Source organism: Capra hircus, chromosome 8 (genome assembly GCF_001704415.2).
Source record: "Capra hircus breed San Clemente chromosome 8, ASM170441v1, whole genome shotgun sequence".
Lineage (NCBI taxonomy): Eukaryota > Metazoa > Chordata > Mammalia > Artiodactyla > Bovidae > Capra > Capra hircus.
Window position 1 is genome coordinate 69,528,876 of NC_030815.1, and position 126,884 is coordinate 69,655,759.

A 126,884-nucleotide genomic window follows, 5' to 3' on the forward strand; every position below is an offset into this window, starting at 1 on the left:
CGGGCCCGTCACCAGAACGCCTCTCCTGTCCCCGGGAGGCTGGAGCTACCCCAGAGAGGACGTCTGCAGCCTCTAGGGGGCTCTCGGGAGAGAGTAGCCCCGGGCCCCCGGCGGTCGCGGGCCAGGTGGCAGCGCCCGGGCTGGGCTGCGCGGAGGAGGCGGCCTCCCCCGCCTGGGGCGGCGGCTGGGGCGGCGGCAGGGGCGGCCCTGGGATCACATGGGTGGAGGCAGGTCCCGGAGTCCCGGGCGGGCTCTCCCCAGAGTCAGGCAGACGGCGGCGGCGGCGGCGGGAGCGGCGGCTTCTCCTCACCTCCCTCCTTCCCTTCCCTTCGCTCTCCAGCCTTGCCGCCCAGCCCGACAGGTGAGCGGGAGCCAGGTGAGCGGGAGCCAGGTGAGCGCTCCCACCTGTGCTCGGGGCGCATGGCTGGCGTCCTCTCCGGCCCCCGGCGCCTTGGCCGTTCTGTGCGCCCGCGGCTCCCTGAGCGCCTGAACCTCTCTGCGCACGGCCGCTCCCTGCAGCCTCGCCTGCGGTCGGTTCCCCACCTGGAGCTGGGCTTTCTCCTCCCGGGCGCTCCTACTCCAACCCCCCGGGCGCACCGGTACTTTGGTTTCAGAGCTTAGAAGGCGCCTGAACTGGGCGAGCCGGGGCGACGGGCTGGGCACTTCTTCGCTGCCCCGGTGCGGAGTCCACTGACCAGCTCAAAGGTCTGGGAATCCAAGGCATTTGTGAGCCGCCACAGCCGACCTGGGGCCTGTGCGGGGGACAAAGAGGTTGGGCCGGCGCAAAAGGGGAAGCCGAAGGGTCGAAGGGTCGAGAACTGGGCAGACAGCCTCACTTGCCCGGGCACCCTCTCCCCAGTCTCCTAAACACAGGAAGTGGTCCCAGTGTGCTTGATAGATTTTGGCAGCGTTTGTGGTCCATGGGCCTCCCCAAGGGCAGCCCCAGGGGGGGTGCTTGGTAGTGTGCTGGCCCAGCTTGGCATTACAGCTTCCTGCCTGGGTTGGCTCCTGACTCCAGAACCAGAGGGTCAGGAAATCCTACAAGGGCCTGGTCAACAGGGACACTCCCTTACCCAGTGGAGGGGCCCTGGATGGGAGTTCTGTGGCCCCAGCTCCAAGGCAGCATCCGTCAGCTCACCCTGCTGGTCAGCGCCCGGGGGTGGGTGTGCCCAGCTTGGCAGGTGAGCCTGTCCTTCTTCCAAGAGCGGCTGGGAGGGCAACAGGCCACTGGGGGAGGTGGAAGCCTTGTCTTGCCACTTGAACCACGTTCCCAGGGGCGCAGTAGGCAGCTGGGAGGCCCCCAGCCAGCTACTTGAAAGCCTGCAGTGGTGCCACCCCTTTCTGTTCCCCGAGTGTTGTCCTCCCCCAGTGTTGTCCTCCCCCAGAGCGGGGAGGAAGTACCTTGTGCAGTCGGGTTTGGGGACCGGAAGCCAGCACTAGGGGCCCTTAGCGTTGATAGTGGAGGAGGGGAGAGGAAGTGCTGACATCCACCACCTGCCAGCCCTGCCTGCCCGCCTGCTCTCAGCAAGCACCGGTGTCTAGCACCCCAACAGCCTGCCTCCAGGGAGCTGCTCTGCTGAAGACAGACGCTAAGGGGGAAACTCAGAGTCCTGACTTCCCAGGGTGGGGGGAAGTGGAACTGAGGCCTGCGGGAGAGGTTAGTCACTTCCTCTACCAACCTCCACCCGCTGCCTCCCCACCCCGCCTCAGCCCCTAACTGGCTGCTCCAGGGGCCTGTCACACACACCCCGCCTCCACTTCACAGCATCCCCCTGGGGAGCTGCGGGCCGGCTCCATCTCTCCATCCTTTCTGCCTCAGGTATGGCACTGACGGTGGATGTGGTGGGGCCAGCGCCCTGGGGCTTCCGAATCTCTGGGGGCAGGGACTTCCACACACCTCTCATGGTGACCAAGGTGAGTGCTAGTCCCAGGAGACGGGGAGGCGCCCCCCAGCTCAGGGCCTTCCGCGTCTGTCCAGTTCTCACAGTCACCTTTCTCTTTTCTTGTTCTGGAGTCAAGGCCTGTTTCTGAGATTGTTGGCCGGGGCAGAGCTGGGACCAGGTTGCCATGAGGATGTGGTGGCCACTTCTAGGGAGTGAAAGGGAGCGGGGCCAAGTGCAGGGCCTGCTCTTTCTCCTCAGTCACTGACCCCATACCTACTGGCAGCCACTTTTGTGGTTAGTAGGAGAGGCGCCCTGAGCTCTTGGTGATTCTCCCTGACCCAGCCAGGAAGTGTTCATGCAGGAGGCCTGGGCAGGCAGTACCTGCATGATTTGGTTTGCACAAGCAGGGCTCTTTTCAAGCACAGTTCCTGAAATTCTGCCATTGCTTATTCTTTGAGAGGCCCCGTTAGAATCCCAGTGCTGGGGTCAGGGGTGGGGGGGTGGGGGGCTGCCACTCCAGCTTCTGGACCCCTCCAGGAGGGGATAAGCTGATTAACTGGGTGGACACTGGGTGGGCAGGGAGAGTGATGTTAAAGGGAGATACGTAGGCCAGCCTGGTGCAGGGCAGCTTCTGTGCTTCTTGGGCTGGACAAGGACATTTCCTCCCCTCATTCCCACCTGAGTGTCACTTGAGACGACTTGATCCTCATCCCCTCCAGGTAACTGAGCGGGGCAAGGCCGAGGCTGCTGACCTCCGGCCTGGTGACATTATTGTGTCCATCAACGGTGAGAGTGCAAAGGACATGCTTCACGCCGAGGCCCAGAGCAAGATTCGCCAGAGCCCCTCACCCCTGAGGCTGCAGCTGGACCGGTAGGCCCTCCACCTCCACTGGGCCTGCCAGTATCGCTCTGCCTTCTGCCAGCCCGCTGCACAATGACTGCCCTTACCCCCTACCCTCGGCTCCAGTCTGGCCTGCCTGAGCCACTATGGCTCATCCGTGGGAAGGTCTGGGGCTCTAGGGCTGCAGCAGGACAGCTGAGGCCAACCGGGTGCCCAACCAGAGTCGGGTGTACAGTCAGAGTCGGGCAGGCTGGCATCAGCCACCTGGATGCCCGGGTTTGACTGGTTCCCAGTGTGTGGGGTACAGGGCGTGGGCATGAAGTGGGTTGAAGAGGAGGAAGGTGTGCCTGAGGCTGGGTCCCCAGGGTCCCTGCCTCCAATGGCCTCTGTTCTGATCTTGGGATGGTGAGGAGTTTGGGGTCTCCCTCCCCATAGAACCCCTCTGTGGCTCCCCATTTCCTCTCTGGACACTGTTGGGGAAGGTGGATTCCCAGACTCCTGGGTCTTCAGCCTGAAACCCTGGGCTGGGTTGAGGGGTGGACAGGTGGCTTCCTGGGGTGGAGCGTCCCAGTGAGTCAGAGGGCAGGAATGCTGGGAGATCCCCCTGCCAGGAGAGCCCTCTGGGCGGGTCTTGAACCTGAGTCAGGTACCTCCTATACCTCTGCCAACGCCTCCACCAGCAGCTTCCCTCTGGGCTGGGGCTCCATGCCCTCTCCTCACCTCTGCTGCCCCTCCAGTGCTGGGGATGCTGGCTGCCAGGACCTCACATGACCCCAGCGCCTTCAGTGCCTACATCGTGCCACTTCTGGCTCCTGAGTGTTTACAGGAGTGGGGCCTGGAGGAGGAGGGTAGAGAATGGGTCATGGCATCTGGGAGGGGACCGAAATGCACAAGAAGCTGCAGAGTGGGGTGGGGGAGGGGCGAGGAGCTGCTGACACCATCATTTCCTCTCGCGTCCTTCTTGGATGAGACCAGCCCCATCAGAGAGGTGGTACCCCCAGGCCTCCTCCGGTTCCATGTGGGGGCAGGTCCAGACTCCCTGCCTCCTCTCTCTTTTGCTCAAACCCCTCCTAACCTCTCCCAACACCCCAGCCCCTGGAGACCTCTCAGGCACTCAGAAGCCCCAGGCAGGAAGTGGTGCTCTGGGCGGGGCCAGAGCCCAAGCTCCCCTCACTCAGGCCCTAAACTCTCCCCTGGGAAAGAGCCGAGGCTGTGGCTGGCATGGAGTGTGGGGACTGAGGTTCCTTATTGACCTTGCTGGAAGTGGTCAGACCTCCAGGATTGGTGTAGTGGGACATGGTGGGCCCATCCTTCACCCTCAGCAGCTCCCAGCCCTCCAGTCACCTCCTGTTCAAGGCTCCAGTCAGATTCCATTGGAGGGGAGTCCCTGGGGAGCTGAGGCTGGGGGTTGGGGGTGCCTTGGTGATTGGCAGGGGAGCTGCCTTGTTCTTTACTTCCTTCAGCTCCCTGCCTGGCAGGAAGCAGGGCTGGCTCCACCCTCTGTTTTATGGGGGGTAGCCTGCAGAAGGGGCAGAGAAGTGATTCTTTCAAAGGCTAAGCTGGCGGGGGGATAGGCCCCTGGAGAAAAGGGGGCAGTGGGCCCAGCTATTGCTGCCCTTTAGGAATTTTGGCAACTCTCTCTCTCTCTGGTCTTAAGTCTCTCTAGGGGTGAAAGATAAAGGATTATTTATATATAGTCAGCTGTCCCCTGCCAAACTGATCCACAAACTGATGCTGACTGGTGATACAGTTTGGGTAAAATGTTCCCCCACCACCACCAAAAGAGAAGAAAACGAAAAACAAAGGCAAGGCAGAGGGGGGTGATATTGTTTGGAGGTTTTAGAAACTGGAATGGATCGGACTTCTTGCTGAAACGGTGTCCTTTCTGCTTTGTAGTGCCAAATTGTACTCTGCTGTAAGAGATGATGGTGGTCATTGATGATAGTTACTTGTGAATTTGGTAAAGTTGAGACTTAGCTACCTGACGTCTGAATATTCTGTACATTTTCCTAATCTTGAGAACCCAGTGTGGGCACAGCTGGAATCTACAGCCCCTACCAGCTTAGTGGAGGTGCCAGGACCCCGGTGACACTCACCTCCCTCTGTCTTCTCTTCAGGCCCCAGGCTGCCTCTCCCGGGCAGGCCAACGGGGAAGGCTCCCTGGAAGTGCTCGCCACTCGCTTCCAGGTAGGACGATGCCTCCTGCTGGGAGCCCCACACCCTGAAGTGGTGGGGGCCCCACACCCTGAAGTGGTGGGGGCCCCCTCCCTTGCTCCTCTCCGCCCTGCTCTTCCAGGCCCCTCTCTCCACAGAGCTCCAGGAGGACACACACTGACAGCCAGGCCTCCCTCAGCCCCCGGCCATGCAGCCCCTTCTTCACCCTGCCCCCGACCAGCCCCCAGGCTCCCACTGGAGAGGTGGTGACCAGCCACAGGTGAGCGCGGCGGGTGGGCACCACATCCACAGGTGGAGGCTAGCCTCTCAGAGTTCTGAAGCTGAGTTTAGGGGGCTCTGGGGGTCACCTCTGTTTCCTTAGGGCAGCCTGGTAGAGAGGACCCAGGCACTCTCTGTCCATTTCCCCATTTCAGTTTCCAGAGCCTGGCGTACTCCCTGGAACCTGCTTCTGCTGACCACTTGTCCTGTGCGGGCCGCCCTGGAAGCCGACAGGTGAGGATACCTGGTTGGTTGGTAGCGGTGCCTGTAGGGCCGCAGGTAGCTGGCCCCACCTGGGCAGTCAGCGCTGCGGTCTAGCAATGGGTGGGCTCCTCTGCGGAGCTAGGAGGCCAGCGCTCTGGTGAGGGAGCAGTCCTTGTGCTGGCTAGACCCAGGTGGCCTTCGCCTTCTGCAGCCTACATTCCTACTCGCTGCCACCTCCTCCTTGCTGATGGCTTCCTCCCTTCTCCAGTGTTTCTCTTGGGCTGGGACCGAAATAGTTTTGCTGCTGTTGTTGGGATGATTCCCTTTGGCTCTGACTGCATCTCTTGAACACATTCCTCCCCATTCCAAGCGCCATGCCTGCCCCCAACTCCCATCACCCATCCCCCCTCTTCGTCCTCTGACTCAGCCCCCAAGAACCACCAGAGAACCACCAGCCGGACTGTGATTCCAACTCGAGTTGCATATGGCTTATTCTCTGTTCCCCCGCCCCCCCAGCCTTTTACTCCTGGTCCCCTGTCTGATAGACAGGACCCCCCAGGTCCCACTGTCTATGAGTGACAGCCCAACCCCCACCCCTTGGCGGTGTTTCTCCTCTCCAGGGGCAGGGGTGAGGAGGTGAGGAGTGAGGCGGCCGAGAGTCCTGGCCACAGCTGCTGGGGGCAGAGTTTGTGGGGGCAGGTCCAGCCTTTGGGGTGAAGGGGATGAGGCCCAGCTGCTGGAATCCTACCTCAGGTTGATTCTGCATTCCAGAAAGCAGAGCCTTTGGAGACGGCTGGGGGAGGGTGCTAGAAACTGGGGGCTCTGGAGAAGGACAGAGCAGGGTCTTTTGGAGGCTTCGTAGTAGGGGCTCCCTGGTGACCTGCTGCAGGGCCTGCCCAGTGGCCCTCCATGCAACGTGGGCATAGAGATGTATATATTCAATGAGACACCATCTTTAAGGAATTTCAAACATAGTTGTGGAGATAAGAGGGACATGCAAAACAATTTTGGAACAATTAAGCACTGAATGGTATGGTCTTAATTATAAAAGCAGGAGGCGTTCTGGGAGGGGACAGCTGAGTGTGGGCTGGGGTGGCCTGAGAAGTCTTTGTCAGGAATTTTGCTGGATGTCAGAGGTAGATTTCGGATTAGAGATGATGAGCTGGGGAGATGGGAACGCAGCGGTAGGAGCAAGACCTGGCGTGTCTGGGCCTGGGGGCCTTCTCCACAGAGATACGGGCTGAGACCAGCTAGGGATGAGCTTGGTCCATCCTGGCCTCCTTCCTCCCAGTGTCTGCAACCAGGGCAAAGGGGAGAGGCAGATGAGATGGGGAGTGGCTTTCAAAGTGGCGGCAGCAGCACCTTGGAACTTGTTGGTAATGCAGATTCTCAAGCCCCAGTCTAAACTTACTGGATCAGACAGGGGTGAGGGCCTGGGTGGGGTGGGGCCACCCATCTGAGTTCTCAGGAGCCCTCAGGGATCTGCTGCACACACAGCTTTGAGGACCACCCATGTGGTGTGAAGAGGAGCTCTGGGCGGGGTGGCAGGGAGACCTGGGTTAGTCTTACCTCTACTGTGTCACTTTGGACAAGGCCCCCTTCCTCCACTCTCTAGGCCTCAGAGTTGGACCTGAGGCTCTGAATTCCCTTCTTTGATCCTGAGGCCTCTTGTCATTCTTTCGACATATATTTGTGGGGCAGCTGATTTGGTCAGGCATCCTTCTAGGCTCTAGGGATACACTGGTGGAAAAGCAGAAATTCCTAACCCCGTGAAACTTGCATTCTGGTCTACGACAGTGAGGCTGTGGTCAGATGGGGTAGAGTCACCAGACACATAGCTCCCTCTTGGGAACCACCCGTGCACTTGAGCACCTCCTGACTCTGTGCACTTCAGTCGTGTCCGACTCTGTGCGACCCCAGAGACAGCAGCCCACCAGGCTCCCCCGTCCCTGGGACTCTCCAGGCAAGAACACTGGAGTGGGTTGCCATTTCAAGGCTCTGAAAAGTCCTGTGAGAAAGATGCTTAATTTTATTAATTTCCTAAACTTGTTTAACTGCAGAATTTCTCCTGGGGTTCCCCATTATCCACTCCCCCCACCACTCAGTTATTAACATTCCCCGCAACACATTTTGAGAAGTATTGGCTAAGTATTGACAGCTCTTGATGAGCAGATAAACAGCCTTGGAGATGAAAGGTGGTTTGGTAAAGGGAAGTGTCACCTATAGGTGCCTCGGGGGGAGGAGGGAGGGAGGGAAGGGAGGGGAAAGGTGAAGCTGCTCCAAGTCAGGGAGTTGGGCTGCTCAGGCTTGCCAGGTGGCTCACTTGTAAAAGTACTCGCCTGCAGTGCAGGAGACACAGGAGACGTGGGTTCAATCCCTGGGTCAGAAAGTTCCCCTGTAAAAGGAAATGGCAACCCACTCCAGTATTCTTGCCTGGGAAATCCCATGGACAGAGGAGCCTGGTGGGCTACAGCCCATGGGGTCAGAACAGTTGGACACTGACTAATCCACCACCACCTTGGGCATGAGGTGGTCTGGCAGGTAGAAGGGGGCAGAGGTGACTACAGACGAGGTGCCACTGCCCCAGGCTGCAGTGGTCATGGCCTCGTCTCTGGCTCCCGAGCTGGCTAAGGCATCACTGGGCTCAGGAAGTAGGACATTACCAGTCCTTATGGTGCCCTTCGGAAACCAGAAGTTGCCCCCTTCTCAACAGGCACACTCTTGGGTGACCAGATATGAAGTAAAAACAGCCCCTGTTTCACTGGCCAGCATGAGGACATGGCCTACGAAGGGAGCCAGGGTGGATTTCAGCTCTCCCTCCCTGCTGGCCAGTGCCCCCATGCAGGGCACACGCTGGCCTCTCTGGGACAGCAAGATGAACATTGTTCTTGAGTACCTGGTGCTGGCTGTCCTTCCTAAGGGAATAGCCTCACCATCTGTCAATTGACTGCATGGCACCCAGGAGCCCAGCAAGGGGTCCTAGCCCAGCCTCCCACTCCCTGAGTGACTTGGACCAGCCAGTTTCCTTGCTGACCTTTAATCTCCGTACTGTAGAAGCCGAGGAACAGAAGAATGCAGGCTGGTGCAGGGGGTCTGGTGCAGTGAGAGCTTAGGGGTTTTTGTTTTTTTTTTAAAGGCTCTGAAGTTTCTGTTTTCAGCTTAAGAAGTCATGAAGTTTTCCCACTTGACACTATACTTCAGCCCCAACTTTTTAAAATAAAGCATTTAATTTGGCTGCGCTGGGTCTTAGTTGAAGCATGCAGGAACTTCTATCTTTGTTGTAGCATGTGAACTCTTAGTTGTGGCATGTGGGATCTAGTTCCCTGACCAGGGATCAAACCTGGGCCCCTTGTTTTGGAAGCTTGGAGTCTTAGACACTGGAACACCAGGGAAGTCCCATCCCTGACTGAATTTTAAAATCGAAAGTGTTTGGCTTTCTGGGAAACTCTGCCCTCAGCCTGGCCTTGGCGAGCCTAGTTGTCCCTGAGGCTCTCCTCTCCTTTGGGGATGGCTACAGAGAGAGTGCAAGATGCAGGCCAGAAAGAAGAGCAACAGGGAGACTACAGGCAAGATTTCCAGGTAGAGAACAGGTGTGAGAGGCCCAGAGGGCAAGCACGCACTGAGCAGTGGACTCCGCTGTGAGCCCCAAACAGGCCTGGCTCCTCAAGGCTCCATGGGGCAGGACCAGACTTCTCAGGGCAGTCGGGAGAGGCCGGTGAGCCCAGACCCTGGTGTTATCAGAGGAGAGATCTCCCCCAGCACGTGAGGGAGACGGGACTTTTGTGTGGCCCCAACTCTGACACCAAGAAGGGTCTTGGCCCTTTATGTTTCCTTTTCCTCATTGCAAAAGGGTCAGCTTAGTTTCTCTCTGCTTGTCGGCCTCCCCCGGCGCCAGTGTGCAACATCTTTGCAAACACAATGCGTGAGATGGCAGAGGAGCCTGCACAGTGGCCCTACATGCTCGTCTTCAATCTGTCCCGTGCCTGTTCCCCTTGGGGCAGCAGCTCACCCTTCCAGAGCTGGGTGCTGGCCTCCCTCCCTTCTCGGACCCAGTAGGAGCAGCTGCTGGTGGTTGCTGGTGCAGCAGGGGGAGCCTGCCGGTCAGCGAGGGCTGGGGGCCCCCTGGTGTTGGCCTGGGGAACAGTTGAGCTTGGCCGCTCAGATGGGTGTGCTGGCCCAGGGCCCCACTGCTGACTCCTCCCCTGGTGCCTCTCCTTCCCACAGGCCAGCCTCAGCCCTGCTGGCGACTCAGCGGTGCTGGTACTGCCGCCACCGCCCTCCCCGGGTCCCTGTTCCTCCAGCCCCAGGCTCAGGTACCACTGGGGTCTGGAGGGAGGGGTGGGATCTTGGAGGGTCTGGGAGCAACAGGAGACTGTCAGGTTTCCCAGAGAAGGGTGGGGGGGTCCCAGCTCTGTAAGCCCAGTTGGCTTCCCTTTGACCCCCAGAATTCTTTATCCCGCCCCGGGCCAATCTTCTCTGCCCTCCTGCTCCTCCTAACCCCCGGGCACGGGCCCCTCACACCTGGCTGGCTCCCTCCATCCCTGCAGTGTAGCCTCAGAAGGCGAAAGCCACCTCCTGAGAGAGGATTCAGAAGTCTTCAAAATGCTGCAAGAAAACCGCGAGGCACGAATGGCCCCCCGGCAGTCCAGCTCCTTCCGGCTCCTGCAGGAAGCCCTAGAAGCTGAGGAGAGAGGTGAGCCGCTGGGGGCTCGGGCAGGAGGACATTCCCCCAGGACACTCTGAACCGCTGACCAGATGTGTTAATAAATTAGCATTAGATCAGTATTTTTTAAGGCTCTGACTTATAGAAGCCAGTGTCCCTGAACTTCAGGAGCCTCTGGTCTGGTAGGGGTTACTGGGGTGCACCCAAAGGTGCTGGCTAGGTTCACGGAAGTGCCAAGGGAACCATAAAGGTAGGTGGTGGGCCCTGGGTCTCCAAGGAGGACTTCATGGAGGAAGAAGGGTTTGACTTGGCCCTTGAAGAAAGATCAAGTCTTTCACAAACGGCCTTAAGATGGTAGCCGGGAGCCGTGTGGAATGTGGAGGTCTGAGCCAGAGGGTTTTCGGGTGGGATCAAGAGGACTCTGGCTGCATGGAGGGGGGCTGAGGAGGTTAAGTCCTGGCTGTGAAGCCTTGCATCCAGGCTGAGGAGTGTCCCAACCCAGGAGGGCTGGGTTAAATAGTGCCAGAGGATACATGAGGAGCCGAAGTAGGCAACAGAGGTATGGGCTCCTGCCAGGGGTGAGTTGTTAATTCATCAGATGTTTACTGACTCATCCAGTGGACCAGCCTTAAGCTATGTGGCAATTAAAGGTGGTCAGGACCCACCTCTACTCCCGAGGAACTCCGTGTATTGGGCAGACTGGCTGCTCAGCATTCTGGGAAGTGGATGTTTGTGTGTGTGTGTGTATATCTGTGTGTGATAGGGGGGCAGGCACTGCCTCCTTCCAGGGGAGAGATGAGGAGGGCCTGGCCTCGGCAGTGGTATCAGGGGAACGAATGATGGGACTGTCAGAAGTATTTGATCGGCAGAATCACTGGTACCTGGTGAAAGAGAAAATGTTAGTCACTCAGTCATGTTTGACTCTTTGCAACCCCATGGACTATAGCCCGCCAGGTTCCTCTATCCATGGGATTCTCCAGGCAGGAATACTGGAGGGGTCTCCAGTACTTTGGCCACCTCATTCAAAGAGTTGACTCATTGGAAAAGACTCTGATGCTGGGAGGGATTGGGGGCAGGAGAAGGGGATGACAGAGGATGAGACGGCTGGATGGCATCACCGACTCGATGGATGTGAGTCTGAGTGAACTCCGGGAGTTGGTGATGGACAGGGAGGCCTGGCGTGCTGTGATTCATGCGGTCGCAAAGAGTTGGACATGACTGAGCAACTGAACTGAACCTGGTAACTGGTTCCAAGTCTGACGTTTTGCTCCTGGAGGTATTCACAGAGAGAAAGGAGACAGGGTAAGAAGGTTTGGAGCAAAGCACATCCATCACCACTCCAAGGCCTTGGCAGGTCCTGGAAGGAGGCACAGAGAGAGGTGGGGAGGGGGGCAGAGTGTGTCCATCACCACCCCAAGGCCTCAGCATGCCCTGGAAGGGGGCACAGAGAGAGGCGGGGTGGGGGGCGGTGAGGGCAGTGCAGACAGATGGTGACTTCACCCCTGAAGTCTTGGCATCCTCAGCTGTAGACAGGGACCATACCTGCCAGGTAACATCTGTGCTTCATCTTCACGTTGTTCCAAGGCTCAGACACCATAATGCACATGAGAGCCCTTTGAAAAGTGCACAGAGGTGGTATGGTGTGTGTTATTATCTGTTATTACCATGTCTTTAATGTCATGACTGGATCAGCAGAAAGGAACCGCCTGCTTGGTCTGATGTGTCAGACACTGAGCACAGACGCTGCTCAGGCTGCCTTAGCTTGGGTAGCTCAGCCTTGAACCTGCTCCCTGCCCTTGACCAGCCTCAGCCAAGGGTCTGGCATGATCATCTCCTTCTTCCATGACCCCCGCTCACACCCACGGTTACATTGAGGTCCACTTGGAAGTGTGCCTCTGACAACGAGTCTCTTTGGAGCAGGTGCTGGTGGAGGTGGAGTGAGCATCAAAAATACAGCCTGGGGACTTCCCTGGTGGTCCAGTGGTTAAGATTCTGCCTTTCAATGCAGGAGGGTGTGTGTTCAGTTCCTGGTTGGGAGACTAAGATCCCACATGCCTTGTGGCCAAAAAAAAAAATACAGCCTGATGCTGCGGCTATGGACAAGCTCTGATGTGTCTGTCTGTCCTCCCCCCTGTCCAGGTGGAACACCTGCCTACCTGCCCAGCTCGCTGAGTCCGCAGTCCTCCCTGCCCACCTCCAGGGCTCTGGCCAGCCCACCCAAGCTCCACACGTGTGAGAAGTGCAACACCAGCATCGCGTGAGTGTTGGCGGCCTGGGGTACAGGGCCTGGGATGGGGAGGGCAGGGCCCAGATGCTCTGCGTGAACCCACTAGCCAGAGGCCCTGGGGGGAGCGCTGCCACAGGGGACTTGTGATGGGCTCAGGAGTCGTTTCAGCCTTCTTGGGATGCTTGCACTGGCTTTTTCCTGCTGTCTCTTCCTCCTGCTCCATTTCTTTCCCTGCCTTCCTGGAGGAGGAAGAAATGCTACTGTTTTTGATTTCTCTCCAATCATCATCTCACTGCCTCTGGAGATCTGCTCCACCTCCTCCTGGAAAATCTTGTTCTTACTCCCTTCTTCCCGCTATTAGGCTGCCTTTTCCAGAGGAAGGTGCATTTTTTTCTCAGTGGGTGGCGTGATAATGTAGCCCAGAGAAAACATTCTCTGGAAAATTGAGCCTTGGCCATCCCACCTTCCTGGTAAATTTCTTCCATGCTCAGTGTTGATGGTCAAATAACTCTAGGCAAGTCCCTGGCTTCCATGTTTAATCTGCAGAATGGGAGGCTGCCCACCCCTGCTGTGCATGCCCGAGAAAGGGGATCCTACACCTTGGTTTGCAAAGAGCTGCAGCTGGGCCCCTGAGGGATTTCAGCCAACACCCCCAGAATTTCCCCTTCAGGAGGTCCCCAGCCCCAGGATTTGCATCTCCAATTCATCCCCTGGTGACACGATGCTGTGGGTCTTGGCACCTGGGACTGCACTTGGAGAATCACTATTCTGTTAACAACCCAGAAGATTCAGGATGGTGCTTGTCTGCCTTTGTGTGGGGGAGGAATAACTTTAAAACTGGGGTCCTGTGGGTGTGGGCTGGGGTTTCCCTGAGGGTAGACCTGAGGAGTCAAGTGTTTGAGATTTTGGGACCTTCCAGGGTCCTGGCTCTGGGCTGGGAACCAGGCTCCCTGAGAATGGGAATGGTGGCATCGTGCCAGACACTCCTGTCCCTCCCTCCTGCCCCCCAGGTTAATGGCTGTCCCCTCCCTGTCCCTGCAGGAACCAGGCCGTCCGCATCCAGGAGGGGCGGTACCGCCACCCTGGCTGCTACACCTGTGCTGACTGCGGACTGAACCTGAAGATGCGAGGGCACTTCTGGGTGGGGGACGAGCTGTACTGTGAGAAGCATGCCCGCCAGCGCTACTCTGCAGCCCCCACCCTCAATTCCCAGGCCTGAGCTCTCAGCCCACCCTCCACTCTGTGGGCACCTCCACGCCAGACCTGTGCCAATAGCACGTTGGCCTGGAAAGGTGATGGGGAGTGGCATGAAGCCAGAGGCTGGGACCTGCCTGTGCTGCTGGTGAGGGCAGCCCACCTCCCCAGGCCTCTGCTGGATACTATTGCGTCCTCCTGAAGGACAGGCTTTGCATTAAAACCCGAAGTGGGTGCTGTACTGGACATCTTTGTGCACCAGGGATTAAGCAGGTTGGGACATGGATATAAGTGCCTAGAAGGAGAGGGGTGGGCCAGAGGCTACAGGTATTCACTGTGTAAAGTTTTCAATATATGAGCACTAAAAATATATACTGTACGTGAACAAAATATAGTAGCGCCCCTGTCTTCTCTCCTTCCCTGCCCCAGCCCCTGGAAATGTGCTTCCCCTAATCCTAGGTGGAGAGTCTCTTTTTTAAAAAACATTTTTTTTTTAAATTTTGCACTGGGTCTTCACTGCAATGTGAAGGCTTTTCTTGTGACACATGGGCTCTGCAGCATGCAGGCTCAGTAGCTGTGGTGTGATGGCTTAGAAACCCTGTGCCATGTGAGATCTTAGTTCCCTGACCAAAAATCAAACTCATGTACCCTGTGTTGGGAGGCAGATTCTTAATCACCCCACCCCGAGGGACGTCCCTGGAGAGTATTCATATATAACAATTTTTTGCCCTCTCATTTCCCCCCTCCCTCAAACCTCAAACCCCACCCCTACCAGATGCTTCGCCATGTGACATTCCCTACTGAAGAGACTGGCTCCTTTTAGTGGATGGTGATGCTCTCCCTGGACCATTTTGTAAAGATGCCTGTTTTATTGGGATGATCCCTGGTAGAGGAATGAGTGTCTCACTGGGAGCCTGGAGAGGGATTAGGGTGACAGAGCGCTGGAAGCAAACAGGAGGCAGGCCCTGAAACGGCTTCTGCCCAGGCCCGTCTCAGTAAGACAACATCTTCCTCTGCCAGCCCTGCCTGGGCTGGCGCTCTGCCCCTCGCTCTACTTCGTATGGATGCTGCCAGCCCTGTTGACTTGCTCAGAGGAGCTGGTGGGGCAAGTGAGGAGACAACACCTAAAGCTGTGGTCCCCAACCTTTTTGGCACCATGGATTGATTTTGTGGAAGAAAAGTTTTCCACGGACTGGGGCAGAGAAGGGGGATGGTTTCGGGATGATTCAAGTGTTTTTCATTTACTGTGCACTTTATTTCTGTCTTGCGGCAATCTCAGGATATTCCGCCCTGACTTTAGGGCCAGGGTTCATGCTCCTGTGCGAATCTAATGCCTCAGCTGATGACAGGAGGTAGAGCTCAGGTGGTAATGGCAGTGTTGGGGAATGGCTGTAAATGCAGATGCTTTGCTCACTGGGCCTCCTACTCACCTCCTGCTATGCAGTCTGGTTCCTAACAGGCACGGACTGGTACCGGTCTAAGGCTGGGGGGTTAAGGACCCCTGATCTAAAGAACTTTGTGTACTTGCCCAAGGCTGTCTGCACCCATTTGAGAAAGATCATCCCCAGGAGAATCCTTGGATAGGGCGGCTGTGAGTTAGCTTTGCCTGGGAGGGACAATCCAGCAGTGCCCCCACCCTCCCAGCCAGGGTTGGTCTGCCCGCCTCTCCCCTGGGAGCCCCAGCTGCTTCACAGGTGGTAGATTGGAAAGCTGGTGCTAGGCATGCCTGCCTTGGGGTATGTTTGAGTCAGACAGGGGGCGGTGGTCCTCTGCCAGATTTTTGGCTTGATTCACCCATCACTTCTGGTCCTAATCCCAGAGGACATTTTAGAAAGGCGCATGGGTGCTGCTGGAGTGCAACACCTACCTTACCACCCAGTCAGTCTGGAGAGAAAAGATAAAAGCTGGAGGGTGCTTTGGTGCTATCTGGTTCTTTTTGAATGGAATCTTGCAAAGACTGTGTGTTGCCTCCTCAGGCACCTTGATATAATTTATACCTTGCTATAACTGTCTCACTCTTTGCCTGAATGGCTGCCTTTATTTTTATAGGAAAGATCAAGCCTCTCTGTGGCTCAGGATTTGTCAGGCCCCAACAATCTGGTCCCAAGTGGAACAGGGTCCTTGGCGCCACCTAGTGTCAGGTGTAGCCCTTGGCAGGGAGAATGCTCACAAAAGGGGACTGATTGACTCTGTAAATTCTTGGGTCCTGGCGCAGTGGGAATACCGGAAGAGCACTTTTGTGGGTTTCCCAAAGATATATAATCAAGGGGCAGCAATAGAGTTGACATGATGAAAAGTGCTATATGGTAGTGAGTGTAAAGAGCTTATGTGGATCATACAGCAGCACTCAGAGTTCAGAGCCAGGGCCATCATTGTCAGAGGAACAAGACTCAGACAGACACGAGGAGAGCCCTGCAGAGTGAGGGGGTCAGTGCAAGTGGAATGCTCAGGTTAGGGGAGAGGCTGAAGGCGATACTGAGACAAGATTGGAAAGGAAGATGGGAGCCTTGAATGCCGTAAGATATGGTTTGAATTTCACCTTGAGGCTCTGTGGACAGTAAAAAAAATTCAGCAGGGAAGTGACAGGTTGGAAAACAGAACGTTGGAATCTTAATATGATCAGATCACCACGTGTAACAAACCATTATCTTAGACTCATGGTAGCTCTAAGGAACAGAGAACAAATGGGGTATGGATGGAGGCCCACGTGAAATGGGTCAGCCAGTGAGTTGTTGAAGGCCTTTCAAAGGCTGGACAGGTTTTAACTAACAGTAGTGTAGTGTTAGTCGTGTCTGACTCTGCAACCCTGTGGACTGTAGCCTGCCAGGCTCCTCTGTCCGTGGGATTCTCCAGGCAAGAAGACTGGAGTGGGTTGCCATGCCCCTAACTGTAGCAGTCAGCTCTCCTCCTCAGGGCCCAAGTGTTTCAGCATCAGAGTTCTTTGCAGCCATCAGCCAGCCCGAGCCTGGGGGAGGATATATAATATCCTTTGGAAGACAGAGTTATTAGTCAATCCTGGTTCTTTGGAAGACAGAGTTATTAGTCAATCCTGGTTGCCAGAGGAGAAGGTGGGGGGCAGCCTTTGGTCTGTGCCCAGCTGTGAGCATCTACCTGCTTTGACCCAGACAAGCAGGCAGCTGCTATTTGTCCAGCTCAGTGCCCTCGTTACTTTCTTCTGTGTTTTGAGGAATGACTTCAGAAATGATGACAGATTCGAGTTACAAGTGACCTGAGAGAGCATCTGATACAGCCCCCTGCTAGCGGAGATGAGAAAATGACTTTCCCAAAGTGACACTGCTAGATAATTCTCAGGTGCTTTAATGTCAATTCTCACCATTCTGAAATAGGTACTGTTGTTATCCTAGTTGTATCGATGAAGAAACTGAGGACAGGGAGGATAAGTCACTGATTCAAGAACTCCTGGCAGTAAGGGCAGGGGGCTGAGGAGGAGCCAGGAGCCTGACTTCTGGGTTCCTGGCTTACCCTGGGCTGCTCTTGTCCCTTCACTAAAGGCAGCCTTCCAGGTCACGGGGGAGGTCACCACAGCTTCCAGCCATCTCTAGTCTGCCAGAAGCTGCCCTGGGCTCTTGGCTTTGCCTTTCCTCCCACAGGGCCTAGCTGGCAGGAAACATGCTTCCTGAAGCTGGGACTTCCCCCATGGAGGCCGAGGGATGCCTCTGCTGGGGCTACCATGTGTCTCAGGGACTCATGGTAGCTACTCATCTGTCAGTTGGGCAGTGAGGGTGTGCCCCTCCCATCCCTTCCAGCATCACTCAAAGATAGATGATTCTTCTCTGGTAGAAGGTCGGGGGAAGGAGAGACAGCCTTCTGGGGGGTGAAGACCTGGCTCAGCTCCAGCAGGCGCCTGCCACAGTTAGGACAGTAAAAGGCAGATGGGAAGGCAGCATGCGGCCCCCCACTGCGGCGGATCTCAACCACCTTGAAGGTTCTGGCATATCTACATGGGGAGGAGGGAGTGGCCTTGAGGAGAGTGTGCCTGGTGTGTGTGTGTGTGTGTGTCCGTGTGTGTGTGTGTCCGTGTGTGTGTGTGTGTGTGTGTGTGTGTGTGTGTGTGTCCGTGTGGTTTGGGCCCACACAGAGCCCGGTGCTGAGACACTGCATTCCTGGCTGGGCTGGCTTCCTGCTCCAGATACATTCCTGCCCCAGAGTCACCACAGAGACTGCCTGGAATCTGGCCCCACATTCTCGAAATTCAGGACAAGATCTGGCAAAGGTTCCCTCCTTTTCCCTCCCCATCCTCTGACTCAGGAGGGGGGAAGCCCCCTGACAGCCAGCCCTCCCTCTGTACCCCGCCAACCTCCTCCTCCTCCCCTGGGAAGCTTGGTGCAGGATATACCCTGCTGTTGGACTTGTACTGTCCCCAGGCCCAGGCTTCTGTGTTTGTACCTGGGAAAGAGCCATGGGGGCTGGTTTCCAGGAGGACAGGGCCGCCAGCAGGCAACCCAGAGAACTCAGATAGCAGGGAAGGGGGTGGCCTGAAAATCAAGGTGTCAAGAGTAAATTTGGGCAGTCATTGTTCCCGGGGGGAGTTGGGCGGGGTGGGGGGTGGGGATGGTGAGGGTTTCGCTGCAGGCCTGTTTCCCCGTCTCATAGAGTTAGAATCATGTAGTTTTTGATTCCTGACCGATCCTGCGGGGGCTGTTGGAGGAAGGGTAGGAGGAAGCAGGGGGTGGGCAGACTGTCTTCTCCCTCCCAGATAATTACCACTTGCAACTAGTGCCTCCAGCTCCAGCCCGCCCTCCTCCCTACTCCCAGAGGCTCAGGTGCAAGTTTGCACGTCCGCCAGCTCCCTTATCTCCCTCCAGGGAATTTGGGTCCTGCTGGGATTTTTCCAGCTCCGGTGACCTTCCTCAGGAGACTGAGGTTTCCTTAGAGGCCACCACCCCATCTGATCACCAGGCTGTCTCAGCTTTTGCGGCTGCCTGCGGTGGTGGAGTTCCATGGACTCAAATTGGGTGGGGCTGAGGACTGGTGAACCTTTATACTCCCAGACCTCCGGGCTGCCCTTCTGTCCCCCTGTTTCACTTTCCCGGATCCTGAACCATACTCTCGCCCCCGCCGGATTCTGCTCTAGCCCAGGATCCAAGGCGCCCTGCAGTTGTTGGAAAGGATTTCTCTGTGCCGAGAATCCCTTCCACCTTTGATCGCGCCAGGTTTCAGAGTGGCTGAGTGACTTTCCCGAAGGCACACAGCTGAGCGCGCGCGGACGCGGACATCCTGGCCGACGATCTGTCCACCGCCTGCACGTGCTGATCCATTTCCTTCCGCGCTCGCGTCCGGTCGCCGCCCCTCGCCTCTCCCAGCTTCATTTCGGCCGCAGGAAGACAGACTCGGCTTGGGAACTGTGGGCGGGGTGACCCCATGCCACGGGCGAGACCGCGTCCCCTGCCAGGGGCCCCGCTCCTCGGCTAGGCCGGCTGGGCAAGGGAGCCAGGGGCGGGCCTCCTACCCCTGCCCCCTGACCCCGGCCCCGGTCCCCGCCAACACTGGGCTGGGGGGCCCAGGCCCCGCCCTCGAGGCCCTCCTCGTCGCATTCGCACACCTGCGCACCCTTCCCCGCCCCGTCCCTCCCCAATCCGGGCTGGGAGTGTCCCGTGGCCGCGCCCTGCCGGGTCCGGACGCGCAAGCCTAGCCGCCCGCCCGACAGCGGCTCCGCCACGGCGGCCGTGATAGCTCGGTCCTGCTGCAGCGGCGGCCCGGGCGCCGCACTGGGGCCGGATTCGGGCCATGCTGGGCCGGCGGCGCGTCTTCGCCATGGAGCCACTGGGCGGCCAGGGTGAGTCGCCCACTCAGGGGCGGGCCCGGACCTTTGGCCTGGAGCCAACTCTCGTGCCCTGGCCCCTGTCTGCGCTCTCCGCCCCACCGGCAGAGCCCGCACTGCCTGGCGCAGCCCGCCGACCTCGGTGCGCCCTCCTCGCCGCCTCCCTTAGGAAGGGCCGGGGATCGCGTCCGCTGTTGGAGACTCTTACTTTTTGGCGTTAAACCGATCGTCACCTCCACCCCCATTTTCCCGGGGTCCACTTACCTCTAATTCCTGGTCAGGATCCTCCTTTCCCTGGCCCCTGCCCCAGCCGGCGGTCGCGAAAAGCCCTCATCTCTGCGGCGGCGGACCTCTTTGCAAAGGAGCCACGCAGGGGTAGACTTCCTGGTGGACTTTCTTGCCCAGAGGGGCCTGGTTTGGCATCCAGGTGCGGCAGTCCGGGAGAAGGAGGCCGGCCTCCGTCCCCTCCAACCTCCAATTCTGTATCTTTACGATCGATCGGGCACCTAGATTGCAGGAGAGCCTGGCACAGACCAGGAGAGCTGTAGAGAGGACAGTGATTGGGCGACCGCGCTGCTTCTCCTTCTACCATTTGGGTTCCCTTTCCTCAGTTCAGATTTTTCTCAACTCTCCCAAATCTTCTGCTTCTCACTTAAAAGAACAAAAGTCCAAAATGATTATGTCTGTTGTGATTTTCGTTACCTTTTCCCTCCAGGACTTCCGGGATGGACTTTCTCTTGCATCCTGAGGCCAGTTTAGATCCCGGCTTCCCTCTTTGTGTCCTTCCCCCTCTCCCGGAGGCGGGGGCACAGTCACACTCCCCCTTGGGGAGCAGTTGAGGAGGCTATAGTTCCCCAGTGATGGCTCAGAGGTCTTAGGCTGACCTCAGGGGCCAGAGTGCAAGGGCTCCCTGGAAGCAAGTGCCCGCCCCTCGAAGGAAGATATCATTAACAATTACTTTTGTAAAAGGGACCCCGGTCCTAACCCAATCTCCCAGACAGGGATGGAGGGATCTGGACGCAGCTGTTGTCCGCTGGTCTCCTCCTGTCACCTTTGACCCAGGACACTCCACCCAGGGAACACCACCAGTTGCAGGAATGTTGGCGCAGCCGGCCCAGCCTGATGAGTGACTCTCCTTGCAGATGGGGCTGGCGAGGATCTGGCACATGGTTGTGTAGTGCCTGGAGTCATCAGCACCTACAGGAAGATCCCAGATGTGGCTCCAGTTTGCTCATCAGACTCCTGGAAGAGGCACGACCAGCTGAGAGGTCCCCAGGGGCAGGCACCGCTTCTCAAACTGGCCTCCCAGGACTCAGGAGTGGAGATGGCAGTTGGGGACAGCTCCCCGGCCACCTCACCTGACTTTTCTCAAGACTCTCTGAACTTTGAGCCCCTGGGGAACTCTGAGTCCCTAGCCCTTGGTGCCCTGGAGCCTCCTGCCCACCTAAGCCGGCTTCTAGCCAGCCGTAAGCTGGAGCAGGTGCTGGAGCGCTCCCACCAGCTCTCAGTTCCCCCTACCAGCTTATCTCAACACTGCCACTCCCCAAAGCTGTCGCCTAAGTGTGAAATGCCCCATTCTGAAGCAAGAGGACCGGAGGCCACAGAGGCAGAGAGTGATTTAGAGGATGGCCTGGAACAAGCAGAGGTGGTAAGTGCCAACTCTCAAGTGTGGGATGGAGATGGACTCCCCCCTACCTCCCCTGCCACCGCCCCAACCTTGTTCTCCTTGGAACTCTCCTAGGCAGGGTATTGTGTGTGTGAGTGTGTTTGTGTATGTGTTAATCACTTAATTGTGTCCAACTCTTTGCGACCGCCATGAACTGCAGGAGGAAACAACCCTGGCGCCTGCAGCTTGCCAGGCTCCCCTGTCCATGGAATTCTCCAGGCATGAATACTGGAATGGATTGCCATTCCCTTCTCCAGGGGATCTTCCCAACCCAGGGATCAAACCTGAGTCTCCCATGTTGCAGGGAGACTTTTTACCATCTGAGCCACCAGGGAAGCTGGGGCAGGGCATTCCTTGCTTCTAATTGATGGTTTGAATGAGACGTCTCACCTCACCCCCAACCCCCAGCTGTGTGGAGATGAGCAGGGCCTGGGGCCTACCTGGCCCTTTGCCTGGTTGGGCACAGGGTGACCAGCTGGGTGTGTGTTCCTCCTCTTACTTATTCTGCCCCCATCTACTGGCCCGTTGGGTGGGAGTCTGGCTGGGTTCAGAAGTCTCTCTGACCTCACTGTGTCCCACAGGTGGAGGACTTGGGGCCTGCGGCCTGCTCAGGCCTTCCGGGGCAGGGTCTTCGCTATCTGGAGCACCTGTGCGTGGTGCTGGAGCAGGTGGCAAATCTACAGCAGCTCTGTCTGCAGCTGCAGACTCAGAGGGGCCCTGGGGTGAGTGAGCTGTGAGTGGGCAGGCCGGCTGGTGGGCAGGTGAATGGGGGAGGCAGAGGATCGGTGGGACCCCTGAAACCAGGACTCCCTTCAGAACAGCCTCAGCCCTTAGCCAGGCCCAGAGAGCCTGTCTCTCCTGTGCACAGGATCCTGAAGAGGAGGCGCAGACAACCCTGGCGTCTTCACCTCTGCCTTCTTATGCCCCAGCCAGTGAGGTGCGCGGGCCGTGGGAACGGCTCAGCCAGACAGAGGAGACAGGTGAGCGCCAACGGCATCTCCCTCTGCATCTTGCCCGCCCAGGGCCCCACAGGCAGACCGCCTGAGCTCTGGGCTTGATGAGTGCCTTCCTGTTCCTTGCTTGGGGTAACCGGATTATCTTTCTGAAGGAGCAAGAACAGCTTCACCCCCAAAGGTAGGGGCGCCCAGTGCCAGCCCTCCCAGGCTGTCAGAGGCCCTGGCAGAGCCAGCTCACACCTTCTCATCCTCCCAGGAACACAAGGTAGGTGAGGGATATATGTGGGGCCTGGCCTGCTGCAGTGGGAAGGCTCGTGTGCTGCAGTCCATGGGGTCACAAAGAGTCGGACACAACTGAGTGACTGAACTGATATGTGGGGCCTGGTGACAGGATGGGGTGGGGGTGGTATGGTTGGGATGTGTGAATACCCTGAAAGCTAGAATATGAGAGGATTCCTATTTGGAGCAGGTGACTTGTCCTGATTGTGGTTACAACTATCTGTGGGAGCTTGGTCAGGGATATGTTGTGAGGAGGGACCCTGGGTGACCCCCTCACCCTCTGCTCAGGGGGATCACTCCCATTGGAACAAAGTCAAGGTTCTGCTCAACCGGATCAGGTGGGGCAGCCCTCGACCTGCTGAACTTGCCACCTCTGCCGATGGCCCTGTCCCCAGGTGAGTCCTGTGACCCAGCCCCCAGGTGAGTTCTGTGACCCTGCCCAGGGCAGGGCAGAAGGAGGAGCCTGATGAGCTAGGAGGCTGAGGTGGTGCTGCCAGTTGTTATTTTTGTCCCTGCAAAATTTGAGAGAGGCAGTCTTAGAGAAGGCTTCCCTGGTGGCTCAGCGGTAAAGAATCTGCCTGTGATGCAGGAGACCTGAGTTTGATACCTGGATCTGGAAGATCCCTTGGAGAAGGGCATGGCAACCCACTCTAGTATTCTTGTCTGGAGAATCCCATGGAGAGTGGAGCCTGATGGGGTCACAGAGTCGGACACAACTGAGCAACTAAACAACGAATCTTGGAGAGGTTGTGGGAAGAAACAGAAAGTAGTTAAAAAGCCCCATTTATAGATGAGGAGTCTGAGAACTGGGCTGGGGAGGGAAGTCATCTTCCTGAGGCCACATGGCGAGCCAGTGGCAGAGCCAGAACCAAAAGATAGGAAATCGTCATGTGAACCCAGCAAGCCCTCAGCCCTCAAAGCTGAAACTTAGGTCACCTCCCTGGGTTTCCCCAGGAAAGCGAGGTAGCACACAGAATGCCGCAGTGGGTGCTGGGAGTGAGGGCCAGCACCTTTACTGAATAACTCTCCAGGGGGTTTATCCCCATCAGTTAATATCCTTAGGCTTTTCACAATTGTTGGTCAACTCTGGGGCCAGCGTTACTTTTCTTTTTAAGATTAAGTTTTGGCTGTGTCGGACCTTTGTTGCTGCTCGGGCTTTCTCTAGTTGTGGCCACTGGGGGCTACTCTGTTGAGGTGTGTGGGCTCCTCACTGTGGTGGCTTCTCTCGTTGTTGAGCACAGGCGCCAGGACATACGGGCTGTAGTAGTTGGGGCGCATGTTAGCACAGCCTCGCAGACTGTGTGATCTTCCCAAACCAGGGATGGAACTCATGTCCACTACATTAGTAGGCAGATTCTTTTTTTTAAAAAAAAAACAAAAACCCTTTTATTTTGTATTGGGATATAACTGATTATTCCAGGGCTATATTGCAGCCCTGGTGATTGTCCAGTCAGTTATCACCAGGGCTTTCCAGGTGGCACAGATAGTAGGGTCTTACTGCAATGCAAGAGACCTGGGTTCAATCCCTGGGTCACGAAGATCCCCTGGAGAAGGGAATGGCAACCCACTCCAGTATTCTTGCCTGGGAAATCCCATGGACAGAGGAGTCTGGCGGGCTACAGTCCATAGGGTCACAAAGAGTCGGACATGGCTGAGTGACCACCACTTTCACTTTCGTGGCCAGTTAACAATGTTGTTGTAGTTTCTGGTGAATAGCAAAGGGACTCAGCCCTACACATGCTTGTATCCATTCTCCCCCAACCCCCCTCCCATCCAGGCTGCCACATAACACTGAGGAGAGTTCCATGTGCGGTACAGTAGGTCCTTGTTGGTTATGCATTTTGAATATAGCAGTGTGTACATGACCTTTTCAAACTCCCTAACTGTCCCTCCTCCCCACCCCCTACCCCAACCCCTGCCCTAAGCAGGCGGACTCTTAATCACAGCAGTCTGCCATCATTATCTTTGTTTTTTTCCCCTAGTCTAGAGCTTCCTTCCTTTTTCCACAGGATTGCATCAAGGGACCTCCCTGAAAGGCATCTGGGCCATCCCCTCCAGAAGACCTTTATGCCATCATTAGTGGTTAAGAAGAAACAAGACAAAAACCTCTCTGTACACTGAGACCTCCTGGTGCAGGGGTCTGACCCCGATGGGGCGAGTGCAGTGAAGTCTCCTTGCCGTCTGCCCTGATGCTGCTTCTGGGCACTGCCAGAAAAAGCTGTGGATGCTCTGTCTTCTCTCTGAACTCAGGCAAGGGCTGAGTCCTTCTCCTCTGAGCAGCCAAGGAGCCCTGGGTCCCTGAGAGGCCCCAAAGTGCAGCAGCTCTGGGGCTCCTTCTTGATTGCCAAAAATCCCTGGGCTTAGGCAGTGTGAACCTCACTGATTCATGGGGAATCCATGGGGCGTGTCAGGCACAGTGGTATATCGGCACCCAGTGTGGCTGTGGGTCTGTGGGACTGTCAGTGTGGTGAACGGATTGGATCCAGCTGGCTGTCTGGAATCATGCCCTCATGGTGAGGTAACCACAGGACGATGGACGTGGCCTTCACTCCTGAGTGGACAGTTACTGATCTGGAGTCCTATCTTCTTCCTCATACTCAAGTGGGCAGCCCTAGAACAGAGAACGGTACTCTTGGCTGCCTCTGCCTTGAATCTTGCCTGAAGACTGCACCAGGGATGGGAGGGTCAAGTACAACACAAGGAACAGCAGAGTAATCTTCAAGGTCTACTCTCTGCTGCTTTACTGCTTATATCATGGCTGAAACCAGAGGCCCAAATTAGCATTTAGACCTTGACAAAATCGCTTAACTTTTCTGAGCCACAGATGCCCACTTAATCTCCCAAATAGTATAACGATGCCTGCCTTGCCTACCTCACAGACTTGTTCTGAGGATAAAGTGAAATTAAGCTGCCTCAAAATGCTTGCTGCTGCTAAGTCACTTCAGTCGTGTCTCTGTGTGACCCCAAAGATGGCAGCCCACCAGGCTCCCCTGTCCATGGGATTTTCCAGGCAAGAGTACTGGAGTGGGGTGCCATTGCCTTCTGAATGTTAGATGAATAGGAAAGGGGGTTGGAGGGAGGCTAGACTGGAGGGATGATGAGAAAGTCAGAGGATAAGGGGGAATTGGGGTTGCTAATTGGGGCTAAAATGGCCAGTGATTAGTGGCGAGACTTGGAACGAGTCATTTGAGTCTCTCACATATCACATCTGGGAATTAGAACACTAACACCTGACCTGCTCATTCCCCAAGAGTTGATGTGAGGACTAAAGAAAACGACTGTGAGAATTCTTTGTAAATGTATACCTAAATATTGTGAAGGTTTATCTTACCATATCACCTGTGTTGACTGAAAAAATACACACAACCTAAGAGACCTTTATTCCCTGGGAATTTTTAGGACTTCAGGCCTTGGAGTCAGCATTTCCTCAGAGAACTCTTTCTAAGGAGGTGAGGTGAGGAGTCAGGTTATATAAAAGTCTGCAGCAGGGGATGGGGGTCTGAACAAAAGTTTATTGTTAATTAAGGAAAACCGAGTATCTCAAATCAAGAAATTTAGCACTCTTCTAAGTATGAGAAGCTGCAAGCGTCTGGGCTCCCTGAATTCATTCCTTTCATATGCGTCTCACTTATTGGGGGCCAAATCCTACCGCATGATCATATACATCTTTAATTCCTCTTTCAGCTTAGGGAGTGGGGGATGTGGTGGGTGGCTGCCTCTTGCTCCTTCTTGCACACACCTGCCCCCTGCCCCAAGCTCCTCAACATTTACCAGGGAAGTGGCTAAGCGGATGATGGCTGCCAGATAGCTGGTATTCTACCTAGGCTCAGAAAAGTATTTTTCTGAGGGAGGAAATGGAGGAAAATATTTTCTATGGGAGGAGGACATAGTCAGCACACCGATATGGGAAGAACTATTCCATTTCACACCTTTTAGGCTCCAAGCTCTGTTAACTGAGAAGGGGGTAAAGTTTAGTCTCCTGCAGGCACCCAGAAGATGGGAGGTTTAAGTGGGGGGTACCCTCAATGAAGGGTAGGGCTAGAGATGGGGTCATTGGTTGAGTCAGACACAAGGATATCTCTATAGAAACGGGCACTGATCATGCATCCTCCTCCAGTCAGCTGGTTCTCTTGCTGCTGCTGGCTTGGGGGTCCGCCAGAATGAAGCATAGGTGCTGCTTTATGTTTGAGGGTCCAGCTCCAGCTGTCTTTGGACCAGGAACCAGCTCTCTGAAGTCTGCTTTTCTCATGGGGCACGTAAGCGAGGACACCATCGACGCGCGGCTTCCTAACGCATATCCGATCGGGGAAGGCGCACTTCCGCTCAGCAGTTGGAGCGGGATGGCAGGCCGGTGTGGGGGAAGGGAGAGGTCGGTGGAGAGGAGGGAGGGACTATATCCGGGAGAGTGGCAGCTTCCGACCAGTGGTCGTGCTTCCGGAGAGGCGCTTCCGGTGGCGGCGGCAGCAGTGGCTCTGGTGGTTCCGGGTGTCTTTGTCCCCCCGGTGTCGCGGCCCTGGCCCGCAGGTGGGTTGGGGGGGCCTTCCGCCGCCCCTCTGCCTCCTTGCCCCTCCCCCGGCCGAGGGGCTGCGAGAGCCAAGCCGCGAAGATGCACTGGGCGCGGAAGGGGCCGAGCCCCTCTCCGGACTGCAAGTCTCGTCTCCCTGGCAACGGCCTCGGCCCTGGGGGCGGGCGGGAGGAGGAGAAACCTCGCGCCTTCGTCCTCCCACGGCGGCCTGGCCGCGGCCCGGCCCGGGAGATCCGGCTCTGTTGGCCGCTGAGACGGGAGCCGAGGCACGGGGAGCGGGGGAGCAGGCGGGCGGGCGCGCAGCCGGATTTGCGTTCGCCTGGCCGCGGAGCTGTCTTCTCACCAGCCCGTCCGGGGAACAACGGGCCGGGCTTCCGGGGAGAGGGCCTACACCATCTCCTCTCCGGCACCAGCCTCCTCCATTTTTCCGGGCCTTGCGTGGAGCTTTTTGGCGGATGTATTTGAATGAATGAATGTCACCAGGGCTCTTTCCAACCCTTCACTCTCCCCAACCATCTGAGGGTGGCGTGGCATAGTGAGAGGAGCGCTGAGTTGTCGGGAGACATAGGTGTGAGTCCTAGTTTTTAACGTACCTGGTTCTGTGCCTCGGGCAAGTCTCAGTCCCTCCGAGCTTCGGTTTCCTTTTGTTTGAGTGTAACAGTGTTACCCATCACTAGGTTATTGTGAGGGAAACTGGAGCATTGTAATTTCTCTCTTTCCTGGTCCATTTCCTGTTCTCTCCATCTGTCTTCCCTATTCATTCTCAGTATACATTTCCCCACTTTCCTTCAGATCCTTAGTTCCTTTTTGGGGGGTAGGTGGAAAATCTTCCCTGTGAATTGTTAATTTATTTCTTTTCTGATTGAAGGTTTTTTCCCAAGACTCTGAAAGAGGACAGCATTCCCAATGTCCCAGTTTAAGCGCCAGCGGATCAACCCGCTTCCAGGGGGACGCAACTTCTCAGGTGATCACCTTTATCTCTACCTGGCCCCACATTGGGAAGTATGTGGTTTGAAGTTAGTCTTTAACAGAAGTTAGTCTTTAAATCCAACAGGGGTTTTCCTGGTGGAGTGCAGTTTGCTGCTAATGTTTCTTAGGAAACTAGTTAATGACCACAGTGGTTGTCAGCAAAACTCTGTTGGGACTTGTACAGATCCACTTTACACTTTGGGTTTCCTGTCTCCTCTAGCTGACTCTAGTGCTTACCATGGTAGGTGCAGTTCCTGGATTGCTTCTGTTCCAACAGGCGCAGCTTCGACGTCCCTTCTGGGCCCTCCTCCTGGTTTGCTCACTCCTCCTGTGGCCACAGACCTGTCCCAAAATGCCAGGCACCTTCAGGTAAGTTGGGCATTCTGTCTAGTGAGTTTCAGCACTCGGGAGGACCTCAGCATGCATGGTTGTCCGATGCTTTCATTCTTACATGACGTTGTTCATCCTTCTTGACACTCCTGTCGTCAACCAGTCCAGAGATAATTAGACCTCTCTGACTGGGGAGTACTTGGTTTTGATTCTAGGGAAATCTCTAGGGTGCTTTTTGGAGTTACAGAAGAACTGGGAATCCTAGAAGCAGCTTATGGCCCAAGAATCAGCATGACTCCCCCCACCTTCAGTAGGTTATGTCCACTAGACACATGTGCTTCCTTCTACAGGAAGCTCTGTGCAGTACTTTGAGCTGGGGCTGGAGGGGTGGAGAAAGATGAGATGCTAATGGCAGAGCATGGATAGGTGCTCCCTCTTACCTTTAAACTGCACTTTTCTCACATAGGGTGGAGAGAAACAACGGGTCTTCACTGGCATTGTTACCAGCTTGCATGACTACTTTGGGGTGGTGGATGAAGAAGTCTTTTTTCAGCTAAGGTAGGCTGAGGCTGTTCCCCTTCTGGAAATGCTTACGGGATTTGGTTCTGTCACCATGCTGGAGGGTCCTTCTAAAGAGGTTGCTTTGCTGTTATGCAAGGTGTGAGAAATCTTGATGGGAAGGGCCTCATAGGGACAGTCAAGGTGGCTTGGCCAGGGTCTCTCTCCTAACTGGGTCTCCTGGCTTGTGTGCTGGCAGTGTGGTGAAGGGCCGGCTGCCCCAGCTGGGTGAGAAGGTGCTGGTGAAGGCTGCATACAACCCAGGTCAGGCAGTACCCTGGAATGCTGTCAAGGTGCAGACGCTCTCCAACCAGGTATTCATCTCTCCTCAGCTTGTGCATTGGAAAGGGGTAGAAGGGACACCCTGGTGCCCGGAAAGATGGACAGGAACCTTTCTTTGGTCAAGGGGGTAGGGCCACATCTTTCCAAGGTAGTGAGCGCTTCAGCCATGGGATGTCCTGAGTTTCCTGGTTACTGTCCTGCAGCCCCTACTGAAGTCCCCAGCACCTCCCCTTCTACATGTGGCAGCCCTGGGCCAGAAGCAAGGGATTCTGGGAGCTCAGCCTCAGCTGATCTTTCAGCCTCACCGGATTCCCCCACTCTTTCCTCAGAAGCGTGAGTACCAGCGACATGGATATTGGGGGTGTGGCTTTATGGAGTACTCTGGTTGAATGGACTTGTAAGAATTAGGTTGTTCCTCTCAGTAGAAGTGGAGACTAGAAGAAGGGGACAGGAAAGTTGGGCTAATGTTTAGGTGTTTTGAGTCACTATCCATTTCCTTTCTGCAGCTCTGAGTCTCTTCCAAACATCCCACACACTTCATCTGAGCCACCTGAACAGGTTTCCTGCTCGGGGCCCTCATGGACGATTGGATCAGGGCCGAAGGTAAGATGATCATCAAGCAGGAAAGGTGCTTCATTTCATTGCCTCTAAGAGAATGTGCCCCCCCACCCCGACTTGTTTTTCGCCACTTCTTGACACTAACATTCTCTTTGTGCAGCTAGATCCTAGTCCCCTTACCCTAAGACAGGCTGACACATTGAGAAATAGTGGATCTTTATAAGCTGGTTCAACAAGTAGGGATTTGGCATAATTCATCTTTCAAAATATCACACTGAATTTGTTTTTAATGTATAATTTTGTCTTTTATTTCTAGTCTCTAAGATTGGGACACCAGCAATCAAAACTGAAGAAAATAGTAGGGTCCAAAAAATTTTTTTTTGCAGTGTGTTTTTTTAACTGAAGCATAATTTACAATGTTATACCAGTTGATTGGATATTTTATGTATTATGAGATGATTACCACAATAGCTGGTTACTATCTGCCACTCTACAGAGTTATTATGGTATTGATTGTGTTGTCTATGCTGTATATTACATCTCCATGACTTACTTTATAACTGGAAGTTTGTACCTTTTAATCCCCCTTCACCTGTATTAGGGCTTCCCTGATAGCTCTTTTGGTAGAGTCCACCTGCAATGCAGGAGACCCCAGTTTGATTCCTGGGTTGGGAAGATCTGCTGGGGAAGGGATAGACTACCCACCCACTCCAGTATTCTTGGGCTTCCCTGGTGGCTCAGTTGGTAAAGAATTCGCCTGCGATGAGGGAGACCTGGGTTTGATCCCTAGGTTGGATCCCTGGGTTGGGAAAATCCCCTGGAGAAGGGAAAGGCTAACCACTCCAGTATTCTGGCCTGGAGAATTCCATGGACTGTTTATATAGTCCATGGGGTCACAAAGAGTTGGACATGGTTGAGTGACTTTCACTTTCACCTATTTTGCCTATTCCCCCCACAACCTCCTCCGCTCTGGTGACCACCAGTATGTTCTCTATATCTGTGAGTCTGTTTCTGTTTTTGTTGTTGTTTTTTTTTTTTAGTTTCCTGTAGTGCATGATTTAATTCTTAGTATAAACCATGTTTCTTCCTATACACACAGAAGTCAGTGATGTGATGGACTATGTATGTTGCACTCTGTCCAGAAATCCTGTGCTGTGGACATGTAGACGTGGCCTTGTATGGAGCAGGCATGGTGGCTTTGGGCCTTTGGGGCATTCTGGGCCATTGTGTGTCATCTGTGAGTGTCGGGAACTGCCAGGAGCATGCTTCCTGTTTTCTGATCCTGCCTTACCCTACCTAAAAGTTTTTGTTTCTATCCCTAGGAGTTATGCTCTAGACTAGTTTGTTGAAGACACGTTCAAGTTATTTCTGTCAGTCTTCTTTTTAACTTTTTATTATGGAAATTTTCAAGTATAAGCATAGTAAATACCCTCATATACCCATTACCCAGCTTCAACAAGTATCAATACCTGCCATTCTTTTTCATCTACCTTATACTTTTTTTTTTAAGGTAAAATTTATGTAGGTTGATGTGCACAGCTCTTAGATGGGCAGTTTTGACAAATGAAAAATCCCATGTGACTCACCCCTTTTAAGATACAGAATATGTCCATTGCTCCAGAAAGGGTTTTCATGTTCTAGTTCTCTTCTGAAATGAGGACTGTTCTCAGAAGGAAACCGCTTCCTCTCCCAGAAGCCAGTGATTGTTACTTGTAAGTAAGGGCTAAGACTGCAGTCTACTGCAAACATGTAAAGGGGGCATGGAGTTCCTCAGAGAAAAAGCTTTAAGCAAAGTGATGTAGCTAGTCTGCTGAAGCTACTGTGTGTTGCCTTGGGATAGGTCATTGGGAACTTTGGAGTGGGGAGCTCTGATTGTGTAGGATTTTTTTCCACAGCATCTCCACTGCTTAAAACAGTTTCATTCTCATGTTACTGGTGTATAATTCACATACACCCATACCTCTTGTCCTCTGCATCTTCTTGGTCTTCAGTTTCCAAGGACTCTCCAACTCTCCCATTCTGTGAGTTTATTAAAGACTTCATTATAGACTGAGGACAGCAGGTGCCCTCAGGGGTAATGTAGCCTGGGTGGAAATCAATGGCTGCTATTGACTTTTTGCTTTAGGTTCAAATGCAGCCTTCCTGTAAAGCCAGTAGCATTTGATTGTCCAGGACACACCAAGCCCTGTGCAAGTTCTGTGTTCTGTTACTTGGGCCATAATGCTTCAGTGTCATGGCCTCTAGAGATAGAAGACATGACTTTTGGGAGTGAGATCCTACCATGAGTCTGTAGAAGGGATTTGCAGAGCAGGGGAGGGGCCAGTAGCAATGAGGTCACCCTCTCGGGGAACAACCGTTGATAACAGAATCAGCCATCTTAGTGTGACTGGAAACCAGGCTTTCTTTTTGAACTTCAGGTTTTGGGAGGCAGAAACCAGTGTCTCCTTTGGATTGCTAATGCTCAACTACTGAGGGGTTTAGACAAGGATACTCAGCCGGGTAGACCATCTCAGTGTCCTGCTAAAGTTACCCAGATGGCTTCCACTGTTCGTGCTTTATAGTCTCTTCCTGACAACTGACAATAAAGATTACAGGATTCAGTGGAACATGCACTTCAACTTGAGGTTGACAGCCTTTACTGAAGAGTTCACTTCAGTCACGGGTGAGCTGAAGAGAGTTGTCAAAATGGCTTTGGAGCAGTTCTTCTGTTAGAGACACAGAAGCACTGATACCCCACAAGGGCAAGATTAGAAGGCAGCTTTTGGAGGGAGATACTGGTGAACAAGGACATTACCGGGGCAGAAATGTGAGAAAAGGAACATTCTGTGTTAAATATAATTGAGTTAGTTAATCAGGGGTGTAATGATTAGGGAAACAACCTAAGCAGGTCTAAAGGAAAAGAGCAGAGACCTGGTAAATAAATATAATTAGCTCAGCATTACCTCAGCACGAAGAATTGACAGTTGATTTTATTTCCCTTGTGAGACATCGGTTTTTTCCCCCCTTATCAGTCTGGCATTTTATAATGGTCTAAAGGTTTTTTCTTTTCTACTGTTTTTATTGCTTGTACCATAACATAGTGGTACTGTAATAAATGATTTATTATAAAAATGTAGTGTATGATATTATGTAAAGTTAAAATACTACAAAAATTATCATTCCCTCTTTCCCTTTAAAGGTAAGCATTTAAAAACTTTCTAATTAAAGTATAGTTGGTTTACAATATTTTATTAGTTTCAGGTGTACAACATAGCAGTTATACTCCATTTAAAGTTATGTGCTTTTATAGCTCATACTCCATTTAAAGTTATAAAATGTTGGCTATAATCCCTGTGCTGTGTATTACGCCTTTGTATCTTATTTATTTTGTACATAGTAGTTTGTACCTCTTAGTCTCCTATTCTTATCCCCCCATCCCCCTGTCCCCAAGGTAGCCATTCTTATATTTAAAGACCTTTAGAAAAGCAAAATTACTTCCTGTCACTTTTTTCCCCAGTGTTCTTTTCTAGTCTTTATATATCTATCTATCTATATATGCATAGTTTTTATAATTTTAATCTGAGTTCAGATTTTTTAACGCATTCTCATTGAACATGTGTTCCATATTGCAGAGTAATCCTCAGAATTGTTTTAATGGCTGTATGATTAGTGAATTTTTATGACTTAAATGTGTAGGGTTAAGGGTTTGTTGGGCTTCCCTGGTGGTTCTGATGGTAAAGAATCTGCCTGCAGTGTGGGAGACCCAGGTTTGATTCCTGGGTTGTGAAGATCCTCCAGAGAAAGGAATGGCTACCAACTCCAATATTCTTGTCTGGAAGATTCCATGGAACAGAGGAGCCTGGTGGGCTACAGTCCATGGGGTTGCAAGAAAGTCAGACATGACTGAACAACTAACACTTTCACTTCACTTTTTTCAAGGGTTTGTTACCAGATCTGTCTCTCTTAATTAAACTTGATAGAACCCATAGCATGGTACCATATATGTATCTCTTGTTTAAAAAAAAGTTCTTTTTCTCATTTCAAAAAATTACATGTTAGCTGTAACTTACAATGTTAAAAAAAAAAAGTTCTTTTTCTCATTTCAAAAAATCACGTTAGCTGTAACTTACAATGTTCGTAAAAATATAGAAAAACTATTTATCAGCTTTATCAGTCAGAGGCGTCCACCATTAATCTTTTCTTTCTGTCAGTCTTTAAAGCTGTCTTTGCTCATTTGAGGCACTGTTATCTATACAGTGTTCCGTACTGTACTTTTTGTTGAATACGAATGGTTTTCTGTTATTTAAAGCATTTAAATGTGTACTTTGATATCTTTAATAACAGTCTCTTATATGGCTGTTAGTATGGCTTATTTATCCATTTCTTTAAAGTTCAGGATTCAGATGGTTTCCAGCTCTTTTTAGGCCAACATGTCCTGAAGCTGTATTTAACAGTATGGTTTCTTCCTTCTGGTGATGAATCAACCTCCAGCGATGACTATGACTCCAAGAAACGCAAACAGCGAGCTGGTGGAGAGCCTTGGGGTGCTAAGAAACCAAGGCATGACCTGCCTCCTTACCGAGTCCATCTCACTCCCTATACTGTGGACAGGTGAGTGGGGAGGCTGGGCTTCGGGGTGAGACTTGTAGCTTGTAACATTTTTCTCGTGTAAATGAGATATAGTCTGGGAGTAATTGTGTATGTGTATTCTTATGACCTTTTTGCTCACTTCATTTTTGTTTTTTAATATGACAAATTTATTTCAGAATCTCAAATTCAGACCAGCATAGCACCACTGATTTATGATTTAATCAACAGAAGTTGTTATGCCAGCCTATAATTATGGCATCCCAATCAAAATCCAGGTGCCCAGTACCAGTTATAAATCAGGTGGAAACTATGGGTCATGGGAACGGTGGGACTGGTTTCTCAGGGAAGCTCTGAATGGTTTCTTGAGTGTGACGGCATGTACGAGGTCACTGGCCCCCACACAAGCTTACTTCTCACGTGTAGAAACTGAGTAGATTGAGTGATCCCAGATGCCAGCTAGCAGGGGAGATGCAGGGCTCCAGCTGCTGTGTTAGAAGCCCCCAGGGCAGATAGACTTTTGTCCACATGGAAGTGAGGGTGGCCTCTGAGCACCTCCTCATGACGGGCAGGGAGGGCGGGCTGCCCTGCTTCCTCCCCCAGGCCTAGGGCGCACCTTGTACTCTACATGCTGACCCACCTGCCTCCCTAGGGTAATCTCAGGAGACCCTGGTCCCCACATCACCACTGTGGGAGGGTGCATCTTGAGTGGTCAGGACACCGATTGCTAATGATTAGCCACACACACAGCTGTGATTTTTTTTTAAAATCACAGTGGAAGCCTGTTGTACATACTATTGGGCCCTTTGTTTTTTCACTTATCTTGGAATTTATTCCACAGTTTGTTAGACTGATCTCATTCTTTTTAGCAACCACACGGCTAAGTGGATGGACCAGAATTTATTGAAACAGGTCTCCATTTTTAATCTGTAGTTATTCTAAATCTTGTTGTAATAATAAACATTCTTCTCTAGACATGTCTGTGGACAGGTGCAAGCATTTTATTGAGCTCAGTTCCTAGAAATGGAGTAGCTGGCTTAAAGGTCTGTGAACCTTGAAGGTATGGCCAGGCTTCTCACAGAGGCTGGGTCAGTTTACCTTCTCACACGAATTGTGAGGTACTTGTACCCCTAGCCTTTGCCAGCACTGTGTTAGCCAGCTTCGTGATCTCTGTCAGTCCAGTAGGTGAAAAGTGATACCCTGATTTGAATTTCTTCAATTATGAGTGATACTGAGGGTATTTTCATGAGCTTTTCAGTCTCATTCCTTTTTCTGAGTATCTGTTGCTATCAGTTTTTCCAGTTGTCTCTTAGATGTGATTTTTTTTTAGTGATTTGTGGGGTTCCTTTTATATTAACTTTAAGATAAAGACTCTTTGCTGTCATATATTGCAAATGTCTTTTTTCCTTTCCCTAGATTGACTTATAGCATTTTAGTGGTCAAATCTAATCCATTTTTCTCTCTTCAGAGGTGTCTTCCTTAGAAAACTCTTCTTTCTCAGATTATAAAAGAATTTGCTTCCTTTTTCTTTCAAGTCTTTTTTATGGTTCCATGTTAAAAAAAAAAAAAAATTCATCTTTGCTCAATCTGGAACTCCCTGCTTTCTTCCCACAGCCCCGTCTTTGATTTCTTAGAACTCCAGCGCCGTTACCGCACCCTCCTGGTTCCCTCAGATTTTCTGGCCGTGCATCTGAGCTGGCTGTCAGCCTTCCCTGTGAGCCAGCCCTTCTCTCTCCATCATCCAAGCCGTATCCAGGTATCTTCGGAGAAGGAATCAGCTGCTGATGCTGGTGCAGAGCCCCCCCCTACAGACAGCGACCCCACCTACAGTTCCAAGGTGAGTTGGCTGGGGTCCTGCCACTTGATCCCCTTGTTGAGGGCTGAGAAAACTCTCAAGTGTCTCCTTCACGCCTTCCCTATCAGGTACTGCTGCTCTCCTCCCCGGGACTGGAGGAATTGTATCGTTGTTGCATGCTGTTCGTGGATGACATGGCTGAGCCACGGGAGACCCCGGAACACCCTCTGAAGCAAATTAAAGTAAGAGCTGGGGCCCAGGAGGCAAGACACACTCACTGATGATGGTCAGTCCCTGTCAGCTGAGATGCTGCTCATGAGCTCAAAGAAACAGAGTTGAGATACTAGTCGTTCTGCCAGGAGCAGGGTGTGGCCCAGAGATGGTCTTACTAGATTCACGTGGGGTTCAAGTTCATGGGTAGAGAGCCGCCCTCCACATGCAGTATGGTGGACTCTGTTCCCCAACAGTGGCAGGTGGTTTCCCAAGGGGAGGCCCAGATGATTGGTTTTTCGTGTCTTATCCCTGGTCTCTCTTTGCAGTTTTTGCTGGGCTGGAAGGATGATGAGGCAGTGCTGGTGGGGGGTGAGTGGTCTCCTTCGCTGGATGGCCTCGATCCCAAGGGCGACCCACAGGTGCTTGTCCGCACCGCCACACGCTGCGCACAGGCCCAGGCTGGCATCGACTTGAGTGCCTGCACCAAGTGGTGAGTGGCTGCCCGAGCTTGTCTGTGGGCACCACTGAGTGGGTGAGACCCGGCCGGAGGCCAGGCTTCTGCTGGGCCTTTCTGACCTGTCAGCTCCTGTCAGTTTCCTTGTCCCTGCTCATCTCCCTCCCTCTAGCCCTGCCAGTGGTTGCCACAGTCCCGAGCACGGCTAGGGGTGTGTAATTGTGTTGAGAGCCAGCTCCTCAGATGTGGTCCCCAGCCACATTCCAAGCTCCTTATTGCCACGGCATCTCGGATAGTAACTGTCGGGTTACCTGTCTCTTCCCATGGACCATTTCTTGAGGACTTGGGCTGTATCTTTTAGAGCTTGGCCCTCAGTACATGTTCATTAAGTGTTGACTGGCAGCTGAAGCACTCACTTATGAATGTCATGGGTCAGCACTTCATTTTTCCTTTCACTGTGAGCAGGTGGCGCTTCGCTGAGTTTCAGTACCTGCAGGCAGGACCCCCGCGGCGGCTCCAGACTGTGGTGGTGTACCTGCCGGACATCTGGACCATCATGCCCACTTTGGAAGAGTGGGAGGCCCTGTGCCAGCAGAAAGCTGCAGAGGCAGCTCCCCCGCCCCCAGAGGTGCCAGCGGTGAGGCCAAGGCTTACGAACCAATGAGGGAGGTAGGTACATGAACCCCGGGACCCAGGTGGTCATAGCCCTTGACATCTGCCACAGGAAGCAGAGCCTCCAGAGCAGCCGGCTGATGGATCGGAGCAAGCAGCAGACACGTCTAAGCAGAGTGCCGAGAATCCGGAGGTCACTGCACAGCAGGAAGTGGACACCGACCTCCCGGAGGCCCCCCCACCCCCTCTGGAACCTGCTGTCATGGCACGCTCCCGCTGTGTAAACCTGTCCCTGCAAAGTATCGTGGAGGACCGGAGGCCAAAGGAAAGGATCTCTTTTGAGGCAGGTGTAGGAGCTGGCGGCTGTGGGGTGGTAGGGAGTGATGGGAACACTCTGTCCTGAGGCTCATGGCCTCCCGCCGCCTCCCCCACCAGGCCACGGTGTTGGCTGAGCTGTTTCTGGAGATGCTGCAGAGGGACTTTGGCTATAGGATTTATAAGACGCTCCTGAGCCTTCCCGAAAAGGTTGTGGCCCCGTCTGAGCCCGAGAAGGAGGAAGCAGCCAAGGAAGAAGAAGCGGTCAAGGAGGAGGCCAAGGAGGCCAAGGATGAGGTACAGAGTGAGGGCACAGCTGCCGAGGCAGACGCCCCGCCGGTGAGTATCGCTGCCCTCTGTGTGGGCACTGGGGCGGCAGGTCCTAAGGCCCAGCAGAACTGGAGCACAGGCACGCCATGGCTCTCCTCTCACTCCCCCACACTCACTGCACGCGCCTCCTGACCCTGGTGTGATTTGGGCACGGGGCATGTAACTCTCTTGTGTGGCTACACAGCTCGGAGGTGAAGCACCTGGGAGAAGGGAGGCGGGCCTGGAGCATTGTGAAGGGAAGCGTGGTTGACAGGGCGCCATGGACATCTGTGTTCATAGCAGTGCTTTGATGGGTACAGGTGTTTTCATGACCCTACGGTTAACTACAGTACTGCATTTTCTTAACTGTTTCTAAAGTCCATGGGTGTGCTTCTTGCCTAAATATAATCAAGTAAGCAGATTGCTTATGGGATTGGGCTTGACTCCTGAGGAGCACCCCAGGTGTCTGGAACTCGCCCTGGTCTGCTCTGTGACCCCTGTGTAACAAAGTACATTAAATGAGACACTGCACGTAAGCCTTTATCCCATTGCCTGAAGACGGCTGACGTGAAAATGTTAACCATTGTTATGGTGGGTAATTCCAGGGGCAGCTCTTCTCCTTATCATCTGGGTCTGCTTCTCCTAGAAGGAAGATGGGCTTTTGCCCAAACCCCCAAATTCTGGGGGAGAAGACGAAGAGAAACCCCGGGGTGAGGCGTCCGAGGACCTGTGTGAGATGGCCTTGGACCCAGAACTGCTGCTCCTGAGAGACGACGGGGAGGAGGAATTTGGTATGTGTGGCGCCGGCCAGATGGTGGCTTCTTGACACTGTGGCCTTACTGCTCTCGTTCTGGGTGGAGCCAGCCCGGATCCGTGTGAGCCCTGCTCTAGGCTCACCTCAGGCTTTCTGTAGCAGGAGCCAAGCTGGAGGATTCCGAGGTCCGGTCGGTTGCTTCGAACCAGTCAGAGATGGAGTTCTCAACCCTTCAGGACATGGTGAGACCTTCAGTGTGCTCTTGGGGCTCCGTGATCGGGAAGCCTGGCAAGGCCTCTGACTCTCCTGGGAAAGGGATGCTTTTACTGAACGGCCTCTGGCATTTTTTTTTTTTAATAGAATGATAGTTCAAAAAAAAATTATTTTGGCTTCACTGGGTCTTAGTCATGGCACACCGGGTGTCTTTTGCTGTGGCACACCGATTTCCTAGTTGTGGCACGTGGGCGCTCTAGTTACTCCATGGCACGTAGGATCTTAGTTCGCCAACCAGCGATTGAACGTGTGTCCCCCATGCTGCAAGGTAGATGCTTATCTGCTGGACCACCAGGAAAGTCCCAGACACCTGGCACCTTCTCATTGATGAAAGACAAAGGTAGCTCTTGGCTCATGGGATACCATACTCATATGATCCAGGAGAATACTTCAGTGTCTCTATCAGTGTGGTTCTGAGCGAGCTGTCTGATCTAGGAGCACACACGGTTCCTCTCTGGGTGACAGGCCTTGGGGCGGAAGTGCCCTAGAGAGAGATCTTTGCTCACAGGCCAAGGGTCAGATCTCCAACTGGAAGGTGTGTCTGGGTGTGAATGTGTCAGCCAAGCTGCATTATTTTGAAAGGGATTCATCCTGGGTGATTTAGCATTAAGAGAGCTATTTGTAAATCTTGTTCATCCTTGTTTCTCTTGCAGCCCAAGGAGCTGGAACCCTCCGCGGTGCTCCCTGTGGACTGTCTTCTTGCTTTCGTCTACTTTGATGCCAACTGGTGTGGCTACTTGCACCGGCGAGACCTGGAGAGGATCCTGCTTACCCTTGGGCTGCGGCTCAGTGCAGAGCAGGTAATGTCTTCCAGTCCTCCCTGAGATGCCTCTCCCAATGTCGTTGTGTGTAGGTGTGGCTGGGGATGCTGTGGCTCTAGGTTCTTGTGTGCCATTACAGGGGGCTTGCACCTTCTAACTGTGGGCATCGTGGGTGTGTGTTTCCTACAGGCCAAACAGCTGGTCAGCAGGGCAGTGTCTCAGAACATCTGCCAGTATCGGAGCCTTCAGTACAGCCGCCCGGAGGGCCCAGATGGCTCACTCCCTGAGGACCTGCTCTTCGGTGCGAACTGGGCTCTGCGGCCTCCAGGGGACGGGGGTGGCTGGGCTGCTTTCTCCCACTTCCCATCCCTGAGCCTTCTCCTGGCCCTCCTAGGGAACCTGGACCTGCTGCCTCCTCCCGGGAAGAGTGGGAAGCCGGGTACGACCCCGGTGGAGCACAAGGGCCTGGTGTCCCACAACGGCAGCCTCATCAATGTGGGGAACCTGCTGCAGCGTGCAGAGCAGCAGGACAGCGGGCGGCTCTACCTGGAGAACAAGATTCACACACTGGAGCTTAAGCTGGGTGAGTGGCCTGTGGCTTGGGGAGATGAAGCGGGAGGCCCGCACCCCAGACTCCAGGCTGCCCGCCATCCACTCCCCTCTTAGCTGAGCAGTCTCTCCGGCCTGCCCCCACCAGAGGAGAGCCATAACCGTTTCTCAGCCACTGAAGTGACAAATAAGACACTGGCAACGGAAATGCAGGATCTGCGGGCCCGGCTGGCCGAGGCTGAGGAGATGGCCCGGACAGCCGAGCGACAGAAGAACCAGCTTCAGCGGCTGCTTCAGGAGTTCCGAAGGCGCCTGACCACCTTGCAGCTCGACACACAGCGGATGCTTGAAAAGGTGAGCCTCCTGGAGAGCCGGCCGTTGTGTGGTGAGGTGGGTCAGCACAGCCGGCCCAGCTTCACTGGCATTTGCCTTCATCTGCTAGTTTCTTATGGAATCCATCAGTCAGCAGCTTGTGACCGGGGAGCCTCACAGGAGGAAGTGGTTAGTAGTTCTCGGATGGGATCTCGGATCTCAGCCCTTCCTCCTCCGAGCCCGGATTCTCATGTCTGTTTCAAACAGGCCGACAGCTGGGTAGAGAAGGAGGAGCCAGCACCAAGCAACTGAGGGGCCTGGTGCAGGAGCCGCCATCCTATGAGGTCAGCGATGGAGCCTGCTGAAGTTAGAGCCCAGAAAGCAGCCAGAGCAGGACCTGGGAGCTGGAGGCAGGGGTGGCTGACCCGGCGGCAGTCAGCCTCTGTAGAGGCGCTCAGGCCGTCAGGGTGGGGTCTGTCTGTGCCACGTGGGTCGGATGAGTGAGGAAGCCGGTTCCACGCGCAACTAAATCCAACATCTTGTGCACCCCTCGGATGTCATTTTGCCCTCTACTTTGGGATTCCTCCTGGGGCCCTTTCGTCTTGTGCTGACTTTCTCCTGTCCTCTTCCAGTTTAGAATAAGACAGGGCAGGAAAAGGCTTTTCAAGTCTGTCATAAGGTCTGATGCCAATAAACTAAAGAAGCAGATGTGGAATCTGGTTGGGGTTGTAAGAGCCATTATGAATGGCACAAATCCTGCCAGGTTCCAGGAGCAGGTTTTTGGGGAGGGGGCTCCCTGGCCATCGCAGGAATGGTGTCAGTGCTAGTGAGCGTTTGGTGTGGGGCCGTGTCTGCCAGTGAACACTGTTCCAGCTGCCCCAGACGTGCCAGAAGAAACCAGCACCTGCCCCCTGGCTCCCTGTGTTCAGAATGTGGTATTGGCTCTGGCCCAGCCTTTCCCCTTCCCCACAAGTCTTGCCTCTTTCCATTAATCCGTGGTTTCAGTTTGACTTTGTATATAAAGTTGGTTTTCTTTCTTTCTTTTTTTTTTTTGGCTTTTTGTTTTTTAAATAAACCAAAGTCAAAAACAAACCCAGTGTGCTCCACAGCTCTCCCCTTGACTCCTTGTCTAGGTCTGATTCTGCACCCTCCTCCCCACCCTCAACCCAGCCTCTGCTGGTGGAGGTGTCTCCTCCAGAGGATGGTTGGTGGGGGGCAGCTCTGGGGTCCATGGCCTGCTGGTCAGGAGAGGGGATGCTCCGGGTGGTTGGGGTGACCCCACCCTGACCAACCCCCTAACTCAGCAGGGGGCAGCCTAACCCAGAGAGAGACCTGGGGTGGCCCCCTCTTTATAATTACAGCATACTAATATATGGACATTTCATTGAAAATTTTACTTGGAAAAATAAAATTCCAAATAACCAGGTGAGACATACACCCACTATTCTTGCTCTGAGGCCCATGACTTTGTCGGTAACGTTTAGTGTGGTAGGATATTTACACACGTTGAGTCCCAGCTTCTAAGGAAGCTGTAGGACTAGGGGTCTCCCCTGCAGGTGACCAAAGGCTACAAGTGGGCTGAGCCTGAGTGCTGGGAGACACTCCAGGGCAGTGTCGCAGCCTCTCCCAGAAAAGATGAGTCTGAGGTGAAAAGGCAGCGTAGGTGGGGGACTCCCAGGGGAGCCCTTCGGGAGGTAGATGTGGTCCCAACTGTAGCCAGGCAGAGACTTCTAGGGAGCTGACAGTCCAGGCTCTGGCCCGAGGCCAGGAGGCACTTTGGACGGTTCTTGAGGAACAGACAGTCTACACTGCTTACCTGTCTGCCGGTTTCTGCTACAGTGGGGTAGAGACACAGTAGCCTGCTAGGGCTCTTGGTGTCAGGCTTTCCCAGGGGCTGGGGAGGGGGAGCCACTGCTGTCCCCATACTTCTCCCAGGGAGGGGCCCTTTGCTGGCTGATGCCTGAGCTTTTGAGCTTTCGAAAAGGGCAGATGAGGGAGGCTGGCTTGTGTTCCAGAGTCTTCCCCAGGCCAGGCTCAGTCATCGGCCACGATGGAGAGGGCTCGGAGCTCGCTCAGCCTGGCCTCGTTCTCCCGCTCCCGCTGCTCGTCAGGGCAGCCGGGCTGGTCAAGCTGCTGGGTCAAGTCTCCAAAGATCTTGTGCATTTCTGAGTAGTACACGACCTGGGGATGGTAAGAGGAGAGGTCTGCAGGTGCTATGCTCAGGACACGGGGCCCCAAAGCACTGCACCCCTGGGATGGTGGGCAGAGAAGTTGGAGCCTGTGGGCTGGCCCCCTGCTGTTCTGTCACCTCCCCTCCACCACCGCCCTTCCCCTTGGACTGCAGGACAACCACGGCCCTGAGCCCTTCAGGAACGTTTGCTGCCCATTGCCTGGGTGCAGAGGGGAGTGACAGGTCCTTGGTGAGGTGGAGGCTTGAGCTCTCCAGGCAGCTGAGGGGAGAGGGCTGGGGGGAGTGGGTAGACCCTTGGATCCTGGGGGTGGGCCTAGGGAGTCAGGCACTTGAGGGGCTACCTGCTTTATGGAAGCCAGGAGAAGCTCTTGGCCATGGGGGAGAGGTCAAGGCAGCTCCCAGAGCCCTGGGACAGTCTTAGAGGTCAAGGTGAGAGGGGACACACCTTCCCAGCCCTGACCACCATCTCAGCTGCAGACCCAGGAAAGCCAAGCCAGAGACCAGGATTGTTCTGTGTCTCCTGCCCAGACACCAGAGTAGGAAGGCGGCCTGCAGGAAGGACGTGGGGGCAGCAGGCTGAGGAGTGAGGACCATCAGCCGGGGGCCCCTTCTGCCTCAGCCTCCACCTCCCAACCAAGTGAAAGCATGGGCTTTCAAGAAAATGTTCGATACTGCTTGAGCACCCTGAAATTTTACCAGCTCCAGCTCCAAGCTATCTCTGGGGAGGAGGAACTCTCCTTTTCCTGAGGCTTGCAGTGCTACTAGGGGCAAGGCCAGGTCACGTCGCCTTCCACACTCCCAGAGCTGGGTCTCCACTGGCTGAGGGGTAGTTGAATCAAGGTCTCCAAATCCTGTGTCACCCAAGGGGCTGGGGCCTGGGCTGGGGTGGTGAGGATGGATGGCTCCCTCCCCCAGCTCCCTGCCCCGAGCCGCACTGCGCAGGCTGAGTCACTCGGAATGCTCACTTCTGTGACTAATGACAGCAGCAGCCGCGGGAGGGGGAGGCTGGCGCTGACGAGGCAGTAAACAACCCCTCACCACCCTGCTGCCTGGTTACAGGGCACCCAGAGCTCCCTGCCTGGGCACTTGGTTTTCCTCCTGCACACAATGCAGGGTGGAGGGGCCATGCTGGGGGCCTGGGAGCACGGCACAGGAGAGGGAAGGCTAGGGCCTCCTCAAACCATTGCCCTTTGGCCCAGGGAGAAGCCCCTGGAAGCAAGCCTGCATGCACCTCCAAGGGCAGGGCCATCCCCACGCACTCAGCTCTCTGCTTCACTTTCCCTGCACCCCCGGGGTTCTGGTCACTAATGTTAATCCTGCTCAGGGCTCCGGATCCCATGATTCCCATGGGTTCTGGGGTTCTCCCAAGATAGGCTAGGAGAGAGAAACCTGGCTTTTCCTCAGAGTCTGCAACTGTGGACGCTGCAAGAACGAGTGTGTCCACTAGAGGGCGCCAGACACCCAGGCCAGGAGCTGAGGAGCTGAGGTTGGAGGCGGAGGGGGACATGCTGAGCCTTTAGCTTTGTTACCTGGTGGGAAATTGGCAGAATGCTGACTACCTGCTGTCACCTTGTGGAGGGAGTGGGAGGAGGCGGCGGGGTGTCCCACATATAGAAAACATTTTGGTTTTGGCACCTCAACCTTTTCCCGCTAACTGCTTGAAGAATGTGGGGCAGAGGAGGGCAGGAGCGACTCGGTCTTTATACCCTTGAGTGGCAGGAGGCATGGTTCCTAGGGCCACCTCAGTGCACCTCCACCCCAGCCCAGCCCAAGTGAGCCTACCTTTCCACCGAAAGTGGTGCCCCAGAGGGACTGCTGAGCATGGTTCTCTCCAGGGTTTAGGGACCCTGCCCAGGGTTGCTAAAGGGCAAGACACTCCCCGGTCTTCCACCGAAAGGGCTAATCAGGGTCTGTAGGAAAAGGCCTCTGTTCTTGACCTGAGCCCACCAGGCAAGGTACCTGCCCATCAGGGTGAGGCACTGTAGGTGCGGCCTGGTTTCTTCCTGCCCTTGTGGTTGAGCGGGAGTGGGGAGAACTTGAGGGAAGGACTCATGGATAAGGTGGGCCTTGTCCCAAGGCTAGGATTAACCACAAAGCAACAGATAAACCAAAACAGGAATTCTAGCCAACAACCAGAGGTGCCTGGATTCCTCCCCTCAGGCAGTGCTGGGGAGTTGATGGGGAGGGCGGGGGTGGTGGGAGAAAGTGGCTAAGCCCACTTCAAGTGTGTGTGGTGGGGCTGGGCTGGTCCGAAGCCCTCGGCCGCCTCCCCACCAAGGGAAGCAGTGCTGGGCCATCCTCCAGGGCAGGAGGGGTGGCAGCCGCCTCACCTGTGCTCTGATCAGGGACTCAAAGCTGGGCTGGAAGTAGTCCAGTCGGCTGTTGTAGAAGCGCGGCATCTCATCCAGGAGCTGCTTGTTCTTGGCCTCAAAGTCATCCCGCACTGGCCTAAGCTCTTCTCGGGCCTGGGGAGCAACACGCTGGGTGTCACGGCTCACCCAGAACCCTGACTGGGGCAAGATATGTGTGTGGGGGCGGTGGGGTGGGGAGGGTGGAGGTGTCACGACATCTGGTGTCTCGGCCCCTTGGTGAAGGAGGAACTTGCCGTGTGGGACCACACGGCTTTCGGTCCACCCCCGGCACTTCCTCCTGGTACCTGGTGGAGTTTGGCCAGTACCGGTCCCGTCTTCTCCTTCTCCTCGTACTTCTCCACCTTGGCTTGGAGCCTTCTGTAGTCCTGCAAGGCCTGCTCCCGCCGTTTCACTGCCATATTGAGACTTGGGAACACACTGCCGAACCTGGGAAGACAGGCCCGTTCTTAGAGCTGCAGGCTGGCAGTTCATCACTCATTCAGAAACACATACTGAGTGTCTATCAAGGACCAGGCTTCATTCTAGATCTTGGGGATCTTACTACGGATGAGACAGATGTGGCCCTGGCTTCAGTGGGGTACATGCTAAGAATATCACCGTGGGGTAAGGTCGGGGGAAGGAAGACAGGGCAAAGGGCCTCTCCATGGCCCCTAAGGAGACTCAGGGGGTCGTGAATGCAAGATGCCTAGGATGTGGCCACTGCCTTTTAGCCCCCACCTTGTATGACTCCACACATTTCAGAGTATGGAGGAGCTGAAGACTCCTTGGAGTATTTTTTTTTTTTTGACTTGGTACAAAATGATTCAGCTTCTATTAATTAGCATCATGCCTCTGAGAAGAAACAAAAGACAGACGAGCTAGCAGAACCAGGAGAGCTCCCTAGACAATCATGTAGGGACAGGGGTAGACAGGGCTCAGGAAGCCATTTGAGCAAATGGAGACACACCCTTCACGATTGGGCCTGGATCCAAGAGTGCTCCAGGAGCTGGGCCAAGGGCAGCCACTCTGAGGGCTGGTGTCAGAAAAGCCTGGAGATCAAGCTTCTGTCCAACATCTTCCTTTAAAAAAGTACAAGAGCTGAGACCAGAGAGATGACATGAATTGTCTAAGGTCACAGTTAGGTAGTGCGGGCCCAGCAGAGGTTCACTCCAGGGTCCCAGCTCTCCATCTGGCACCTCCCCACCGCCTCACACTGCCATGAGGTGCAACCATGCCTGCTCCCACATCAATCAGCCATTAAAGAAGAATGAAGTGATGCCAGCTGCAGCAAGACTGATGGACCTAGAGATGACGATGCTAAATCAGACGGAGAAAGACAAGTATCATATTGTATTGTTCATACATAGACTCTAAAACACGACATGCATGAACAAAACAAAACAGATTCGTAGACGTAGAAAACAAACTGATAGCTACCAAACGGCAAGAGCTGTCAGTCACTAAGTTGTGTCTGACTCTGCGACCCCGTGGAATGCAGTTTACCAGGTTTCCCTGTCCTTCACTATCTCCCAGATTTTGATCAAACTCATGTCCATTGATGAAGGGGAGGGGTAAATTAGGAGTTTGGGATTAGCCAGACACACACCGCTATATATAAAATGGATGAACAAAGTAGTTGTTGTTTAGTCACTAAGTTGTGTGGGACTCTTTGCAACCCCATGGACTGACTGTAGCCTGCCAGGTTCCTTTGTCCATGGTATTCTCCAGGCAAGAATAATGGAGTGGGTTGCCACTTCCTTCTCCAGGGATCATCTGGACCCAGGGATCAAACCTGCATCTCCTGAATTGGCAGGTGGATTCTTTACCACTGAGCCACCTGGGAAGCCCTTACTGCATAGCATAGGGAACTATATTCAATATCTTGTAATAACCTATAATGGAAAACAATCTGAGGAAAACAATCTGAAAAAGAATGTTTATAAAACACACACACACACACACACACACATACATATATAACTGAATGGAGAATTCCCTGGTTGTCCAGTGGTTAGCACTCTGTCTGCACTCTCACTGTCAAGAACACAGGTTCAACCCCTGGTTGGGAAACTAAAATCCCACAAGCCACACGGCATAGCCAAAAAATAAAAACAAAAAACAGAATCACTCTGATGATGTACACCTGAAACTAACATAACCTTGTAAATCAACTATATTCCAATAAAACAACACAACCTACTCCTGCCCTTTTCTACCAGTTCCACCAGAAACGCAAGAATCCGCATGTTCTGCTGTTGAAATGGCCAAACTGTCAGACCAAATGTTTGAGAAAAATGACTCAAGGAGCTCTGCCCCACCAGGACTAAAGCAACCACAGGGAAATGCTCTAGCAGCTGGTCAGAAAGAGCAGCAGCAGAGGCATGGCTGGCCACCGTAGGCACAGTCTTTGTGATGAAGGTCCTCTTTGACTGGGAAGGGCAACCTAGTCTTGAGACGAACCCAGGGCAGGACCACGTCCATGCTGCGTTCTCCTCGACTAATGAGCGTGGGAGGAGGCCGGGCAAAGCCATGAGTGGGTTTTCTGGAACTGGACAGAAAAAGGGTGGTTTGAACACTAAGCCTGAGTAGCTGGTGGAGATGCCACCTCCAGCTGAGAAGATGATGGCCCAGCGGTTATTCTATGGCTGACAAGCATGAAGAGGGAGGCTCAGAAAATAGAAGTTGGGGCAGAAAAAAGACTCAACAAATCAAGAGTGCAGTGACCTAAGAGTAGCGACCACTTCTGCCAGAGAACAGAGGACAGAAGCCTGACTGGAGCATAATGTCCCAAACAAAGCTATGGACCCAGGCAGTAAACTCGGATGAAACAAACAGGCCACTGAAGAGGATCCTTCTAACTGCCTGTGTGTCTGTAATGGGCTCACTGTGTAGCTGGAGATGCGAATGTGGGCCAGTGCAGCCACCCATCTCAGAATCCTTAGTCACAGGCCCCTGTACACTGTAATCAAACCAATACCCGAAGGACTGCTCTGCTGGGCAGAAGACTCAGGCCTACTCGGTGCTGGGCAAACTGGAGCAGATGGCCACCTCCACGACACATGGTCCCCCAGGTAGGGCTGGACACCTAGGTGGCTGAGACCTCCAGAGAAGATGGGACTCATCTCACCTCTTTGGCCTCAGGCAGTGCTACAAGGGGGTCTCAGGTGCTAGGGGAGCCCCTGTCCTTCCACCCAAACTGGACATGGAACACCAGCAGCTGCCCTGACTCTCTCATTAGCAACACCCCTGCCTGGCATCCCCAGTGTCCCGGCCTCTGCTCCATCTCTTTGGCTGCCCACGAGGTGGTGGGTGGGGGCAGGCACAGAGATAGGACAAGGACCAGGCAGGCAGAGAGCGGCAGACAGTTTCCTCGTCTTTGTCAAGGTGCTGTCACCTCAGCTCCTGTCCTTAGGAAGGAGGGTGCCATGACAAGGAAGCAGCGTGTGGGGGTAGATGTACAGCTCTGGACGGGCCACCATCCCACGGTCGGTCAAGCAGTTCTCACTACTCTGGCCCCAGAAGCACCTGAACCACACACAGCTCATAACCTCTCTTTCCCTGGTGGTCAACCAGGTAGTATCTCCAAGGCCAAGGTCAGATACACTTTGGAAGACTGACTCAGCACGGGAACTGGGCTAGCCTACACAGGAAGTGTGTGAAAGAGGAGATAGCAAGAATGAGCATCGACATTTTAGGAATCAGTGAACTAAAATTGGACTGGAATGGGTGAATTTAATTCAGATGACCATGACATCTACTACTGTGGGCAAGAAGCCCTTAGAAGAAATGCAGTAGCTCTCATATTCAAGCAAGAGTCCGGAATGCAGTACTTGGGTGCAATCTCAAAAACGACAGAATGATCTCTGTTCGTTTCCAAGGCTAACCATTAAATATCACAGTAATCCAAGTCTATGCCCCAATCACTAATGCTGAAGAAGCTGAAGTTGAATGGTTCTATGATGACCTACAAGACTTTCTAGAACTAACACTGAAAAGAGATGTCGTTTACATCATAGGGGACTGGAATGCAAAAGTAGGAAGTCAAGAGATACCTGGAGTAACAGGCAAGTTTGGCCTTGGAGTACAGAGTGAAGTAGGGCAAAGGCTAACAGAGTTTTGCCCAGAGAACACAATGGCCAGAGCAAACACCCTCTTCCAACAACACAAGAAACGACCCTACACATGGACATCACCAGATGGTCAATACCAAAATCAGATTGATTATATTCTTTGCAGCTGAAGATGGAGAAGCTTTATACAGTCAGCAAAACCAAGACTGGGAGCTAACTGTGGCTCACATCATGAATTCCTTATTGCAAAATTCAGACTTAAATTGAAGAAAGAAGGGAAAACCACTAGACAATTCAGGTATGACCTAAATTAAATCCATTATGATTATACAGTAGAAGTGACAAATAGATTCAAGGGATTAGATCTGATAGAGCGCCAAAGAACTATGGACAGAGGTTCATGACACTGTACAGGAGGCAGTGATCAAGACCATCCCCAAGAAAAAGAAATGCAAAAAGGCAAAATGGTTGTCTGAAGAGCCCGGAGAAAAGAGGAAAAGCTAAAGGCAAAGGAGAAAAGGAAAGATATATCCATCTGAATGCAGAGCTCCTAAGAATAGTAGGAAGAAATAAGAAAGCCTTCCTCAGTGATCAATGCAAAGAAACAGAAGAAAACAATAGAATGGGAAATCTAGAGATCTCGTCAAGAAAATTAGAGATACAAAGGTAACATTTCATGCAAAGATGGGTATGGACCTAACAGAAAGGAGAAGATATTAAGAAGAGGTGGCAAGAATACACAGAAGAACTGTACAAAAAAGATCTTCATGACCCAGATAATCATGATACTATCATTCACCTAGAGCCAGACATCCTGGAATGCAAAGTCAAAACAAAGCTAGTGGAGGTGACAGAATTCCAGTGGAGCTGTTTCAAATCCTAAAAGACGATCCTGTGAAAGTGCTGCATTCCATATCCCACCAAATTTGGAAAACTCAGCAGTGGCCACAGGACTGGAAAAGGTCAGTTTTCATTCCAATCCCAAAGAAAGGCTATGCCAAAGAATGCTCCAACTACCGCACAATTGCACTCATCTCACATGCTGGCAAAGTAATGCTCATAATTCTCCAAGCCAGGCTTCAACAGTACATGAACTGAGAACTTACAGATGTTCAAGCTGAGTTTAGAAAAGGCAGAGGAACCAGAGATCAAATTGCCAACATCTGCTGGACCATCGAAAAAGCAAAAGAGTTCCAGAAAAACATCGACTTCTGCTTTATTGACTATGCCAAAGCCTTTGACTGTGTGGATCACTACAAATTGTGGAAAATTCTTCAAGAGATGGGAATACCAGACCACCTGACCTGCCCCTGAGAAATCTGTATGCAGGCCAAGAAGCAACAGTTAGAACCGGACATGGAACAATGGACTGGTTCAAAATTGGGAAAGGAGTATGTAAAGGCTGTATATTGCCACCTGCTTTTTTAACTTATATGCAGAGTACATCACGAGAATCACTGGAATGGATGAAGCACAAGCTGGAATCAAGACTGCTGGCAGAAATATCAACAACCTCAGATGTGCAGATGACACCACCCTTATGGCAGAAAGCAAAGAGGAACTAAAGAGCCTCTTGATGAAACTGAAAGAGGAGAGTAAAAAAGCTGGCTTAAAACTCAACATTCAAAAAACGTAGGAAAAAAAAAAAACGAAGATGGCATTCGGTACCATCACCTCAATGCAAACAGATGGAGAAACAATGGAAACAATGATAGACTTCATTTTCTTGGGCTCCAAAATCACTGCAGATGGGGACTGCAGCCATGAAATTAAAAGGAATCTTGTTCCCTGGAAGAAAAGCTATGACAAACCTAGACAGCATATTAAAAAGCAGAGATATTACTTTGCTAACAAAGGTTCATCTAGTCAAAGTTATGGTTTTTCCAGTGGTCATGTATGGATGTGAGAGTTGGACTATAAAGAAAGCTGAGTGTCGAATGATCCTTCTGAACTGTGATGCTGAAGAAGACTCTTGAGAGTCCCTTGGATTGCAAGGAGATCAAACCAGTCAATCCTAAAGGAAATCAGTCCTGAATATTCATTGGAAGGACTGGTGCTGAAGCTGAAACTCCAATACTTTGGCCACCTGATACAAATAACTGACTCACTGGAAGAGACCCAGATGCTGAGAAAGACTGAAGGTGGGAGGAGAAGGGGATGACAGAGGATGAGATGGTTGGATGGCATCACTGACTCAGTGGACTTGAGTTTGAGCAAGCTCTGGGAGTCGGTGATAGACAGGGAAGGCTGGAGTGCTGCAGTCCATGGGGCTGCAAAGAGTTGGATGCAACTGAGTGACTGAACTGAACTGAACACAGGAAGTAGGAATCCAACCCTAGGTTGGGCAGGTCCTGAGCTGAGGCAGGGAGAAATGGATCCAGGGCAGATTTCCAGGCAACCTCAGGGGATGAGTGTGCTCACAGGAGGCTAGCTTCAGCCTCGTGGGAGCAAGACCACTTGTCCTCTTGTGGGGAGCAGCAGCAGCTCTGTGAGACCCTCCAGGAAAATGGTCTCTTCAACTACACTAACTCCTGTCTCCCATCAGAGCACCCCACAGTCAAACCAGAGGCCGAGGAGGGCTGCTGCGCTCACTCCGTTTGCCACCGAGGATCATGAACCACTTACTACCTGGGTGGCTTTGGGCCCTGGACTTCAGGACCCCCTAGGGGCTGGGGTTATGCCCTTCCCATATGCAAGCAAGGAAACTGAGGTGGGGCAGGGGAGGTCAGGCAGTGTAATCCGAAGTAGCTGACAAAGGGTGGGGGTGATCAGGACTCTGTAATCCCTGGCTCCTGTCACTGTCTCACTGAAGCCCCCCCTCATTTTCTCCTCAGAAGTTACAGAAAGAACTCTGTCAGCTCCACGTACTAGACAGTATAAATACCACAGTGCTGACCCCGCTCCTCATCTAGGGTGTATAAATGCCGCCTCTACCTTCACGTCGGGGCAGGGACATGGGAGGGAGGTTAGGACAAGCACAGGCTAGTCCCCAGGGCCTGGGCCCCTCCCAGACATGGCCCTGGGACCCTACAGGGCACCTTCGGAATTGATCTGACAAGGACAGGCAGCTCAGCTTTCCCTGGGGACCGAGTTTGCACTGTGACTGGGTGGCCATGAAGAAGCAAGGCTGAGGGCTCAGAACATCTCTGCTCAGTGCCGGGAGTCCCCTGAAAATTACTGGTGAGGGGGACACGGGGTCCCTGGTCCAGGACCCCAGGAGTGTCTCTGCCCTCCATGCACAGTGACTCCAGCCCATGACGGCTCCTTCACCCACTCAGGGAGGTGATGATGGGCTTGGTCATGTCGAGAGTTTAGCCCTGCTCCCCTTCCACAGACAGGAGACAAGCCTGGCCTGTCCACGGCTCTTCCTGCTCCACTGCACTGCCCCGCCTTGGCAGTTGTCACTCTGGACCATTTTTTGGGAATGCCACAGGGCTTCCTCACTACATCCCAAGCTCCTAAAGACTGAATCACATCTACCCACGGAGAAGCGAGAGCAAGGCTGGGCCTACCCCGGGCGCTCGCTGAAGCTCTGTCCATTTCTTGCCCATCCTGAGTGGGGAACAGCAAATGCCTCCCGGGGTACGCATTGGGTGAAGAGGCAGCGGGAGGTGGAGGGAAGGGAGGCCGGCTGGGAGGTGGGCTGGGAGCAGCCGGCCCTGGTGGGGAATGCCTGCCATTCCTCAATCTGTGCCCACACAGCCGGGATCTTCCACCCACCAGGAAAGGGAAATTGAAAGCATCCCCATCCGACCATGTGAACGCGGCCCAGAGACTGGGATTAGAGGCCAAGCCCCCCAGGGGAGGCTGGGGGCGGTGGGGAGGCCATGTGGCAATGTTCCTCATCAGAGGACAGGAAAGCTGCAGTTTCCTGTTTCCGGTACTGGGGTCCCTGGGAGCTTCTCGCCTGACAAGAGGCGGCAACAGGCAGTGCCGGGTTTACGTGGTTGGAGGGGATCGCATGTCGGCCACGGGATGCATAGAAGCCAGGCAGGCAGGCAGGCAGGCAGGCCAGGGGGCTCAGGCAGAGGTCAGCGGATCTGCTGCGGAGATAGTGGCCGCCCCCTCGGCCGGCCACTCACCCACCTTCCTGGCAGGTGGTGGGCTGCTGGAGTGGTGGGAAGCAGCCGGGATCTCTCTCCAGTTGGCTCTAGAAGCCAGGCATCGAATTTCAAGGCCGCCTCGGTGGTGGTGAAATTGAGGCGGGAGTCAGTCCCCCAGTTCTCCAGGCTGGTGTCCCCTGCCTCACCCTGCCAGCCTGGGTGTCCATAGCAGCCTCCGTGACAGCCCCCAGGACCCCAGTGGGCAGGGTCTGCTTGGCCCGAGGTCCTTCCCACCCAGCTCTGAACCCTTACACCTGGAGACTGACTCAGAGAGCCATCAGCAGTGGAGCTCTGATACCTCCCTCCTGAACTGCTTCCCTCCAGCACCCAGCTCCTTGGGTGACCCTGCCACCTAGGTGCGGGCAGGGGCTGGGGGCAGGGGCCCAGGGCAGGAGTGGGGAGAAATCCCTACAGGCCAAGGTCCGTCTCCCTCCGTGGCTGAGCCTCTAGACTGCCCGGCTTAGAAGGAGCTCTCCCTAATCCCACCCCTTGGACCCGAACAGGGAACAAGAGCTCAACAACCCCAACGCCAGGGGCTGGAGGATCAAAAACCTGCGCTCTTCATCTCCCTCCGGGCCCTGATCCAGGCCTAATGGTAATTAGCGCAGCCTCATTACCCAGCCCTGGTGCGGCAACTGCCAGGGACCACCACGGAAGAGGTAATAAAGAGCAGCTGCTGGGCTGGCGCGGGAGCCTTTCTAGGTCAGAGCTGGGCTGGGAGAGGCCAGGGAGGAAGATGAAGTGATTCGGGAGCTTCAAGGCGATGTTCCTGCCTGTCCTCCCCACCGCCGTCCCACTCCCCCCACCTCAGGGGACCCAGGGAATAGGCCCGTCTGATCGCTGACCAGAGCCTGCCAGACTGAAGTTCAGCCTCACAGAAGAATTTCTGACCCTGACAGGTCACAAGTTGGGGGACCTTCCCAGGCGGCTGTGCCCCTCCCTGTGTGTGGCCACCCCCACATTTTAAAAGCCGGGTGCTGCAGGCAGCTGCTCTCCCAGCCCGGGTGAGATGAAAGGCCTCGCTCATCTCCGCTGAGGGCTGGCCAAGATCTCTGCTAGCTTAACCCCACAAGCTCTGGTCCATCAGGAACAAAGGGACAACAACGTGGAAAGACGGCGGGGGTGCCAGCCGGCTGCTGTGGAGGGTCAGGTGGGCCCTGTCGTCACTGAGCACTCCTGGCCAGGTGGGGTGCTCTGGAGCCACCCCGAGTGTCAACCCCAAGGCAAGCCACCGGTGTGTCCCCTGGAACTTCCTGTCTGCCCAGTGACTCTGGGGACAGGTTAACAGAAATGATATTCAGTTCCCAAGTGGCTGGCTGAACTACCTTTTCAGTACATGCCCTGAGGGCCATGGACCCCACGACTTTTACTCACTTTTTTAAGGGTTCAATCACAGTCTTCTGTATCTGGTTCACCTGTTGAAAGAAAAACCAGATGGCGTCAAGACTCGGGGGAGGCCAGTCTTCCCCAAAGGGGAAAAGAGAAAGGAAACGGGCCTGACAGGGGTACCCTGAGAGCTCCCGGCAGGGAGGGGCACCCCTAAATGCTGAAGGAGCGAGGCAGAGACGACAAGCAGGCAGCCTGGAGGGCGACCAGAGGCACTGGTCTTGTCCCATGGCAGTTCTCATCCTGTGGACCAGGATCTGGAAGGCCAAATGTGGCCGTGTCTGGTGAGGAGGCTGGGTGGCTAGCCACACTGAGTCTGAGGGGATATGGGTGCAGGTGGGCGGAGCTGGCCTGAATCTCCTTTGTAGCCTCACGGTGAGTGACGTGAGCTCACGGGAGCCGTGGCAAGTACCCATTGCAGGGGCACAGGGGCCAGGAGAGAGCTCACAGGGCTGGGACACTGAGGCGCCCAGAGAGAAGACTGAGCCTCCGCAAAGACTCCATGTAGCACTTCTCCCAGAGAGAAGCCTTGAGAAGGGGGAAGACCAACATCTCAGCCACCCTGGAAATTCCCTGGTGGTCCAGTGCTTAAAGACTGCACTTCCACTGAAGGGGGAACAGGTTCGATTCCTGGTTGGGGAACTAAGATTCCTCAGGCTGTGGAATGTGGGGGGTGGGCAGAGACCCCAGTCACCTTTTCCTGGTTGAAGGCATCCATCCGCTTCATGGCCGTGTCCAGGGCGGTCACCATGTTCAGAAAGTCCTGGTCTTGCTCGCAGAGGGGGTTGGAGAGCAAGTCCAAGGATATCTTCACAGCGGATTTAGACATGGCTTTTTAAGAGAACAAAGTTCAGTGAACTGATGACAGGACAGGCTTCAAGGTCTTCTCTGCAGGCTCCCTGTCCTTCCTGGGCCCAGAGTCTTGCACCTGGATGACCTCTACCCACGGCCACAGGCCGTCAAAACCACAGTTACCCCAGAGGCACCAGGCACTGGCCTCATGGTACATAACATGCGTGCCTGACGCTGCTAACGTTCATCGGATGCTGCTTGTGGGAATTCTTCTGAGCAGATTTACCTGCTGCAATGACCTATTTTCCAAACTCTAGATTCTAACAGAATCATTTGGATGGGAAGCTGTAAGGAATACATATTTCTAGCTCTAAAGATTTATTTCAGTAAGCCTGGAATCCAGGAATATGTGTTTGAAAAAATCTCGAAGCAGTCTGGATGTGAGGCTTGTTTGGGGCTCCCTCATGGAAAGAGTAACATAGTATCTACATCAGGGAAGCAAACTTACTGTACAGGGCTACAGACAAGATTTTAGACTTCCAACAACTCAACTCTGCCACAGGTGATACCCAAAGAATGGGTGTGGCTATGTTTCAATAAAACTTTATTGACAAAACTTGGCAGGATTTGGTGTGGCGAGGCAACCTGTCGGCAGTGTTGGAGTTCTTGGCTCTATAGACTTTTTCAGGCCTCTATTACCGGCAAACAAAATCCCAGAGGGGCCAGAAAAGCTGGAGAACGGCCTTGTTTGCCCTGTAGCGCCTGTACCAGTTTCAGGGGCTCAGGGGAAAACAAATCTTTGAACTATTTCTTACTATTTTATGTCATAACATTATGAGAGATGACTGGAAATGTAAACCTCCCAGAGATGTTGACCCAATGGAGGGAAAAACCCTCTTAAAAAAAAAAAAAAGTAAAGTAACTTTGTAGGTTTAGGCACAAACTCATATGCACCTTGACTGGATCATGAAATGGCTGCAGACAACATCACTAAAAGATGAAAAAACCTGGACAAATCTAAAAATGTTTTTGAAAAATTTCTTCTGCTTTTTTTTTAATAGTTGAGGAGAAAACCCCCAAAAAGGCAAAGGTCAGGTGGGAAGACTTTCTTCTCAATTTTCCTTTCCTTTCCTACAGGTGCCACATCTTCATGTGATGTCTCTTTGCCAGAACCACCTGAAGTGAATGAAAAGCGAGTATCTTCAGGGTGGCAACTGGGTTGAACTCCACTCTGGTATGACTGGCCTGCATGAACAGAGGGCCCTCCACGCTCCACTGGAGCAGCTCACAGACCCCACCCTAGCTCTGCAGGGTCAGAGGAGGGGCATGGCCAGACCAGTACAAACCAGGAGGCTTGGTGGGCTTTGTACCTTGGTCAGCTTGAGGTCTCGGACCCCACGTGAGTCTCTAGGGCCTTAACACAACACAGGAGTGCCAGGGTTGATGAGGACCCAGCAGGGACTGGTCACGCCTCCTTGATCTTGTTTAGGACCCACAGCTTCGGACATGAGATCCTATCTAGGCACCAGCTCAGGGGTTTTCAAGACCAGGAAAGGCATTATCTGATTCCCCCCAATTGTCTGGAGTAGTTTTCAAAGTGGGGTCCCTGGACCAGCAGCATCAGTGCTGCCTGGGAATTGGCTAGAAACACAGATTTTCAGGCCTTGCCCAGACCTGATGACTCAGAGCCTGGGGGTGGGCCGGGCCATCCGCACTACAGCGGGCACTCACTGCCTCTGACGCACCAGCTGCCAGGGTGTGAGGCTGCCTGGACTGAGGGACGCAGGCTTTGTGATGGGTGAGGGCACCACTGTGTCAGGAGGGCTTTCTCTGCCCAGACTCCGCTTCTGACTCGGGATGGAAGAGGTCAGGAATCTGAGGCCCCAGAGGCTGGCCGTTTATCCTGGTTTACTTGTTAAAAAACTGTGCTCTCTACAGTCAGAATCCACCTCACAGATTACTGATGTTCTGTTCCTTCCATTCACATTCTGAGGAGTATGGGGAAGCAGGAGGGAAAGGAAGCCCAGGCCGCAGCATCTCCTGCTGGGAAGACAGTAGGAGCCAACAAAGAAAGATGGGCTCCAGGTGACTCGGAACTAACCCCTACAAAACAGATAATAGATGGACTCAAACTCAGACCTGTGGCTTGCTATACACAGTGTGGAGACACCGGGAGTCAGGAGAGTGGGGGAGGTCACGGCCAGAACCTCCCTTCCCTTGGATGAGCTCTGGCAGGAGGTTCTGGGGCACAGACCCCAGAAGCTGGCCTCCACCTGTCGCTGGTGGTGGCTGCTGTTCCAGGGAAAGCAGAGAGCAGTAGCCTGCTAAGTGAAACGGGGCCTTGTGCCACTTCTCAGGGACATCTGTGGGGCGACTGCTAAGTGCACCTTCTTCAAAGCCAGCCCTACAGGGACTGAGTGAGCAGGGCGACCATCTCTGCCCTTCTCCCATCCAGGCTGAGTGCGGGGGAAGGGTCACCTACCCAGGTCGGCGTCTGTGCTCTTCCTCATGTCCTTCTGCAGCCTCTTGGTCTGCTCCTCCAGCCTGCAAGGCAGCAGTATGGGCCTGGAACCTGGCATCGCCTGGCTGCCTCTGCCCCTGTTCGCCCACCCATCTGAGCTGCACCCTATGTGGGACTCAGGGCTCCTGCCAGGAGGAGGAGGAGGAGCCTCGCTCTGCTAGGATGTTCCTACTGACCGAAGGGCCACTACAAGCTTGGCACGAGGCCACACACCCAAAGGCTACGAGATAATGACTAATAGGTGGCCACCACTCGGCAGAATTTCTGGCCAGTGGTGGATTGAGCTGCCCTGGCTCCTGGGGTGCCGACAGGATGGATGGTCAGTGGATGAGGTGATGTGGGAAGTGAGACTGGGCAGGAGAGTCTTTCCTTTCCCGAGCAGAACCCCCTTCCCGCCCACCCTTCTCGGGGCTGACACTCACTGCTGGAGTTTTCCATACTCTCGTTCAAAGTCTCTCTCCACCTGAAAAGGAAGCGATAACTCAATCACTGGAAGACTGACAGCACGTTGGAAAAAATCTGCCACCTACAAAACTCCCGGCCCGCCCTCCCAGCCACCCTTTCTGCAGAAAACAATGCCATCCAGTCCACACAAGCACCGCTCATGACACAGGAGCCTTGTGTTCCCAAATTAATTGTTTGATTTAGGGTGAAGGCCTCCCTTCCCAGACGGGCCAGCCAGGCAGGTACCAGCGGATCTCAGCTCTGTCTGCCCCCACAGGGAGTGAGGCTGGGCTGTGCTCCCTACACCCCTCCACTCCCCTCCCCATGGCTGGGGGAGCAGGTAAGGGGCTCAGAGTGTGACAAAAACTCCTCACCCAGGCTTGGCGGAAAGCAGGTGGGAACCAGTCCCCTCCCAACTCAGTTTCCTCACAAGTCCCAAGCCTGAGCGGTTCAGGTGGATCGTGAAAGACACAGGATCACCGCTCTGTGCGCTGGGATACTTATGCCCATCACAAATATCATTATTGACTCAGCAAGGCTATCTAAACTCTGGATGAGTTACCAGGTTTCCTCGATATTTAAACTGAGTGGGTGTGTGCCTGGACCCCAATTCCTTGGCTGACACGGCAGGTGAAATGAGGAAAGTCACCGCACTTCTAGAGCCTGAATCTCCCCATCGGTCATGCGGGGCCCAGGCAGTGGTCTCAGCAGAGTGGCCAGTGGAGTCCCACAGGAGGACTGAGCCTTGCCTCTGCTTCTTCCTCTCCCAAGGAGGCCTAATTGCTCCCCGCACGTTCCCCGAGCCGGCTTTTCCTCCATCAGTCACATGGCAGGCAGGTGTGCTGAGGGCCCTCAACACACTGAGGTCCCTGGGACAGAGGGGTGTCGGCTGATCAAGGTCACACTGCTACTGAGCAGGAGGCCTAGGGTTTGAATACGGACAAGGCAGCCCGGCTCTCAGGTCTGTGCCCTTAACTGTCATGCTACCAAAGTGGGGAAAGCCCCAGTTGATGAACTGAGGCCATGACCTCCAAGAGGGCCTTCCTGGCTGCCACCCAGAGACTCCTGCTAGGGAGAGCCCTAAATCCTGTCACTGGACATACAGGTTAGAGGTAAGGCACGCAAATCTGTAGTTATCATCAAAGACTCATGTGCTGTTCCCTCACACTGGCCTCACGCTCCACATCTGGATGGAGGTAAATTCAACACAGTCACAGACTGGCAGAACATTATCCAGGCCAAGGATTTCATGTGATAAGTGAGGAGCATGCTGCCAGAGGGAGTGATTTACTTCAGGACCCAGGCCTAATTTGTGGGATAGCAGGGCTAGAATGCAGACTGCTAGCTCAGGTCTTTAAAAAAAAAAAAAAAAAAAAAGAAGAAAGAAAGAAAAACTACATTCACAGGATTTGCCTGGTGGTCCTGTGGCTAAGACTATGAACTCCCAATGCAGAGGGCCCAGGTTCAATCCCTGGTCGGGGAACTAAGACCCCATAAGCCACTTGGCACAAACAAAAAAAACCCCAAACAAACTCCCCAAACAAACAAAAAACCTCATCACTGGTGCCCCAGCAGAGTCTTCATGTCTTACAGGCATTTTTTGACCAAAAAGATGTAATTGAAATGAAGGTCACCATGGCTGGAGTTTGCTCTCCTGAAGATCAAGAGCAGACAGAAGGGGCCCTGGGAGGTGGCGGGGGGTGGGAATGGGGGAAAGGGGAAAGGAGGCAAAAGCCTGGCTTGCAGCATGCTCTTGTGTAATCCCCAGGGCGCTGTGCGGGGTGTCAGGGAACCTGGTCTCCCTGGGTGCCACTGATGGTCCTTGCATGTAGAAGGGCTGTAGGTTTCCAACTGGCTCAGGAGAAACTTGGGGATCTTACGCTGGAAGCAGAGAGGTGCGTCGGGTGGGAATTCGGGCTCTTGCTCTACACACTGACGGCCTAAGAGAAGGTCAAGGATGCTTCATCTCCCGTCTCTGGTAGCCGCCTGGGGCTACTTTCACAGCTCACTGTTATGGAGGTCTCTGGTCCCCTGGGGAAAGATCTGAGAGGCATAGCACCCGCATTCTAGACTCTTAGACAATGGCTTAGGGGATCAAGGGACACACTGAAGTCTCGTTCCAAGGTGTATCCGTGCTGAGGAAAGGAGCCAAACACAAAAGATTTGAACATCTTTGGACACCCAATGACTTTGCCAAAAAGGCAACTGGACCCCAGTCAACAATGCAAGTGTAAACACATGTGTGCGACCGTCGGGGGGTCAGGTCTGGCTGGTGAGGTCAGCGCTGGGAGGATCAAGCACTGAGACCGCCTCGGCATTCACGGAGGCTCGGGGTGGCCAGAAGCGCCGAGTAGCTCATGGCTCATCTCCAGGGCCTGGGCCAGACTGCCGCATGGTAGGAGCTCTGTGGTTGTTAAGTGAGTATGGGGCAGAATTTCTGCCCATTCACACGCATGTGGAAGACAGGGAGGCCCATGGGCAGGGCCAGGCGCTCATCCTGGGGCTATAAGCTGAGGTGAGGAAACAGGAACCCTGGGCCAGCTGAGAAACTCCCCTTCCAGGAAGCAGCCTCTCTCAGATTTGTTACAAAGGGTCCCTTCACTTTGTATGTGGAAACAGTTCTCAAGGGAAGGATCAACCTGCTATGACTCCCATCTACTCTGACCTACCGGAATGCCTGCCTGCCTGGCTGGGACTCTGGGCATATGCGAGACCCAGGGAAAGCCTTGCTTTAAAGGCCAAAGTCTGGGACATCCTTGGTGGTCCCGTGGCTAAGACTCCACGTTCCAGATGCGGGAGGTCTGGGTTCAATCCCTGGTCAGGGAACTAAGATCTCATATGCTGCAACAAAGACCTGGTGTGGCCAAATAAGGAAAAAAAAAGTCTTCCATCTTCCTGGCTATAGAGGGAGGTACAGTTTCTCTTCTGCACCATGACACTCCAGCTCCTTGATGGGCTGGGGCAGCAGGAGAAGACTAAGCAGAAGCTGAGGACTAGGAGGTGGGTGAGTGCCCATCCTTCCATTTCTGTCCCAGGGGTCAGCCCCTGCAGAGAACACACCCTCCCAGCCAAAGCTTTGACAATGCTGGGGTTTGTGTTAATAACCTGGGCACAGGAGAATGGGGAGGGCAAATGCACAATGCTTTCTTTGTGTCTGATGCTTGGGTGCCTCAAGCCAAGAAAACTCCTGGAACTCCCTGAAGATAACATGAGCACTTCTTCCCATGACAAGGGTGCCTCGACTTCCAATAACCCAGGCAGCCACATCTGTTCCCTCCCCGAGAGGGCCTGGAAAAACAGAGTGCGTCACCCGAGTTTGGGGGCAGCTGCCAGAGATGCTGAGACAACTGCGAGGCTTGGGCCTGTGTGGGGGCCAGGAGGGGGCTGGTGAGGTGGAGGGAGACTCCAAAGAAGCAGGGTCTTGCTCCACAGATTCAGTGCCTCTGGGGAGTTGAGGAAGCAAAGGCCTCTATTCCAAGCCATGAGTTGGCTCTGATTTCCTCTTGAGAAACTGAAGGCCCAGGTGACTGGACCGGTTGGTTGCAGTGGGGAATCCAGCTGTTTGGGACAGGCTGGGTCCTTGGTGGTTTATGCAGTCACGTCAGCTATCATCTCACTATGTAGTGAGTACTTGCTGAGAGCTCACTACCTGCCAGGTACTGTGTTAAGTGCTTCATCTGCTCCTCCTGTGAGATACATCACACATCAATGACATAGGAGCTAGTAACATCCTCACTTCACCAAAGAGAAAATGAAGGATCAGAAGGGCTTCCTTGGTAGTCCAGTGGTTAAAACTCCGAACTTTCAATGCAGGAAGGGGGTGGGGTTTGATCCCTGGTTGGGGAACTAAGACCTCATATGCAGCAGGGTGGCTTGACCAAAACAAAAACAAAAACAAAAACAAAACCACAGAAACCCCCTGAAACAAAGGCTCAGAGAGGGTAAGGAACTTGCTGAGGCTCACAGGCAGCATGTGGCAGGGCCAGGACAGGAATCCAGACAGAGAAGCTTACAAATCCACTCGGTGCTACCCAGTCTGTCTGGAGGAGCTGATGCCAGGAGTGAGAGGACTACAATTCTGTCCCAAACATGATGGACTCTAGGAAGGGAAGAGGGAGGCCTTGGGCCCATCCACAGGCACTGAGTCTGCCATTTGCCCTTCCTCTGGGGAGTCCTGGCCATTCCCCCAAATAGAAGACCCAGAGACTTTCCAACAGCGAAGTCTGCCAAGGAAGCTAGAAACTGCATTCTCGTCTATACTTTTTCACGGAGAACAAAGCCTATTTTGATGAAGGCTAGGATGTTAAGAGACATTTTTGTTTCTTTGCTTGTTTTTTGGTAGTGAGTGCTGGGAATAAAAGACCCTTCTCGAAACCACTTCCCTTTCAGATCTGCCCTGGATTAAACTCTGGAGACTCAAAGCCACACCTTCCCACTTCCTGTGGCCAGCTGCAGCACGCCCAGATTCTCTGCGCCTCAGCCTCCACAGCTGCTCAGCCTCTGCATGGGAGGTAAGCTCTGAGTCTGTCCCTGGCCTGCCTTTGCTTGAAAAACAGGAGGGATCTTTTAATGCAGGCCCATTTCCTCCTAAGTGACCTGATGGTGGATTTCCCAAAGATGAAGCCAGTGCTCAGATGTGCTCAGAACTTCCCTTGCTGCCAAACCCAGTCCTGAGTCTTGCTGCTGCTGCTAAGTCGCTTCAGTCGTGGCCAACTCTGTGCGAGCCCATGGACTGCAGCCTACCAGGCTTCTCCATCCATGGGATTCTCCAGGCAAGAGTACTGGAGTAGGGTGCCATTGCTTTCTCTGGTCCTGAGTCCTGAGCCAAGGTTATTAAGACAAGAACTGCCAGTGGCTCGGAAGACAGTGCAGAGCCTCCAGCAGGCTGACAAGTGCTAGGCTTACAGTTATGGTCTCCCACATTAGACCCTTATGAGTCTCACTCAGATTTGTGGGTGAGGGGTTGAAGAGGCCATTCCTGACTAGAATTTCAAAATCTCAGGTCTTCATAGTCCAAGTGAGAATGTACAAAGCAATGGCAAGGGTCCTGAACACGAGTCCTAATTCCAGCTCTGTCAGAATTAGGTTTAAGACCTTAGAAAGTCACCACAACTCTACGGCCACTGGTCTCCTTATCAGGAAAACTGGAGGCTGGACTGGACAATCTCTAAGCGCACGGCATGTGGGATCTCAGTTCCCTGACCAGGGACTGAACCTGTGCCCCCTGCAGTGGAGGCAGAGTCCCAATCACTGGACCACCAGAGAAGTCGCACAGTTCCAACTTCCTGAGAATCGAGATTCTCCTCCTCTTCGGTTGGGATGATAAAACGGGGGTAAAAACTGTGAGCTTACAAGAGGGTTGTTGTCGATGAGTCACTAAGTCATGTATGACTCTTTGAGACCCCATGGACTGTAGCCAGTCAAGCTTCCCTGTCTTTCTCTATCTCCCAGAGTTTACTCAAACTCATGTCCACTCAAGTCAGTGATGCCATCCAACCATCTCATCCACTGCTGTCCCTTTCTTCTCCTGTCCTCAGTCTTTCCCAGCATCAGGGTCTTTTCTAATGATCTGGCTCTTCATATCAGGTGGCCAGAGTATTGGAGCTTCAGCATCAATCCTTCTAATGAATATTCAGGGTTGATTTCCTTTAGGATTTACTGGTTTATCTCCCTGCCATCCAAGGGACTCAAGAATCTTCTCCAGCACCACAGTTCAAAAGCATTAATTCTTCAGTGCTCAGCATTCTTCATGGTTCAAGTCTCACACCCGAACATGACTACTGGAAAAACCATAGCTTTGACTATATGGACCTTTGTCAGCAAAATGATGTCTCTGCTTTTTCACAGGAGGGTAGGAGTCAATCATGCCCTTCCTCTGAGTGGCTCTGGGTCCTGCCTAGGAATGAATGTAGCAGCAGAGAGAAGGGGACCTGGGCATCCCAGGGAGGCTCCCTGGGATGTTATGCAGCTTGAGGAGGCCGGAGATATAGGTCTGGGGCACATCCCTGCTGAGTTTCATGAATGCTTTTAGTAAAGTGCAGATTGTCACAGCCAGACCCCTGTGACAGGCTGCTCAGAAGCAGTGTGTCTGTCACCTTGTGACCCACGCTTGCCACTTCCCTAAGGAGGGGGAGGGGCCCAGGCTGACCTGAGAGAATAAAATGTCCTGGGACAGGAGGGCCCTGCAAGCCCCCACCTACGCGAGACCCTAGAGTGACGCGACTGGGAGTAATAAGACCGGCTCTGCTTCTCCATCCCATGACCCGCTGAGTCAAAGCTCCGGTTCTATACAAAGGCCACGTGCGTCTCGGAGTCAAAGAACTGGTTACTCACTGTTTTGGGGACAATCTGTTTCTTGGGCTGCCCAATCTTGAAAGGAATCCTGTGAGAGAGACAGAGAGAGACGAAGAGGGAGGTTAGGAGAAATGGGGAAGGACGTGGCTGAAAAGATTCAATGAGGTACGGCCACTTCTCCCCTGGAAGGGGTGCCTCACCTTAGGGTACTCATACCACATGACTTGGGTCGAGGACCATCAGCAGCCAGGCAGCAGTGGTCCTCCACGGACACGCAGATGGAGATGCCCTGGGCACTACTGTCTGCTGTTTAAATACACTGCAAAGGTGAAGCCAGGAAAGGCGAGACACTGTACTAGCAACAGTCACTACAAAGCTTGCATCTTAGGGAGTGGCTAGGGCAGAGACGTCACATGCTCACCTGGACAGTTCTCATCCTTGAAAACATGCCTTTAAAAAACCACCACAAAACCCACTATCATCTCCCCCCAAATAAATAAATGCATAGAAGACAAACAAACAAAAAACCCACTCTCATCTGTAGTAGGTGCTTCCCTATTTTTCTAGAGAGAGACACACTGTGGAGGGCATTTTTTTTTTAACCTGAATTTTTAAAATATGTATTTATTTATATATTTGGTTGCACTGGGTCTTCGTTGCAGCATGTGGGATCTAGTTCCCTGACCAGGGGTTGAACCCAGGCCTCCTGCATTGAGAGCATGGAGTCTTAATCACTGGACCACCAGGGAAATTCTGAAACTGTGGAGAGCTTCTTGTGGGGCTGGGGAGAGAGGACAAATTGCAGGGGCATTAAGGATCAGTCAGGCTGGGTTATGTCCCGCAAGAACTGACAACATCTAAATAAAGCTAGCTTGGTGAAGAATCTGAATTCAGCTCAAGGTTGACTCGAACTTGCTGGGAAGCTCTGCCCCTCAGGTTGTCCACCTGGAAATGGAAGACAGCTTGCCCTGATGGGAAGAAGGTCATGGTGGAAGAGTCTAACCCCACCTCCCCTCACGGACAGGCTGCCCTTCCCCAGGACTGTGCCAGGACTTAATCTCCTACTCTGGGAAACCAGAGGATTAAACTGGGAGTCTACAAGTCTACAAGCTTCCTTCAGGTGCTGAAAATTCTACGATCCTGTAATTCTGAGACTTAAAGAAGCCACAATGCAACCCAACAGCTACAGAAGCACAGGCTTCTCCTACCCAGGCAGGAGGGAGGGAAGCCTTCCTGGCTGGGATCAGCTCAGGGAAGAGCCCTCCGGGTGCGGGTTGGACCCCCGTCAAGGCTCTCCTTCCAGGCTCAGGACCAGTGGTCCCTTCCATTCAAACCTCCCGCTCCCACCGCATCCCTCACCCCCTCCCTACACACATCCCTCTCCTGGAGCCTGACTTCTGGCCCGCAGTGACCAACACTGCCACTAAACCCAATGGTATAATTAACCACCGATAATAACCCCAGACAACGATCTGGTTGAGAGGATGGGCCGGCCTGAGTCACAGCGGTTTAAATTTAATTTCTGGAGGACATCCTGTTTATTGTTAACCCAGCCCCGTAATTTGGGAGTGTTAACCCTTTGGCGGCTGGCTCATTCACGTGGCTTCTGTAAACAAATTAGCTCTGGCTGTGTCATTACCAGGGAAAGGGAAGCGATGGAACCGAAAAGCAAAGGGAAAAAAATGAAATTGCTACTTCCTTTTCTCAGACCTGAAGAAGACAGGTTAAGGGGAGAGCCTTAGACTCCTCCCCCTCCCCCCAGTTACTTTTCCCCTGATTGATACAATGGTTTTGGACAGTGAGACACTGCCTTCAAGGACCATTTTGGTAACAGTGCAAATGAGGTCCTGGTGGCATTGCAAAAGGACTGATCCCGCTCTGTGGCAAGCATAAGGCCTATAAAAAGCTCGAGACCAGGAATCAGAAACCTTGGTCTCTGCCTCTGACTAGTTTCTTAGACAAACTATAAAACAAAGGAGTTGGACTAGGTGGTCCTTTCAGCTTATCTAAAACCTGAATTCTATACTGAATTTCCCTTCCAAGAATGTGGGGAGCAGGATGAGAATTCCAAACATGACTCGGAGCAGCCATCAAAGTGATTCTAGCTTGGCGTCTGGTACTACTGCCTCCCTGGTGGCTCTGATGGTAAAGAACCCGCCTGCCGTGCGGGAGACCCGGGTTCCATCCCTGGGTTGGGAAGATCCCCTGGAGAAGCGAATGGCAACCCACTCCAGTATTCTTGCCTGGGAAGTCCCATGGACAGAGGAGCCTACATGCAGGCTACAGTGCATGGGGCTGCAAGAGTCGGACGTGACTGAGCAGCTAACACACACACATATCACCGCCAACTAGAGACAAAGGAATTAGGAACCTCGGTTCCATTATTTGTGGTGCCACAGCCTCTTTCTCTCTAAATCTTAATTTAGAATCATGGTATTTTTAGAGCTGCGAGTTACCATAGAAATTTTTCCAGTTCAACCCTCTCATTTGGTGGATGGAGAAGGAGATATGGCGGGGCGCAGTGACGGGCCCAGGGTCGTGCAACGACAGGACGCAGAACAAACTGTCAGGGCCTCGATTTGTCCATGTTTCTCTCGGCTTCTCAGAGTGTAATACTCTTTCACACGAACACATTCCTTCCCATATATTTGAAGGAATTATGAAAAACCATCTGACCACAATACCTCATCTTAAAATACTATGGATTTTACAAAGGGTTCATGGTTATGAGACAGGACACAAAAAGAGGACCGTGTTATCAGGAGACTGGTGCTGAAAGGGGTGCTTCTACACAAATGAGAGGCTACATGCACCGTGTAGACGGAGCCAGGTCTCTGTAATCGCACTGTCAGCAACTGACAATCACCTAGAACTTTATCATTCAATTCTGATCAGGTTTCAGTTCACCTCTTCAAAAGCCATCTCCCTGCCTGAAGACTGCTTTTCTTTTAAAAAAAAGTTACTTTTAATTTTAAAAGTTTTAGGTTTACAGAACAATTGTGAAGAGTCCCTAACTCCATATATTCCACACCCAGTTTCCCTTATTATTAACCTCTTACAGTTGCATGGTATATTTATTACAATTAAGAAGCCAGTCCTGAGATATCAAAGTCTGTGCTTTACTCAGATTCCCTTAGTTTTGACCTCAGGTCCTTTTGAAGTTCAGGATCCTAGCCAGGCTGCTGCACTCCGTTTAGTTGTTAAGTCTCCTAGCCTCCTCTTGATCTTTTCTCAGACCTTCCCTGTTTTCTGATGACCCTGACCATTTTCAGGAGTGCTGGTCAGGTATTCTATGGACGGTCCCTCGGCTGGGGTCTGTCTGCTCTTTTTCTCATGACTGGATTGGGGTTACGGGTTGTGGGGGGTTTGAGCTACCAATGTGACTTTTTGAAAAAACAAAACAAACAAACAAAAAAACTTACCATTGGAATTTTCTAAAAATTCTTTACTGACTTTGTAAACAACACTGCTTCTGATCTCTGTTTTGCTTTTTTCTTTTGGCCTCGAGGCATGTAGGATCTTAGCTCCCCGAGCAGGGATCCATTGCAGCCCCCGCACTGGAAGGCGCAGTCTGAACCACTGGACTGCCAGGGAAGTCTCTTAGCGTGACTTCTTACGGTTGATGTGAGCCTCGGTCACTGGGCTGAAGCAGTGTTTCTCGGGATTCTCCCCTCTATGGTCACTTCCCACCCCCACGCCCTGGTACGCCCCCTCCCCTCTTTGGAAGGAAGCCACTATGGAACAGCCCATACTTAAGGAGGAGTTATACTCCACCTCCTGGAGGGCAGAGTATTGGCACAAGTCATTTGGGATTCTGCACGGGAGAATTCTGTTCTTCGTTTACTTATTTATTCAGTCATTTGTATAAACGCATATTTATTTTATGATTTATAACCCAATACTACTTTATTTGTTCTTCTGACTGTTCCAGCTTTGGGAGCTCCTTTAGTTGGCTCCTGTGTCCTTTTGACACACCCACATCAGTGTGTGTGTGTTTTGTTTAGTACTTCCTTGCTTTCTGGACAAGATGCTCATTGTGTACATTTCCTGCAGCAGCCCTGGAACTGGTGAAGGGACTTCCGAAACCAGTAGTCACTGTGCCTCTTAATACGGTCTCGCTCTGCCTTTTAGCTTCCTTTCTCTTTCAGCCAATGCAACTACCACCCTGACTCAGCCAAGCGGCTGTTCATTTATTCCCCAAATCCTAAATCCCTGTCCCAAAGTGGGATGTCCATTTTTTTTTTTTTTTTAGCATCAACACTATTATTTACAATTTCATCCGGACTAAAGGTATAAAACTTGGGGCAACTGGGACATACAGCCATTCCACCCACAGGGAACCCTTCCCTTCTCTTGGTTTCATCAAAGCTGTTCTAAGTCTCAAACTTTTGCTGACCTTCTTTGAAATGTCGATGACTTTATTTGGCATTTTAAAATATTCTACCTTTTACAGTTGATTACATTTCATCTCTTTAAAAAGTAAAACATGCTCATCAGAGAAAACTTAGAAATATAGAAAAGCCTAGAAGAGAGAAAAAAGAGACAGAAAGAGGAGAAAAAGAAAAAAACCCCAAACAGCCCCCAGTCTCCTATCGAAAGACAACCAAGGTTAGTGTTTTGGTGTTAATTATATTTTAACATTTGCAGAAAAAAAAAAAAAAACACAAAACAAAACAAAGCTTGAAGCAGATATGCCAAATGTTAGTAGTTAATTCTGGGTGGTGGGAATATGATTACTGTTCTCTTCTTTGCACTTTCCCTATTTCTCAAATAAACTTAAGAAAAAATTTACTTTTCTTCTTGACTATAAAAATAACACCTGATCAGTGTTGAAAACTATGACAAACACAACACGGATACAAACACACAAAATCCCAGAGAAAAAGTACCACCTAAATCTCAGTGTAGATGAGTGTGCACACGTATACAGTAGATGCATTACTTATACAACTTTTAAAAAATAAAGGGACTATATATCAGGAGTGTTTTTATATACCAACTTAGTTTTCATTGGCCTTTTTCTTTATTATTTATTTTTAATTAATTTATATTTGTTTTTAATTAAAGGATAACTGCTTTACAATATTCTATTGGTTTCTGCCATACATCAACATGAATCAGTGATAGGTATACATATATTCTCTCCCTCTGAACCTCCCTCCCACCCCATCCTACCCCTCTAGGTTGTTGCAGAGCCTTAGTTTGAGGTCCAAGTCATTCATCAGATTCCCACTGGCTATCTATTTTATATATGGTAATGCATATGTTTCCGTGCTTCTGTCTCCATTCATCCTCATCTTTCCCTCCTCCCCTGTGTTCATAAGTCTGTTCTCTACGTCAGCATCTCCACTGCTGCCCTGCACCATCTTTCTACATTCATCAGCACCATCTTTCTAGACTGCATATGTATGTGTTAAAATATGACATTTGTTTTCTCTGACTTCACTCTGTATAATAATTAGCCCTGCCTTTTGAGAGCTAACTAGTATTTCATTAATCAACTGTACCACTAGTTTTCTTTTTGTACTCACATCGCTCACTTACTGTTCATTTCAACTGCTTCAAGTTTTTCTTCTCTTGAAAATGAAAAGGAATGGCTAAATCTTTGGGCACATCAAGGATTAGTTACAATTAGTTGGAATTGTTGGGTCAAAGGATACCTGCAGGTTCAAGGTTTTGATTCACTTGCCAAATGGATCCTGAGACAGATTGAAACAGTTTATATATTTTTAAAGGACTGAAATAGTTTCTATTTTGCTACCAGCGCTTTGGACAGTGTATCAGGATTCTTTTCCTGGCTTACTGTTTTCCTCTCCATTTTATACGTGTGTGTGTGTGTATTTAACGGACAGAGGGTTTTAATTAGTATGAAGCCAAAATGACCAAGTCTATCTTTTTCCTTTACGATTTCTTCTTTTGATATCCTACAAAGACCTGCCTCCTCCACCCCAACACAGAAAAATTCATCTAGATTTATTACTTTTATGATTTCCTCTTTAAGCTTTGCTCTTATTAAAGCTATACATGTGCACTGTTTAACAAGGGAACAATGTTTGCTAGGCAAAACATTAGGTTCTAGGCTCCCCAATCTCAATTGCTTGAGATGAGCACTTCTAACTTGGCTGTTCTTTTTTTGTGGTTGTTTTTTGATATGTACCTTTGCATCTTTAAATAGAAAATGTAAGCATTGCCGCTCAGTGATTATTAGGTTTCAGGCCCTAGCTATTGACTTTTTATCGTGGAAGAAGATTTAACTAAACAAACACATGCACCTCTTTTGGGTCTTCACCCCTATTACCAAAGGCATATTTGCAACCCTGTCTTCTCAATAGAGTTATACTGTGATCTGGTTAGATTCATATGAAATACACTATTAGGAACATAATGTGATTTGTTTTCCTTCCTGCATGTGGCAGCCAGCAGACTGTTCAGCCTCAGCCAAATCTTCAGGAGACAGCAGAGTTCCCAAGCCAAACTCCCCAGCTGAGCCACTCCCAAATTCCTGACAATCTGAAACTGGTATTGTTGGGAGGCACTGTTGGTGGCTGGGTGGGGAGGGAGGTAATCTGTTAAACAGCAACACAGAACTCCGAACACTGCATAAGTTTCCCTAAAAATAGTTTTTACTTTCACATGCTTAATTTTCTATGTTGAGCCCTAATCCTCTCTCAATTGTCTAACTCTACTCAGTACATTCCCTTGTATTAGGTATTCTATCACCTTCCCTTCCTGAAAGTCTCTACTGGAGCTTTGAACCTAGTCTGGATGGACTGCCTCTCCTGGGCTCTGCCATCACCATCTTCACAGGGATTCTTTGGCCTCTCTCCTAGGAGCTTCTCCACCTGGACTCTGAGTCTTCCTTTCTTGGTTTAGTCCTCATTTGGGTGGACAAAGTGTAAGGGAGATCATTTTTAAAAAAATATATTTATTTGGTTGTGCCAGGTCTTAGTTGAAGCATGTGGAATCTAGTTCTCTGACCAGGGATTGAACCTGGGCCCTCTGCATTGGGAGTGTGGAGTCTTAGCCACTGAACCACCAACGAAGTCCTGGAGATCATTTTTGAGACGGCACAACCCAAACTCTTTTTACCCTATCCTCACGCTATAGTTACTTGGACTGGGTATAGAATTATAGGCTGGGAATGACTTCCAGAATCTCAAAGGCACTGGTTCCTTGGCTTCTCTTTTCCCAGTACCTTTTAGGTGGTGAAGTCTGAAGCCACTCGGATTCCCAAACCTTTGCATGGGATCTGCTTTTTATTCTCTTCATGCAAGCTTCGAGGATCAGATGTGTGTCCTCTGCAGTGCAGAATTTCACAACAGTGTACCTTGTGGTGTTTTTATCCATTGTGCTGGGGTATTCACAGGACTCTGTTAAGTTGGCCATTTATAATCTTTAGTTCTTGGATTAAAGGAGACTTTGTTGTTGATGACCCACTCCCATTTTCTGTTTGCCTTTTAAAAAAATTTCTGACCTTGGTTGGTCCTCTAATTTCTCTTTTTTTTTCCTCAATGTTTCCTTACTTTTTAATATTTCTAAAGAGATTTTCACTTCTGCTATCACGTTTTTCATTTCAACAGCTCTTCTTAATTTTCAGGATGTCTTTTCAAAAAAAGAGTAACTTGTTTTTACTTATCAGATGCTTTATCTGAAACTTTCAATGAGAGCTTTGAAAAGAGCTTCCTCTTCCTTTAGAGTCTCAGTTTCCCTTCAAGTTGCTTTTTCGGTTTGTTTTAGTCTCTGTTTTTCACACTAAATATGTCCCTTGGATGAGCAGTACTTGGTTATCTTCTCAAATATATGACTAGGACCCAAAAGGCAGCTGTGAGTACATGAATAGTGTCTGTCTATTGTGTAGGATGATCTGGCTGAGGAGTCTTATAGGGGATCCTTGATGTCAGTAGCTGATCTTTTCTCTGAGGGAGGTGAAATTCCCTAGAGACGATTCTTCCACTCCCAGGCACTGGATATAAAGACCTAGCTCACTGTTCTGGGATCGCAGGGAGCAGACGAGGCCGTGTGTGTGCACGTGGGGAAGGGGTGTGTCAGCACTCCATATGCATTCACCCACTTGGTCGCCTGTGAAGTCCTACCCGCACCTGCGCCTGAAGCGGGTCTAGGTGTTGTGGCCCTGAAGCGTACACAATTCTGCATGCCCTTTTACAGAAAGAGATTGCAAAGCTGCAAATGTAAAAATAGGTCTGATAGTGAATGTTTATTTAGACAGAGAAAGAGCATCATAAATTACAAGTTATAAAACCTGACAAATAACATGAACATCAGAAAATCAAGACTAACCTAATATTTTTATTAATCATCTGCCTGACACACCTTTATATTTACTTCTCTACATTTTTTTTTTTTTTTGGCTGCATGGTCTATGATTGCCTCTTCATATGACACAGACTTGATAAATCATTTTCTTAGAGAGAAAAGAAAGATAATTCAGCCTTTTTCCCAGTGGCATTGATTGAAATTTGTTTTCTATTACTGACAGTTTAGAAAAGCTTTTTTATGCAGCTTACTGGTAACATGGGACTTCCCTGGTGGCTCAGACGGTAAAGCATCTGTCTACAATGTGGGAGACCCAGGTTCGATCCCTGGGTTGGGAAGATCCCCTGGAGAAGGAAACGGCAATCCACTCCAGGACTATTGCCTGGAAAATCCCATGGACAGAGGAGCCTGGTGGGCTGCAGTCCATGGGGTCGCAAAGAGTCGGACACGACTGAGCGAGCCCGACACACCTTTATATTTACTTCTCTACTTTTTTTTCGGCTACATAGTCTATGATTGCCTCTTCATATGACACAGACTTGATAAATCATTTTCTTAGAGAGAAGAAAGATAATTCAGCCTTTTTTCCAGTGGCGTTGATTGAAATTTGTTTTCTATTACTGACAGTTTAGAAAAGCTTTTTTATGCAGCTTACTGGAAACATATAAATATAAATTTTAGGACTGTTGTAAAATTTATGAAAATCTCATGTTTCTTTCATTAGTAAACTGTAAGATTTCAGGGCACATTTCAGATTTTCTTGTACAATGACTAATCTTAAATGCTCTCTGAATTAATGAGAGAAACTGGCTTGTCACTGATGTCCTTGTAGGAGGGCATACCATGAGTTTTATGTTTTCTTTGTTATGCCTTTCATGTTAAATCCATTAGAAATTTAAATGTTTTAGCAACATGTTCATATGATTTGCTCCTCCTCATTAGCTGGATTATCAAATAATCATCACTTCTATTTAAAACTGATCTATTCTCTGAATGAATTGCTAGCTTTCGGTACAATGTGACATTGTTTTGTTACACTTTACTTGATTTCAGAATAATATCTATGATTTCATTGCCCCCCCCATCACTTGTTTTGTGTTTTATTTTTATCAAATTTTTCTTTTAACTATAAAATAAATTTGAAGACGTCCAAAAAAGGTATATCCTTTGTATATTTCCAACTTAGGAGTCTATAATTTGTCACTTGGTTTATTAAAGATTTCCAAAAATCTCCTTACAAATTGAAGTCAAAACAGCAAACTTTCAATTCAACATCCCCCCACCCCAATCCTGTCCCATCTCAAAAAAGGTCTAGGCTACTCTAAAGCTGCCTGACATGAAGAGGAGTATATAGAAGAAAAAGGAGGACCTAGAGATTGTAATACTGAGTGAAGTCACACAAAGACAAACATCATATGATACCGCTTTTATGTGGAATCTAAAAAAATGGTACAGATGAACCTTTTACAAAATAGAAACTGAGTCAGATGTAGAAAACAAACTTATGGTCACCAAGGCAAAAAGATCAGAGAGGAATAAATTGGGAGTTTGGGACTGACATATACATACTACTATATATGAAATAGATAACTAAGCAATAAGGACTTGATGTGTAGCACAGGGAACTCTACTCAATACTCTGTAATAATGTGTAAGGGGGGCCTCACAGGGGCTCAGTGTTAAAAAAAAAAAGAAAACAAAAAACCTGCCTGCCAATTCAGGAGATGCAGGAGACTCAGGTTTGATCCCTGGGTTGGGAAGATCCCCTGAAAAGGCAATGACAACCCACTCCAGTATTTCTGCCTGAAAAATCCTATGGACAGAGGAGCCTGGTGAGCCATAGTCCACGGGGTTGCAAAGAGTTGGACGTGACTGACCTACATGGGAACCTACACACACAACCTACATGGAAACAGAATCTAAAAAAGAATGGATACAAGTATTTGTATAACTGATTCACTTTGCTCTACAGCAGAAACTAACACAACATTGTAAATCAACTGTACTAAAAAAAAAATAGTAAAAAAAGAAAATGGAAGAAAGGAAGGCAGAGGTATTCTTAACTGAGTGCAGTATAAATACATTTCCGAAGTTTATGGAAATAGGATTATTTGCACACATGGCTAGGTTTCCTACCAGGGCCCTGGACAAAGTCCATGTAAGCAAGGGGCCCTGAAGTTGAGGCTTTATTAGTTTCACACAGTAAATCCACTTTTGTGTGCCCCTGTAGAGAAACTCTCTGCTTCACACTCTTCAGGGTGCAGCCCTTTCATTCTTCTGCTAGGGTGAGGTGGGGACAGTCTCTGGGGAAATGGAGCTGGGGAGGAGATGGTAGGACTCTCAACTTTTTCATAGGCAGCTTTCAACCAGTCTTTCTAACCTGAGTGTTTGGCTTCGCTTCACTTCTAGAGGTGTCTAGGGCCACCAATTCCTGAACCTTCGAGGATTTTATGATGGAAGTTCTTGGTTTTCCTGAATGCCAGTTGATGATCTGGCTTCCTGGGAAATGCAAAGTCCATTACTCAATGTAACTGCATTCTAAATCCCAAGTGTTGTTGATAACAAATACCAAAAAGCAAAGATTAAAAATCTAGAGTAGAGGTTAGACTCTCAAAAATACAATATTTAAAAAACAAACAAAACAAAATCACAAAGATTATAAAAATATATATATGAAGCTTGCTTTAAAAATAGGGTCTTTTTTTTTTTTTTTTTGCAAGACAGGAAACACAGAAAAGATGTATAAACTTGAACCCCAAACAACAAAGTAAATGGCAATGGGATCATACTTATCAATAATTACCTTAAATGTAAATGGGTTGAATGCCCCAACCAAAAGACAAAGACTGGCTGAATGGATACAAAAACAAGACCCCACATATGCTGTCTACAAGAGACCCACCTCAAAACAAGGGACACATACAGACTGAAAGTGAAGGGATGGAAAAAGATATTGCACGCAAATGGAGACCAAAAGAAAGTAGGAGTAGCAGTACTCATATCAGATAAAACAGACTTTGAAATAAAGGCTGTGAAAAGAGTCAAAGAAGGAGACTACATAATGATAAAAGGATCACTCCAAGAAGAAGATATAACAATTATAAATATATATGCACCCAACATAGGAGCACCACAATATGTAAGGCAAATGCTAACAAGTATGAAAGGGGAAATTAACAATAACACAATAGGGGGAGACTTTAATACCCCACTCACACCTATGAACAGATCAACTAAACAGAAAATTAGCAAGGAAACACAAACTTTAAATGATACAATGGACCAGTTAGACGACCTAATTGATACCTATAGGACATTTCACACCAAAACAATGAATTTCACCTTTTTTTTAAGTGCACACGGAACTTTCTCCAGGATAGATCACATCCTGGGCCATAAATCTAGCCTTGGTAAATTCAAAAAAGTTGAAATCATTCCAAGCATCTTTTCTGATCACAATGCAGTAAGATTAGATGTCAATTACAGGAAAAAAAAAACTATTAAAAATTCCAACATATGGAGGCTGAACAACACGCTTCTGAATAACCAACAAATCACAGAAGAAATAAAAAAAGAAATACAAATATGCATAGAAACGAATGAAAACCAAGTGTTGTTGATGTCTCTATTTTCCTTGAATTTGTAGATTCATGATTTAAAAAAAATCACCTCACTGTGTTTCTTGTAGGATTTGTAACGGAGATAAAACTAGATGTATAATATTACACAGTATAATGTATAATGTGCTATATATATAGATACATTATATTATACTATATACACCTAGTTTCTCTCTCACAAATCCCACAACCTGTCACCTCTACTCAGAACCTGCTTTATTAATCTTAAATAACAACTTTATGAGATGAAATTCACATACTATAAGATTCATTCTAAGTGTATAATTTGGTGTTTTGGGTATATTCACAGACTTGTACAACTCTCATCACTAATTTTACTTTATTTCTGGCCATGCTGTGCAGCTTGTGGGATCTTAGTTCCCGGACCAGGGATTGAACCTGCACCCTTGGCAGTGAAAGCAGAGTCCTACCTGGATTGCCAGAGAATTCCCACCACTAATTTTAGAACATTTTTATCACCCAAAAGGAAACCCTGTATCTATTAGCAGTCATTCATCATTTAAAGCTCAACATTCAGAAAACTAAGATCATGGCATCCAGTCCCATCACTTCACGGCAAATAGATGGGGAAACAGTGGGTGACTTTATTTTTCTGGGCTCCAAAATCACTGCAGATGGTGAATGCAGCCATGAAATTAAAAGACACTTACTCCTTGGAAGGAAAGTTATGACCAACCTAGACAGCATATTAAAAAGCAGAGATATTACTTTGTCAACAAAAGTCTGTCCAGTCAAGGCAATGGTTTTTCCAGTGGTCATGTATGGATGTGAGAGTTGGACTATAAAGAAAGCTGAGTGCCGAAGAACTGATGCTTTTGAACTGTGGTGTTGGAGAAGGCTCTTGAGAGTCCGTTGGACTGCAAGGAAATCCAACCAGTCCATCCTAAAGGAGATCAGTCCTGGGTGTCCATTGGAAGGACTGATTTTGAAGAATCAGTACAAGTCTGGAATTCTGAAACTCCAATACTTTGGCCACCTGATGCAAAGAGCTGACTCATTTGAAAAGACCCTGATGCCGGGAAAGATTGAGGGCAGGAGAAGGGGACAACAGAGGACGAGATGGCTGGATGGCATCACTGACTCAGTGGACAAGGGTTTGGATGGACTCTGGGAGTTGGTGATGGACAGGGAGGCCTGGCGTGCTATGGTTCATGGGGTCGCAAAGAGTTGGACACGACTGAGCAACTGAACTGAACTATTTTGTAGTGTAGCAGAAAGACACTTTCAGTCTCTAAGGATTTGCATATTCTGGATATTTCACATAAATAGAATTATACAACATGTGGCCTTTTGTGTTGGCTTCTTTCACTGAGCAAAATGTTTTCAAGGATTAGCCATGTTGTGGCATGTATGAGTATGATGTTGAGCATCTTTTTTGGTGTTTATTAGTCATTTGCGTATCTTCTCTGGAGGAAACATCCATTCAAATTGTTAGCCCATTTAAAAACTTGATGTTCTTTTAACTGTTGAGTTGTAAGGGTTCTTTATATACTCTGGGTACAAGTCCCTAATCAGATATGTTTTGCAAATATTTTCTGTCATTTGTGATTTGTTTTTTTCTACTTTCTTCATGGTGTCCTTTGAAGAATTAAAGTTTTAGATTTTGAAATAGCCAAATCTATGTTTTCTTTTGTTGTTTGTGGTTTTGGTTTTTGTATCTAAGAATTCTTTGCCAAATCCAAGGTCAGGAAGATTCACATTTATGTTTTCTTTACTTAGAGCATTCTAGTTTCAGCTCTTATGTTTAGGTCTTTGATCCTTTGTTAACTTTAGCGCATAGTGTAGTAAGGGTCCTACTTCATTGTTTCGCATGGGGCCATGCGGTTATCTCAATATTGTTGGTTGAAAAGACTTTCCTTTTCCGTAGAACTGTCCTGACATCCTTGTTAAAAATCAACAGACCGTCAATGTAAAGGTTTATTTCTGGACTCTATTCTACTCCATTGATTTGCATATCTATCCTAATGCTAGTACTACACTGTCTTAATTACTGTTGCTTTGTAGTAAGTTTTGAGATTGGGAAGAGTAAGTCCTCCAACTTTGAATTTCTTTGCTAAGACTGTTTTGGCTATTCTGTGTCCCTTGCATTTCCAAATGAATTTTAGTGGTTTGTTTTTTATATTTAAATCTTTACTCCATGTAGAGTTTGAGTGTATGGTTAGCCAGTTGCTTTAACGTGATTTTAAAAAATAATCTTTAAAATATATATATATTTGTTTTAAATGACCATTTTTAAAGTCTTTATTGAATTTGTTACAATATTGTTTCTGTTTTACATTGGCCACGAGGGATCATGTGGGATCATAGCTCCCTAACCAGGGATCGAACCTGTATCCCCTGCATTGGAAGGCGAAGTCTTAACTGCTGGACCACCAGGGAAGTCCCCCCGCAAAAATTAATCCATCTTTGAAAAATCATTTTATTAGTGTTAAACATTTCCACCCTATACCACAAGTAGGTCCACTCTCTTTCGAACACAGATTTAATTATTTAGGTTTATAACAACTCAAATCTTTCTCATTACATTTTTTTTTTAGGTAATTTCTTGGCTACTTTGTTTTCAGATTTAAGATGAAATTCAAAATCATGTGCTGTATCCTCCCTTCTAAATCAGGATATTTATTACTGAAAATATATTCAATTCAGTTCAGTTGCTCAGTCGTGTCTGACTCTTTGCGACCCCAGGCCTCCCTGTCCATCACCAACTCCTGGAGTTTACTCAAACTCATGTCCACTGAGTCAGTGACGCCATCCAACCATCTCATCCTCTGTTGTCCCCTTTTCCTCCTGCCTTCAATCTTTCCCAGCACAGGGTCTTTCCAAATGAGTCAGTTCTTCACATCAGGTGGCCAAAGTATTGGAGTGGCATCGGTCCTTCTAATGAATATTCAGGACTGATTTCCTTTAGGATGGACTGGTTGGATGTTCTTGCAGTCCAAGGGACTCTTAAGTCTTCTCCAACACCACAGTTCAAAAGCATCCATGCTTCGGTGCTCAGCTTTCTTTATAGTCCAGCTCTCACATCCATCCATACATGACTACTGGAAAAACCATAGCTTTGACTAGACAGACCATTGCTGGCAGAGTAATGTCTCTGCTTTTTAATATGCTGTCTAGGTTGGTCATAACTTTTCTTCCAAAGAGCAAGCGTCTTTTAATTTCATGACTACAGTCACCAGAAGATTAAACTCAGAGATTCTTACTAAAGTCAGAAGCATCATTTTCTGCAATTTCTAGCCAATGACATAAGACAATAAATAGATATTAAATATTGGGGAAGAAGAGGAATATCTTAGTTATTTTTAAATGATATGACTATTTGGAGCCCTAAAAAAATAAAGTGATTTTGGAGCCCCCCCAAAATAAAGTCTGTCGCTGTTTCTACTGTTTCCCCATCTATTTGCCATGAAGTGAAAATACATTCTATTTATAAATTAACTTATGAAGAACTTATATCTTTATCTATATTAGGTTTGTTCATTTAGGGCCAAAACATTTCTTTCCAGTCATTCAAGTCTTTTTATCACTTCCTTTGGCCTTAAGAGTTTTTTCATATAGGTCTGCTACATTTATTTTGTTAAATATTAACATCCCAAAGAACACTTACTGGTGAAACTTTTTGCCCTACATGTCTTAGGTGCATTCCATGGAATTTTATATTTTGGTTATGCTACGAATGGATTCTCTTTTTCACTTCATCTTCCTGGTACACAGGAAAGCTGTGGGGTGTTAAATATTTACCCCACAACCAGTCACCACACCTATATATTTAACCTAGTCTTAAAAGCCCAAGAAATTTGGCTGGCAAGAAAAAAAGAACTAACTAGGTTTTCCAAATAGTCGTATCATTTAAAAATAACTGTGAGATTTTCTTCTTCTTCCCCAATATTTAATATCTATTTATTGTCTTATATTATGGCATTGGCTAGAAATTGCAGAAAATGATGCTTCTGACTTTAGTAAGAATCTCTGAGTTTAATCTTCTGCTGTAGAACAAGAAGAAGGCTCCTGGTTTCAGCCAAGAAGCCTCCCATTGGGTTGGCCAAAAAGTTCATTTAGGTTTTTTCTGTATGATAGCAGAAAAGCCTGAAAGAACATTTTGGCCAATCCAATAATAGCGAGGAAATATTTTTCAGTTTCCAGTTTACTGAAAGATATAAAGATTGGACTTTTGAATTATATCAATGCCTTTTCAGCATGCATTAATTGACCAGTTGGTTCGCCGATGACCTTGTGCTGTGATGAACTGTGTGAACGCATGTCTCCAGAATGAGCCATCCTTTCATTACTGAAGTAAGCTCTATTTGGTAAAAAGTATAGGTTAATTAACTCTGATGTGTACACATCTGGTTTTCTCATTACAACACAGAAGCACCTCAAGGGTCGGGACTCTTGACTTTTGCTTCTGTGCATCTCCTGCAAGTGCTGTGCTAGGCACAGTGCTATTTTCAACCTTTTACTGAAAGAACAGCCGGTGACTATGTATTAGGGTATCCTTCATGCCTAGTACTGTGTGAGGATTAGGGATCTCAGGATGAACACGGCAGACTGATTCTATAATTTTGTGGAGCTTATAGTCTGGTTTCACACACATATTAAGCAGGTAATGAATGATTAAATGAATGAGTTAAATGAGACCATTGCCCTCAGGGCCCTATCAAATAGCACACTCTAATTTAGGGCTCCTGAAAAAAGCTACTCTTAGATCAGGCTATATACAGAACAAAGAAAGGTAGTATCATTGTCCTTGGTCTCCCAATCCTTATCTAGTTATAATAAAAACCTAAAAAGGCATCACCAGCCACAAGCACCAGCTGGGGTCAAGGCAAAGTACATTCAGTGGAGACCGAGAGAACAGAACTGGCCTTTGGCGCTGGCAGTAAAGCCTGGCCAAGTTAGCAGCGTATGGGTCAAGGGAACACATTCTCAAGAGCCTGAGGGGAAATGTGAAAGGAGAAGAGTCTCCTGGGTTTCTTCTCAGGCTGCCAAAGGGCAAATGTGCTCTGCTCTGCCAGAGGAAGAGCCAGAGAACTTGGGCAGGTGGTCTGATGGAAGGATCAGATTCTCTGCCGCTGAAGTAGTAAAGGGTGGAGAGAGAGCAAAGCAACTTTAAGGCAACTGACTCTTCGGCCTCTTCGCCTCCTTGACCTCTGGATTTCACCCTGTGGTTCAAGGCCCCCACAGGGATGTCCTCAGAAGCAGCAAGAGTGGCAGCATGGCAGCATCTCTTGAGGGCACTGCTGCCCTGGCATAGCTGGGGCTCTGGGATGAGGGGCTCACTGGGCTTCCAGACTTCTGTTCTCCTCCTCGTCCTCACAGCTCTCCCCTTGGAATCGGGCGCGGAGGCGGGGAGGGGGGCAGTCAGGAGAGGTCCAGAGAAGAGATGGGGCTCGCTCCCCAGAGAACCTCTAAACTCTGGAGCTATCAGAAAGGCTGTGAGCTCCCGACCCAGGGAGTGGGCTTCCTTACTTGGTTCTCCTTGCCATTCCATAAATACGAGCATCAGAGGGCAGGGGAAGAAATATTTTGGTCTCGGGGACAAAATGGAGAAAACATTTCTCTCAGCCTTGCCCTTCTCCAACCCCCAGCCAGCCCCACCTCAAAAAAGAAAAAAAAAAGAAAAAAAGTTCTATGTGTACAGAGGGAAAGGGGAAGAGGGGGGAAAGGGTTCTATTTTCTTTCACAATAAAGAAAAGTCAACAGGATGTTCTCCAAAGCTACAAATATACTTTTCAAACAGTAAATATCTCTATTAGCAGCAGGATGCCAGTTGGCTAATTCTGTCTCAGTAAAACCTTTCCCAAAAAACTCCTGCTCTTGTGTAATGTCTATTTACAAAACCGGCTCTTGTGCCTTTTCAATTTGCTGGGTTTTTCAATCTTTTGTTTCCCCACCCCCTCCATGGCAGAGGCAGAGACTGAGAGGCAGCCCCAGATGGCAGCTGGGTGGGGATCCCCCTGGTCACCCCAGCTCATCTCTCAAGCCCTGCCTTCTTTGGAGAGTTCTCTAGTCCACCGCCAAGAAGAGCTGAAAGAAGCTAAAACCTACATCCTTCTCCCTGGCCTTCACTGGGCCTCCTGGATTTGTTTCTATGGAGCCTGAATGGGCCTAGGCCCCCGGCCGGGGGTGGAGAGAACCCTGGAATGATTCAGTCTACCCCCACCCCACCATCTTCCAGATATCTCCAGCTGAGCAAGATCAGAGTTCGGGGTGGTGGGGAGAGGGAAGGTTGAGCAGAGAGTAGGAGGCAGTTGATAGTGGCTGAAATCCTGGCTCCCCAGGGAGTGGTCTGGGCCTGAGTCACCGTCTCGGCAAGAGCAGGAAGGTGGGCGAAAGGCAGCAGCTTCTGCAGGCTGGGAGGACGAGCCCCTCCTCCCCCAGCCCTCTGTCACTCTATTCTCGGGTCGCTGCTGGCTCTGGTCTGAGGCCCCCACCAAGGCTACCACCACCTTGACCATGAGAGAGAGGAAACAGCAGGCCGGGGCCAGGGCAGGGCTTACAGGGAGTCAGCTGGCTCCGGAGGAGCAGCTGCTCAAGGGATGCCATCTTCTCTGAAGGGCCAGCTGGCCACAATGCCTGGGGCCAAGGAAAGTTCAGCCGGAGCAAGGACGCGAGAGACCCCATCAGAAAGACAAATGGCCTGAGCTATGAACAACCAGTTTCCAGTGCCTACGACCACAGCCTCTCCAGCCCCACCTCAGTCCTTCCCCTAAATTAGCTAGATCCCAAACCAGAGCACAGAGGACACCACCCTCACTTGCCACTGGACCGAGGAGGTGTGTGTGTGTTTAAAAATAAAAGGCATGACTGTGTGACTTGGCCGATTCAGTGCTTGGACCAGCATGATCGCCCAGCTCAGCTGTGATCCCTCCTTCCCCACGCTCCTGGGGCTGACCTCTGAAAGCAAAGGCAGAATGAATCACAGAGTGTGGAGTGAGTTCATCCAATAAAGAGGCCATTTACTGAGCATCTACTATTGCCAGTTTCTGTGCTCACTGCTTCCGCTACGTCAGTTCATTCAAAGTGCTGCCCTCCCGTATTTCACTCAAGAGACGGCGCACTATGTGAGGGGATGGACTCTGGATCCAGGCTGCCTGGGTTCAAGATCTGGCTTTGCCAACTGCCAGCTGTGAGACTTGACAAGTGACTTAATTTTCCTGTGTCTCAATTTCCCTGTCTATAAAATAGGATCATAATATAGCTATCGTATAGGGCGGCTGTGAAAGCTAAATGAGTTTACTCTTTACAATAGTTCCCGACCTATAATAAGCAGCCCATATCTGTCATAAAGATGAGGGTGGTGGTATCCTGATGATGCTAATCAAACTGAGGCCTAGATGGGGGACTTGCACAGAGTTACACAGAGGTTAAGTACAGTCAGGAGACCCGAAATGGTTGCTTTCTGTTTGGGGAGCACGCAGCAGTCCCATAACATAATCGCCACTACCAGGATCAAGTTGATTTATTTGCTTACAATTGAGTGGTGACTTCCTCCTGATCACTAAAAGGATTTGTGACAGAAGTCTGGAGACTTTTGGAACATCCAAAGATCAAGAAAAGAGAGTAAGGAAGGCAATTCGGGGAGGTGGCTTGGACTTTTTTTTTTTTTTTTTGCCTCTCTTTAAGAAACTCCTAATATTTGACACACATTAAAAAAAAAAGGTTTTCCCATTTCATAAAAGGGGACCATAAGGCACTTGGAGGCGCAATGTTTGTCCTGCTTACTGGATAAGCCAGAGCTAAGTCTTCTTTCGCCTGACCTCCACTCTGATGGGCTCATGGAGGCTGAGATGCAGACTCTTGAGAAGCACCAGATGAGCTGAGGCACTAGCTCTGATCTCATTCTCACTCCTGTCCTTCACCAACCAGGAATCTTAAAAGTACTTTTACTCTGTCAGGTCCTCTTCTCTGTTGAAGGTCTGGTCCCGAGAAGTGAGAGGAAGGCTGGGATGGACATCCACCTGTAGGCTTCCCTCCCTTGGTCATCCCCAGCTTTTGGTCACAGGAGGAAATGATTCTTTTGCTATGAGGTCAGCCCTAGCTATGATGCTGGTCAGGCGAAGCATGAAAATAGTTACAGAAATATTGGAAACGAAAAATTCTGGCACATGAATAATAAATACTCATGTATCTACCACGGAGCAATGTGAAACTCTAACACTGAGCCACACTTGCTTCAGGTCTTATCCTTCAATCTATACAACAGCACAGATACTGCTGAAGCTCCTGGGGTTTTCCAACCTGATCCCATTTCCTTCTCCCCACCCCATTATCCTCGACATAACCACTACCCTGAATTCAGGGTGTATTATTCCCATATTTTCACTTCATAAATTTGAATCCATCAGCACAACACAGTACTGTTTCACAGGTCTAAACTTTATACAAATATGTGCTGGGCTTTCCAGGTGGCACTAGTGGTAAAGAACCCGCCTGCCAATGAAGGAGATGTAAGAGACGTGGGTTCGATCCCTGGGTCGGGAAGATCCCCTGGAGGAGGGCATGGCAACCCACTCCAGTATTCTTGCCTGGAGAATCCCATGGACAGAGGAGCTTGGTGTAAAAAAGCTCCCCTATGGGGCAGAGTTGTATAATCACAAAAAAATGAGAAAAAGCAGCTCCCCACAGGGGTGCAGAGTCTAACATGACTAAAGTGACTTAGCACACACAAACTTTATACAAATAGTACAATATTGAACGTACCATGTGGAAACTTTATGTCTAGCATGATGTTTCTGAGACACACATGACTTCATTCATTTTGACTACAGCTTATTTTACTACGTAACGATAAAGTGTTTTATTTTCCCATTCTTCAGAGTCTGGACATCTATTAATACAATCAATGCAGCAGGGGCATTTCCGCCACAGGCCTCCTGCTGCACAGGTGTGAAAGGTTAACTGGGTGAGGGGTAGGCCCAACTCTGACTGCGTGCGGAGCTGCAAAACCTCCCAGTGGTCATGTCAACTCCCCGCCCCCACCCCATGCAGTGGCTGTAGTTCCCACTGCTTCCTCAGACACCTGGCATTGCTAGACAAAATTTACCGTATCTTTTGCCAGTCCAATAGCTGTGAAATGGCATCTCATTTCTCACTGTTGGTTTAATCTCCCCTTGAATATTATTATTTTTTTATGTGGACCATTTTTTAAAGTCTTTATTGAATTTGTTACAATATTGCTTCTGTTTTATGTTTTGGGTTTTTTTGGCCCCAAGCCCTGTGGGATCTTAGCTCCCGGACCAGGGATTGAACCTGCACTCCCTGCACTGGAACCTGAAGTCTTAACCACTGGACCACCAGGGGAGTCCTTCTTTGATAATTAATACATGGAAAATCTTGGCTGAGGCTTTTGTCCACCTGGTTCTCTTTTCTATTAAGTGGTTGACAGTTTCCAAATCTATGGAATAAATTCTTATACAGAACCAACCAATGTTCTTTACAGCAGCCCCTTCTGTATTTCTTATTATAACCTATGACAAAGAACCAAATAAACAGCACTATCTTGACCAGGCTGAAGTCACAGGTAGAAGCTTCTAGTCCGAATATTTGTAATAAACTCTGGGTCTTGTGTAGAAGACCCATCACTCACTGATCATTTACACTACTGCATGTCATTCCACTGTAAACATCTATCAAAATCAGTCATGAAAGCAATGAAGTGGGTCTTTCTTTAAAAACCAAAATAGAACATAATAGAAAATATCTGAGTGCATCACACACACATCCAATGTGAAACTAATTTCAAGTGAGTGTGTGTTGACATCAAAGGCATTTCTAACTGCAAACTGTGGTCAAAAAATTTCAGAAGCCACTGTCCAAGTTGCCCTACCCTCATCTCCATTCTTTCGCTTCTGAATTGTCCTGCAGACCACTGCCAAATTAACCTGACAAAAATCATTGCTTTTGCCCTGCCATTTCCCTGCTCAAAAACCTGCAATTTTCAAAAGCCTAGGCTTGATTTCAATTCCTCAGCATGGCACTGAAAGCGCTTACAGTAGGGCCCCAACCAGAGTGCCAGCTCCCATCCACGAAGCTTCTACCCGAATCACTATTTATTAAATACAAGCTGGCCTCCCGACTGCCTGCCCCCAACACTCTAGAAGCATTCCATCTCCACGCACTTTTCTCACACCACTTTTCCAACCTGTACACCCCGCTCTGTCGTTCCCCACTGCAATAGGATACGCTCACTAAGTCAACGTTGAGTTAATCACATCCTCTGCTTGATGTCTTTCGTGATGATGCTACATGGACGTTTAGTGATCTGCTGTCATTCCTGTGAACCCCTGGCCCTTTGCATACACCAGATGAAGGCAAGGATAGATTCTTAAAGCCTTTGGAATGTTCCCCAATGTTTAGTGCTTGATATATGTTAAATCAACAAAGATTCATTGAGCTGTATCTATGTGCAACAAACTACACTGGGCTCTATTTAGTAGATCAGCCACCAGGCTAATGGTTTTGGGACAACAACTCTAACAGCTTAACTGCCAATCTGAAAGCTACCTCAATCCATTTACTTAGAGTAGAATAATCAAGTTGGCCAAAAGGTTTGCTCAGGTTTTTCCACAAGATGTTATAGGAAAACCTGAATGAACTTCTTGGCCAACCCAATATAAGAAAATGCCTTTGACTAAGAAGCTGTGGGACTCAAGATACTTGACTCTTTCAAACTGCTCCCAAATCAGGAAAAAGTCCCTTCCCCTCTTGTTACAAATGGCTGAAAGTAGAGTTTTACACCTGTGCACAAAACAGTGTTGAATACAAAATCCCGTGGGCTCCTCAATGGGCATTGCTATGCTCTTTACGGGCTTCCCAGGTGGCATTAGTGGTAAAAAATCCGCCTGCCAATGCAGGAGACATAGGAGATGAAGGATTGATCCCTGGATCTGGAAGATCCTCTGCAGGAGGAAATAGCAACCTGTTCTAGTATTCTTGCCTGGAGAATCACATGGACAGAGGAGCCTGGCAGGCTACAGTCCATGGGGCCGCAAAGAGTCAGACAAAACTGAGCATATGGCTCTTTGCAGAGGAGGAAGAAGCTTGGGGAGAGGCTGGCCTGTCCAAAGTCACAGAAGTGAGTGGTAAGGCTACCCCAGGCGGGGAGGCCCCATAGTAGGAAGGAACCAAGATAGCCCAGAATACCTGAAGGTCTGCAGGACATGGGACTTCCTCTGTCACTTAATGTGTGAAGACCGGTCACTTCCTATAATTCACTACCAACCTGCTCATGTTAATCAGCTGACAAAGTCAGACACCTTCCTCTGGGATCCAGTCAACTTGGGGATGGTCTTCCCCTTTCCTAATGTTCCTGTTCAAGCGTGGGAATTCTCAGGCTTCAGTTCCAGCTCTGCGAGGTGAATGAATTCAGATAAGTTGCTGAAGGGAGATAATCAGACCTGGACTGCAAACCTCAAAGGGTAGATGCAGGGATGCTATCAGATAATGGATGGGAACATAATTTGCAAAGTTGAAAGTACTGTAAGAATGTAAGATAGCAATGGTAGTGCCAGAGGGAAAAGGGCCTCCCCTGAGAAAATGTTTGCCATTGAATGGATGTCTCCCTCCGACCCAGCAGTTTACTGTCCTTCCTTTACATTCCATCCAATCCATTTGACAATTACTGATTAGGTATCCACTATGTGCCACACACCATGTACACACACAGATGGAGAAGCCATAGATCCTGCTCTCGGGGACTTTACCGTGTGAGAGGCACGTGTTTGCGATATGTGGAGAGTGTGGGAGAACTGTATGGAAGCGCTGTGGAGCTGGAGAATAAAGGAGTTAAGGGTGGGGGTGGGTAGGGAAGGCAAAGGAGAGGACAGACAGAGCAGAGTGGGAAGCCACGTCTTCATGTTAACGACAGCATACTTAGACCCTCTTCAGTTCGTGGAGTAGCTTTTGCACATTTTTATCTTGCATTTTTCCTGAGCGAAGGCAAGTCAGTATATGGGAATACAGTCCTCATTCATACATTTAGTTAACATTTACGGATTGCCGGGGACAGTGCTAAGGCTACTATGGTGGCCAAGAGACAACTGTTTTCAATAACTCATCAGCTAGTGGACTGACTGAAAAGCCAGTAATTCAAGTATAGATGCTAATGAGGGCCAGAGGAGGGGCACCCCACTCAGCTTGGCAGGGTGTGCAGGGGCCATTTAGGGAAGACCCTCAGAGGAGGTGAAACCTGCCCTGACTTTTTTTCACTTTTGGCTAGGCTGGGCATTTGTTGTTGCATCGGGGCTACCCTTTAGTTGGGCTGCACAGGCTTCTCAAGTCGGTGCTTTCTCTTGTTGCAGAGCATGAACTCTAGGGTGCACAGGCTCAATGGCTGTGGCACACGGGCTTAGCTGCCTTGAGGCATGTGGGATCTCCCCGGACCATGGATCAAACCCGTGTCCCCTGCATTGGCAGGCAGGACCACCAGGGAAGCCCTGCCCTGACTCAAAGGATGAGCAGATGCTGGCCTGGAGGATGGTGGGGCACAGGGAGGAAAGCGTTTTGGGCAGAAGGGGCAGTGGGTAGAGAGGAGCAGGGGCACAAGAGACCAGGAAAACCGTGGACGCAGGAGTGAAGGGGGATATCCAGATCCAGAAGGGCCTTATAAGACATGGCACGGAGTTAGGGCTTTATCCTGAAGATGATGGGGAGGGTACAGGGTGAGAACAGGGTGTAAAAAAAGATGTTCCCTGAGGAATACCAATGTTTAAGGGGGCAGAGAGAGGTAGAAAAGCCCAGAAGAATCACAAACACAAAAAATCAGATCTGCAGAGTTTCCATTCTTTTCACAGCAGATCTGGGTGACAAAGTGTCAGTTGCAAGTATACAATGGAGAAAACAAGACGGAGAAAGATCAAGGGCCTGACCAGGCCATACTGTGAATGAGGGAACCAGAGCCTGAACTCAGCACACCAACTGCTACCAAGTTTATTTGTGCTGATTTTAATTTCCTGTCTTCTGAGTCAAACTCCTGAGCCTCTAGGTACAGGCCGATTTCCTTCAGCAATGCTCCTTTTTCCTTGTCGTTGAAGCCTAACATCATTGTCAAGGTGTGTGGTTCCAAGGAAGACAGATGAGTAAGATTAAAGCCACTATCCTTAAAACTACTTAATTCTTCCTCCACATCATAATTAAGACACACACACACCCAGGAAGAGAGGGAGTGATGGAGAAGAGGAGGGGAAAGAGCAGCACTTGGCTTAGGGCCAAGAGGTAGATCTGTGATATGTGAACATCAAATGCCTTCCTCAGAGCAGGGCCCACCACTTGGCCACCTTGCTGAAAGGCAGATCGGTGGATGGTGCAGGAAGGCAGCAAGGGCCCACTAAACAAACAGGCAGTGGGCGGGCCGCATGCACTGAGGAAGCAGAGAACAAAGGGTTCTCACTCTTCATGCAAAGTCCACAGTGTGCAAAGGGCACCAATATTGGACATTTCTCACTGTGACATTTTGAAAGCCCAGTCTAGCCCAGAACAATGGTTGCCCTCTGGGGACTAAGGGCTGCGTGCCCCTAGGCCTTATTCAATGATGGCTGGCATATCCTATGTGCTTGGTGAACTTGACCTTGGGCATCAGCCTCCCATGACGGCTCTACGTCACTCTGGTCTCTTCCCCCACTGAGAATTCCAGTCGCAGATGAATGGATGGATTCATTCTGGGAGCAGGAAAACCACTCCAGGAGTGAATCAGAAGGATCCAGCCCCGGTCCTCTTGCCAGCCATTGAGCCAGGAACTGAGTGTGATTGTGTGCCCAGGCGCCGGTGTTGTTCCCCTCTCAGGGAGAGAGGGTCAGGGTCCACGCAAGAGATGACGTAGAAGCCCTCTAAGGAGGAAGAGAACGGAACCTCAGCTTTGAGGGACAAAGCTACCCTTTTGGTTGTGACCCTCAGTCCAAGGAGGAGCCAAGACGGGTGTGTACTGGTAAATTAATTCTACTGGATAAAATCTCAGCTTTGGCTGGACAATTTCAATTCTCTCCAGCCTGAAAGGCTTTAGGAAATAAGCTACTAGTTTTTTCAGGAAAAAAAAGGTTTCTGTGAGACAGGTGGAAACAGTGCATCTCAGGTCACCTAGAGAATCCTTTGGCTTCAGTGGTCTCTGCTCTGCTCCTCCCCTGATTTGTGAAAAAAAGATCGATTCACTCTTAAGAATTGTAAATGCCAGTCTAAGCAATGTAAAGCACTTGTACTGTCTGCTTTTCACTTTGAGGAAATTAGGCAAGAGAACTCCAAAGATTCAAGATGCAGCAGGTAAGAAGACATCCATCTCACAAAGGGGACCCTGGTTGACCCTTTAAGGAAGCAATTCCTCTAGGAAGTGGAACTGAAGGATTGCCACTTTGCCCGTCACTGATTAGGTTATAACAAGATGGAAAAATCAGCTTTTTAAGGCTCCAGCCCCCTATCGGCCTCCTGGAGCAAAGGTGAAGGGAAAAGGAGCAGCTCCTGCTGGGGCTTGTTAGGGGATTGCTCCGGGCTGCCCTCCACGTGCTGGCGCTGATTGTCTTATATTTGTCAATCTTCGTCTAACAAGCAAGGGGGGTAGGTAGAAATGGCTTACTTTTACACTACAGAGCTGTCCTTTACACTGAATGACATCAGCTGCTTGTGGCCAGAACTTAGTTTCCACAGATGGCCAAATGCGAGCCTGCAAGAGCCTTCCTGAAGAATATTCTACCATCTTTGTTCATTCATAACTCACTATCCTCGTGTACTTTTGGTAAAGAAACAGACTAGACTCTGAGAAGACAGTGGCGAAGATGATACCTATACTAACAGAACCTGGATTCCAAAAGGATTGATTCATCCCGTACCTCTGGGGGGGGGGGGCGGTGGGGGAGGGGAGGAGCAGCGCATTCAGACCTATTCAACACCTATTGTGTTGGTTGGATGCCCTGGGGTTTGGAGTTGTGAATACGTAGGCTCTTGGGCCCAAGGGTAAGGTCCTTCAAGCAAATTGAGTTTTACAAAAGAAATCAACCATTGAACGATATCAAGTGTTTATCATCAGACAGTTTCATAGCAACGCACCGGCCAGCTCTTCAGTTGTGACTCTACTCTGAGACTCCCTCCCTTCTCTTCTCTTGGCTTGATCCTTCCCATAACATTTACACTTACTTATGCTAACAGGGAAAGCAATGAGGGGATAATGGCCCTGGAAACGATGAAAACTAGTCTGATACTGTACTGACAGGGTGCTGTGTAATTCTGGCATCTTCCAAAAAAAGAAGCACAGTTTGTCTCTTGAAGACTAAGTGGGGCAAAGGTTACTCTTCTGAAAGCAAGGGGTTTAGATTCGTGAACTGGGCTCAGATTGTCAGAGTGAGGACCACCTGGCAGCGGTGGAGAGACGCTCACGAAGGGAGAAAAGGAGATATTTCTCAACGGATATCTAGAAAAGAAGGTAACAGGAGAGTCCCTCCCTTCACGTTGTCGAGAGAAGACGGACGGGACCGGCTCCTTGGAACAAAGTCAGAAAACAAACGCCAAGATCCGACGCTAAAGGGATCCCACGCCTCACCTCCCGGTGAGGCCTGCAGAGAGATGAAGCCTCCCGGCAAGCACCTGAGCAAAGCCCTTTGAACGACCCTAGATCCCGGGCCAGTCGGGCCCTGCTCCGGGGTGAAGGGTCCGCGAGCAGCAGGGACCAAGGGACACAACTCGGACGGACGCAGGGCAAAGAGCATTGCGGGCTGGGGGCTCCAGCTGTTCCCGCCGTCTGGCCTCACTCACCAACTCATGATCCCGAACCCTGCCCTGCCACCGGGGTCCTCAGCTGCAACTCAGCCCTGGGAGATCGCTTCCGGATTCAACCAGTCTCCAGGAAGTGACGTTAGCCCCGCCCCCTCTGCCCGGAAGAGGCGTTCGGGGGGCGGGGGTGGGGGCGCGCGGCGCGTTAACCCTTCCGCTGCCGCCTGCTTCCGAGGTGTTGCCCTGGCCCGCGACCCTCAAGCGTTGGCTTAGGGGCTCCAGAGGACTCAGGCTGTGGCGGGGGCTTGAGGACCCCTGGGTGCGTTTTGTTCCTTAAACACTGGCTTGGTAAAATTATCTTCCACAGACTACACGTGTTGCTTAACCGCCGATTGCCTTAGTTTTTCAGTCTGTAAAGAGATTTCTCATCCAGGGACGGTAGCAGTAACTAATTGTCTGGGGATTGGGGTAGGGAGGGGGAGAGGAGGAGGATGAAGGAGGGAGTGTGATGGATGGAAACTTATATTTACTGTATGGACTTCTTTATCTTTTCAATTTTCTACTGGATACATAGTTACCTGTTACAAACAAAGAAATAAATGGATCTTTCTGCTCCTCCAAGATGGCACAGGACTGTGAATAGAAATAGAATAGGTGCTTTTCAGGTTGGAATGTTCTGTGGATTTATTCAACAGAAGAAGAAGAAGAGTAAGTGTTGTTCCCAGTCTTCCATCTGTGCTCGCCACTATAGAACCCAAATGATGTGAATGGTCCCATTCTTTCTACTCATTCAGCTAACAAATATTCACTGGGCTCCTACTGTGTGCCAGGCACTGCTCTAACTTCAAGAATACAACCATGGAAAAACAGTATAGTTCCCGTGTTTACGCTCTCCTAGAGCTACTTACCTGGCAGTTAGGCAGTTATAAGTGTTTGCCAGGCTCCTCTGTCCATGGAATTCTCCAAGCAAGAATACTGGGGTGGATAGCCATTCCCTTCTCCAGGGGAATCTTCCTGATCCAGGGATAAAACCTGGGTCTCCCACTTTGCAGGCAGATTCTTGACCATTTGAGCCACCAGGGACGCCCCTGTAGGGAGAGGTAGTTAGGCAACTAAATAATTGTGTATAATGGGAAAGAACAAGGCATTGTGGCAGCCTATAAGGGGCCCCCGTAAACTGCACATGGGTTTTTAGTGAAGGCTTCTGGGAGAAGCCAATGTGTAAGCCACATCCTGACGGCAAATCAGGCTGGCTGGGTGAGACCGAAGGGAGGCTTGGTGAAGGTGCGGGCAGTGGGAACCTATCCTGGCTGAGAAGAGGACTGAGTTTCAGGCAAGCAACTCATTTGCCTTGGGTCTTCCAAAGTCAGATTCAGGGCCTTAGTTCCTGCTAAGTTACCTGGGGTCCTGGGCCAAGCTGGTCTCCTTACCCCCCAGAAACTCCCTGCCTTAGAACAGAGAGCAGCAGGCAGTGAGGCTACAGGTTACTGCTGGGGCCCCAAGGGCCTTCCCTCTAGGTATTCTCCTCCTTCACATAGGCTTCAACGTTACTGGGGCTGCTTGGAGAGTAGTTAAGCCTGTAAACTAGAACAGCGGTCCCCAATCTTTTTGGCACCAGGGCCTGGTTTTGTGGAAGACAATTTTTCCATGATGATGGCTGGGGGTAGGGTGGGGCAGATGGTTCCAGTGTTAATGTGAGTGATGGGGAGTCGCACGTGAATCTTTGCTTGCTCCCTGCTGCTCACCTTCTGCTGAGTGGTCCATTAGTGGCCCCCCTAATGGGGGTTGGATACCCCTGAACTAGAGCAAGGAAATGTATGATTTTTTTAAAGACTTAATTTTTTTTTAATTGGAGGATAATTGCTTTACAACATTGTGTTGTTTTCTGCTGTATATCATGAATCGTGCTAAGTGGTAAGTCACTTCAGTCATGTCCGACTCTCTGTGACCCGATGGACTGTAGCCTGCCAGGTTCCTCTGTCCACAGGATTCTCCAGGTAAGAACTGGAGTGGGTTGCCATTCCCTTCTCCAGAAATATTCACAATTCAGGGGTCAAACCTGAGTCTCTTATGTCTCCTAAGTTGTGTTGGTTTCTGCCATACATCATTGTGAATCAGCTATAAGTATACATGTATCTTCTCCCTCTGGAGCCTCTCTCCCATCCACACCGCCCCCCGCCCCAGGAATGTTTGATTTATTCTGACCTCCCAGGGTAGGGAGGAGGGCTTGACCAGGGGAAGCAGGGGAGCTCATAAGATCATCCACAGGGAGTAGTCTCTCATTTTTATTTTCTGTTTCCATTCTTGAGGGTATGTGACTCAACAGAGGTTTTCCAGTGAAGGGTGGGCCCCCAAGCACATCACACAGATTGGTTCCATCACCATGTTGCTCCTCAGGAGACAGGCCAAAGTGAGCAGCAGGACAGCACTGAAGAGCAGAGAAGAGGAAGAGAAGTCACCAAAGGGCAGTGAGGGCAGAGTGGACAAATGGAGGGACAGTCCTTGCTGCTTCACCCAGGATGGACGGAGGGTGATGTGCTTATGAGCCTCCTGGAATTTCAGCACCTGTGGATGGCTCCCCCACCTGCTTCCTCATTTCCCCAAACTCTGTCTGCCCTGGTTATTGCCCCACAGTGCTAAAGAACTTCCAAGTATTAGCCTAGGCAACCACCATATCCCAGGGGAAGTCTGTTTCAGGGCTGTGGGATGGAAACCACATCCTGCAGGGCAAGAATGATGAGTTCCGGATTAAGAATCTGGAGGAGTCCTGGGCTCTGGTTCTTTGACCCCAAGATGACCTCAGACAAGTCACAGCTCTTTTCTGGGCCTTGATTCCTTCTTTGAGATGAGTGGATGGATCTCATCACCAAAGTCACTAGTATTTTGAGGTTCCAAGTCAACTATTGACTCCAGAGGCCCCCAGGAAACAGAATAATAGGAGAGGCATATGAGATGGGGCTTGAGCAGGGAGGAAGAGGCAAGCCCAGAGAAGTGAGCAGGTCTGAGGAATCATCAATGTCTGGAAATGAAGTCAAACACGCACCTTCTGGAATGATAGGATTCAACCTGAGGCCCCCCTGGGGCTGTACTGCTTACCTTTGACCCCAAAACTTTCATGTAGCCTGCACCCTTACTGGGAAAAGTGCTGGCCTCCCAGGAGTCTGTAAGGAGAGTGTCTGCTCTGAGCAGAGCTCCATCTGCCTACTGTGGCTCATTGGCTCAGCTTGAGGCGTGCTGGGCTGAGGGTGGATGCTGGTCTCAGGCAGGCATCCTGCTATCCCATGAACTCACGAGCTTCCCTCCATGAGCATGGCATACCATGTGGCATTAATCCATGGGGAACTGAGCACAAGGAAGGACAAACACCTCCCACTGTTGGGGGAAACTCAGCTGTAGGGGCTCCAGACCCAGGGCTGGGAGCTTGTCTTGCTCTTCTATAACCAGCCCGCTCCAGTGTTCTTGCCTGGAGAATCCCATGGACAGAGGAGCCTGGCAGCTACGGGCCATAAGATCCCACAGAGTTGGACACAACGGAAGTGACTTAGCACACATGCATGCAACCAGCATGATATAGGTTGACCCTGGCCCTTCAGGGTGGGGGATGGACTAGAATATGAACAAATTCAGTTTCTAGGTGGAAGCAGAGAGTGGACTGGTTTTGGGTAGAACTATCAATAGATGCTTCTGGTTTCAAGCCAGGTGGCTACTCCATTCTCCCCAGAAGCCTGAGTGTTCAGGTAGCAGGAACAAAGCAGAAGGAGAGCAGCTTAAGGGGTTTCCTGGTGGCTCAGTGGTAAAGAATCCACTTGCAAATGCAGGAGATGCAGGTTTGCTCTCTGGGTCTGGAAGATTCCCCTGGAGGAGGAAATGGCAACCCATTCCAGGATTCTTGCCTGGAAAATCCCATGGACAGAGGAGCCTGGTGGGCTACAGTCCGTGGAGTCACCGAGTTGGTTGCGAATGAGCATGAGCACGAATGAAGCAGCAGCAGAACTAGCTTCACCACCTGACTTCTCGTTGGAGTTTTTCATGCCGTAGTTGGTAAGCAGCTGCTCCCTGTTAACCCTCATCTCTGAGTTTGTCATATACACCCTCCCCCAGCTTCCCCACACAGAAGTCTAGGGAGTGCTGGAGTGCTGTGCTGAGGATTCTGGGAAATCTTCCTATTGGTGGGGAAATTCTTCCTATTGGTTGACTAGCAATGTCTGCCATGGATGAGTAAGGGGAATATGATGGTATACATTCCACTTTATTATGTTGTTGTTATTATTTTTATGAGTTAATTGAGCAATCATGATATGCCAGGCACTATTATAAGCAGTTCCCATTTAATCTTAAAAAAAAAATTATTTACTTTATTTTTGACTGTGCTGGGTCTTTGTTGTTGCTTGGGCTTTTCTCTAGTTTTGGAGAGTGGGGGCTACTCTTCATTGTAAAGCCTGGGCTCTAGGGAATCAGCAGTCATGGTTCCTGGGTTCCAGAACACAGACTTGGTAGTTGTGGTACATGGGCTTAGTTGCTCCAAGACACATGGGATCTTCCCGGATCAGGGATCAAACCTGTGTCTCGTGCATTGGCAAGCAGATTCTTTACTATTGAGCCACCAGAGAAGCACTCCCCTCCCCTTACCCATTTAATCTTCACAACAACCCTAGGAGGTAGGTACTGTTGTTATTGTCCACCTGAAGTACAGTCAGTAAGTAGTGAAATGGAGATTCTAACATGGGCAACCTGACCTATGGCTGGGTTGGGGTGAAAGGAGGGGCAGCACATGACCAGGCACCTAACTAACAAGAAGCTGACATTCAGCCTCAGCCTCAGCCTGAGAGCTTTTACATGCTTCCTCCACTTTGGGGTGACCAGAAGGTGGCAGCACCTAGTAGGGTGAGAGGAAAGGGCAGATCCCAACTTGGCATGGGAGTCCTTTAGGGATCAGACAGCCCAGATATAGAGGAAAGCAAGAACAAATGAGGGTGTGGAGGAAGTCTAGCCAAGGGTCCAGGGGAGGAGAGACTGAGCCTCAGACCCACACTGGAGCTGCTACGGCCAATGCTTTAGTTCCATCTGCAGCATGAGTCTCTCAGCTTGCATTTCATGGTGCCTGCTGTGGGCTTTTTTTTTTTTTCTCCTCCACTCTGGGAGAATGACTAACTTTAAGGACTAAAAAAAAAAAGTGTTTTGATTACACTGCCTTTTTACCAACTGGGAGCATTAGTCACCGTGGATTGCTGCAGATAACGGGGAAGGCAAGCAGCATCCCCCTCCTCCCCCTCCTGCTCCCTGATTAGCTCACAGAAGCCAGGGAGGAGATGCGAGTGAGAGAGAGAGAGCACACCAGGAGGGAAAACAATCCCCCCTGGACAACATATGCCCCAGACATCAGTCCAAGGGATGCTAAGTCAAGCCTGGGCAGCCCCCAGTGGCTTACCCCACAGTATCAGGAACCCACTGGAAAGAGAACTGGTGGGAGGGGTACTGAGCCCATGGTTCCCCTCAGTCCATGTGAGCTTTGGGTGACCTGTTCCTCCAGATGGGTCCACCAAGATCAAGTCAAAGGAAGTTCCTGAAGATGCGGCTCCCGGGATGGAGCACTGGCTGTCAAGGATGAGGGAGAGCATGGTGGAGTTGTGATGGCTGTGATGTGGGGCTGGTACCCGGGCTATGGTGGGGCTAAGGACTGCCTTGGTCTGGGGTCCTCAGGGCTCTGACTGGTCTTGCGAAGTTCCTGCAGGTGGTGATGGTACCCACTTTCCAAGCCCTACTCTTCAGTACGCTCCCTTTCTCTCCATTCCCAAGGGGGAGGTATCTAGTACTTTGGCCTCACCCTTCTACCCAAGTGGCCTTCTTGGTACCCGCTGTGGTACTGGTGGGGCAGGAAAGCTAAGGCATTCTCCCAGTCTGGCCTGTTTGCCAGGGTGCCAGAGATGGGAGCTCTGTGCCTGGTTGGAGATGGGAAGTAGCGAGGGGTGGCGCTCCGCTGCGTCGGGGACAGGCTGGCCCTGTGCATCCTGCTCTCTGGGCCCAGTGCTGCAGCCCGTTCCCCACGGTGTTGCACCACCTGGGGAGGAAGTCAGTTCTCTGAGTGGGCCTAGGAGGCCACTTGTGGATGTCTGTGTGAAGAATTCCAAGAATCAGGGCGAATTAGCATTGGACTCTAACAGTAAAGAAAAAAGCAACAGATTTAATTCTCCGTCTCTCAGGATCAAGGCACTTCATCTTGATTTTGCTGATTCTCTTTTAAAATAAAACATTTATGAATAAACAACCAGGTCCTACTATATAGCACAGGTGGCTATATTCAATATCTTGTGATAAACCATAATGGAAAAGCATGTTAAAAAAAAGAATGTATATATGTGTATAACTGAGTCACTTTGCTGTATGGCAGAGATTGGCACAACATGGTAAATTGACTATACTTCAATAAAAAATTAAGCAAAAAAAAAAGAAATCCACAGGTGTCTGGTGTCCACTGATTTCAAGAAGCATATATATATATATATACATGTATATGTATATATACATGTGTATATATGTGCCACCTTAGAGCAAATGGGACTGTAAGAGGAAGAAGGCCAGGTTTTCTTACTCTCTGCCCCCAGGGGCATCACTGAAACTGGGGGTGCTTGGGTGCTGTGGTCACTGTGTGGTTTGCCCCATCAGCCCTGGCCTGTCTCTTCAGGCTTTGCTCTTCTGAGTGTCTTAGCACTGGCCTCTAAGTGTTCCCCAGCCCCATTCTCTGGCCTTCTGAAGTTCCCCATAATAACAACTACCACTGGCACTTATTGATACTGGGTTAAGCATTTGGCATGCATTAGATAGCGTCTTTTTCACAGTAACTTGTTAAGGCAGCTCCTCTGATTATCTCCTTTTCATCAATGGGGAAACCGGAGCTGAACCGATTCCCCAAGGTCAAAGTGCCGGCCAAATGAGAACAAAAGGTTGTTTCAGCCCCTGTGTAAAAGTAGCAGGAGGGCAGGGAGCCGGCATTTATGGGGGACTCAGTCTCACATGTCCCCTTAGGCTCCTCCCTGAAGGAGGACGATGAGGCTTGAAGGGCTTGATCACGAGAAAGTCTTGCTGAAGTTCACAAGGAAGTCCTAGCTGCAAAGCATGTTCTCCAGACATGGCGTCGTCCAGGGGTCAGCTTACAGCCTGGGGAGGGGTGCTCACTGGGGGCAGTATGGCGGGGTGGAGATATTCTTGGAGTTGATTGTGGGTAATGGAGTGGCCTCTGGACTTTTGCCCCCTGGCTGGGATGGCTACCAGTTCCCAGCTGAAACCACAGGGCATCCCAGGAGGGCACAGCCCCCAAGAGAGCATGGCTTTCCTGGGGAATCCTTGCAGGTCCTGTGGGTGGTGAGGAGCAGATCTGGGGAGTAGGGTGGGGAGGACTGCCCCAGTCTGACCTCGCTCCAGGCCTGGCTGCCCAGTGTCCGCCCCCTGCTGCTGTGGCCGAGACAGCCCCCAGACACCGGCAGAGCAGGTGGCAATTATCCCAGGGCACTGATTACACCACAGGGCTGGTCAGAGCCCCAAATAGCCCAGCAGCTCAGCCTGGCACAGGGAGTGGGGGAGGAGGAGGGTCCCACTAGGGATGAAGGGGCAGGACTGAGGGTGCATGGGGTGGATGTGTTTGGAAGGACTTGGGGAGTGGAGGAGGAGTTCACCACATCAAGGCTTCTGCCTTTCGGGCAGGCAAGGGCTCTCAAAGGAAGGAATGAGTCCCCATTGCTACAGGGTGACCCAGAGGGATTAGATGGGGCAGACGCCATTACTCCAGGATAAATCTGGTTACACTGAGAAGGTGGTACCCAGCATGAGCAGAGATGTCAAGCGGGGCTCATAGCTGCAGAGGAAGAACCAGTGATGCCCGAGGCCAGGCCAGCTGCCCCCCAAGTCCTGGCCAGTGGTACCTCTGGACTGATCAGGAAAGGGTCCCCAAAGAAGGCACATGGGGAAGGAAGGGAGACTAAGTGAGTATGAGGAGGGAACTGGGGGCACACCCCCCAAGAAAACCCTGCAGAGCTAGGACAAGATCTAGTGCAGTACAGGTCTTAGACCCTCCTGTGGCCACCCCTTGTCGCATGTGGAACTGCAACTTCCCGGGCCCCATGGACCCTCCCTCAGGGTGGTCTTCAACCAGAAGTAAAGGCAGGTGGATGCGGGCATGGAGGGCTGGAGTCTGGGCGCTGAACCAGAACCTTTGGGTTGGGGCACCCTCCAAGACAAAGCTCTTCAACCCCTCTGTGTCTCACTGCCCTCCTTCTACCAAAGCCATAGCTTCTGGACTTCTCTCAGGAGTCACAGAAGACTTCAGATCTTTGGGGCCAGCATCTCTTCACAGCAAGGGCTGAGGGATAGGGGAGGGGGCCAAACCCAGTTTCTCAAGCAAGCCATGGAAAAGTCAGGGGCTGGACCCTGAGGGCGCTCTGATGCAGTGAGTGGCAGGGTTCCTCCTGGGGCCTCTCTGATCTGACTCCCACAACCCTGGATGCGGCATCTTTAGAGGCTTGGTTGGTGCAACTGTATGAGTGCCCAGAATGATTGAACTGGAGGAGGTATATTGCATGAAAATGAAATAGAAAAAGAGAAATATATTCCCCAGCATGAACCCCATTTTCCTTCTTGCATAAATATAGATGCCTCTGTGTTGATCCCTCTGCCCTCCTTACTACTTTGAGAATCTGCAACCACAGCAGCCTCCAATCTGGTCAGCCTGGGTTAAGTGGGGGAAGAAGTGGGGGTTGAGTTGCTGGCCCCTTCCCCACACCCAAGAGCTACAGCAGAGGACAGAGTTCTTCCAGGTATTTGCCACGTTGGGGTCAAGGCCTCAAGGTTGGGCAGAAAACTAGTTCCCTGAAAGTCCCTGATTGGTTTTTTGGTGGAGGGAGGTGGGGTGTGGTGGTCTCCTGGACCCACTGTGCCCAGCCTCGGGGCTCCTTTGCTCCAACCTGTGGGACCCAGTCCCTGCTCGAAAGCCACCTGTGAGTGCACCAGACCCAGGTCAGAGAAGGAGGTTGTCAGTGGCTCCAAACCACCTCTCTCAGGAACTGTGCTGCTAATCCAAATAAGATAGGGAAAAGGCAGTGGGAGGAAATGATAGTTTCATGGTTATTTTCAGAAAGGAAACAAAAAAAAAATGCAAACAGGAGCACACCCTGCATTTTGGTACAAAATCTAGGAGTTTTAGGGAAAAGAACCTACAGTTCTTCCTTCTTGTCCTTTCACCAGATGCTGGGGAGGGGCTTCCCCAGGCTGCTGGGGACCTTGAGCTGCTTTTTCTCAGGGGGAAAGAAAGTTGAGGGGCCTGCAAAAACCCCCTCTGATGAAGGCAGGCCGAGAGAAGCTGAGGTGTCTCTGTGTTGGGGCCCACCCTTTTGAGGGTGGAGTTGGAGGGGATGCGGTGGAGGAGCAAGCAGAGAACTGGGAAATTCTGGAGCTGAAGCTTGTAGAGCACAGTGGCGTGTGTAGGATTGGTGGGTTGGGAGGGCGTGTTCTTGGAGCACAGAGCAGAGAGAGAAATCGAGAAGAGGGAAGGGAGGGCAGGAGAGACTGCTTGCGGGACAATGGAGTGGGGCGCCTGTGAGCAAGTATGCAGGGCAAGCGTATAAAGATAAGAGCTGTGCCCCCAGGGCTGCACACAGAAGGGACTGCTGAGGGCCCCGCTAGATGCTGTGTGAACAGAGAGCAGAACCCTCTTCTTGTTCCCAGAGGGAAACTAGGCCTTGCTTTGTAACCTCTGGGTTTCCCTAGATGAGGTGGGGGCAATGCAGAGGGAAGTGGTGACCTGAGCCTCTGTGGGGAGGCCGGCGGGTCTGGAGGCCTGTTCTCAGGGATTTTATGGGATTTGGAGATTCCTATAAGAAAATCATCAGAGACTGGAGGGTAGGGGGTTGTGGATGGGAGAGAGCTAGTCCCCAGAGCAAGGGGCAAAGTGAACTAAGAAACCCAAATGGATGCAGAAGAGGTGTTGTTCTCAATACAGGGGTAAGAAAGAGCTGAGAACAAGCAGACCTGAGAGAACCAAAGAGGACCTTGGGAAGTGGGCTGGCCAGTGTCCTGCCTGAGGCAGGTGAGGCATCATTATCCTCATTTCAGAGATGTGTCATCTGAGGCCCAGAGAGTTGAATTAGTTGCTGTGTCCAAGTTGCCCTGAATACTTGGAGGAAGTACTGCCAGGGGAAATGGGCAGGAGGAATACTCAGACAAGCTACTGGGTGGTCCAGTGGGTGATGGGGGCGGTTCACGGGGGTGACCTAGGAAGGCCCACCAGGGACTGTGCCAGGGAAGACAAAGTTAGGCTGAATCTCAGGGAAATCCTTGTCCTGGGAGGCCTCTTCTACTTTCATGGAAAGGATGTCTTCCCTCCCAGCCTGCTAAACCAGACCAAGCCCTGCGACCTGGGAGGACTGGGGAGGAGATGGAGGTAATGACTCAACCCATCCGACACAGGCTTGACCCAGGGGTGGTTGGGAAACCCAGCAGACGCTCCAGTGGGGTGAGGGGTTAGAATAAAAAGGCGATGTTGGAGATAAGGGAGAGAGGGTGTGCCGGCCCGGCCTGGCCGGGAAGGGCTGCTGGCAGCCTACCGAGGAGGAGGATGGGGAGGAGCACACTTGGGTTTTGGGGTTCGGAAGAAGGAATGAGGTTCCAGAACTTCCTGGGAGGCCTTTCTTGGGACAAGGTCCTGGCAGCAGAGGCAGAGGCTCAGGTGGTGGCTTTGGGGCTAAAAATCTAGTCAAAATCTAGCTAAAAATCTAGCTAAAAATCGCACTCCCAGCAGTGCGAGTCTTCAGGATGGAGACCCAGAGGCAGAGCTCTTGAGCCCTCCTGCTCTCTCATCAAGGCAGTGGTTCCCTCAGGAACCAGCCACCCTCTGGGGCTTTCCAGTCCACAGGTGGGAGGCTGACCCATTCACACATCTCAGGCCTCTCTGAGAGCATTTAGACTGACTGGAACCCCAAACCAGGGGACCTCACTCCAAAGGGTTTCCTGGGTGGCACTAGGGATAAAGAACCCGCCTGCCAATGCTGGAGACGCAGGAGACATGGACTTGATCCCTCATGGGAAAAATCCCCTGGAGGAGGGCATGGCAACCCACTCCAGTATTCTTGCCTGGAGAATCCCATGGACAGAGGAGCCTGGTGGGCGACAGCCCATATGGTCACACAAAGTTGGACATGACTGAAATGACTTAGGAAGCCCACATGGGGAAAAGGGTTAAGAAACACATTCCCCAAATAATCACAGCCCCAGAACACTCCCCCAGTACAGACTCAGGCCAGAAGGAACTATAGTCAGGGAACAGAGGCCCCAGGGAGCCAGCACAGGGCTGGAGAGAGGCCGGAGCTTTTGAGCAGAAGGAAGCAGGATCATTAAGCTAGGGCCCAGGAGGACAAGAGCAGAGGCCTCTCCCTCAACCTGCAGTGGCGCAGCCCTGGCTCAGCTCTCCCTGCTGAGATGGAGGCCTGGGTCTTGTGTGGACCCATAAGACCCAGCCTGCCATTCCCAGAACATCACAGCTGGAAGTGATATGAGGGCGACACCGACTTTGCAAACATCATACAGTTTTGTCCTAATCTGAGTCAATACCAGTAGCCAGATCTCCTAACTCGTCATGCAGTGGGGCCCAGAGGTGAACAATGGTTTGACAATACAGATTCTTATTGGATGTATGTAGATTTCCGCACCCCACGACCCAGAAGGTACAGTTTCTAATGGTGAAGCAGGGACCATGCTTGAGCTTGTCACCTGGACCCTGTGTGGTTTTTTCACATGATCTAGTAGGAAGAATTCAGACCTAGCTCCTAGATCTCTTGGGAACATCTGCCCAGAATATTCACCTGTAGAATGAGAAAAGCATCCCCCAGCAGTTTTCTTCAAGCTTTTGGGACAGAAGAGCTCTTTATCACAATTTTACAATGCAGCAGATCCGCTCAACAGCCTGGTGGAGAGTAGGGGCATTAACCCCATTGTACAGATGGGAAAACAGAGACTCAGCCAAGTTATGAGGTTGACATATGGTCTAACACAGAAAGGCAGTTCTGGGGCTGAAGCTATGCCTTTGGTCTTTTTTAAACAATTCTTATCAATATTTAAATTTTATTTTTCTCTTTGTTTTCTTGACATATGTCTTTTTCTATAAGAATAGTGAATTATCAGTGCTTATAATACTCTAAAATATCTTAAAGTTCAAGTCGTTAATAAATAATTTTTTCCTCAAATTTCCTTGGCTTTTTTTTTTACTTTATTGGAGTGCCTTTGGTCTTTTGGCTGAGAGATCTGAGCTCTTCCAACAGCAGCAAAGGAGAAGCAGGTGGGTGGGCTGATAGGGGGAAGGCAGAGGTCTGTCCATGGTTGGAATTGTGGAAGTGTGTTAGTCACTCAGTAGTGTCCAGAATCTTTTGCCACCCCACGAAGTGTAGCCTGCCAGGCTCCTCTATCCATGGATTCTCCAGGCAAGAATATTGGAGTGGGTTGCCATGCCCTCTTCCAGGGGATCTTCCCAACCCAGGGATTGAACCTGGGTCTCCCACATTGCAAGCACATTCTTTATCATCTAAGCCACCAGAAAAACCCCTGGAATTGTAGAAGCAGAACTCTGAGCATCAGAAGAAAGAGGGCGTGGGGTGGCCTTGGCTCCCAGCTGACCATCTCAGGCCCTGAGCTGAGAAACAGCTAAGGAGAAGAGCAGAAAGGATGCTCTGCATGGACCAAGAAGAATCTGGAGTCCCCATCCTACCCCCTCCCCAAGTCCCAGATAAGTCTGCCCTGTAGGAAGAAGCAACCAGAATGTAATACAGGGAAGTGTCATCTGGGTTGGACAACCTCCACAAAGCCAGCTGGGCCCGCTCCAGATATGCCAAGCTGCTATGTTGTTTTCTGGGGCCTGTGGGCCACCAGGATGTTCTCTTTCTCCTTTGGGAAAAGGACAAGAGAGTGAGCAGCCCTATAGGCCACCAGGTGAACATCCCAGGTAGATCCACTTCACCTCGAGCCCAGGGGGATAATTCACAAAAGAATCTAGCATAGCACTTGACAGGTAGTTAAGTTCCTGGTGACTTTGGGGCTTCATTATTATTGTGGGGTCTGGAGAGGATGCTCTAAGTTCCCCCAGGAAGCTTTCCTCACCCCACCCCCACCTCTCCCACCTCCCACTGGACTCTGATTTAGATGCCTTCCTATCAGGCATTACCATCACATGACATGTGTGCTAAGACTCTTCAGTCATGTCTGACTCTGCGAGCCTGTAGACTGTAGTCCACCAGGCTCCTCTGTCCATGGGATTTTCTAGGCAAGAATGCTGGAGTAGGTTGCCATGCCCTCCTCCAGGGGATTGAACCCATGTCTTTTCTGTCTTCTGCATTGGCAGGCAGGGTCTTTACCACCAATGCCACCTGGAAAGCGCACGTGAAAAGAGGCCCAATTTACGGACATGGTCTGTTTACGTGTCTGCCTCGCCCTTGACAGAATGGAAGATCCTTGAGGGCACGAACTTTGTCCTGGGCTTGTTTGTCTTTGTACTGCTGCTGCCCCTCCCCTCCAAGGGGCAGCACTGGATCTGCTTTCATATGGTTTCACTAAATTAATGGATAAATTAATTAGATGCAAAGAAACTCTGGATGATGCCATGTTGCCACAGAAAGATGGAGATTGATGGGGGCTTTTGGAAAGACATGAAGTGGAAGACCCAAAAAAAGGCAAGGGAAGACATTTTTTCTTCTCCAGAATGAAACTGCTCAGATGAGTATATAGAAATGATGCTCCAAGATTTGCAAAAATCCAGGGAAATGGAGCTTATGCCAGGAAGACTGCAGATGAACTGATTTCAGGAATGTTCCATCTTATAAGATGAGGTCTGAGACGGGATGAGAATATGACCCTACTGGAGAAAAGCGGCCATCCACCAGCTCTTTGCCAAGGCAGGAAACATGGCCAATCCAGCCACAGATGAAGGAGGCGGCTGCCTTTGCAGCAGTTCCTCAGAGATGAGGCCAAGGGAAATTCCCATTCTGAGGTTGGACAGCAGGAAGAGTCATCCATCTTATTAGGGACTTGGCATCAAGGCAAATGGCAACAGGAGGAGAAAGGGTTTTCAGGCTGTGGTTCTCAAAGGAGGCAGCTCTGTCTCTCCTTGGACAATCTAGAGTCTAGGAATCATCAGTGGCCTCTGAGAGGATGTGGAAGAAGGGTAAAGAAGACTGCAGTAAGGGGGTGAGGAGGCCAAGCAGAGGAAGGGGGTTTGAAGGGTGAAAGGAAAGGGGGAGAGAGGGGGCATCCAGGCACAGGTCAGTGTTCTCCCCAGAGGCTTGATGGGGGGACGGGGCTCTCTCTGACCATCAGTTTTCAGAATGGGTTTGCTTTCTCTGTGATCTGGTCCCCACACTACCTCTCTGACTTCTTCCTATGGCTGACTCCTTCCCTGGCTTCTTTCCAGTCACTCTGGCTCCATGTGATTCCTTTAATACTCTAAGAATACCATCATTAGGACCTTTACACTTGCCATCTCCTTTGCCCGGAGAGCTAATGCCCAGAGGTCCCTGTGTGTCCAGCTCCATCATTTCCTGCATCTGTGCACAAAGGCCCCTTCCCTTTTTGGTTGTCCTGGACCACCCTACAGTATATTTTTAAAATATATTTGTTTTTGGCTATGTCAAGTCTTAGTTGGAGCTTGAGGAATCTTTCATTGCAGTATGCAGTCTCTCTAGTTGTGGAGCGAGGGCTCGGTAAGCCCCCTGGCATGTGGGATCTTAGTTCCCCAACCAGGGATCTCCTGCATTGAAAGGCAGATTCTTTACCACTGGACCACCAGGGAAGTGCTGCACCCTATATAGTATTATAATCAGCTCCCCAACACTCGTCATTCTTCTTACCCTTCTTCTCTGTGACACATATCACAATCTGACACAACATGTATTTCCTTGTTTGTTTTTTACCCGTTTCTTCCCTGGAGAAGAGAATCTTTGAGAACAGAGGGACTTTTTCTTTTGTTCACAGCTATATCCTTCTACAAATATTTATTAAATAAGTGAAGCAATTAGCACCCTTTTATGAGACCATCTGCCAAGAGTCTGGATCTGAAATCCTGACTTTGCTTTTACTGGATATATATGATCTTGGACAAATCATGACCTCTTCCACACTTGAAAAGGAGTGTGTTGGCCTAAATAGCCTCTCAAAGTCCCTTTGTTGTTTTGTTGTTTAGTCGATAAGTCATGTCCAACCCCATGGACAGTAGCCCGCCATGTTCCTCTGTCCATGGGATTTCCCAGGTGAGAATAGTGGAGCAGATTGCCATTTCTTTCTCCAAAGTCCCTTATGACTCTACAGACCTAGGGGAACCTGCCCAAGGGGGTGGGATGAGGTAAAGGCCCTGGCAACCCTGATTCCCTCAAGAACATCATTGTCATTAAAGCCCTGGATGGCACTTCTGTTCCCAAACTAGGGTGGGGCAGGGGCAGCACCAACAGCCCTGGGGCTGGAAGCTGAGAACTGGCCAGAAGGCTGAGGTCAAGGACTGATGACTAAGACCAAGTCTCAGATCCAGGGTGAGGGATGGTCCGGGAAGAGCTGGGGCTGCTGCGTTTTATTTAAATCCCTGATAAGGATCAGGAAGCAGGCAACAACCTGATGACACATTAATTAACTTTGCAGATGATACTGGATCAGGAAGGTGTTACATCCACCCATCTAAGTGAGAGAGACAAAAGGACCAGGGAAGGGGTCAGGAACCAGGGCAGGAAATGGCAACAATGAGCAGCAACTGCGGCCAAGAGGGGCCAGGACTCGTGTTCTCTGGGTGGATTGCGGGGGTGGGGTGGAGAGGACCCATTTTCAGAATACAGATGTCCAGTGGATGGCTGGGGTTGGGAGTGGTTTTGAGGACTGCACGTTCCTCTGGTTGTGTTTGGATCCATGTACCGATCCCTGGTGGAGCCAGATGCCTCTTTCTCACATCTGGGTTTGGAGGATGGGGAAAGAGGGTGGGGCAAGGAGCAAGCAAGATAAGTAGCGTTTATGTTGCACCCACACTGAGTCAGGCATCGTACACATCACCTCACTTGAACCCCACAACAGTAATGATCAGACAGGAGGAAAGCGGTGTCCAGAGAGACCAAGAAACTTGTTGACAGTCACACTGCAAGAAAGTGGCAGAGCTGGGTTCAGATCAAGGATGGATGATGACTACAAAACAAGTTAAGGGCCCCAGCGGCACAGCTAGAGTAGCTGCTGGGTTATCAAACTGCCTCTCAATTTTCAGGACGGAGACCTGAGTAACAAGTGCCCCTAAGTAAGCTTTCCTTAGCACCCGAGGGTCATACAGGAGCAGGAAAATTTTCTTTCCTGCTCAGAGGACCTGACCTTCCTAAGCAGTAGGGAAAAGGGAACAAGGAAGAATGGAAGACCTCTGGGTGCCTGGACCACCTGGATGAGCAAAGCGCTCAGGAGTAAAAGTGCCAGAGCTCTTGCAGCCTTTGCTGAGAAGAAGCCAACGTTCCTGGAGGCCCAGTTGTGTCTAATCTCTTTCCCTTTGGTGGAGACAGGGACCTGATGACTTCTGGGTAAGTGGTCAACCCCTGAGGTGGACCAGAATGCAGATAAGGGTAACTTCCCTCATGCAGGGCTGGGCTGTCCCCAGCCTCGGCAGTGTCAGACACTTCTCCTCCAGGGAGCTGAGAAATGGAAGCATTCTTGAGCCTGTCACTAGGAACCCAGTGGGTGACCCCAGAGGGGACTCAAGTCTGTTGTTGGCTGGATCAGAAAAGAGCATCAGTTTCTGGTTGGAGGTGATGCCACTTTGAACAGTCCAAGGTGAAGGTGACGGCAGGCCCTGGGCAGGCCTCGTGGGAAACCACTCGGAGGTCTAGTGATCATGCTCCACACAAATAAGAGGACATAACTGGAGGAATGATGGCATTAGAGGGTTGTAGAGTCTTGAAGACCCCTAGGAATGGATGGAGGAGGAGACCATAAGAGCAGGGTGGGGTGCCTGAGATCAAGGAATAACATTCCAAAAGCCCAGAGATTATGTTTGTCCTTTGTCCAGAGACCTTAAGAGCAGAGCAGGATCTCAGTAAGCCACCCCATATTCTGCTGAGTAGGCAGCACCATCTAAAACACTGTATTCTCTAATTCTTGTTTGCCACTTTGTGGCCATGATCTGTTTACATTACCTCCTTAGTAAGATTGCTCAGAAACCTTGCTTCTCACCACCTTTATGTTTGTCAGAGAGGAAGACATAGTTTTTTCATGCCCATTAGGGGGCTGAGGAGCACTGTACCCCTGGGGGCCTGCAGGGGTGGTGGTGGCAGGGAAGACCCCAATTCCAGAGCCCACATGAAGAATGGGGATTGAGGATCCCATGCAGGAAGCTCAAGACCTGCACTCTTTCTGCCCGGGCATAACCCATTAGAGACTCTAGTGTAAACTGGGGAGAGCCCCACGACACTGCCCCCAACCCTGCCCCCACCTCTGTTGTTGCAGGGAATAGTGAAAATGGTCAGTGTGGAAAATATTAGAGATGGCTGGCATGGATGGGAACTTTCCAGCAAAAGGAGCAGTGAAATTTCAAGAGCTAGGATGCTAGGAGAAGCTGATGAGGCCAGACATGTTCCACGCCTTCGTAGATGACAGATGGAGGAGTGATAGTGTGCCCTAAAGACTGTCTCAGGGGCTGCTGGGACCAAAGGGCTCCAAGGGTCACTCAGATCCATCCCCTTCTTCTGGGGAATTCACTCCTCCCCACACAAAGAGCGGGTTTGCTAAAAGGAGCCACTAGGGATAGATTTAGGATTACGACCTATTTTTAAAACCCCATGGCACCTTTTAGAAAGTCATTTTCCCTTAGTCGTTAAGATTTTTGCCAGGATGATTTCTAGTCTTTGGGATACACAGAGGCCTCCTACTTTCCCCAGGTTTATTGTTCCAGGACACAAGGGGAGCCAATGGAGGCCAGGAAAAGGCAGTTCACAACCCTCACCTCCAGCAAGCAAATTCTGGACTAGCAAAAGGGGATCAGGAATGAGGGGCCACGCGTTATTGCCTACACTCACCAGAATCCACCTTCCTGTTCCTTTTTATATACTTTTGAATAATACATGGACACACATACACTCGTTCACTCACTCACCACCACCACCAAATAAAAATATAAGCTATTCCCTGCCCCCGGTTCTCACAAAGTATCGCCTCATTTGTACCCAATCGCAGTTCACTAAGTACAATTTTCTAGAGTCATCACTTTCAGTATGCCACTCCGAGGGGTGTGTATGTGTGTTGGGGGGCATCCCTTCATTCACCCCCAAACAACTTAGGGGTTTCCACACTCCCGGGGCCTCTTCTTGGCAAAGCCCCCATGGATTGTTTCTCATGATAGCCCCATCCAGAACTTTCCTCTCCCCTACCCTCACTTCACCCTTAAGTTTCAGGGTTGAATCTCCTCTCCCCACATTTACAAAACTCAGGCAGGTTGGGTTGGTGATGTGATGCTATCTGGGGCAGCCTTATCTACCTACAAAATGTGAATCAGAGATTACACCACAGAGGGCTGGTGCCAGCCAGGCAGGCTGCCATATTGCCAAGTAGCCCAGTGGTTGAACCAGGTCGAGTTGAGTAACATGCACCAATGGGAAGCAAGTTTATTAATCAAGCCGGTAGTACACTGTTGACGAAGTGTCCCTCTGAATGCCGGGTTTGACTGGAGAAGGCGCAGGTAGGGCTGTGCGCTAACTGTGAAGAAACCCAGTGACCTCTCTTCCTCTGATAATGTTCACTTGAAAAACACATGGAAATCTGGAAGGATTCATCCAGTTTAGCAAGGAGACGGACTATATTCTCTATCACTAGGACCTTTCAGCCATCTTGGATTCCTTGTGTTAAAAAAGAAGGATACCTCCTTACAGCTGTACACAAAGTTGCAGCTTGGAAGTTTCCAAGTTTCATGAGGCCAGAGAAGGGAATTCAAGATGGCAGCCAGTGACCTAGAGCTGTGTGGGTGAGAACATGAGAGATTGCACACTGCATTCTCTTTATTGATCTCTCACATCAAAAACATTCTTTTCTAAGCCACAGCCCACCTCCTCCACCCAGGTCTGCTCTCAGCCTCCACCCAGGTCTGCTCTCAACCAGAAATACCACCCATATTTTTCACTCTAATGGGCCTGCATGGAGGGCAGGGGGCATGATAGAATGGTTTTCAAGCAGGGACACCGCAATGTCATTCTCTCACTGGATGGCTGGCCTGGTTGGCACCTCAGGTGGTGGGGCGCTGTTCCCGAGTCACGAGAGTCATGGTACACTGACACAGCTCTGTTTCGTACAACAAGCTCCTACATGTTGCTGAGGCAGGTAAGATACAAAATGCATGGCTAAGAAACACAAGCGAGTGTTTCAGGGGGCAGGCAGGAGAGGGAGAGACTGATCTGTCCAAAGACTGTCCTAGAACAAGCCTCTCAAGGATAAAGGATTCTATAAACGATGGGAAATAAGGAGCAGGATGGAGATGTGAACACAGGAAGGAAGTGGAGAGTACGTGTCTCTTCAAGAGAAACGGTGAAAGCTCTGGGGCTGGCAAATAAAGTCGGTTAAGATGAAGTAAGGTTCCAGAGAAGAAAGCTCAGAGGGTAGGGAAAGCATTACTCCTATGGGAGATAGAAATTGTAAGATGGGGGGGGATTACTGTTATAGAAAACATTTCCTGTATTTCTCCAAATTCCAGGGTTCTTTCTCTTCTAAGCATTGGATCCTTGGGTAGTTCATAAAAACTAGGACTCCCTTTTCCGGGTCGCTATGAATAGTGGGACCTGGAGAAGCCTGTCCATGTAGAACTGCATTGTAGAGCCTTTAAACCCGATTTTTCCCAATTATCTGACCACAAGAAGAGCTCTCCCTCTCTCTAGTGATCTTGCCAACCCTGAAGAACCCCCCTCAAATCTCTATCTGCTTTTCAGTAGCTTTAAAAGCTCCAACTAGAGCATGACTGAATGTGGCTGCAGAGACACTCAGCCCCCAACCCTGGGTCCTGCTCTGGTGCTCACTGTAACCACCAGAGAAGTAGATCCTAAACCAGGAGCTCCCTTCCCTTCTACCCTCAAATACCCATTGGAAACCAGAGAGAAAGAGTCCAGCCCAGAGTCCCATGCGTTTATCTAATCTGTTCATCTAATCTCTCCGGCAGTTTGAGGCTCTCAGAAGGGTGGAGGAGAAACCTTAGAACCACAGTGGAATTCGCTGAGAACCACAGTAAACACTCAACATGGACCTGGAAACACCAGAACCCCGCACAAAATTCTGACCACCTTCTAATAACGCCAGACTCCACCTTTCCACGGTAAAGGGTCTCAGAGAAAGAACCACAAAAACCAGGCACAAGCACCACCTATCAAACCAACTACCAGCCAAAAACAAAACAAGACAAAAAAAAAAAAAAAAAAACAAAAAAACCCAGGCCAAACCAAAACTTTATGCCATGAAAACAAGAAATAAAATAAGGAGATTTATAGGCCGGCTGATTGTCAGCAAACACAATATATTTACTGTATTAGCATTTGCTCACAGTGCAAATGGTACAACATGACACCATTTCAATATTTCAGTTTTTAAAAATGCTGTTTTCATTAACTATATTATATTGGCATAACAATGTGACAAAGGAGCAAATGAAATGTTGGTGAAGAATTTCACCTTTTCACAATATCAAGCATATTTTTTTAACCTTAGTATAAGGTACTATAAATCCAAGAAATAAAAACATCCACAAAATATATTACATCTGGTTTGTCTTTTTCTAAGTACTCAACTTTATACAAAAGTCTTTCAAAAAATATCATTCCCCATAGGTTTTCCTGTTTAAAACCTGATTTTTTTTTTCTCTCAGTTCACATAAGTTAGAGTGCATTTTCTCCTTTTTTCTCTTAAAACATGCAGACATATAAAAAATCTGGATAGCACAACCTTTTGGCAACAAAGTCAGTTTTCTCTTAGTTTAGCTTAAATGTCTGAGAACAGTTTTATTAAAACAAAGGAAAACTCAGAATTATCATGCAGTGACATGCATAGATCAGAAGGAGCAAGGAAAAAATATTAAAGGGTATCTGATTCCTCCTTCCAGCTTTGAAGTGACCAAAATTTTTGTTTTGTTTTTTTAAATAATCATCACATTATAAAAAGTATTCAGCAAAATACTGTCTCTGCAAAGAAAGATTTTACCCTTCAGCTGAAAAAATATGGGCCCTCCTGACAAACTTCATCCACTTCTCTCTCCTTCTACAAAAAATCCAAGTACCTGGAAATCCACAATCCTCTTGCTCTATGATTTCCCCCTCCCCTTTCACTAGATTCCTTTTAGTATTATTTATCCACCACCAAAAAAACCGGTGCTTTTTTTCTTAAAAAAAAAAAAAAAGTGGGAAACGCATAAAGTGACTTTAAAAACAGACATTCTGTAAACTCCAGACCTGTCTTCCTTCTCTCTGGGCAGCTTACTGACCCCAGGAGAAATAACGCTAACAGGGAACAGTACATTCAGGCAAGACTGCACTGGAAGCTGTGTCTCAGGCCAGCTTCCCTACTACTCCACATCCAAATAGTTCCCCCTGTGCGGAGGAGGCTGGGGAGGAGGGGGTGCCTGAGAAGAGGTGAGGTAGGGCAGGGAGAAGGTGAGACTGGGGTATGGAGAGATGTGCCTCATTCATCAACATGGATTAATGCAGACATCCCCATAACTTGAGGAAAATTGGGACACAGATGTGTGTCTATGTGTTTCTATGGATGCATATATACATACTCACATACACATACACACATGGGCAGATACAGTCTCATTGGTTCCATTTTTTCATAAAAAATAAATCGTTTAAAGCTGATATGCCTATAAGTTCTCTTTATTCCGGTGCACTGCACTGGATTGCCAAGTACCTTAGAGATTTAATTTTGCTAGAAATACATACTGTGTGCAGGTTATATATATATGTGTGTGTGTATATATATATGTGGGTGTGAACACACACCTATTTATACACATACATACATACACACATGCCATTTACCTAAATTTGAATTCTACCTGTTGTATGGATGATGACAAAGGGGGGAAAAAGGCTGCATTCCAATCAATGGCGGGAAGAGAAATGGGTACGTGAGAGAGAAAACAAAAAGATGGCGAAATGGGGTGGCTGGTTGAGGCCTGCCTTTTTGGAAAAAAGATTTGGAAAAAGATGGGAAAAGGCTTAGAGGGGAAAGGCGGGGGAAGGCAGAGGGCAAACTCAGATTTTTAAAAGTGGGGCTGAGGAACACATTTCTAAGAAGGTAGGTTCAAGGATGGCTGCTCCTTCTCCCCGCAAATCAAACTGCCCTGAGGCCTTGAGAGGGAAGCGCTCAGAAAAGGAGGGATTCTGAGGGGCCAAACCCTAAGCGGCGGTAGCAGCACCGCGGCGGCGGCATCCGAGGCATTTCTGTAAGAAACATTATTTCTGAGCAGATGGAAGACCGTCTCGTCCCGCCACGCGCAGGCCCCCAGGCTGGGACGTTTCCCTAGTGGCCCGGGGACCCGAAGTGGGGAAGAGTTTGGGGTGGACACAGCCCAGTTCAGCTCAAGAGTCTCACACACACTCGTGCGCGCGCGCGCACACACACAGAAACACACACACGCACACATAACACATACACACACGCGAGCACGCACGCAGGCGCGCGTGCGTGCGGCGGGCAGCAAGCTCTGCGCTTTGGTGCGCTCCTTACCCCCTCCCCCTCTCGGGTCTTCGAGGGGGAATCGAGGGACACGTGGGGGGAACCGTGAGGTGCTTGGGTCCGGCGAGGCTTGGGCGGACCCCGCCTTCAGTCCCCGGCAGGTCCTTGGCCCGGCCCGGCGGCCCCTGGATCAAGACGATCCGAACTGAACAAAGCGGGCTAGACGCCACCTTTCCGCCCCCACGCCTTGGCTAAGGGGTGGGCAGCGAGGGGAAGGCGCCTCTTGCCCTGGCCCCCGACCGTCGGCCGATGTGAAAGGGTGGAGACGGGGACAGCGAAGGGAAACAAGGGGCCTTACGTCCATGGAGAGGCCAGGGCGCTGCCCCTGCGCCTCCGTAGCTAGCTTTTCGGCTGCGCATTCAGGCGAGCAGCCGGGAGACACTGAAGGGGAAAAGTGGGATCTGGGGGCCCGAGCCTCAGGCGCAGGTGGTGACCACAGGGGCCAGGGACACCGGGGCCGCCGAGGACGCAGAAGGCGCACCCCCCTTATCCGCTTTCTTCTCTTTTTGCTTGAGGTGGATCTTGGCGTGGCGCTTGCGTTCGTCGCTGCGCGCAAACTTGCGCCCGCAGAACTCGCAGGCAAAGGGTTTCTCGCCCGTATGCGTGCGGATGTGAGTGGTAAGGTGGTCGCTGCGGCTGAAGCTCCGCATGCAGATCCTGCACTGGAAGGGCTTGTGGCCCGTGTGGATGCGCAGATGCCGGGTCAGCTCGTCCGAGCGGCTGAAGCGGCGGTCGCAGCCCTCCGCGGGGCACGCGTGTGGCCGCTCGTGGAGAGGGGTCTTGCTAGGTCGGTTGGGGTACTTGCGAGGCCGTATGGGCTTGAGCGTGAGCGGCGGCTGGGGCAGGCTGCCAAAGCCCGGGTGGATCTGCTTGTCTTTGAATGCCTTGATGGTCTCCAGCGGGGTAATAGGGGGCGGGTTGACCCGGATGGGGTCCATGCCCTGGAAGGGCTTGTGCTCCGGCATGGAGCCCATGTCGTTGGGGTGGTGGTATAGATTGTAGTCGGGAATCATGGGGAAGAGGTTGCTGTCCAAGGCCGGTTTGGCCGATTGGTAATCCTGGGGGGAATAGGCGAGCCCGGGGTTGCCCTGGGGGTCGTGGAAAGACACAGGCTCCGAGTAGAGATCACTGCAGTTAGAATAAGGGGGCAGCGCCGGATACATGGCCTCTACGTCCCCCTGCGGCGGCTGCACCATGCTGGCCGTGGAGGTCTGCGTGCTGAGTGCCCCAGAGGCCGGGGGCACCCCCAAAATGCCGGCGCTCATGAGGCTAATGATGTTGTCCTGGCACCAGTTGGAAGGGGAGTCGAAGGCGAACTTTCCCAAGTAGGTCACGGTCTTGTTGCCGGGGGCTGGCTGGAAGGAGCCCGAATATGAGAGTTCCGGGTTGGGCTTCTCGTTGGTCAGACCGATGTCCATCACATTCTCTGCGGAGAGCGGGGGAGAGAGGGGAGGGGTGAGTGAAGCCGAGTCGGCTCCCGGGCCGGGGCGCCCAGGTCCTTGCCCAGGTGCGGAGGGTGCGGCCGCGTGGAGTGCGCAGAGGATGGGATAAGAGGAGGGAAAGCTGCGCCCAGCGCAAAGCGGGCGGTGCCGCGCTCCCGGGCGCAACCTGGATACAGCAAAATACTACGGATCGGGGTGTGGAGTGGCTGCTGCACACACACCGCACACGCGTACACACACACTCCCTACCACACACACACACACACACACACACACACACACACACAGGCGCGAGAGCGAGAAGCATTGTTGTTATTCCCGAGGTGGGGCGGGCAGGTAGCTGCAGCTACAGGTAGTTTCAGACCCGGAGCGCGCCGGGCTCTCGCTCTCCAGCGCACACAACTCGGCCCTCTTCCCCTAGCCCTGTCCGCGCCGGACCCCGCGCCTTTCCTGCCCCGACGAAGCCCCCTGTGCGCACCGCGCCCGGGTAGCTGACCCGGAGCGCTCCGTCGCTTTGTCCTCGGCGCGTAGAGGGGTGCTGCCCGCAAAGGGAGCTCTCCCGCCGCCTCCCCCAGCCCCAGCCTCCTCCGGGCCTGAAGGAGCTTTCGGCTCCTGCTGGAGGGGGAAAGCCCAGCCTCAGCTTAGCGAGAGTGGAGGGCGGCGGAAAACCGGCCGGCGTCTCCATGGCGGGAGTGGCCGCTCTTCCCAAGCTCCTCGGTCCGGGGATCGCCCCCCGTGGCAGCCCCCAGGCGGGTGGATCCCCACCTTCTCCCCTCCCCGCCGTCCCCACACCCCCACGGCTTTGCTGAACGCCCTGGAAAGGCAGCGTCGCAGTACCTCTCCCACCGCGGGGACTCCACGCCGCACATGGCTCCATCCCGGGTGGGAGGCTGAGGGAGTAAGGGGGGAGAGCGCGGGTGAAAAGGGACGTTGGGCTCCTCCCGGGAAAGGGGGCGACGGCACTACGCCTTGCGCGCAGCCCGGCGATCGCGCCCCCTAAGTGGAGAACCCCAGAGCCGCTCGCACCTACCTCCCTTCGGTCGGCGGCTGCCCCCACCCGGAAGAATCGAAGCCTCTACCGTGGCGTCGCCAACCGAGCCTTCCCGATCGGGGAGGGCGGGAGGAGTGGGTGGGAAAAGCAACTCGCCCCCCGGAAAATTCCCAGCGCGCGGCCACCCCCCCATCTCTCCATCCATCCATCCATCTATCCATCCGCAGCTAGCTCGTTCCCTCCTCCTCTTCCTCTCTCCCTTTCCTTCCTCGCTGCCTCGCCGCCTCCCCGCCGCCCTTACCTGTAGCCATCTGATTGTAATGGGCTACCGAGTCGCTGCTGCCAGAAAAGAGGTTGAGCGCGCTGGGGATCTCCTCGGGGTACAGATTGTCAGGCAGTTGGTTTAGCAAACTGCTCATGGTCACCGGCAGCTTCTCGGCGAGTTTGCCGGTCATAGCACTCCCGAGCTGCCGCCGCCGCCGCCGCCGCTCGCTCCTAACGCAGCTTCCAGGCAAGCGGCATCCGAGAGGCGATCGGTGGTGCAGGGGAAAAGCATGCGAGAGGGAAAGTTCGGGGGGAGGGGGGAGGGAAGAGGGGAAGGGGTGGGCCTGGGGAAGGGATCTTCTCTTTTTTGAGGGGTGGGTGGGGGAGAGGGTAAAGGGTGGGTAATCCTCTTGGATGCCTCAGCTGGCGCCGTGGTAGGAGGCTGGGTCGTGGTGGTGGTGGTGGGGGGGAGGCGTGTGCGCGAGGTGGGTGGGGGCTGGGTTCGGGTGGGGTGGGGAGATCTCGGTACAAGGGGGTCGCACGCGGCCTCAGTATTGATATCACCAACAGACGCGCGCCCGCGGCCCCCCCGCCCCCCGATCCGCCACCGCCACCGCCGCCACTGCCTCTGCCAGCCGCCTCTGCCGCTGCCGCTGCCGCTGCTACTGCCAGCACCAGCCCCGCCGCTTCCTAGCAAGCTCACTGCTGCCCAAAAGCTCCCAGCCAGGGAACTCCACCAGCCTATTTATCTGAGCCCCGGGAAAGCTCCGTGACGTAGCTGCCCATATATGGACAGACAAAGCCCAGCCGAAGGGGCGCGACGTCACAATGGAAGCTCCTCACAATGGAACATTAGAAAGCAGGAAGCGGGCCGCAGCCAACGTGCGGCGCCCGCACCGCTCGTGGATCTTAAAAAAAAAAGAGAAATAGAAGAGAAGAAGGAAAGAAAATTCGAGAGGCGAGAGGGAAGAGGGCTGTAACTGAAAGTGAAGCGTAAAGCGCGCAGCTCGGGGTCGAAAGAGCGGTAGCCTCCTGTGTGTTTATTTGGTGTCGGCACTTGGAGAGAGCGCGCTTATAGGATCTCAGGGCGGGGCGGGGGGCAGTGAGGTGGGGTGGTTTGCAAGTGTCCTCCGACACTCTCCCCACAGCAGGAAGAAAAAGGATTGAAAACACACGGCAGAGGTCCCTTTGCAGCCTGGGAACTTCTAGGGAACCCGGAAGGTGTGCCCTCCGACCCTGACCCCGCACCGCTCCTCTCCTGTCCAGGACTCCTCTCACCTGGGACTGGGACAAAGTCCCTCTGAGGAGGATTCCAGCGGGCGAGGGGGTCTCCGGTCCAGCACCTCGGAACTTTTGTGCCTCCCTCCCTCGGGTTTGCCGCCAACGTTCCTGCTGCTCCCTGGGCCCCTGACCCTGAGCTGACACCAGGCTGAGCGTAGTGTTGGGGAGATTGGTAGCTGCAGAGCGGCGGCGCTGGAGGCGAGAACCCCGTACCTCGGGAGGTCGAGGGTGTGCAATTTTGGTGGTGGAGTGATGTCGAGGGGATAGGAAACGTGTGCACCAAACCCTCCAAAAATCGCCTAATGGTTCCAAAGCACCCCTTTGACCACGGGATGGCAGGAGGGCCCAGCAGGCCCAGACGCAGTCGCTGTGTAGTGCTTCCTGAGAAGGGCGCGCCACCGAGTTGCCCCAAGAGTCTGCCGAACCCACAGTCTCCGAGCCACCGCGGCGACCTCCCCTGGTCTCTGCCCTCCCCCTGGCTTTCTACAGGGCTGTCCCCGTGGCTGAGTGCCGGGTGCCCTGCAGTCAAGGGCCGCCTGTTAGCCGACCCCTAGCGATGTCACCTCTCGGGGGAGGCAGAGATCCCGGAGGCGGCTGATAGGTTCCCCGAGGCCTGTTCCCGGAGCGCGCGCGGCCGGGCCGCGGGAGAGGGGGAGGAGAGGAGAGGAGCGTGGGGGAACGACCCCAGATCACACCGGCTCGGCGTAGGAGGATTCCCTCCTCGGTGGCCGTGTGGGCGCTGTGGATCCCGCGGTCCCTGGCCCGGGAGCCGGGGTTGGGGGAACGTGCATTTCTCAGGGGGAGTGGGAGTGTTGACAAGGAGGAGGAGAGGATCCCCGGGCCTCACTCCGTAGGAGGGCCACGCGGGCCGGGGACGTGTGGGAGGAACTCCCAAGCTGCTGCTCGTCGTGGGGGTGGATGACAACCTCGCTCTCCTCCCCTCCATTTCACTCGATGGAGAGCTAGGGGTGGGAGGGCCCGGTCTCCCCCGGATCTCCTCTGGTGCTTAGGAAAGGAGGGATTCCCGCCGCCCGCGGGTCCCCTCTCCCCCGCCCCTGCTGCCGCTCCCGCCAGGCTCCCCGCACCTATACCAGGGAGGTTCTGCGCCCCCCGGGCTCTCCTCCGCCCGCGCGGCGCGGGGAGGGAGAGTTCTGCAGCGGTCCCCGGCTCCGGCCGGAATCAGGGCATGCAGCGCCTCCCGCCCCCGGCTCCCTCCCAAGGCGGCGGGGCGGGAGGGGGGTGGGGGGCGACTGGCCGGCCAGGGGGCGTGGGCGGCAGTGTGAGCCGGGCTGGGCGCGGGAGGGGCCTTGGCGGCTGTAGGGAGGGTCGCGGGGCGGCGGGCCAAGCCGGGAAGAGCCATACAAGGAGCGGATCCGGTGACGCGCCGGCCGCGCCCCTTCTCCTTCTCGATTTGGCTGCAGATTCCGGTCCCCGGATTTGCATATTTTGGCATCCAGTGGAAAAGGAAAGAAGAACGGAACCCGCAGCCTTTAAAGGAACCACACAGGCTGTAGCGTCACTTAGGGAGGCGGTCTGGGGGGCGTGAAAAATTAGCCAGCGGCTCCGGCCTCTGGCCGCGGAGCCTGGCAACTGGGGAGAGACGGCGAGAGGCAGGGAGCAGCGACCCCCGGCGAGCATCGGCAGCTCCAGTTCAGGCCGCGGCCTCTCCGCGGCGCTTTCTGCTGCGCGTGCACCCGGAGGTGGAGAGGGGTTCTGTGAATTCCTGTCCGGGGCCATGCGAGCCGCAGAGACCAGTGGTGCCTGCAGTGCCCATGTTTCCCCGCGCGAGGCACAGCTCAGCCCGCGGGGGTGGCGGGGAGGAAGTGCGAGCGCTCCCGGCAGCCCGGCTCAACTCGGGAGGACCCTACCATGATGCACCCGCCACCCTCGTTGAGACCCGGGAGAGGAAGGAGATTGAGGAGCTGCAAACCCTGGGCCTGTTTGAAAGGCACCCACATTAGGAAAGGCAGAGGCCTGTGGGAGAATCTGGGATTCTTGAAAGCTTCCGGGGCCCCAAAGACCATAGAGGAGTGTAGCCATTCCAGAGGTGGGCCGCACACACTTTTAGGCCAACGGGACCTGTTGCATACAAGGAGAACAAGTAGAGTTTGCAGGCCTGCTCCAGACCTGCTTGCTTGGTGAGAATGGGTAGGAGTCTTTTTTTGAGCAAAATGCCGGTCCCCTTCTTCCTGCTTGTCTGTGACCTAGAATGGGAGCCTTCAATTAAATAAGTATTCATTAAAACTTTAGTGTGATCTTGGGCAAATTTCTGAATCTCTTTCTGGGTCTCAGTTTTCTTGTCTGTAAATTGGGATAATAATAGTACCTACCCCTTAAGACGGTGTCCCCTAGTGGCTCACCATAAAGAATCCACCTGTCAATGGAGGAGATGGGGGTACTGTTCCCTGGGTTGGGAAGATCCCTTTGAGAAGGAAATGGCAACCCACTCCAGTATTCCTGCTCGGGAAATCCCATGGATGAGGAGCCTGGTAGGCTATAGTCCATGGGGTCGAAAAAGAGTCAGGACTTAGCAACTGAACAACAACAACAACAGTCCCTTAGGAAGAACTAAATTAGATAATGTCATAGAACACTTTGGCTAGATCAGTAGCAGCACTCAATAAATGGCAATTTTTATTGGTAAACTATTTTCCCCCACCCTACCATGTGACAGAAAAGCCCATTCCCCTTGTGTATCTTAAGGGTGAGTGTAGTTGACAAAGGGAGTAAAAAGGGCCAGGTAGGAAACTCCATACCCTTCATCACACATATCAGTGTGATCATATATAGGAAGTTTTCATGTGTGAGCTTTACATCATCACAGAGATGGTTAAGGAATGGTCCCTACTCTGTGAGAACCCTGACAAGGATGGAGCTCTTGGTAGCTGGTGATGACATAAAGTAGAATACCAAGCAGTCATTCAGTTGCTCTTTAACACTCTGGAGCATCCTTCTAGACATGTTATAGAGGATGGCTGTGGCTTCAGGATGGGGTGGGGGATCCTGGAAGGATCCATGCTGGGGAAAGCCCGCCTCCGAAAGCATGGGTCCTCACTGCCTGAGTGCTGGTCTGATTTCAGCCCACACAGTTGACCCCTGTCAATCTGGATGAAGGTGGCAAACAGAGGCCAGGGATCTATGGTGGGCACGGGCAACACTGCCTATTAGAGTTGGGGTAGAAGGTATGGAGTGGCCCCTTAGAGACTAACAGCATTCTCCCTTCTGCTTGCTCCATCTTGAATTCAGCATAGAAAAAAAAAATTCCCTTCCCTCCCATTTTCTCGCCTTTCTGCCTCCTGAACAGGGGCTGAGGGTGATTGTCTCAGTTTATTGGCGGGCTCAGGTGAGTTTGCCAAGGGCCTAATTACCTGAACTGGAAGCCTTGGACTTGTTGGGGAACGAGTAGGCACTGGTTCAGGGCATCTTCACCCTGGAGATGGTGAGAGGCAGGCCCGTGGCTCTGCAGCAGGGCCAAGGCCACCCATTCCTCTCTGCTTACCTCTGGGATTGCTGCTGCTTGTGGGGGCAACGAGTGTGTTTGTCTTGGTGAAAGAGTGGAGGAAGGAGGGGACTTGGCCCTACAAATCCATCACAGAAAAAGGCCAGGTTGGAACTCTGTCTTGTTCCTTAGTCACCTCTGCCCTCGGAACTTGAGCTCCTTTTTACTAAAGATATCCAGTACTTCTCTGCTGTCTTATAAGAAAGAAGCCTTTATTTGGGGGAGAGTGGATACATGTATGTGTATGGCTAATTCCCTTTGCTGTCTACCTGAAACTATTAATATCACAACATTATTGATGGGCTCCACTCCAATATAAAATAAAAAGTTAAAAAAATAAAGAAGCCCCCAATTATTTCAAACTAGGGTGCTGGTGAGTTAATGCCTTACCGTTTCAGACAAGATTTGCCTTTTTTATCAGAAAATGCTTAGAAGAGGGTAGTGTGTAACTCAGAGGAAGTTAGCCCATTGGTAAGCATGGTGCCTGGAAAATGATAGGAACTCAGATATGCTGATGGGCTGAGGTCTGACTGTGGGATGTCAGACCCAGTGACAAGGATTTGGAAGCTTGGGGTGCAGAGAACAACTGGCATTCCTCAAGTCACACCATGCACCCATGTAGAGAGCCTACCCTGGTGAGATTGCTCCTGAATGATAACTTCCTCAAGGGCTTCCAATTGCTTTCTGTTTTGGGGCACCCTACAAGAGATGGACTGTTCATCCATGGAATCAACTTGGACAACCTTCCTTGGCATTTTAGAGGTCATGCAGGAGACCTGGGTTCGATCTCTGGGTCAGGAAGGTCCCCTGGAGTGGCAACCCACTCCAGTCTTCCTGTCTGGAAAATCCCATGGACAGAGAAACCTGCGGTCTGCAGTCCATAGGGTCACAAAGAGTAGGACACGACTGAGCGACTAACACACACTGCCAGCTCTGAGGTGAGATGGGTTTGGTCTAGAAGCCCATGGAGGGAACTTGACAGTAATGACAATTTGGTGGGGGGGGATGGTCCTGGTTAAGAGTGTTGTGTGGGGATTGCTGGAGGCATCCGGCTCACTGATCTTCTGTACCCACAAAAGATGGTGGCCTGTGGAGATACACCAGCTTCATTCTTCACAACAATTAAGGGCTGCCCCTCAATAGTTTTTTTTTTTTTTCCCCTTCATGAAAGATTTAAGGAGTTGGAAGAAATCTGAGTAGTTAGTTGGAGGGTACTTGGCCAGGAAATGGCTGAGCTGAGATTTGAACTCAGGGTCTTGTGACTCCAAAGATACTGTCCTTAATTCCAGCCTTTCTGGCTGTCAGGAGAAAGAAAGGAAATGGCAGGTGTGGTAAGAGGAAGTGAGTGCATGCTCAGTCGTGTCCTACTCTTTGCAACCCCATGGACTGTAGTGCACCATGCTCCTCTGTCTAGGGATGATTTTCTCAGCAGGAATACTGGAATGGGTTACCAGGCCCTCCTTCAGGGGATCTTCCCGACCCAGGGATCTAACCCACGTCTCCTGCAGCTCCTGCATTGTGGGTAGGTTCTTTACCACTGAGCCGCTGGGGCAGCCCAGGTGAGAGGAAGGAGAGGTGTAAAGCCTATGGAGGAGGCAATGAGTAGAAGAAGGCCTACCAGGCCTCCTAGCATCCTCAGGGCCCAGCTGGCAGAGAGGAGAGGAGCCCCTTCCCAGGGGAGAGGAGGGACTCCAGCCCACAGGCAGGTCCTGGAGGAGCAGCGTTTCTGCCAGGGTTCCCAGTAGGCAGAAGAACATCTTTTCCCTTGGAGCTCGGGTCCCACTGCCCTAGGCTGTCGCAGAGGTCACAGGCTCCTCACTAAGCCAATTGCACACTTTCTTCTGAAACATCTCCTGTGCCAGTTTGAACAAACTCATTATAATTGTGTTGAATAAGGGTGTTTTTGCTTACTCTTCAAGCAATGATGGGGAGAAGCTAGTGACTGAAGGGAGAAAGTCTTGTTACAAAGTTACATTTGCTGGGGGGTAAGGTGGGATATAAAGCCTTCTTGGGGATCCCTCGTCAGACACAAGTCCCAGGCTGTAATTGCTATGGGGGTCCAGGGGTTGAGATTTCGGGCAGGGCTGGGCTAGGGAAGGGAGAGAAGGCTGGTCTTAGATAGAAGGCAAGACATGGAAAAAGTGTACTGTACAGGGACGTGGAAAGAACAGGCCCTGGCCTGGGAATCAGGACTTCTGGTTTCCACTATCAGTTATCTGTGTGACCTTGGGCTGCCCTCTGACTCCTGGGCTTTTGGGAGGGATTGGACTGGCTAACCTACCTCTAAATTCCTCCTAGTAGTGTTGATTCACCAGTTCTGGATCCTATTTTGGAAAGGGCTGGGAGGGGAGTTTGAGGGAGAATGGATACATGTATGTGGATAGCTGAGTCCCTTCACTGTTCCCCCGAAACTATCACAGTATTGTTAATTGGCTATACTCCACCAGAAAACAAAAAGTTTAAATTAAAAAATAAAGGATACCTTCTGTGGCATTAAAAAGAATAAATTCCTCCCAGCAATGTTGTCCTTGAGTTTTGGATTCTATTGCACAAAGTATTGGGAAGAGATGCATGTTCCCAGCCAAGTTTGGGCTTCTAGGACCCTCAGGGAGGAAGAGGGATGGGTCAGGGGGTAAGGGCTTGTAATGGGAACTTGGCTGTCATAGCTCAGGGGTGCACGGAGGGTAAGTGGAGTCATGTGCTTGGGCGGAGGGGTCTGCCATTGCCCCTGGGGGCCACAGTGGGGCAGCCCCCTTCTCAGCTGGGAGGGATGATGTCTCTGCAGTGAAGACTCTCGGGGGATGAGGCTTTTTGGAAAGAGGAACTTTGTCATCTGAAGTGAACCAGAAAAGGTGTGAGTGTGGGGGTGGGGTGGGGGAGGCAGTAGAGGGAGCACACAGGGAGTGAGACAGAAAAGGAGGGAGAGAGAGGTGAGAGCACAGATGAGAACAGGGGCCCCCTACCACTTGCCCGCACAGCCAGCCTTCTGCTGGCTGCAGGCTTCAAGCGTGTGACAGGTCAAGCATCTAACAGCCTGGCAGGTTCCCTTCCTCTCTGCCCTGGAAAGACAACCGTTGGAGGATCGGAGAGCTGTGGTCTCTAGATCTTGGTGTTTCGGATCAGCTCCCAGTCTCAGGACCCTCCTCAGCCTTAAACAAGTGGGCCCTTGGCCTCATCCACCGAGGTGATGAGTTAGGGGCCGACTTTTGGCTTCCTCTTTATTATTTTATGTTGTCAAAAAAAAAAAAATTACCCTGGGATGAGGGGAAAAGCAGTTAATGACTCTTTTGGGCCCAGAATTCGAAGTCCTCAGTTAGGTTAGTATCCTCTTTCACCAGAAGGCCCAGGCAGGGCTTCCTAACTTTGTGCCGTAGCTCTCCTAGAAAATGAAATTCTTTACAACCACTGGTGTAAAGAACTGACATTGCCTCTGGCCCATCCCATCACTCTGAGGGCTGACAGTACTAGCCAGCTGGTACCCACAGGAAGTCTGCCTATGAGCCTGACTGATGGCATGAGCTTTTTCTGCCGGGGTTCAGGGCAGATGGGCAAAGGAGAAGGGGCATGATAGATTTCTCTTTCTCTCTGCAGAATTATTTTGGCCTTTTAGAGTTATCTGGCCCCAGATCACCAAGAAAGTTACTGGATAACAAGAGTGGGTATCTGAGCTCCCTGGGGGCAGGGACTGAGTCTGATTCCTCTGCCTCCCTAACACTCCCCTGGCTGTTCCCAGCAGGTGCTCCACAGGCAGTTGTTGACCCAGCTCAAGTGTCCACTCAAGTGTCCAGGCCGATTTGAGGGACTAGGATCCACAGTGTGCTTCCTACCTTGTTCTTGCATTTCTACTACTCCAGCATCCACTCCCTCTCCCCCTCCCCCCCCACTATATAGGATGGGGGACAGCTTGTCTACCTTGTTCTTGCATTTTTACCACTCCAGCACACCACCCCCCATATTATAATACAGGATGGGTTCTTCCACTCCAGCACCCACTCTCCCCACACTATACAGGATGGGGGACCCCTTGTCTACCAAAGTTTATTTCTCACTGGAGTGAAGGGAGAGGCTCCTGTGTCTGGGACTAAATTCTCTCGTTTCAGTGAGACATACCTTCAGGGAGCACTTCCTGTAGAGGGACTCAGGCTTAAGACTGGGATTTGCCATGTGTCAGGGAGCAGGCAATTTAAAGGGAAGTGAGGGATGAGACTGAGGTAGAAGCGAGGACACACAAGGCTCGATCGCTTCTCAGAGGAAGCGCCAGCAAGGAGTTCAGGCAGGGAATGACTTGCAGGAGGACAAGCTCAGAGACGGGAAAGCCTGAAGAGGGGGTTGATCAAGACCTTGAGGACTGGGTTGGCTAAGACCTCTAAGTGAGGAGGAGAGGGAAGGGCAGGGGTATTCTGTGTAAAGTGAAAGTGTTAGTCACTCAGTCGTGTCTGACTCTGCGACCCCATGGACTGTGTGGCCCTCCAGGCTCCTCTCTCCACGGAATTTTCCAGGCAGGAATACTGGAGTGGATAGCCATTCCCTTTCTCTAGAGGATCTTCCTGACCCAGGGATCAAACCCAGGTCTCCTGCATTACAGACACATTCTTTACTATCTGAGACCCAGGGAAGCCCATTTTGTGTAAGGAG

The 126,884-nt window shown here is 51.1% G+C and overlaps 5 protein-coding genes across 16 annotated transcripts; 3 read left to right on the plus strand and 2 right to left on the minus strand.

Moving 5' to 3' along the window:
- Window positions 255–13,850, plus strand: PDLIM2 (PDZ and LIM domain 2). Of its 4 annotated transcripts, none has more exons than XM_018052308.1 (10): window positions 255–361; window positions 1,820–1,914; window positions 2,603–2,754; window positions 4,842–4,911; window positions 5,037–5,158; window positions 5,313–5,391; window positions 9,586–9,674; window positions 9,909–10,054; window positions 12,164–12,281; window positions 13,293–13,850. In XM_018052308.1, the coding sequence occupies exons 2-10, from the start codon at window positions 1,822–1,824 to the stop codon at window positions 13,468–13,470; spliced, it is 1,047 nt and encodes a 348-aa protein (XP_017907797.1). In that variant the 5' UTR covers window positions 255–361; window positions 1,820–1,821; the 3' UTR covers window positions 13,471–13,850. The 4 variants fall into 4 exon arrangements, with proteins under 4 accessions (XP_017907797.1, XP_017907799.1, XP_017907800.1 ...); XM_018052310.1 differs by having other exon boundaries at window positions 293–376; window positions 13,293–13,835; XM_018052311.1 differs by having other exon boundaries at window positions 308–391; window positions 13,293–13,835.
- Window positions 18,029–25,699, plus strand: C8H8orf58 (chromosome 8 C8orf58 homolog). 2 transcript variants are annotated; one of them, XM_018052317.1, is made up of 7 exons: window positions 19,150–19,242; window positions 20,370–20,875; window positions 21,475–21,615; window positions 21,762–21,873; window positions 22,002–22,114; window positions 22,417–22,523; window positions 24,138–25,699. In XM_018052317.1, the coding sequence occupies exons 1-7, from the start codon at window positions 19,194–19,196 to the stop codon at window positions 24,247–24,249; spliced, it is 1,140 nt and encodes a 379-aa protein (XP_017907806.1). In that variant the 5' UTR covers window positions 19,150–19,193; the 3' UTR covers window positions 24,250–25,699. The 2 variants fall into 2 exon arrangements, with proteins under 2 accessions (XP_017907805.1, XP_017907806.1); XM_018052316.1 differs by lacking the exon at window positions 22,417–22,523 and having other exon boundaries at window positions 18,029–19,242; window positions 24,138–24,275.
- CCAR2 (cell cycle and apoptosis regulator 2) lies at window positions 26,447–41,355 on the plus strand. 4 transcript variants are annotated; one of them, XM_018052313.1, is made up of 21 exons: window positions 26,447–26,652; window positions 27,522–27,617; window positions 27,900–27,991; window positions 28,419–28,510; window positions 28,710–28,824; window positions 28,996–29,125; window positions 29,299–29,395; window positions 33,821–33,940; window positions 35,531–35,753; window positions 35,840–35,953; window positions 36,251–36,414; window positions 36,844–37,015; window positions 37,103–37,333; window positions 37,426–37,644; window positions 38,261–38,405; window positions 38,528–38,610; window positions 39,295–39,441; window positions 39,592–39,703; window positions 39,797–39,985; window positions 40,100–40,305; window positions 40,531–41,355. In XM_018052313.1, exons 2-21 carry the CDS (start codon window positions 27,560–27,562, stop codon window positions 40,573–40,575), a joined length of 2,754 nt encoding a protein of 917 aa, XP_017907802.1. In that variant the 5' UTR covers window positions 26,447–26,652; window positions 27,522–27,559; the 3' UTR covers window positions 40,576–41,355. The 4 variants fall into 4 exon arrangements, with proteins under 4 accessions (XP_017907802.1, XP_017907804.1, XP_017907803.1 ...); XM_018052315.1 differs by having other exon boundaries at window positions 26,519–26,652; window positions 36,844–37,006; XM_018052314.1 differs by having other exon boundaries at window positions 26,520–26,652; window positions 38,531–38,610.
- Window positions 41,637–92,180, minus strand: BIN3 (bridging integrator 3). Of its 3 annotated transcripts, XM_005683995.3 has the most exons (10): window positions 92,066–92,180; window positions 64,616–64,734; window positions 64,455–64,503; window positions 58,100–58,140; window positions 57,639–57,700; window positions 55,059–55,195; window positions 54,353–54,393; window positions 45,111–45,252; window positions 44,785–44,919; window positions 41,637–42,444 (listed from the first exon to the last, which is right to left on the minus strand). In XM_005683995.3, the coding sequence occupies exons 2-10, from the start codon at window positions 64,627–64,629 to the stop codon at window positions 42,298–42,300; spliced, it is 768 nt and encodes a 255-aa protein (XP_005684052.1). In that variant the 5' UTR covers window positions 64,630–64,734; window positions 92,066–92,180; the 3' UTR covers window positions 41,637–42,297. The 3 variants fall into 3 exon arrangements, with proteins under 3 accessions (XP_005684052.1, XP_005684053.1, XP_017907807.1); XM_005683996.3 differs by lacking the exon at window positions 64,616–64,734; XM_018052318.1 differs by lacking the exons at window positions 57,639–57,700; window positions 64,616–64,734.
- Window positions 112,468–117,937, minus strand: EGR3 (early growth response 3). 3 transcript variants are annotated; one of them, XM_018052322.1, is made up of 3 exons: window positions 117,507–117,579; window positions 117,052–117,104; window positions 112,468–116,198 (listed from the first exon to the last, which is right to left on the minus strand). In XM_018052322.1, the coding sequence occupies exons 2-3, from the start codon at window positions 117,089–117,091 to the stop codon at window positions 115,189–115,191; spliced, it is 1,050 nt and encodes a 349-aa protein (XP_017907811.1). In that variant the 5' UTR covers window positions 117,092–117,104; window positions 117,507–117,579; the 3' UTR covers window positions 112,468–115,188. The 3 variants fall into 3 exon arrangements, with proteins under 3 accessions (XP_017907811.1, XP_017907810.1, XP_017907808.1); XM_018052321.1 differs by lacking the exon at window positions 117,052–117,104 and having other exon boundaries at window positions 117,507–117,937; XM_018052319.1 differs by lacking the exons at window positions 117,052–117,104; window positions 117,507–117,579 and adding an exon at window positions 117,245–117,429.

Excerpts from the sequence above, each read along its gene's own strand:
- PDLIM2 (XM_018052308.1), top strand. The coding sequence starts at position 1,822 with ATGGCACTGACGGTGGATGTGGTGGGGCCAGCGCCCTGGGGCTTCCGA. Across the intron at positions 1,915-2,602 it reads CACCTCTCATGGTGACCAAG|GTAACTGAGCGGGGCAAGGC; the intron begins GTGAGTGCTAGT and ends CATCCCCTCCAG. Across the intron at positions 10,055-12,163 it reads CCTAGAAGCTGAGGAGAGAG|GTGGAACACCTGCCTACCTG; the intron begins GTGAGCCGCTGG and ends CCCCCTGTCCAG.
- C8H8orf58 (XM_018052317.1), top strand. The coding sequence starts at position 19,194 with ATGCTGGGCCGGCGGCGCGTCTTCGCCATGGAGCCACTGGGCGGCCAG. Across the intron at positions 20,876-21,474 it reads GCCTGGAACAAGCAGAGGTG|GTGGAGGACTTGGGGCCTGC; the intron begins GTAAGTGCCAAC and ends TGTGTCCCACAG. Across the intron at positions 21,616-21,761 it reads AGACTCAGAGGGGCCCTGGG|GATCCTGAAGAGGAGGCGCA; the intron begins GTGAGTGAGCTG and ends TCCTGTGCACAG.
- CCAR2 (XM_018052313.1), top strand. The coding sequence starts at position 27,560 with ATGTCCCAGTTTAAGCGCCAGCGGATCAACCCGCTTCCAGGGGGACGC. Across the intron at positions 37,645-38,260 it reads CCGAGGCAGACGCCCCGCCG|AAGGAAGATGGGCTTTTGCC; the intron begins GTGAGTATCGCT and ends TGCTTCTCCTAG. Across the intron at positions 39,704-39,796 it reads CCCTGAGGACCTGCTCTTCG|GGAACCTGGACCTGCTGCCT; the intron begins GTGCGAACTGGG and ends TGGCCCTCCTAG.
- BIN3 (XM_005683995.3), bottom strand. Across the intron at positions 55,196-57,638 it reads GAGCACAGACGCCGACCTGG|CCATGTCTAAATCCGCTGTG; the intron begins GTAGGTGACCCT and ends TCTCTTAAAAAG. Across the intron at positions 42,445-44,784 it reads AGTCCCTGATCAGAGCACAG|GTCGTGTACTACTCAGAAAT; the intron begins GTGAGGCGGCTG and ends TACCATCCCCAG.
- EGR3 (XM_018052319.1), bottom strand. The coding sequence starts at position 117,410 with ATGGATGGAGAGATGGGGGGGTGGCCGCGCGCTGGGAATTTTCCGGGG. Across the intron at positions 116,199-117,244 it reads CAGCCGCCGACCGAAGGGAG|AGAATGTGATGGACATCGGT; the intron begins GTAGGTGCGAGC and ends CGCTCTCCGCAG.